The sequence below is a fragment of the Adiantum capillus-veneris genome, chromosome 8 (genome assembly GCF_014529385.1).
Source record: "Adiantum capillus-veneris isolate H3 chromosome 8, ASM1452938v2, whole genome shotgun sequence".
NCBI classification, from domain to species: domain Eukaryota; kingdom Viridiplantae; phylum Streptophyta; class Polypodiopsida; order Polypodiales; family Pteridaceae; genus Adiantum; species Adiantum capillus-veneris.
In genome coordinates this window covers 166770544-166914722 of record NC_140938.1, presented here as the reverse complement: position 1 = coordinate 166914722, position 144179 = coordinate 166770544, and the positions used below count along the sequence as shown (strand labels likewise).

Genomic DNA, 144179 nt, shown 5'->3' with positions numbered 1-144179 from the left:
ATCCAAGCTTAGTCCAAATCCACCCTCCTTGATTCAGCGAATGTTGGGCTTACACTAGTAGGAGAAATGATAGATTTCCTACTCTCAATTGAATGATCACTCTCTCTCTCTTGCAATGGCATAGAGTTCCCTTGCTAATCCCCTATTACAACACATGCACATGCATAAGACAATGAGCTTCCACTCAAGAGCTCCTTCTAGAGAGGTTGAGCTTGGCTTCTCAAGCTATAGCATAGTGCTCTTGCTTATGGCTCCCCCTTTTGTGCTAGCTACACCCTCCTTGTATAGCAATTTTAAAGGCTAGGGTTACTCCTCTAACCATGGTTGGGTTAGATTTTCAGCAATTTATCTAATTTCTTTTGCTTGGAATTATCAAGAAGTTGGTGGGGAAAGAGAGAGGAGAGAAATGGAGGTGATAGGACTTTTCATAGTGGGTTAGTGTTAGTAGAGTTAGTATTAATTTACAAATGGAATTGGATATTTACAATGGGAGTATCCATGTAGGATACAAATAAGGAAGAAAAACTCTTAAGAGGTAAGAAAAGGTGGATTTCTTACAAGGTTGATGCTCCAAGTGTCTTGAGTAGGGCCGATTTTGACGCTTGTTGACGGTCCACTAGCTTTGACGGTACATTTTTTATCCACTCTTGACCTTCCTTGAGAGACAAGGTAATTGAAGCTGAGTAATCAACCACCATGATGCTGTCTTTTAAGAGAAGAGGCTGAATTTTGTGGTTTTTTTGATAGATATGGGTAATTTGGAGGAGGAAAAATGAGACTAGGTGGTCAATTTTGGAATGGAATTGTGTGTGGGAGGTATGAGTTCACCATGGTTTCTCTTATTCTTCAAGATTGAGGAGAAGGTGAGTAGGGTGCAGAGAGGAGTGGTGAGAGAGGTGGGGATGATGAGTGGAGAAGTGTGTGTGAAAGAGGAAAATGATAAAGTGGAAGAGAGAGTGTGGCTGCATAGCATGGGAAAATTGGGGTCCACTAATAAAATCATAGCTCACAGCTCGTAGCTCAAAAAAATATGAAAAAATTTGAGGCAAAAGTTCAGCCCACGAGCTACAACTTTTGTTTGTATCACCTTTTCAAATTCGGAGAGCAAGTGAACTTTAAAAATTCAGCAAAACCGACCGTTTTTTTCCACTGCACAAGGTCCTTGTGGGGCCCTTCTTTGGATGATTCTTTTGAATACCTCCAAGAGTGAGCCCTCCATAGTGCATGTATGCATGCCACCTACCCTTGACCTTATTTGGTAGGTCTATAATTGAAGATATTGTTGAGATCATGATATAAGTGAATAGTATAACTAAGAAAATCAAATATTGAAGGGTCTAAAAAATATGTACATGTCAAATATAAATAATATAAGTGGAAAAAATATAAAGGGGTCAAAAGAAATCTCTCTCATTATGAGGCTACCATAAAAAGATAAATATTTTTGGTGTTCTAATTTTTTAGAAAAAAAACAAAATAGATGTAGGAAGGAAAAAATCACAATAGTGAAAAAATATACACATAAATAAAACTAGTTTTTTCGGATTTTTGTTGGGGTGGAGTTACACCAAATATAAGAGAAGCTTACATGAAAATATTTCTATATGGAATAAAGAGTATGAAAAATGGTAAGAAAAATTGTGGTAATGTTGAGACAATGTACAGAGCATAAATAACACACACCTAGGTAAAAATATTTAAATAAATACCAAAATAATTATGAAAAAATATTTTATTTAAGCCCTATATACAAAGAAATATTTACATGCACATGGGCCATAATATACTTATATTTTTTATTTTTTTTTATTTTTTTTTTTGGCTCAACTAGCCCAATGACTAGCTAATTGAGGGTTTTTATTTCAGTAAGGAGATATGGAAAAAGTCCCCTAACTCACACGCACCTATATACAGTGAAAGGGTGAGGGTAACCAAAGTGTTTGAGTTATTTGATAGGGGGGGATGACTCACTATGGCAATCACAGAGAGTCGAAAAATGGCTATCATTAGCCCTCCCCCAGGATGATGGTATATTCATGTACCATCATAAAGAATCTTTTCCAAAGAGAGTGCTTCAGAGTCCTTGACAAGATCTTCATTGTTTGGCCCCTTGGAATTTTGGTTTGTGTTACACTCATGCTTCATGGAACAATACTTACATGGGATAGTTGCCTTTTGCTCTGGTAGATCCTTTGGTAGAAGGCGACTCAAGTAAGGCTTCAAGCGATAGCCGTTTACCTTCCTGGAGTGCTCTTTCCCATTCAAGTCCATAAGTTGATAGTAACTTGAATTGAAAACCTTCTTGACTATGTATGGCCCTTGCCATCTTGTTTCAAATTTGGCATCAAAACGATTATCGAGTCGATTGTCATACCTTAGCACAAGATCTCCTTCATTGATGCCTTTGTCCTTCAGTTTCTTGTCAAGCTTCTTCTTTGTCTGTGTGGCTTTCCTCTTATAGCATTCGTATGCTGCTTCTCTTTTCCACTCAAGCTCAGCTAAGGTAAGAAGTCTATCCATCCATGCTTCTTGATCATCTTGTGCTGATTTGCCATGAAGTCGCATTGTTGGAATATTTAGTTCAATTGGTTGTAAAGCCTCTTGACCATAGACCAAGTGAAATGGTGTGAACTCCGTGGCTTCCCTATATGTGGTTCGATACGCCCACAAGGCACCATCCAAGAAGTCATCCCACAACTTTGTCTTGTTTTTCACCATCTTTCTAATGATGCCCGCAATGACACCATTAGCTTTTTCTACCAAACCATTTGATTGGGGATAGTAGGGTGTACTGTGACGATGTAGAATGTGAAGTTCTTCACAGACTTCTGTGAGCAATCCCTTTCTAAACCCTGGACCATTATCAGAAACAATCTCCAAAGGTGTGCCAAATCTACAACAAATGTGAGTGTAGACGAATTTGCTCACTGTCCTCTCATTTACCTTTGCCACACTTTGTGCTTCCACCCACCTAGTCATATAGTCTACAGCCACTAGAATGTAGAGTTTACCATTTTTTGTCCTAGGCAGAGGACCCATATCATCAATGCCCCACTTTTCAAAGGGTCCATGTGCAAGCACAATTTGCCTTGGACCATAAATCAATCTTCTATTCCCATTTACCTGACAATTGTGACAACTTTTACACCAATGTTGGATATCCACATGTAGACTTGGCCAAACATACCCCGCAAGCAAAATCTTCTTCACAGTTAATTCTTGGGCAAAATGACCACCACATGCCTCTTCATGCAAACCTTTTAGAATGGCTGGAATTTCCTCGATAGTTGGTACTCATCTGCACACTTGATCCTTCCCTCTTTGATAGAGGGAGCCTTCTAGGAAGAGATATGCGCTTGCCTTCTTCATGAGTCTCCTCTTCTGAGCCTTCGTGAAGTCTTGTGGAAACTCGCCCTCCAAAATGTAGCTAATAATGGGAGTCAATGACTCCAATCCCTGGTATCTCGGTTGCTTGACAGCTGCTGCCACCATGATGACCTGCACTTCTCTCTCAACACATGTAACTGCTTGTTGTGCAAGTAAATCGGCATCTTCATTTTGTTTCCTAGGAATATGATATAGTTGCACTTCTTCAAATTGATCAAACAATCTACGAATGGCATGAACTTTTGTCCGTAAGCTTTCATTCTTGCATGCCCAAACGCCTAAAATATGTTTAACAATGAGAAGTGCATCTCCCTTTACCATGAGGCGTTGTATCCCTTGGCCAATGCACATCTTCAATCCATGAATTAGTGTGTCGTATTCTGCTTCATTGTTGCTAGCTGAACTTGGTAGATTGAACTTCTCTTTCATGACCACCTCTCCACTTGGGTTGAGCAACACTAGCCCTCTCCCTGCTTTTCCTGTGGCTCGTCGAAAAGCTCCATCAAAGAACGAGGTAAAATCATTGGGAATACTTTTTGGTGGTGGCAATGGTAGGGTCTTTACTTCAGGCACCTTAATCTCCTTTTCATGCACCCTATAAGTGAGAATCCCTGCCAATTGTGCACGCACACTATCTTCTACCTTGAAAGAGTATTGAAACTCTTGCAACTCCATAATCCACTTTGAGATCCTAGTACTAAGATTCATTTGAGATGACACCCAAGGGAACAAATTCTCTGCAGTGAGAATTACAAAAGGTTTTGGTGGCAGGTAGGATCTAAACTTTCTCACCGCAAACATGAGAGAAAGCATCATGAGTTCTGCTTCTGTGTAGTCTCTCTCCAAAGCATTCATGACCCTACTAGCAAAGTAGATGGGTCGCATCCTTGTACTGTGGGGATCTTGTTGTAGCAACACAGCACCAATTGTTTCCCTTCCAACACTAGAGCTAACAAAGAATGTGTACTCCCAACAAGGAGGCATGAGTGTTGGTAGCTCTGACAAAATGACTTTAATGTTACAAAAATACTCTTCAAGCTCATCAGACCATGCAAATTCTACTTGTTGTGTCAACTTTTGCAAAGGATGAAGCAACTCCGAGGCTAAGTGAATGAAGCGTGACATATACTTCACCTTCTGAATGAAAGAGATGACCACCTTAAGACTCTTCGGTGATGGGAGCTCAATAAGAGCCTTTGCCTTTGAAGGATCCACCTCAATGCCTTTATAGGAAACCTTGTGACCGAGCAAGATAACTTCATCCTCACCTATGTGGCACTTGTTGGGGTTGAGTTGACCTTCCATGTCGTAGAGCTTCTTTAAACCTTCTTCTACCCTTTGTAGATGCAATGATTTTGAGCTATAAATACAGAAATCATCAATGAACACCCTAATTGACTTTCCAAAGAATGCTTGAAACACCATGTTCATGAAACGTTGGAATGTTGCAGGAGCATTTGTCAGACCAAATGGCATGACTCTAAAAGCATAACAACCCCAAGGAGTGATAAAGGTTGTTTTCAATTGATCCTCCAATGCAATCCCTAGTTGAAAGTAACCTGAGTAACCATCACACACAGTGTACTTCTCATGACCAGCTACCTCATTTAGTATCTCATCCTGAAATGGGAGGGGAAAGTGATCTCTTTTTGTTGCCTCATTGAGTGGACGGTAATCCACACACACCCTCCACTTTCCGTTTTTCTTAGGAGTTACAACAATGGGAGAGACCCACTCTGAATTCTCCACTGGATAAATGAAACCTGCTGCTAGAAGCTTTCTTACTTCCTTGAGTAAAGCCTGCTCCTTGATGACTCCTAGCCTTCGTAGCTTTTGAGTATTAGGTGTGGCCTCTGGCTTCAACTCAATCTTGTGTTGAACAACATCTACTCCACGCACGTCGGTGTAGTCTTTGGCAAAAAGCCTAGGAAACTTCCTTAGCACACATTTGAACTCCTCTCTTTCATCCTTTGTAAGTGTTGTTGATAGCATACCTTCCAGCATCCCTTCATTTTGAACACCTTCGTTCTCTTGAGGACCTACCTCCTCCAAGCCTTGACAAGAGGTCTCTTGGTTGCTTGGCTTAAACCTTACCCCCATGACTTCGATGGAAGACTCCTCTTCAGTAATGCTGCCGCTACTTTCTTCTTCTGAAGTGCTATCGGTCCAACCTTCTTCCGTCTCACTTTGAGATGATTCTTCATGGAGCTCCTCTTGGCGTTGCTCCTTCATGTCAAAGACAACCTTCTTATGATTGTCATTCCTGCAAATTAATTTCCCACTCTCCCAATCCTGCAAAGCTCGCATTTTCATTAGCCATGGTCTTCCTAGGATAAATGGATAACCACTTCCCTTGGTCGACATAACATAAAAATCCACCGCTTTCTTAATGCCAAAGGCCTCTACAAAGACATTTTTACAAATGCCTACACACCTAGCCTTGCTATTGTTTGCCATCTTGACTTTGATTTCAGGTGTCTCATGGATGTGCATGCCTAGTCTTTGCATGAGTCCCTCTGTCATGATGCAAATTTGTGCACCCCCATCCACTAGACCTTTCCTAACCAATCTTCCTTTGATGTAACAGTCTAGCACCGGTGTAATGTCCTCATTCATTTCAGCTTGTGCAATTTTTACAACAGGCACACTCTCTTTTACCTTTCTCCTAGTGCTAACTGCCCTTGTTAAATCCCTCCTTACTTGTGGACATAATGCAAGAAATTGAGGCCATGAAATATCAGGACCCTTACCTCTCATGTCTTCCAACAAGTTGTACGGAGCCATACCATGTCCAAGAGGGAAGTCTTGGAGGTTGATACGACGTCGAGTCCTCTTAGCTTCCTTGGTCTCCTTTGCCTTCTTGCCTTGTCCATGGTCACTCTGAGATGGGACACCCTCTTTCTCTTTACCTTTCCCTCGGCCACGCTTAATGCCATTGGCTTCCATGTCAACCTCATTTGAATTTGTCACCTCTACCACATGCACATTTGGATCTGGCAAAGGTGGAACTCCTTCTACCCCTTGTGGAGGTGGTCTTGGTCCATTTGGCCTTTGTAGAAGCCTTGGTTGTTGACCAGCTCCTTCTCCTGCATTCATCACTGGGTAATTCATGTTACGTCTCCCTGGCTCTCCACGGGGCCAAGGACAATTATACATCCCATGTCCAGACTCTCCGCAATTCCAACATTGCAAGACTCTCCTAGGTCGTGGATCTCGCTCTTCAGACTTCTTTGCTTGTCCCTTTGGACCTACAGCTTGTGCAAGGTGAATTGACAGGCTGCTTAAAGATTCGTTTAACTTCTCAATTACTTCCGCCGCTACCTCAGGAAGATCTATCGATGTTGATGCTTGTGACTTACCTCAGGAAGATCTATCGATGTTGATGCTTGTGACTTACCTTTGGGTCTAAGACCTTCTATTGGAACCTCTCCCCTTAAGCACTTGAGTTTCCTATATTTCTCAACAGCCCTAGTTTCAGCTGCATCAAAGGTAGCAGGTGCACCCGCCTCAACTTTTACCTTAAGGTTAGGAAAGAGTCCGGCTATGAACCTCTCCTTCTTTAGAAATTCTGCACCATCACCAGGGTTAGCAACATTTCGTATCCATAGAGCCCAAAGACGTAGAAACTCTTGCTTGTACAAGTAGTAGTCATCTAAGTCTTTTTGCTTATGAGAAACAATGTCTTGCCATAATTTTTGAGTGTTTTGGGGATCAAAGAAGTATTTCTTGAAACGATTCAAAACTTCTGTGTAATTCCCCTTAACTTCCTCAGGCAAAGAGTCAAACCAAGTGCTAGCATCTTTCCTAAGGACCACCTCAAACATTTCTACACGTTCTTGATCAGTTATTATCCTCTTGATACGGCAAGACATCTTGAAATTCGCTAAAAATAATTCTGCATCCTCTCCAGGCTCTCCAAAGAAAAGAGGATACCCAGACATTTGGCGTTGGCTTTCCATTGAATTGATTTCAAAGTGACACCCGTTTTTGTTTTTCTTTCTTAAAAAGATTTACACAATAATGTTTTCTAGCTTGCAATCTATTCTACAACAAAATAAAGATATTCACATCAAACGACCTATGATAATCAATAAGAGGTAGGATGACAGGGTTTGGTGATGCGAGAATTTCTCCTACTCTTTGGGCACCAAACATGAACACCATACGTTGTTGAAAATGGATTTTCCTACTAATTGCAATGTTTATTCTAATGTGTGGAGTGAAATGGAAGGGGAAAACCTCTATTCCTGGGCCATTATCCATGGTCTATGCATGACCTAATGCTTAAAACAAAACAAAAATATAGACGTCCAAACTAAGGTCGTACCTAATGAGAGGCAAAATAAAAGGATTTACTGAAGCGTTTATCTCGGCCAACCTAAGAGGACCTAAAATTCTACAAATGACACGTTGAAATTGCAACTTAGTACTAACAATTATGTGTACCTTTTGCCTTGCAATGGGAATGAAGGGATCATACAAATTTTCGTGATTCATGCAAACTACTTGACTATACTAAAGGTTGATTCTACACAAAAATACACAAGCCGTCCTCCGTGGGGGCACCAATTTGAAGCGGTCCGGGGCGAGCAACAAGAAGAGCAACCTCTAGACACCCTTCAAGGCTCCCGTGCTGCTCAATTGGGTTGGGGTTGGAAAAAACAACAAACACACACACAAACCCGCAACCTAACCCTACACAAATTTGGGGCACCACCTAGTTTTGGATGCGAACTAGGACGCATAGAGAGAGAGAGAGAGAGAGAGAGAGAGAGAGATAGTGCTCGGGCTGCTTTGAAACGTATCGGCAATGATCAAGCAAACACAACTATATATTTAAGAAAGAGAGAGAAAGGGGAAGGGGGTGCTTGTTGCATTAATACCTTCTTACAAATCTGTCATGACAAATCAAAGTGAGATTAGTATTTGTTCAACATAGCTTGCGTAAATTTCACCACACCACATCACAAGAAAAGCCACCCCAATCACTGTCTTAAAGCCAGGGGAGTCCTCTCCACCCTGTCGCCCTCTTACAGTATGTGGGATTTATGGCTAGATTGATGACAACACCAGAGACAAGCTATCAAGAACTTAACAAAAAACACCAAGACACTTACGCATCATTGTTGTCCATTACTTCACGTTGGAAGGGAGACAAAGATCCAAGCTTAGTCCAAATCCACCCTCCTTGATTCAGCGAATGTTGGGCTTACACTAGTAGGAGAAATGATAGATTTCCTACTCTCAATTGAATGATCACTCTCTCTCTCTCTTGCAATGGCATAGAGTTCCCTTGCTAATCCCCTATTACAACACATGCACATGCATAAGACAATGAGCTTCCACTCAAGAGCTCCTTCTAGAGAGGTTGAGCTTGGCTTCTCAAGCTATAGCATAGTGCTCTTGCTTATGGCTCCCCCTTTTGTGCTAGCTACACCCTCCTTGTATAGCAATTTTAAAGGCTAGGGTTACTCCTCTAACCATGGTTGGGTTAGATTTTCAGCAATTTATCTAATTTCTTTTGCTTGGAATTATCAAGAAGTTGGTGGGGAAAGAGAGAGGAGAGAAATGGAGGTGATAGGACTTTTCATAGTGGGTTAGTGTTAGTAGAGTTAGTATTAATTTACAAATGGAATTGGATATTTACAATGGGAGTATCCATGTAGGATACAAATAAGGAAGAAAAACTCTTAAGAGGTAAGAAAAGGTGGATTTCTTACAAGGTTGATGCTCCAAGTGTCTTGAGTAGGGCCGATTTTGACGCTTGTTGACGGTCCACTAGCTTTGACGGTACATTTTTTATCCACTCTTGACCTTCCTTGAGAGACAAGGTAATTGAAGCTGAGTAATCAACCACCATGATGCTGTCTTTTAAGAGAAGAGGCTGAATTTTGTGGTTTTTTTTATAGATATGGGTAATTTGGAGGAGGAAAAATGAGACTAGGTGGTCAATTTTGGAATGGAATTGTGTGTGGGAGGTATGAGTTCACCATGGTTTCTCTTATTCTTCAAGGTTGAGGAGAAGGTGAGTAGGGTGCAGAGAGGAGTGGTGAGAGAGGTGGGGATGATGAGTGGAGAAGTGTGTGTGAAAGAGGAAAATGATAAAGTGGAAGAGAGAGTGTGGCTGCATAGCATGGGAAAATTGGGGTCCACTAATAAAATCATAGCTCACAGCTCGTAGCTCAAAAAAATATGAAAAAATTTGAGGCAAAAGTTCAGCCCACGAGCTACAACTTTTGTTTGTATCACCTTTTCAAATTCGGAGAGCAAGTGAACTTTAAAAATTCAGCAAAACTGACCGTTTTTTCTCACTGCACAAGGTCCTTGTGGGGCCCTTCTTTGGATGATTCTTTTGAATACCTCCAAGAGTGAGCCCTCCATAGTGCATGTATGCATGCCACCTACCCTTGACCTTATTTGGTAGGGCTATAATTGAAGATATTGTTGAGATCATGATATAAGTGAATAGTATAACTAAGAAAATCAAATATTGAAGGGTCTAAAAAATATGTACATGTCAAATATAAATAATATAAGTGGAAAAAATATAAAGGGGTCAAAAGAAATCTCTCTCATTATGAGGCTACCATAAAAAGATAAATATTTTTGGTGTTCTAATTTTTTAGAAAAAAAACAAAATAGATGTAGGAAGGGAAAAATCACAATAGTGAAAAAATATACACATAAATAAAACTAGTTTTTTCGGATTTTTGTTGGGGTGGAGTTACACCAAATATAAGAGAAGCTTACATGAAAATATTTCTATATGGAATAAAGAGTATGAAAAATGGTAAGAAAAATTGTGGTAATGGTGAGACAATGTACAGAGCATAAATAACACACACCTAGGTAAAAATATTTAAATAAATACCAAAATAATTATGAAAAAATATTTTATTTAGGCCCTATATACAAAGAAATATTTACATACACATGGGCCATAATATACTTATATTTTTTATATTTTATATTTTTGTTTTTGGCTCAACTAGCCCAATGACTATCTAATTGAGGGTTTTTATTTCAGTAAGGAGATATGGGAAAAGTCCCCTAACTCACACGCACCTATATACAGTGAAAGGGTGAGGTTAACCACAGTGTTTGAGTGATTTGATAGGGGGGGATGACTCACTATGGCAATCATAGAGAGCCGAAAAACGGCTATCACCAGCTCTCAAACCTTATCTTTAAATTTGGAAATTACAACTTCTTCAAAAGTCAAAATCATCCGATCTTTTGGAATTCCTCGGCTCTTCATCTCCGCTTTATAGCATGCAAGGAGACAATCTGGATTGTGCCCTTGAAAAACACCATATTGTTCATATACGGCATCAAGTGCCATCTCCATTGCATCATCGATTTTCTTTTTTTCATCTTCATGGCTTTCACTTCGAGCAAAGATCCCTGAACCAACTGGAGCATTTTTGAAAAATATGCAACTGTTAAGTTCCCATTAAATCTTTTAGAATTGAACTCTTCAATAACCTTCATCAATTGCTATGGCTTTTCCATCTTCACCTTTCACCCCGATCAGTTTCGTGTTGGGTTCACAAAAAATATCGAGGGATATGTGTTCGCAAGGTGAGACGGGAAGGCGCGGGGTCTCTGACTATGAGAGTTGTAGAGAAAAAAGAGCAGAAGCAGAGAGATGAAAAGCAATTATATAGACCCGATGAACACTATATCATCAAAAACTAAAATAAATCGTACATGATTTGGTTGACTCGACCACTTATAATCACCTAAATGATAAACAACAATGGGTCAGGTCGTTAGCTCTAGCAGAGATATCAACTTAGAACCATAGTTTCCCTTCCAATCATATCATAATCTTGGAGTCTTCTCGGTGCAAGTCTAGACCCTTATAGCCGTATGTGTTGGAGCTCATCAATGAACGGAGATTGGTTTTTTAGTGTCAAACAATGACAACTATTCCTCTGATGCATCTGCTTGTCCCCAAAGTCCTTAAATATCAGAGGTGATCATTCTGCACATTTACCTTATAGTTTTATTCTATCTACTTCAGGTTTCTTATCACCATCAAGTGATCAAAGAGTTTGAAGTCTTTCAGATTATTTATATACATGTCTCAAGATTATTAGACAGATTAGGATATGGCAATGATAGCAAGATCCCTTGAGTGTTAATTATAGTCAAGAGCTAATTCCACAATGAGAGAGGTAAGCAAGATATTACCTTTAATGAATTTGGACAAGATAGCTCAAGGATAATAAAGAGAATTGGCAACTAGGGTAAAACCCCCAACTTAAGGCCACCTAAGAGAGGATGTGTCGTTCACACACGATGTTGCATCGTTTTCGCCTTGGAGAGGCGCGTTTGAAAGTGGAGCAGAAACCCTATACCTAGAAAAAATTTGAATCGCGACACAGAAACACAGATGCAGAATGGTGGCGAAATGCAAACTGTGTATAAAAAAGTGGAGCATAATGTGAACCACTCATGGGCATGAAAGCAGCCGTTGCGCCATGGGGGTTTGAACTCTTCATCGAACGGCCAAGATGCATAGAGTGTTGCTTTAAACCACCCACCTGCTGGCACTTGCTTGTTTCATCTCTGGTGCGAGATTATACTAATGCAGAGGATACCCGCGTCCTCCTTTTCGGGGGTGGTTTTCTATTGGGGCCTTTACCCTAAGGGAGATTTACGGATAATAGGCTAAAATGAAAAGATTAGATACGACGAGGATGAGAGAGAAATAATGATGATTAGAGGTCTTGCCGAAAAAGCCAGGATTGTAACAAAATGGCTCCTAATCCTTGCACTGTCAATCGTGGAGAGCTAGGGTTATGGACTCTTAGCGATGGTGTAACTAGGGTTAACCACAGAGCCAGGGCATAACCTCCGGGGTTACGCTCCCCCTCATCATTATGCTTACTCCCCCTCCCTCGCGTCTTCATGAGCCTACGTCCCCTAACGCATGGCACCCGTCAAATTGTTTACCTCACCGCAGCCTCGTTGTTCCTAATGCCCCTCAGGAGGAGTCTTTGCTCCCCAAGACCACGCTCTTCCAAGAGGTGATACCCACCCTCCCCCATGGTCTCGTGTAGAAGCTCAAGGCAAGCTACCGCAAAGTGATGGCGGAGCAGCAACACCACCCCATCCCCAGAATGATGCAGAAAAGCATCAAGGTGCTAATAAACCAAGCTCCAACCAGCAGCAGAGTTCGCTGCCCGAAAACCTTTTCTGGGGAGAAAGCTATCATCCTGCTGTTGCAGGAGGCGCACCAGAAGGCGAAGAAAGTAAGCCCCGGGTTACCCTCCCTGCTTCTCAAATAAGGAAAAAACAGAAAGATTTAGAAGAGAGAGCTTTGATAGGATTGTTAGCTGCTCCTCGCCCTCCAGTGGAAATACTTAGAAACTGGATTCGCACACAGTGGGGGACATTAGTAGCAGAGGTGGAGACCATTCAGGCTCTACCCAAAGGTCACTACCTGTTCGTTTTCAAATAGCCTGAAATGGCTTTCTCTATTTTAAGTCATGGGGAGTGGATTCGTTCATCCCCTCTCATTCTGTTTAGGTGGAATAAAGACTTCAATCCTGAGCGGTCGGCTCTGGTTAACTACCCGGTATGGGTGGAGTGCCCCAACCTTCCTATGCACTATCATTCACACCTAGCTGAGATAGGAGCCCCCTTGGGTGAGGTTCTAGGAGGTAGGCAAAAAACCAATTACATTCCTTCCTGGCACCCTCAGGTTCTTATTGAGATGGATATTTCCAGAGCCCTGCTAGAAGCCATAGACATTTTCGCTGATGATGGAGAACTCTTTGTCCAAGAGATCATGTACAAATATCTTTCGAGTACCTGCTTCCACTGTGGGGACAAAAACCACTTTGTTAAGGACTGCCCTATTAAATTTCCCCCTCCCCCCCAACCTGCTCCTTCAGTCAACCAGGGTAAGACTAACGAAGGAGACCAGTCTAAGTTCACGACAGTAACTCACAATCAAGGTAGGGGACCCTCTCCTAACCAGGATAAAGGCAAAGAAAAATTTAGAGAAAAACCCAAACACTAGCAGACCAATAGGTTCTCGATACTGGCTCCTCTTACTGGATTTGACGACAGTGACTTCCTTGATTCTGAAATCTCAGAGTCAGAAGCTGAAGAATCATCACCTACTGAATTAGAAAATCAGGTGAATAGGATGGACGAGGATACTTTAAACGACCTAAACCTAGCCGCTCCCCAAACAGACGCAGCTAACAAAGAGAATATCCCACCGACATCCTCCTCTACTCCCATGGAAATCCAAAAGGACAATAAAAGAGGTCACGAGAAATCGTCTCAAAAGCCTTCTAAGTCCTCGGCAGAAAAGAGAAAAGACAAACGCGTTCATAAATGAAAGTCCTATCTTGGAATATTAAAGGGTTGACAGACCCCTCTAAGTTTAGGAAAATAAAAAATTGGAATATGGATAACCCTGTTGATGTAGTCTCTCTCCAGGAGGTGAAAGTCAATGGAGATGATCTTACTAGGCGGTTGAGGGAAATTTCCCCCTCACTTAGATGGTTTTCTTCCTCCCACTGTAGGGGGTCAGGCGGCTCGGTCCTGGGTATCGCTAGAAAATGGGTGGATGTAGCTAAAGTAGTGCAATCAGGGGATCATTGGGTTGAGGTCCCTTTGTCTAACATCCCTAACTGTACCATAGTGTAAGTTTATGCTGCGGGGTCTACTGCTCAAAGGAGGCAATTATGGGAAGACCTTGACCATAAGACCTTGACCATATTCAAGGTGAGGTCCCTCTTATAGGTGACTTCAACCTGGTGGAATCCTCTCATGATGACACGTTCTTGGGGAAAGGCATAGTGATCCATGGGGCGAAAAAATCAGCATGGGAACTTCTCAAGGATAATCATGATCTTTGGGGCTGCGGGGAGGTAGATGTGTTTTCCTTGCAAAATTACTCGAGAGGTGAACTGGTAACGAAAGCTAGGCTGGATAGAACCTATGTGTCTCTCTCCCTCGCTAACTCGTTTAGTAGGGTCAAAACCAAAGTCAACTTCAACTCTTGTATCTTCGACCATGACCCCATCCATTAGGAAAAATTTGAACTCGTTTTTGGGCCTTTTAAGAGTGCCACATCATCAAAGTTGTACAAAAGAAAGCAACCCGGTAGACCCCTCTAAATATTGCTTAGAACCCCATGAAATGACCTATCATTGGAAAGTTATTGAAAAATGGATTCTAAAGATCCAAGGTCCGAAAAGTTTGGATGACTTCTATGAAAGTTATGCCATTTTTTTCAATCAGCCAGGTTTTGTTACCGTTACGGTAATCTAAAATCACCTTTTTCTAGATCTACATGAAGGCAATGTCCGATACATGCATGCCATATATCCATAGATAGCATTTGAAGAGTAGATTCTAAACATCCAACCTTCGACAAGTTTGGATCTTATTTGCAAAAAATTTACCGATCCCCACTTTTTGAAAGCTATGCCACATCAACAATTCTTACAAGGCCCATTTTTGAGTCCAAACTTTTCCTAATGATTACCACTATCGACCAAAAAGCCAACAAAATAAGAAACCAGTGGTTTCACACTGATCCCTCCCTATTCAAGCTTCCGATGGTTCAAGAAGTGGTCCTATCTATCTGGGCCGAACATTTTTCTAGATCTTCTAGACCAGCTGCTACCTGGTCCTTGGCAGTAAAGGAAACACAAAAGATTCTCTTGAAGTTCAGAAAAGAAGTCTCTTTAATTAGAAGAAAGAGACGTGATCAGATCTACAGTGCTCTTGTTGAGCTTGAGGCGGGCATACAGGATGAATCATCCCAAAACACCATCCTAGAGCTAAGGGCCAGAATCAAACAGGAGGAGGACGTCGCTTGCAAACACACTTCTCTTTTCTTTAGAGAATGGTGAGCCAAGAAGATAGATCGTCCTAATAAACTGATGTTTAAAATGCTCCAGAAAAAGCAAGTCAGAGAAATTGTCCCCCTCTTCGTGGTCTCAGACAATGCTATTCAGACTGAGAATGAAAACCTTGATTATACCCGTAATTACTTCGGTAAACTCTTTGCCCCAAAAGAAGAGGTAACTGATCAGGTAGCAATAGCCAGAGAAGTGATATGGAAGTACAGACTCCCGGTGATTGGTGAAGGAGCAAGATTGTCCTCTAACCTCCCCTTCTCGCTCTTCGAAATCAGAACAACTATAGAATCTCTAACCCCCCACAAGTCCCCGGGAATTGATGGTCTTCCTTTGAAATTTTTTCAGGTCTTCAAGGAAGTGTTAGCCCCTTTCCTCTTGCAAGTATGGAAGGAATCAATCCGACATAAAGCTTTACCTTACTCTATCAACAGGATTATCAAGCTGCTACACAAGAAAGGTGCCAGGGAAGACCTTGCCAATTGGCGGCCTCTCACCATGCTTACTACCTATTACAAAATATTTTCCAAGGTGGTTGCTCTTCGGATCACTCCTCTCCTCATGAAGTGGATAAGTGCGGAACAAAAAGGATTCATCAAGGGTAGAAGAATTATTGAGGCGGTCATAGCCTTATGGGAAGGCATTGAATATGCTGAAGACTCTGGCATTGATTTTGTATTTGTTAAAATAGACTTCGATAAGGCCTATGACCACCTTGAATGGTCCTTCATCCTTCAAAGTTTGGAAAAAATAGGGTTTGGTCCGGGTCTGATCCGATCTGTAACCACCTTATTTGGGCATGCCAGAGCGAGGGTCTCTCTCAATGGCTCTCTCTCTGAATTCTTTGAACTCAATAGATCAATTAGGCAAGGCTGCCCCCTGGCCCCTCTTCTGTTTGCTATAAGTGCTGATGGATTAAATTGTCTCGTCAAAGGTAGGATGTCTGAAGGGTGTATTAGAGGGATCCCCCTCCCCAATAGCCACAAGCAGCAATGCCTCTCACGGTTTGCTGATGACACTAACTCTCTTCTCAACAATGATAACACTACTTTAATGAATTTCTGGCTTGCAATGGATATTTTTGGCCTAGCCTCTGGGTCTAAGGTCAATCATAGTAAAACAAGCATCAAAGCCTCCATCAATCCTCTTCCGGACTCGATCACTCAACAAGGCTCCAAAGTCATTAAAGAAGGTGAAATTTTCAGGCTCTTAGGCATACCGTTTGGATTCAATGTGTCACTCAAAGCTAGGTGGGAATGGGTCTTGTAGAAATTTATTACCAAGATAGAGAGGTGGAAAGGGTTCCAATCCTCTCCGGCAGGTCGAGTTCTAGTCATCAATCACTTCTTGGCAGCATACGTGCTGTTTTTTCTCAGTTGTTGGTGACCTCCAGAAGTTCATCTCGAGCCTATCAAGAAGTATTGCCGTAACTTCCTGTGGATAGGTGACCCTTTCAAGAGAGCAGTAGCCAAGGTCAAATGGGAAATCTGCTGCTTACCTATTAACAAAGGCGGTGTAGGAGTTAGAAACATATCTAGTTGGGCGGACAAATTAGCGGTCAAATTAATCATCAGGGCTCTATTAGATACTAGTCAAGAATGGGCTTTACTTCTCTTCAGGAACCTCAACAAATTCTCAGGTGATCTTCCCCGAACTGGGCTGGTCTAACTTTGGGTTACTGTTTTCTTTGGTCCCTACCCCATCAAAGCGAAAGGGTCAGACTTGTTGAAATCTCTATGGGGAGCTTGGAATAGATCAAGGCCGAATCTTGTTGTCCATTGGTTATCCAACAACTCCATCTCGGTTAGGCAATTCGACTCAATCTGGTGGCCTCTTGCCCCCATTCCCCAAATAGCTCAGAGATAGCAGAGAACTGCCCTTAGATGCCACAGGAAAAGTTTCTCTACATGGGCAGATTTGTGGTCTAAACAACATCACAGATGGTTGATAGCAGAGGAGCTCCTTTTGTTCTCTCCTCTCCAGCCTTGGGAAATCACCCTCCTAATCTCCCAGACAATCCTCTTTCCTCCTGAGGAAAGCTAGAAACTCTCTTATCATGACTCGATTCCAGTCTGTGCCTTTGGTTGGAAAAGGGGTTACAAACTCATCCACCCCCAAATCTATTATAATGACATCTCTCCCCCTCTCCATATCACCCTTAACCGGAGATGGTCAGTAAACCTCGACAGGAGACAATGGATGTTCAAGTTCAAAAAGATTTGGGATAAAGTGATATACCCAAAGAAATCAGTTCTTCTTTGGCTATGTCTCCACAAAGCCATTTGGACGGGAGAAAGAAGTCTTAAGGCAGGGATTTCTGCAGGTATTTGTTGTAGGTGTAAGAATGATGTAGAGACTATTTGTCACCTATTCATGACTTGCCCACAGTCGGCCAAGTTACTCTCTCCTCTTAGAGTTGTTCTCAATAAGTCTGTGTCATGGAAACAGTTATTACTTGGGGACTCTATTGGTATTCTTTCTGCCTTCTAGAACAGAGCGAGAGCAAAATTTCTGTGGGTTATTTGGAAGCAGAGAAATAACTATTATTTTGATGGGACTTACCAGGCACCTAGCCTGAGAACACTTTTTGCTGAAATTAATTTACAGGTCTTCAAGCTGAGGGTCAAGGACATCAATATCTACCTCCTGCGTAACCGAATTTGCAAAGATGCTGCAGATTTTCTGATTGGTATGTCTGATGAAGAGCTATCGCAGATGAGGAACCAAGGCAACATGCAGGAGATTACAAGGATGAGAGTTGAACACAATGAAGAAATCCAAAAAGCATATGAAGCAGTGAATAAGGCTTCTGAGTTTATAGATAAGCTCTAGAAAATGATCACTGATCTGCATGGGTTTGGCATTTCCTAGGAGTTTGATGGATGGGATATCTGTTTGTATGATTAAGTCAGGGCTCGAACCTCAGTCACACTTCAGTTTTTGTTTGATAGTACTCAGATGTGTTGGACTATTTGTATATTTGCCTTTCCTCTCATGGTAATATAATTTTCTATGCTTTGTTGGGAAAAAAAAAATGATGAATGGCACTCCAATAGTGAGAATAGGATGATGATGTCGATCGTCTTTGATTCAAATGCATACAATAGGTGATGAAACAACCAGATGAGAACTCCTTACTTCATATGATGGCGTGTGTAGCCAGCAAGCTCCTTCGTATGTCTAGTGCCGTGTGTGCTCCTTATTTCCCTACTTGCAACTCTCCTAGATGTAGCCTCCCCAGGTCATGGCTCTACTTTGCTGTACGCCTCTCTTATATATGGCGTCCCTCAGCATGTCCGAGATGATATTTTGCAAGCTCTAAATTTGCCTTGGGAAGCTTGCCATCGAGTGTGTGTTGCTTCTTTTCTACCGCCAGTCCCAGGTCGGCGGCCCTGCTTGTTGCTTGCGGCCTTCAGCTCCTCCTCCTCTCTAGTGCTTGGCTCCTACCCCTTTCTCCTCTCTCAGGATGCACCTCAGCTCCCATGCAATTCACTTCCTTTTGCTTGCTCTCTTGCACTTGGAACCTCTCCACCCTCCAACTTGCAACGCTCTTTCAACTCAACCCCTTGAACTTGTAGCCCACTCTTGTTAGCTGCACAGGTGATGGATTCAGAGTGAGCCTCTTGATTGACTCCTCCGTAGCGATGTAGCCCCCTTCTTTTGAGATCCTCCCCTCCGTAAGCAGCTCCCTCCTTTCCAGCTCTCTTCCTCCTGCTCTTGGAGACCCATTCTTTGAACTGCATGCAGCCCTTTGTGGCCCTCCCTGCTGCTCTCCCAGTTGCACTCCTCTGCATGGTGTTTAACACCGCCGGTAGCTCTTCTGTTAGCTGGTAGCACCACCCTTTTATCTCCCTCCATGATGTTTATTCATGTTTTAAAAAAGAATTCTTTAGCACCCCTTCATATGCCCCAATCATCGATATGGTCTATTGTCACCTCTCTTGCATCTAGTGAGTGGTCGATCACTTTTGGTGAGCGGAAAAGCCTCCCCACCTTGGCAAGAATATCATGTGATTCCTTAAGAGCACCGGATTATTAAGAATACATATTGACCAAATCTTGTCTAATTCAACATGTTCCTTTTAACGCCCTCCTCAAGCTAGCAATAACCTTGCTTGTCTGCCACCGGCTTTGTAAAGCCACTTGCCTTCAAGGTGCAAACATAGATGATACCTTTTGGTGAAATCTCTTCCCTTCAAATTCGGCATATACATTGTTGACCACAACATTTCCGACCAAAGAATTGCTAAGCATAATCTGTTAGCATATCTTGTTGTTGATTGCTAAGCGTATCCTCCAAATAGATCTGATTTGCATCTTGTTGTCGTGTTTTCCTTAGTGGAAGTGGAGCTACACAACAACGTGTAGTCGCGAACCACAGTAAAACTGACAATGTTTTACACTTGAATGAAAGAGAAAAGAGAGAGAGGAACACAATGCAAGTTTTGAAATTGAAAATGGATTATTCAATCATTATAAAATTTGATTACAAGTTGGAGCAGCTTAGTGGCTTGAGCATATGTTTTGCAGAGCTCTTTTTTCTCTAAAGATGAGTTTTTTTTCACATTAAAGTTATTGACCTGTATACCTACAGCTTTCTAAGTGGCCAATGGCCGGTTCACATGGACCTTTACAAATATCATGACATCATTACAACTCAAGAAATCAAATGTTACTCTGGAATCAAGATTTACATAGAGTATCACTAAACTACCTCGAAAAAATAATAGAGTACAAATGTGGTGTCCGGCTAGGTAGACACCCGTTTGGTCAATTCGCTAACATTCCTCCCTTCCTAGCTCCTGTCGTCCCTTGACACGACCATGTGCAGTCTTGTCTAGGGTTGTCTTCAGCTTTATCTTCAAGGTTAGTCTTTTGTTAAGAAGTGATTTGTCGTTGATGACGTTCATATGTACCATGTTGTTGATATGCAATTTGTGCTTTGGTTTTTGAGAAAATTTTTGTTCTTGTTTTGCATTCTCCTCTTTGTTGCCAGTCTTGACTGCCATGAAGATGGATTTTGATGTGGAATTTGTAGAATTGGTCTTCTTTGTGGTGTGGACTTTATGATGGGTTTCCTTTCAAGGTCCTCTACAATTTGAGATTTTTGCAAAAGGTAGACAATGTTGAAGCACTATGCGAGCTACATATAGTTGTTGTGGATAGCTTGCTTGCTGAAGTTGTCATTGCTTGTCGTTTGGCTTTGTATACCAGTCTTCATCTTGTCCTTATTTGATGAAACTTTTTTTGTTGCCCTTGAATGTAAGATATGCTCTTGATAAGTACAATAGGATCTACAACTCTTGCTCCAAGTTGTTGTCGATTGATATGGTTAGTTATTTCTTATTGTTGATGTAGAAGAATATATACAAGAGGATGATGTGTTTCTACATTAGGGTCTAAAACCTGGAAATCAAAGGGAGAAAAACCCGGTGGGAAAAAAGTGCCTTTGGTATACGCCCTTATTGGAGTTGAGCATTTGGACTTGAAGTACCTCTCATGCAAGGTGAGTGCTTGGGTGAAACAAAGGAAAAGTGTCTAATGCAAGTGCCAATTATGGAACACTCTATATGCATATGAAAATTTTATCAAACAAAAACATGCAGTGTAAAAGATGGAGTAGATGGGTGCTTCAAGGAACAAATCTAACACATAGCTTCTATGTTTTCAATAAGGGTATTGCTTCTCCAGTCATAACTCACTGTGCTTAATGCATGAGTGTCTTTTGGACTTCCTCCTTCACCTCACCGCACATAATTTACATAGACTTTGACTCTTATGCTCACCTATACCAGCATGAGCGACACAAAGTAATTATGCTCAACTCTTCCAGCTCGAGCAATTCCTTGAATATTTAAGACGCTTAGACCACACAAAATATAACATGAAGGTATGGGACTAATGCCTCGCTCATTTAGTGGCTTAGCTTCTGGACTCTGACTTTTATACCTTATATTTTTAATGGAGACTTGGACTTACCTCTTCAAGGCCAAAAACCCAATTCTAGAAATTTAGGCCTCTTCCATTGTGTTAATCTTTTGATGTCACCATTTTGTCGAGTAGGTTGGCATATTTTGGCTCCTCTTGACTTTCTAGTCGTATGTTGACACTGTTTTGTGAAACAAGTCCTTTAGCTCTTGTAGGGGATGATGTAGCCTTTGTGTTATTTCCCATGAGAAGCAATTAAGTGTGGGTTTTTTGTGACTGAGTTTCCACTAGAATACGTTGGAACCCACCTTGTTGTTGGTTGTTGTACAATAGTCTTTGGCATTTTCTCTTCTACTTTGGCTTGATGGAGACTAGACTTAGATATCCATATTTGATTGTTTCTGTTGTAGAAGATTTTCTTTTGTAGTTGGAAACAAGGTATCCATCTAGAGGTTTTATGACCCTCACTTGTGGTTGACTTTTGTTGGATTTTGGTTGTCCTTGCTTGCCTTTGGGTGGAGACCTCTGTTCCTTGACTGGTCTTCGTTGTTCCAGGTTGAGTATCAACTTTGGGTAACCATATTTGAGTGTTACCTTTGTAACATCCTTGTGCTTCGAGTAGCTTCACTGGAATCATCCGTTGCTGCACTTGTTTGTGTAAGGTAGCTTGGTTGAAGTATGACTTCGGGAATCGATACCTATACTCATCACATTTCTTGCTGCTTTGAAAGTCTCTTTTGATGCTTTTTGTGGTTGTTGGTCCTCCTGATCGAGCTTTTTGTCCTCCATTGATAGCTCGGTTTACTCCTTGTAGGACTTCTTTCTTGAGGAGAGTAGATCCAGTCTGTTACTTTAGGCTTTTTGGCTCAAACATTGGTGTCTCCTTGGAAATAGACCTTAGCAATGATTGAATCATTTAATGCGACCCACCCTATCACTTTTTATTGTTGAAGTTGAACTTGTGCTTCCTGTATCCAGACTGGGTCGTTCACTTTGACATGGTCTTTGGACACGAACACTTGGTTGATTCCCTTTGGCTTCTTCTGGAGGTTCTTTTGTGATGGAAACTTTGGTCGACAAACTTTTTACTTTGGTTATTATTGAACTGTCAATGGTTTGGCTCTTGATGTAGAGGCTTCACAAGAAGTTTGATGGGGGCTCATTGAAGGTAAAGTCGTCTTGCAAGGTTGATCTTCTTTAGTGTTTGCTTTAGATTTACCTTTCTCCTCCATGGTCGGTTGCTCCTTTTTTGCATGGACTGTAGGTGCTTCTGGGAATCGTACTGCTGTCATTGTTGAGGCTTTTCATCGTTGTTGAAAGAAGATGTTCCTCCAACTTTTTGTCAAGCTAGATCCTCCTTTATATGCTGAGAGTCGATTATGTGGAAAGTATCCTTGTTCTCCCCAGTATCCAGCTTGAGTACAGTTTCTACCACGCCAAATCTAGGAATCAGAATTTTTAAACTATTTCTTCTAGCTCTTTGATTGGCGGCTTTCCCATAATGATCCACGTTCCTTAAGACATTAGATTCTTTGTTGAGTATGTCAATGATGACATATTCTTGTGGTTGCTTTGCTTCCTGAATTTTCACTTTGGCATCATGTTCCAAGACGTATCCATCTGTCTGCTTTCACACTCACAAATTTCATTAGCTTCCTTCAACACCTTTATTGTAAATAAGGGAGTTATTTCATAGTCACTTGAAAGTTTGTCTTCAGCATCGTTCCCTAAATTGTCGCTCCTTGAATCATGGTATTCATTAGCTTCAGAGAGGTTTTCAGTTTCTTGGACTGCCAAAACCATTAGAAAGGGTCTTATATCATAGCCATCTTTGTCACAAAATTTGGTAATGGTTACCTCGTTTATGCAAACATCAAGAGTCGCAAGTATTTGATCCCATCCAAAGGGTTTAAACAAATCCTCTGGGAATGGTTCCTTTATGTAATATTCATCCTCTAGTAAACGCTCTAGGATGCAATCTTCCTTTCTAAGGCTCCTGTATTCTAATGCCCCGCACATCCAAATATGCGCTTTTCTTTGCAACAAAGCAGATACCTCGTTTTCCTGTTTAGCTGTGGAGTGTAATTCTTCCCCCGGGGTTTGCTCCCCATCTCTATAACTACGATTTTGGCACTAATTCTTATAGTGACCTCTTTGTGTGTCTCAGGTAGATATAGTCATAGCCCAAGTCTTGTACCATAGCTGACACATGAATGGTCTACCCAATATGATATCAAAGATGCTTCTCTTGTCAAAATTCACTATGGCAAAGATGTGCTCATACTCAATGCCACACGAGGATACAATGATTTGTTCTAACATTCCTATTGGTCTCTCCATGTATCCATCTGTTAATTGAAGTTTCATTCAAGTTTTACTGAGAGCAGGTTTTTCCAAATTTTTTTCACATCCCCTTGGTTGCAATGGCAGTTCCTACCCCACTATCTGATATCGCAACCGTCTTTACTCCTTTATCCTCAATAGGTAAGGTCATGTTTCCTTCCTCGCCTTTGCAATAATCACCCATCTTATTTATTGGTACTAGCTTTGCTTGTGGTTTCTCAGGCAAAGATTCATCCATGTTTTCATCTGCAAGTTGTTTATGTGAAGGGATTTTTAACCCCATTTTTTCCAGGTGTTTGCCCATTCGGCCCCGTAGATGCGGTCTAATTTTTAGCAATTCTGGGAGAGAAAGTGTGTATTGTATAGGAGAAGACATCAATTCCTGCAAGATCTTGGTATCCATCATTTTTGGTGTGGTTTTCATCTAAGAAGGTACCATTCTCGGGGGATGCACTATATAACCATGTTAATGTATAACGTGAGTTGAAAGGAGGGATTTTAAAATACAAATCATTTATACAATTTAACAAAGATACATTAAAATAAGGGGTTTTTATATTCACTTTTGAAAAAAAATCCTAAAATAAGGGGTCATTTTATTTATTTAGACATATTAAAAGAGGGGTTTTTTAACACTCCGCAAAATGCACGTTATATAGGAGGGTACTGAATGGTGAACCCCCTGAGGTACCATTCTAACCTCAGATTTTGTTTGAGTTCTTCAATGAAAGATGGAAAAGTCTTTAGAGAGCGTGGTTTACTCTCTTCAGATGCGACAGACCCGATATCATATATCTCCTGGGGGAAAATTATGATCCCTGTTTGTCTCAGGGATAGGTGCTGACTGTAAAGTAGCACTACCATCTTTTTGGTTTCTAAACAATTCCCATAAATATTGTGGCCATGATTCTTCTACTTCCGGAATGGGCATCACTGCTCGTGAGCCCACCCCTTCTATGGTATTGGCTACTTCCTTTATATCTAAAGGTGCCTCAAGTTTTGGCTCTTTCTGATCTCTGTTTACAACACCTTGGTTATCCATTTCCTAGATTCTTTTTTGGATTAGCACCTCCATTTGGAGCATCTAGAACATGTGGTTCCATCAGAGCTTGGTCCGCCTAGATGAGCTCCTTGCACATTTACAACCTCTCTTTTTCATACCTTGGATGAGGATACGTTAGCCATCTATGCTCTTGGGTTTGATTGGGTTTTAGCCTAGCTTCATAGGCCTTCAAAATTGCATCTAAAGGCTCAAAGACTTTGTCCACCAAGACCCAACCTTCTAAGTCAACCTTTGACTCTTCTACTCCCTTTGCGTCTTTCTTGCTTTCTTGCTCATGGTTAAGCTGTCCTTTTGTTTGATGCAATTCTATCTCTAAAGTTTTTTTCTCCTTCAGCCTCTTTGCCTTCATTTTTTCTCGTTTGGCTTTCCATGATTTTCTTCTAGTTCTCACCCGGTAAGTGTTTGATTTCTATTTGAGACAATGTGGCTTCCTTGATTGGTTTGTTTTTGGCAGCTTCTTGAGCTTGAGCTTGAGTCATTACCTTCAAAGGAATTGTGGGTTCTACCTTGGATCTACTTGAAGAAGGCATCACACCTACAACGTTAATTTTTGCTTTCCCCTTGTAGTCTGGATTCTTAGCATAGTGTTTGAGTAGATGGTCTCTCCCACAATTGTCACTTAATACAAATATCTCTATTTGTAGACCCTAGTTTGGCCAACCTTGTGCCCAATGGTCACCTCCACATTCATAGCATGGACCTTCTTGTTTCATAGCTTGTGATCTAGACATTGGTTTTTCTTGCATGGTAGGAATGTTCTACGAACCCTACTCTTGATTGGCTATGAACATGAGCGTATTCGCATCCATGGAGTACTGGTTTTTCACGGTTTGTGGCACATGCGTTGGATGAGTGTAGTTGACTACTACTCTACCATCATTTAGAAGAGGTGGTTGTTGCCCTAGCACACAATGTGGATTTAGCTGAGTGTTACATCGTGGAGTGGGATGATCTCCTCCATAAGTATTACATCTCCTCAATTGAGGCTATCGTATATTTAGGTTCTGTTTGTAGCCTTGGTTTATTCTTCTACTCACCTCCTTAACCACTTGATCAATGCGGCTTGGTTCCGTAGGAATTTGAACATCTTGCTCTATTGCATATTTTCTCTTTAGAGAAGAGACACCACTAATCATACTTTCTATGTCGTCCATCACCTCTCTATAGGCCTTACAATTGTCAACTAGATGTAAAGCTTCTCTAGTGACTTGCTCAAATGTCGTGCATCCTTTCAAATGTAGGTTCTTTTTTAAAGTTTCATTCCTCAAGCCCCCTATGAAGAAAATTGATAATCTCTCATCTTGCGGTAGCTCTCTCACACGACATCTATCTATGTACTGTTTGAAGCGAAGCAAAGCTTCCTTCACTTTTTTGTCCTTTTTTTTTGAAAGCGTAGATCTGTGACACCGTGTTGTGCTTGATTCCCCTTTTTGAGAACTCTTCTGCAAATTCTTCCAACGGCTCTGCTATGTTGAGAAAATTATCTTTGTTCAACGGTTGGAACCAAGTCAAGGTTGTTCCTTTCGATGTCAACCCAAATCCCTCATACTAAGTATGGAAATTTGCAAATTTTTTTAGCTCTCAAAACTTTTTTGAAGAGTGAGACATGAGCATATGGATCCCTTCACCCATTATATTTTGTTTTGACACATTGAGCCACTTGATATGGTCTTAATCATTGTGGTTCAGTCACCAATCTAACTAGTTCATGGTCTCTGGCAAAGACATCTCTCACTCTTTCCTCTTATCTTGGAGAAAATTTCAATGGAATCCTCTTTGAATTGTGCTCTAACATTGTTTTCAGCTAAAAGTAAGTAGAGATTGGAGTACCCTTGTATGTGTATTGCTCTAAGTCAATTGGATCGACAAGTTTGCACTCTATTCCATACTTATCTACCATCAAAACTTGCACTCCGTGGGCATCTATATACGTTAATGCATAGAGGTTCTTATGGGTGGTCAACTCCCAAGCATTGGGTTCCACAACACTTGTAGAATATATATGGATCCCCATTTGTGAACCTATACATGAGCATAATTTGTTAGAATTCTCATGGCTTTGTTGGTTTTGATGTATCTCACATTCGGTTTGTTGATCATAGGATGCCTCTCCTCTAGGTATTCTTCCAATTGTGTTGTTGAAGGCATTGCATTGTTTCTTGCATTTTTCATGTCTGAGTGGAGTAGAAAACCCTGGTGGTGGATGATTTAAAAGGCTCACATAAAACTTTCAAGGTAGTCCTTGACAAGACCTCCTTAGCTTAGTGCAACTTATACCTTTTTTCCCCTCATCAAGTCTCTCAAAAGTCATGAACTTGTGTTTCTTTTGGTCTCTAGTTGTTCCCCCTCCGTTTCTCCGATTTTCGGGGAGTTTTCACATCAGGTGCAGCATTTACCATGGCTGACAACAACACAGATCTGTTCAAGATGTTTGCTGCTGAGGACAGGTTGGATGGGGACAACTACCCTATGTGGGCTTATATGATGCAACATGTGCTTGTGTCAAAGGGCGTCTGGAATATTGTGCAGGACATTGATGTACGTCCTAGTACTGAGGATGTAGGCGATGTCCAGGATTGCTGCTATTAGAGTTGTTTTGCCTACCGCAGAACAATCTCGTTGGGATGTAAAGGATGGGCAGGCTCATGCATTAATTGCGTTTTTTGTGAAGCGCGCCATTGTTCCTCACATCCATTCAGCAAAATCCGCAAAACAGGCTTGGGATATTTTGGCTGGTCTTTATGCAAGTCGCAATGAGGCTAAATTTTCTTTGTTGCGTAAAGAACTGGAGTCGAAGATTATGCATGAGGAAGATGATATGGACACTTTCCTTGCTAGTGTCAAGGATATCAATGAGCAACTTATTCCTGCAGGTGAAGTCATTTCAGATAGTTCCCTTGTGCGGACTATTCTTGATGCCTTACCAGATTCTTACCAGAATTTTGCTAGTACTTGGAGACTTATGACCCAAGGAAATTCAGAAGTTGTCAAGTTGGATGCATTATGCACATTGCTGTTGCAAGAGTCACTTTCCAAAAAAAACAGGACTAGACAGCGTGCAGTTGAACAGGCTTTTATTGCTTCTCAAAGAAAGGGTGGTAACAGCAATGCAACCACTTCTTATGGTTCTGCTACGAGTGGCAAAACTTATGTTCCTAATGCTTCTGCTGGCAACACTTCGTCTGGAAATTCTGGTGATAAGGGAAAAAAGAAGATGCATTGCCATTGTTGTAAAGCTAATGATCACTTGATCAAGCAGTGTCCTAAGTTGAAGGCCAAAGAGGCTAAGAAGAAAGAGGGTGGTTCCACTGCAAATGCTAGTTCCACTACAAATGCAGCCATTGTTGAGTCTTCTATCAAAGGAGATTGTAATGTTGATGTTGATGTAGAATGGTCTTTTAGCGCAGAGTGCACTTACAATTCTGTTGTCCATGATGCATGCTTGTCAGTTGCTGCAGATTCATATGTGTGGTATTTCGATAGTGGTGCTACAAAGCACATTACCTCACATCGTGAATTTTTCACCTCTCTCGAGTCTGTCCCTCATGGGAATTAAGTCACTTGTGCCAACAATGCCTCTTATTCAGTTGAGGGAGTTGGACAGATTGTGCTTACTGTTGCTAATGGCAGTTCCTTCACACTTGTTGATGCACTTTATGTACCTGGGATCAAGAAGAATCTCTTGTTTGTATCCGCACTTGCTAGACTTGGACTTGTAGTCAAATTTGTGGATGACAGATGTACAGTTCATGATCTCAGTTTTGCTGATGAAATTGTTGCATCTGGCCTTTTGTGCCGTGGGTTGTATAAGCTCACTTTGTATGACAAGTGTGGACAAAATTTTGCAAATGCTGTTGCAGATTCAAGGGCTATTTCAGATACAAATCTTTGGCATGCACGTTTTGGTCATCTAAATTTTGCCAGTTTGCTGCGTTTGCAGAAATCTGATATGGTTGCTTCTTTGCAGCCTCTTGAAGCACCTGTCAAACATGTTTGTGAAGGCTGTATTTTGGGTAAGATGCAGCATTCTAAGTTTCCAAAGGATGTTTGAGTTCTGGCCACATGCAGGTTGCAGCTTGTGCATAGTGATGTTTGTGCGCCCATGCAAACTCCGTCCTTGGGCAATTACCTGTACTTCGTGACTTTCATTGATGATTACTCCAGGAATGCATGGGTATTTCCACTTAAAGCGAAGTCCGAAGTTTTTATGTGCTTCAAACAATTTCTTGCTATGGCTGAAAATGTCTTGAGATGTACTATGGGCACTGTCCAGGAGTATATGTCTCATGAATTTAATGCATTTCTGGCTAGTCATGGGATAAAACACCAATGTACAGTTCCTTATACACCTCAGCAAAATGGTGTTGCTGAGAAGGAAAACAGGTCACTAACGGAAATGGCATGATGTATGGTCAAAAGTCAAGCTTTGCCGCATTCTTTTTGGCTTGAGGCCATCATGTGTGCCACTTATGTACTTAACAGGTGTCCTACAAAAGCTTTGCAGTCTATTACTCCATATGAAGCATGGCATGATAGAAAGCCTTCTATTGAGCACATGCGTGTTTTTGGCTGTTTGGCATACGCTTTGGTGCCACAAACACAGCGCAGAAAATTGGACACAATAAGGCTATCAAATGTATTTTTGTTGGTTATAGTGCTGAAAGCAAAGGTTACAGGTTATATCATCCGCAAACAAAGCGTATTCTGGTTTCACGGGATGTAGTGTTTGTGGAAGATTCTGTTCAGCCCTTGTTGTCATGTACTAGAGACAGTAATGTAAGCTCACATGACATTTATGACACTTTGCTGCCTCTTTTCAATGGTGGAAATACGAATGTAATTTCCAATGAGGCAAATGTACAGCCTATGGGGGTTTCTAAAAATGTTACAGATCAGCCTATTACTGATGCAGTTGTACATGATGTACTTAATAAGGAAAGGGCTGAAAATGAGCAGGCTAGAGGTATGCCAAAATGGCTGGTGCACACTTTGCGTGACAATAAATTGGATGCACCTTTGTCTAATCGTGCTCGTTCAGGCTCTTGCCATGCATCTTATGCATCAGATTGTTATGCTTTGGTTGTGTCTAGCTTACATGATGCTGAGGAGCCTCTGTCTTTTGATGAAGCACAGAATTCCGAAAATTGGATGGCTGCCATGCGATCAGAATATGATGCACTTATAGAAAATGACACATGGACTTTACGTGATTTGCCTTCTGGCAAAAATGCCATTGGTACAAAGTGGGTTTACAAGTTGAAACGCAAGCCGAATGGTGAGATCGATCGCCATAAGGCTCAACTTGTTGCAAAGGGTTATGCACAGCAAAAAGACATAGATTATGAAGAGACTTTTGCTCCCACTTGTCGTATGACTACTGTGTGTTTTCTATGTGCATTGGGATGTACATCAATCAGACATTGTTACTGCTTTCTTGAATGGTGACATATTTGAGGAAGTTTATGTAACGCAGCCTCGCGGTTTTGTCATAAAAGGACAAGAGGATAAAGTGTGCAGATGTAAGAAGGCTTTGTATGGGTTGAAGCAATCTCCTCGTGCTTGTATGAGAAAGGTGACACTCATTTGGTTAGGCTTTTGTAACACTCCAACAGAAAGCACATTGTATGTAAAGCATGAGGGTGATGTATTTCTCATTGTGGTTCTTTATGTCGATGATTTGCTGATCACTGGACCAAATGAGAGACATATTGCTGAATTTAAGGCTTATTTGAATGCTACTTTCAAGATGAAAGATTTGGGGCTGTTGCATCATTACTTGGGTATACAGTTTAAGCAGTGTGATGGTGGTATTGCCTTGTGTCAAAGAAGTTACATAGAGACATTGCTATGTAAGTTTGGACTTGAGGATTGCAAACCTATTTCCACTCCCATGGAAACAGGTTTGAAGTTGAGTCTACATGATGCTAGCGATCCTGCTGATGTCACTCTTTACCAAACTGTTGTTGCCTGCCTCATTTATGTATGCAACACGAGGCTAGATATTCTGTTTGCAGTCTCACAGGTCATCAGATTTATGCATAGCCCAGGGTCTAAGCATTGGCAGGCTGTCAAGAGTATTTTCTGCTACCTTAGTGGCACTTTACATCTTGGCTTGTTTTAACCCAAGGGGGGATCATTGCCGCCAGACTTACATGCTTTTTCGGACTCGGATTGGGCTGGTTGTTTTGGCACGCGAGTGTCCACAAGTGGTTTTTGTTTCATGCTTGGCAGTTCATGTATATCATGGTTGAGCAAGAAGCAACCTATTGTGGCCACTTCGAGTTGTGAGGCTGAGTACAGGGCAGTCTTCACAGCTACGGTTGAGTGTGTATGGCTCAGACGCCTTATGGCTGATTTGGGTGTTCGACAGGACACTGTCAACACTATCTACACTGACAGTCAGAGCGCATTGGCAGTTGCAAGGAATCCAGGTTTTCATGCTCGCACAAAGCACATTGAGGTGCATTACCACTATGTTAGGGAGAGGATCTCAACAGGAGAGATCAACTTGGCTTATGTGCCAACACAGGACAACCTTGCAGATCTTTTCACAAAGGCATTGTCTTGTGAGAAGCTTGAAGCTTTTCGCAAAGCTTTGGGCTTACTCCCCTTTGTGGACTGATCATGTCCTTAGGGCATGGCACTTCCCTTTACTCATGTGCCAGCTCTCGTTCACCGCATCACTCCAGGGGGGATTTGTTACCATATACATGTGGTAGTGATGTGTGTGAACACACTAGGACTGCCGGGGCATTTTTTCCCTCTTTAGGAGGTTTTTTCCCCTAAGCATTGTATATACGCCCATCATTCTAGGGCTATCTATCTTTCCATTGCATATTAAGCAACACACTCTCTACTGTGTGCTCTAGTTTTTAATATCCAAATTGAGTTTTGAAAAGACCACTAGACTCCTTGTGATGCCCTCTAGCTATGGTGCAAGTTTTGTATCAGTATGTGACGTAGTAACATGGATCGCGATCCATGTACCTATGTGTTTGGTGGAAACATCAAACTGACACGTAAAAGGTGAATGTACACCAAACCTTGTTGTACTCGCTCATTTTTTCAAAAGAAGCGACGTAATTTTGCTAATGAGGATTCTCAATTGTAATATATTTTGTCATGCCCTCTTAGCCTCTCTAAGTGTACACACCTTGTAAATGGCCGTGAGATCGGACATAGATTGATTTTCTGACTAGAAAGTGGTTGGTTTTCTTTTGTCGTAGTATGGATATTGAAGGAGTACGAGCGGAAGTGCGACGCGAGAGAGAGAGCGAGAAGAAGAGCACGATGATATGGTGAACTCGCTCTACTGTAATGTGTAGAGCATAGTGAGTTCTTATTAGGTTTTTACAAAAGAATATGTGTACATACCTGGCGGCCCGCCCACTTACCTGGGCGACCACATTGGGCTTTATACCCCAAAAACCTCCCACTTAAAGTCCAATGTGGTACTTAAAGTGTGAGAGAAGCTACTATACAAGCTAATATACAAGAGATGTAGAGAAGTGATGTACTACCCTACACCTAACTGCTTGCGAAAATGCGCAAAGCTCTCTGAGGGAAGTCCTTTTGTAAGTAGATCAGCTGGATTTTCTGTGGTGTGAACTTTGACAAGCTGAAGTTGCTTATCCTCGAGCATTTCCCTGATGAAATGATACTTCACATCCACATGCTTTGTCTTTGAGTGACAAATTGGATTGCGAGCCAATTGTATAGCACTTTGACTATCACAATATAACACAGGCATCTCTTCTTTGATTCCCAAATCTGTTACTAGACGATTAAGCCAAATTGATTCTTTGCATGCCTCTGATGCTGCAACATATTCAGCCTCTGTAGTAGACTGAGTAACACAATCTTGTAATCTAGAACGCCATGATACTGCTCCACCAGCCAATGTAAAGACATACCTTGACGTAGACCTTCGGTTGTCTAAGTCACCTGCATAATCTGAGTCTGTAAAACCCTTTACACTTAGCTCCTGACTCCCATAGCATATACGCATACTCTTTGTAGCTTTCAGGTATCTCAATATTCCTTTCACTGCCTCCCAATGTTTCTTGCCTGGGTTTGACATGTATCGACTTACCACTCCCACTGCAAATGCAATGTCTGGGCGAGTAGCAATCATTGCATACATCAAACTACCCACTGCAGACGCATATGGAATCTTATCCATTTCAGCATGTTCTTCCTTACACACAGGACAATCTTGTTTGCTAAGTTTCACATATGGTGGCAATGGAACACTCAATGCCTTTCCCTTCTCCATATTGAAACGTTGCAAAACCTTGTCAATATACTCTGTTTGAGATAACCAAATCAACTTCTTTGATATGTCTCTCTCAATGCGCATACCAAGTATATGACTTGCCTCACCCATGTCTTTCATGTCAAACGATTTTGCCATCTTTGACTTCAAAGCTGAAATTTCTTCCAAGTGCTTGCCAGCAATCAACATGTCATCCACATACGAAATAAGGATCAGCCAACTACCATCCTTAGCCTTCTTTGTATATAGACAGTGATCGAACTCACTACGTTTGTAGCCTTGAGAAAGCATAAACTTGTGGAATTTATGGTACCATGCCCTCGGTGATTGTTTTAAGCCATAAAGACTCTTTAACAACTGGCATACCCAATCTTCCTTGCCTTTCTCAACAAACCCTTCTGGCTGCTTCATGTAAATTTCCACATCTAAATCACCATGCAAGAACGTTGTCTTGACATCCATTTGGTGCAACACCAAATCTAATATGGCAACCAATGCAAGAAAGCATCTCAATGTAGTCATCTTGACCACCGAAGAGAAGACTTCATCAAAGTCAATGCCTTGTTCTTGCTTAAAGCCCTTGGCAACAAGCCTTGCTTTGTACTTTGGCTGACTATCATGAGCGGTGATCTTATACCTGTAAACCCATTTACAGGGTAGAGCCTTTTTGCCCCGTGGTAATTTAACTAGCTTCCATGTCTGGTTTTTATGCAGCGCTGTCATCTCTGATTGCATGGCCAATTGCCAATTCCCGGAGTCCTTCATTTGCACTGCTTCCTTGTAACATGAAGGCTCATTGCAATCAGTCAACATGACATAGTTCATAGATGGAACAAACCTATCAGGAGGTCGCGTGACACATCCAGATCTACGCACAATAGGTGGCTCAGGCTCAGCCACAACCTGTGGTTCCACTCTATCCTGTCCTTGCTCCTCTTGAGCCCTGACATTTTGTCTTGCACGTGCAGGTCCATCTTCTTGGAAGACTGTTGGGTTAAAGGCCCGTGTGCCCGGCTGCCCGTTGTTCAGCCGCCCATGTACAGCCATTCATTTACTCATTCATAATAACTATACTCATAACTACACATTGTAGTGTGAGTACCGCCCCGCCACACACTGTGTCTATCTCCTTCTTCGTGCTAGCTCTCTCTCCGATCCCAACAAGTGGTATCAGAGCTTGGTAGTGAGAGCATTGAGAGCTTCATCATCATTGTTGAGTGTGTTGAAACTTGCTGCTGTTTTATTGCCGTTTTTTGGTTTCGCGCACGCGCGCATTTCTAAAGAGCAGAAGGTTTTTCTGAGCTTGGCATTGGAAGGTTCAGCTCTCCGCGAGTATTTTCACTAGGCGTTCTGGGGTTTAACCCCCCTTTCGGAGCCATTCGTGCCATCAGAAATCCCATCCGAGCTACAGACTAGGAGCTGCGTTTTTCAGCTCTCTTTGGTAGTTTTCTGCTGCCAGAGCTTCCATAGCCATTACAGGTGCCATTGTTGTGATATCTTCCACTTACGTGAGCCCACAGCTCATTTGAGAGTGTGTAGCCTCTTCTTGGAGTGGCCTCGTACACACAGATAGAGTGGGAGTTTGGCGACATTGTCTTCTTCGACTACAGGTACAGGTACAGGTGCAGGTACGGGTACAGGTTACAGGGAGCTTTGGATACAGGTTTCTTCTGTGGTTACAAAACATGTATTTTGACTGCGGGACAGCCATGTATATGGTTGTGGTTTGAGTGGGAGCTTCTACTCTTCTGGGCAGTCTGTTTATGCGTGTTCTTGAGCTACAGGTTTACATCATCTATGTATGTTGATGGATGTGGATATGGCAGTTTGACAGACACTCTTTATGCATGATATTGTGGAGATTTGGTTCACTTATACATAGAGCGGGTTTGCTCTTGCTTGCAGTGTTGCGGTTTGAGTACGGACAGGTACTTGGTTGACAGTAGAGATTGGACTTCGTTGAGCTTGTGCATTGGTTATATGCTCACTTGGATCCATTTATGCTCACGGATTTGTGTAAGCTTGGTCAGCTTATGTCTCTATTGTGGTTATTCAGACATGGAGTATGTTTATGCCTCTATGACAGCTCATTGTTGATGCATTTTGTGGCACGGTTTGCCTAGGCCGGTTGAGTTACAGGTGTCACAGGTTTATGCATTTGTTTGTGGATTTCTACGTACGTTTTTTGACCATATTATGGGCTGATTTATACTCTATGCGTTTGCTCTTTGATTGAGCAGCAGGTGTTGTCAGATTTGCAACACTACTTTGTTGTGGCAGTTTGTTGGTTGGTTACAGGTTTCTCATTGTTGCATTCTTATTGTAATGGGCACTAAAGAGGACACAGTTTTCAATATTGAGAAATTGGATGGTGCTAATTTCTCATATTGGAAAGATCAGATTTGGGATGTCTTGGTGCAGAAGAAACAGATTCGACCTCTAAAGTTGCAGGGAGTTAAGCCAGAGAACATGGAGAGGGATGATTGGGAGGAGTTGGATGAGATGTGCAGGTCTACCATTAGGCTTTCCCTTTCAAAGTCTGTTTATTACAATGTGAAAGATGCACAGGGTGGAGCTTATGAGCTATGGCAGCGGATTTGCGATATGTATGATAAGCATTCGGCTGCTTCTATGGTGTATTGGATTAAAAAGCTTATTGATTTGCGAATGGAGGAAGGTGCTTCCATGAATGCGCATTTGAATGAGTTCAATACAATTTTCAGCCAACTTGCTACGCAGGAAATTACGTTTGAGGAAAATGTAAAAGCTATGTTTTTACTTGTCACGTTGCCTGAGTCATGGGACACATTTAGGACAGCCATAAGTAACTCGGTTCCTGCGAATGAGTTGACAAGTACTAATGTGGAGTCTAGTCTTCTCACGGAAGAGATTAATCGAAAGAATAATGCAGGTAGTAAGTCTTCTAGTGCAATGGTTGTCAGAGGCAGGACTATGGACAAGTATAAGTCCAACAGGGGTAAATCTAGAAGCAAGTCCCGTGCAGGCACAAGTAAAAAGGATGTGGAATGTTTTCATTGTGGTAGAAAAGGCCATTTCAAAAAGGATTGCTACAAGTGGAAAAGGGAAAATGGAGATGGTAAGAAGAAAGACCATGATGCTAAGGACAAGCCTAAATCCAATGTCAAGATTGAGGAGTTAAATGCAACACAGGGAGAGTGTAGCTCTCAAGATGACCATGTATGTGCTCCGACTAGTGCTACTAGTGAAGAGCTTGGTGATGTGTTGCTTGCATCCTATTTTGATGACGCTTTTCTTCTCACTCATGAGCGTAGTATGCCTATGGATTGGGTCATTGACAGTGGTGCTTCTTTTCACGTTACGCCTCATAGGTCGTGGTTTCATGACTATGATGCTTCGAGCACAGGTACTGTCAGGATTGCCGATGGGCGTTCTATGCAGATTCATGGCATTGGGGATATTCATTTGGCTATTCCAAACTCTACTACGTTTGTCTTGCAGCGTGTGCGTCATGTGCCGGCTCTTGCAAAAAGCTTGATTAGTGTGGGTCAGTTGGATTCACTTGGTTTCAATGTATCTTTTGGTGATGGAGGTTGGAAGATCACTAAGGGCAGCCTTGTTTTGGTTAAAGGTGCTAAGAGGAATACGTTGTATTCCCTTTGTGTAGCTAGTGTGGCTGATCACATTGTGGGGATCACTGAGCAACCTCCTGCTTCTTTATGGCATCAGCGTTTGGGGCATATGTCACTAAAAGGTTTGAAGTTGTTGGCACGTGCGGATTACATTCCCGTTTCAGATTTTGGTGGTTTTGAGTTTTGTGAGCATTGCCTTTATGGTCGACATGCTCGGTCTTCTCATAAGAAAAGTGTTCCACACAGATCTTTGGAAAAGCTAGCTTTGGTGCATAGTGATGTATGTGGGCCGATGCCCAATGCTTCTCTTGGAGGTGCTATGTACTTTGTTACGTTCATTGATGATGCTAGCAGGAAGGTATGGGCATACCCCATTCGTAAGAAGGATATGGTGTTTGATATATTTAAGCAATGGTTGGCTCTTGTTGAGAACCAATCATGTTGTAAGTTGAAGTGCTTACGTACGGACAATGGGGGTGAATTTATGTCTCATGCTTTCACAACATTATGTGTTGAGAAGGGTATACGACGCGAGCTTAGTGCTCCCTATACACCTCCTCAAAATGGTGTGGCAGAGCGCATGAACAGGACTATACAGGAAAAAGTCCGTAGTATGCTTTCTATGGCTGGTTTGTCAAATGGATTTTGGGCTGAAGCTGTTGCCACTTCTGTGCATTTGATAAATCGTTCACCTAGTGTTCCTTTGGGCTTCAAAGTGCCTGAAGAGGTATGGACAGGTTTGCCACCTTCGTATGGTCACCTTCGCGTTTTTGGCTGTGAAGCTTATGTACATGTACCTAAGGCAAAACGCAGCAAATTGGATCCAAAGAGCAAGAGATGTATCTTCTTGGGTTATGGTAGCTCTGGTGAGATGGGTTATCGATTGTGGGATCCTATTGACAGGAAGATTGTGCGCAGCCATGATGTTGTTTTTCATGAGGACTCTATGTATAGAGCATCACCGCGAACGGTTGAGGTTCGGCGTGTGATATTTGAGGAGGATGGTCATCGGTATGATGGTCCCATGGCTGCTTGTGGGCAGCCCATTGACCCTCAAGTGGGAGATCAGCCCTTGTTGGGAGATCATGTAGATGTGGGACAGCCAGATCAGCCCTTGTTGGGAGATCATGTAGATGTGGGACAGCCAGATGCACCTCCTGCACAGTCTTTGAGGCGTTCAGAGCGGCGTGCAAGACAGCCTCAGCGTTTTGTGCCTTCTATGGATTATGTATTGTTGACTGATTGTGGGGAGCCATCATGTTATGATGAGGCCATGTCTAGTGTTGACAAGCTCAAGTGGGAGCAGGCTATGCAGTCAGAGATGGATTCGTTGATCCAAAATGAAACGTGGGAGCTTACTCCTTTGCCAAAGGGTAAGAAGGCAATACCATGCAAGTGGGTTTACAAGATAAAATTGTGTTCAATGGATGCAAAGCCTAGGTACAAAGCAAGGCTTGTGGCTAAAGGATTCAAGCAACAGAAGGGCATTGATTTTGACGAGATCTTCTCCCCAGTGGTGAAGATGTCTACTTTGCGTATGTTGTTTGCCTTGGTAGCTACAGAAGACATGGAGTTGAAGCAAATGGATGTAAAGACAGCTTTCTTACATCCGGACTTACACGAGGATTTGTACATGGAGCAACCAAGTGGGTTTGTTATTCATGGTTCAAAGAAGATGGTATGCCGGCTTCTTAAGACCTTGTATGGGCTGAAGCAATCATCTCGTGAATGGTATCGTAAGTTTGATGCATTCATGAGTTCATTGGGCTATGTACGCAGTTATGAGGACCCATGCCTCTATACTTGCAAGGCTGCAGATGGTAGTCTTATTGTTTTGGTTTTGTATGTGGATGACATGCTGATCGCAGGGAAGTGTATTTCTGATGTGGATGCCTTGAAACATAGGCTACATGAGACCTTTTCCATGAAGGATCTTGGGGATGCCATTCATATTTTGGGTATGCGGATCACTCGTGATCGTTCTCGCAAGATGCTCTTTCTTAGTCAGAAAGAGTACATTGACAGGGTGCTTGAGCATTTTCATATGGAAGGGGGGAAGGCCATTAGTACCCCGTTACCTCCATATGTAAAACTCAGCCATGATGACTGCCCTCAGACAGATTTGGAGACTACAGAGATGTCTCATATTCCCTATGCGTCAGCTATTGGTTCCTTGATGTATGCCATGGTGGCTACGCGTCCAGATCTTGCTCATGCAGTTGGTGTGGTTAGCAGGTACATGTCTAACCCGGGCAAGCGTCATTGGGATGCAGTGAGAGGTATTCTCAGATACTTGAGAGGGACTTCAGAGTTGTCCCTATGTTATGGTGAGAAGGATATGTCTGTTTGCGGATATACAGATTCAGACTATGCAGGGTTAGTGGACTCGAGGAAGTCTACTAGTGGCTATGTGTTCACAGTTGCAGGTGGACCGGTTTCGTGGGCATCACGTTTACAGCCATGCGTTGCTTTGAGCACTACAGAGGCTGAATATATGGCTGCCATTGAGGCTGCCAAGGAGGCCGTATGGCTCTCACGACTAGTGGGAGATCTTGGTATGGCTTGTGATGCTCCGATTCTACATTGTGATAGCCAGAGTGCCATAGCGTTGGCACGGAATCCTGTCTTCCATGCGAAGACAAAGCACATTGAGGTGAGGTATCACTTCATACGAGAGGTGCTAGAGGACAAGCGCATAGAGCTTGTCAAGGTACACACTGACGATAACCCTGCTGATCTACTCACGAAGTCATTAGCCTCACAGCGGTTTGCACACTGTAGATCGCTGATGGGTATGGCTTGACTTCTTTTGCTGTACTTTGGCCACTTTAAAGGCACACTGCCTTTAAGTGGGAGATTGTTGGGTTAAAGGCCCGTGTGCCCGGCTGCCCGTTGTTCAGCCGCCCATGTACAGCCATTCATTTACTCATTCATAATAACTATACTCATAACTACACATTGTAGTGTGAGTACCGCCCCGCCACACACTGTGTCTATCTCCTCCTTCGTGCTGGCTCTCTGTGTATGTGCTCTGCGATCCCAACAAGAAGCTAACTGTGGAGCTGGAACATATCAGAAAAACCTTGCTTGAAGTGGAAAACTTCATCAGACAGCGCAGGAAAGCTAAAGCGGAGACTAGAACAGTGGACCTGACAGCCGTCCGAGATGATGAAGTCCCGCTCATCCAGGTGGACTACAAGGTTCAAAAGCAATGGGAACCTCTTTCAAGTGTTATTTTGGATGGAGGAGCATGAGTCAATATAATGGGAGTCCATCTCCAGCAGAGAATGGGAATCACGAATCTGAAGCCAGCACCGTTTAAAGTACGAATGGAAGATCACAGAGTAGTACAAGCTACGGATATGATTGAAAATATGTAGATAAGAGTAGGCAAGGAAAAATTTAAAGCCAGCTTCTTAGTTCTAGATGTGCAAGGGGCATATGGGATACTGCTAGGGCGCCCATGGTTGAGAACAGCACATGCTGTTCATGACTATGCAAATCAAACCTTAACCATAGAGGGGGCCAACGACAGAATTCAGATCCAGACGAACAATACTAGGAGCTGGAGAAAAGAGCTGAGGCCGAAGGAATTATGTAAGAAGTACAAGGCAAAGAATATCGAATGAATGTTGGCAGCTCTGAACATATGTTGTTTAGCAGAGATTGACTTGAATGCAGTTTTACTGAATAAAGAGCAGGCCGACAAGCAGAAAAATAAATTCCCAGATCAGTTTATTGAAATAAACACAGGGGAAAGATCAAGTTCAGTTAACTGGGAGGCTGGAGGAATCAGCTGACACTGGTATGATAGAGGAGCTAGTACATTCTGAAGAACACACAGTGGATCAGAATGCTGATTCAGAACTGAATGGGCCATCATGGGATTATGCTGAGGAATCGACCAAGCGAAAAGGAGGCGGGCCTAATTGGTTACTTCCAGACGACCAAGAAGTGGAAGAGTGGAACTTAGGCTCGGAGGATAGTCCTAGGATGATCAAGGTCAATAAGAATCTCAATCCTATAATGAAGGAAAAGGCACGCAGGATGTTCTAGAACTATAAAGAAGTATTTGCTTGGGAACACACAGACCTGAAAGGGGTGGATCCTAAAGTATGTCAGCACAGGATACCGTTGAAGCCAAATGCTCGGCCAGTACGAATGCAAAGATGCCGAATGAACCCCAACTATGCTAAGAAGGTCAAAGAGGAGATTGACAATCTTCTCAAGGCTGAGTTCATCACAGAGGTGGCCGGTAGCGATTGGCTGTTTCCCATAGTCATAGTTTCCAAGAAAAATGGGAAATTGAGAGTTTGTGTTGACTATAGGAAACTCAACGCCCAAACTATCAAAGATCCATTTCCATTGCCTTTTACTGACATGTTGCTTGATGAGATCGTAGGATACAAAATGTATAGCTTTATGGATGGTTATAGTGGCTATAACCAATTACATATAGCTCCTGAAGATAGAGCGAAGACCACTTTCATCACTGAGTGGGGAGCTTTTATGTATTTGGTAATGCCATTTGGCCTATGCAATGCACCAACTACTTTTCAGCGGTGTCTGATGGAGATATTCAATGAATTTCTTCATCGGTTCCTCGCCATCTTCATGGATGATTTCACTGTTTATTCTAATGAGGAGCAACATTTACTATTCCTAGAAATGGTTTTTAAGCGCTGTCAGGAGAAGCGGATTTGTTTGAATCCATTTAAATCCGTTTTCCTAGTTTGGAAGGGGCAGCTGCTGCTGGGACATGTGGTATCCCGAAATGGAATAGAGATGGCCAATGACAAAATTCAGTGTGTTCAGCAAGCTAAAGCACCCAAGACTGCATCGGAGTTAAGCTCTTTCTTGGGTTATATCAACTTCTACAGGAGATTTGTGCATAAGTTTGCTTCCCAAGCAGTACCATTATATGAGCTCACAAAGAAGACCAGTAAGTTTAATTGGACTGTGGAGTGTGAGGAGAGTTTTTAGAATCTAAAAAGGGCCATTATCAGTAAACCGGTCCTTAGGCAACCAAACTGGGATGTTATTTTCCATGTACATGTGGACGCTTTAGGACTGACAATGGGGCAATATTGGCTCAGCCTGATGGAAGAACTAATTACCCTATTTATTTTGCTAGTCGTAGATTCAGTCAGGCTGGACAAGGCTATACAACCACTGAAAGAGAAGCCTTAGGAATGGTTTTCAGTGCCACAAAGTTCAGGCATTACTTGTTAGGCAAGTTGTTTCATTTCTATGTGGATCATCAAGCCCTTTTGTTCCTGATTAATAAAGTCATTATTCAAGGAAGGCTAATAAGGTGGATGATGTTCCTCATGGAGTTTGAATTTCGAATTTTTCACAAGCCTGGCAAGAATCATTGTGGTGCTGATTTCCTTTCTAGGAGTACTGAAGGTTATTCAGAAGCATCCTTGAGGGATGAACCAGTGGATGCTGAACTATTTCGGCTGAAAGCAGGAGAATCAGTTGACCCTAAATGGTATGATGTTTATCAGTTTCTTTCCAGGGGTGCTTTTCTAGATGACTGGAAACAGGATCAGAAGAAGGCCTTAGTCATCAAGAGTTTGAAGTTTACAATCATCAGAGGTTCACTCTATCAATTGGGTGTTGATGGTATTCTTCAATGCTGTGTGCCTACGGAAGGAAGGATGCAAGTCATATCAGAGGCACATAACGGTGAGTCTGGTGGACATTTTTCCAATGAGGTTACCTACAAGAAAATTCTGCAGGCTGGGTTATGGTGGAAAACACTGATAGCTGATGTTAGAGGTTTTTGCAAAACCTGTGACATTTGCCAAAGAATGGGTCGACCTACAGCTGCAGATATGACTCCTTTAACTCCAATGCAGCCATGTGTTTATGAAGTGGGGCCTAGATTTTATGGGACCTTTTAAAAAGGTTACACCCAGGAAGAACAAGTATACAGTGATGGCTACTTGTTATGTCACGAAGTGGGTGGAAGCTAAGGCTCTCCCTGACAACACAGCCAAGTCTACTGCCAGATTTTTATTTGAGAATATTGTCTGTCGTTATGGATGTCCAGTGGATTGTGTCGGACCAGGGGACACATTTCATCAATGACACCATGGAGATTCTACTGGACATGCTCTTAGTCAAGCATCGGAAATCTACTTCTTATTATCCCAGATGCAATGGACAGGTTGAAAGTAGTAACAAGACAATAAAGACTATTCTCACTAAAGAGGTGCAGAAGAAGCCAGACCAGTGGGACTCGAAACTCCAGACTGCTTTATGGGCATATAGGACAGCTTACAAGGTCACTACAGGACTGACACCATTCAGAATGGTATATGGCACTGAAGCTATAGTTCCTATGGAGTTTGTTACCCCTAGTCTCAGAATGGCTGTGGAATATGGGTTAGGCTTCAACCATAATCTGAGAAAGCGCTTGGATGAGCTGACACAACTGGATGAACTCAGGTAAAGGGCTATTCTGGAACAAGAAATTGTTCAGCAACGAAGGAAGCACTGGCATGATCGCCAAATTAAGGTTCGAGAATTTCAGAAAGGAGATTTGGTGCTTCTATATAAGTCTAGATTGGACCCGAAGAAGCCAAACCTGAAGATTGCTTGGGTAGGACCATTTGAGGTAGACTGGGTCTTCTCCAATGGTACAGTAAGATTGAAAGATCTATCTGGATTAATTTTGCCGGGAGTATATAATGGTGCGAAGATTAAGCTCTACTATTCAGAAGCTAGAGCGTTTGGCCCGGAACAAGGAACTAGGGAAATAGAAGCTGCAGATCAAGAGATACCAGAATCAGATATTTTTGGACTTTTCCACGTGCAACCAGTCCCAGTTTCAGAACCAGTGCCAGTAGAATCAAACCAGACTGATCTCAGAATTAGTACCAGTATAATCAAGACAGACTGGGAACCAATCCAGTATCAGTGGGAACACACTTTTCAATTCTTAAGCGCCCAATGATCAGATGGCACGCCAGTCGTACTCATTTTAAGGATGGGTAGAAGTCTTGTCCAATGCATGTCTGCCACCACAGCAACAACGCACACAAGTCTAGGAGCGGTGAGTGGTGGAGCTTTTATAGCGCGAACGCGTATAACAATCAGGAGAGTCGGTATTTTTCCTCACAAATCTCCTGCACGACGATTTCCTCCTGTTGTTCATTCGCCATCACCAAGCTCTGAGGTGTCTTCACTACAACCGCAGACTTCATCCTCTGAGGAGATAGTCGACTGTCGACTAGCTTTGCCAGCAACACCAGGGTACAATTTTGAAGTATCAAGTAAGTCTTCCTCTTCCTCACCTGTTTCGTCGTCTTCACAATATGGGCAGAAGGAAACACTCAGAAAAGATGCAGGACTCTCTTAATGAAACCCAAGCCCTTGTCACTGCTGCCAAGGCAAGTCTTCCCCTCATACCTCACAGTAAAATCCAGCGTTATGTGTCACTGATCAAGCCATGGCCTTGTTGCAACTGTGGGATTTGAAAATCGTTTTGCAAGCCATAAGAGTTGACTTCGACACAGCCATCATCAAGCAGGTCTTAGATTCTTTCAATGCTGAAAATGTCAGTGCAATGATATATGGCAGGAAGATAACAGTCACACTAGAGAACATTGCGTATGCGTTCAAAATGCCAAATGAGCCTAAGCCATATGTGGCATCATCAGAGCAGATTAGTGCGGTCTTGAAAGAAGATGATGCTGCTAAGAAGAAAAGAAAGGCTGGTGGTCAAGGGATTCCAGTAGCAGGACTGGAAGCTCCTGCAGCTTATAGGTTCGTAGCTGAAGCTATCAATTTAAAGAACAATCTGACATATGTGTCAGAGAAGCTTTTTGCTATGCTGTTAGCCAAAACATTGGATGCTATGGTTCTTATTAATCTCTATCAAATATTATCACATAATGTGCTTCAACAAACAGCCAAGCTGAAATCACAGAGTGTGTTTAAAGCTTGGTATGTTTGGCAATTCTTGTACTGGGCGGCTACTCTAGATTCTCAGGACCAAGTGCGAATGGCTTGGAGTCTGAAGCCATATCCAGTGTCAAAGAATGTTAATTTGTCTTCAAATGACGAAGCCATGGACAATCAGACTACTCCAACTTGTCTGAAAAGGAAGGCCACCCAAGATCAGGTGGGTAGTTCGAAGAAAACGAAGACGACACTGACGAAGAGCAGTGCTTTTCTAAAGCAGATAGAGAGTCGGGTAAAAACTGTGACTCTTGAAAAGGCTACAGTCAGCTAAGTTGACAAACAACCTACTCAGAATACTGAGGTCAACCAGTCAGTAGGACAGATTACAGTCACTACTGGGACGGGCAAAGATTAGGCCAAAGCAGCAACTTCTAAGAAGGCAGTAGAACATTCGATCGTGGACAAACAACAACTGGAAAGGGATAAAGGTCAACTGGACAAAGGCAAAGGTCGAGCATCTCCAACTTTACTGGGTGGTGTCTCTATTCCGAATAATGAAGAAGCTTTGCACCTAGTAAAGAAGGACAGGTTGCAGCAGATGCAGATCCATCCACTGAAAGGGTGTTTGTTTTTACAAAAAGCTGATTATGCAGCCTTACCCTATATAGCTCCAGTTACAGTGTATGAGCCCACTGATAACCCAGCTATAGTTAAGGATGGATGTTCAGTCCTCATCCAGTCTTCATGGAACACTATTTTCCACTGTATGGGACAAATGTTGGATGCTGCATGGTCAGAAGATGAATTGAATAAGGTTAAAGATGACTTGAAGGAAGCTGAAGATTAGATTCAGAAGCTGAAAACAGCAAGGGATAAGCAGAGTTTGTGCCATAAGTTACTTGAAGCTCATTCAAACCGGTCAATGGAGCTATTGAAAAGCAAGTTAGCTAAGGTGGAATATGATATGAAGATTGTGAAGGAAGAAAGGGATGAAGCGCAGAGAGCTGCAGACCGAGCTCAAACGATGCTGAGAATGAAGAGAGTTGACTTCAACTCCTTGCTACTTCGCCATACAGCTCTGAAGGCTTCTCTCACTGACAGATATATTTATACTAGCCTGGCTGAAATTTTAAATCCCGCAGCAGGCAACGCTATTTTCGATCTGGAAAACTTGAGGTGTCTTATGGAGACTATGCAGAGTGACTTGCAGGACAAAGTGATTGAATATAATAGTGCTTTGACGAATCAAGCAATCCTGGATTATATTGAGCAACAAAATTCCCTGGATGAAGCAGAGGAAGATAAGGAAGAAGAAGAGGATAAGGAAGGAGCTGATAAGGAGGAGGATGACCAAGAAGAAGGGCATACTAATGATGATGATGATGATGCCTCACCTCCATCTTCACCAGGACCTGGTACTGGTGGTATAGGGCCAACTAAAGGAGGTCAGTCTCAGCTAGACCAGTCAGGCCAGAATGAAGGGCAGAAGTCAGGCAATCAGCAAATCAGAAGAACAACAACCCAGCCACACTGGGAACCAGCCAGCAAATCAGTCCCACCTGAGTAGGGAGGCTAAAGGGAAAAGCAAAGTTGAGGATGAGGGACCAGCAAGGTGATCAACAGTATTCCTTACAGCTTATCACCCTTAACATGCAATTGAGACATCAGTAGGTCCCCATAAATAGACAATATTTGGAGGATGATGATCTCTTATCGGATCTGGAACGTTTTCAGAGACTGTATGTAGGGGCCAGGCAAATGGCGGAGCACTGGAAATCAGTGGCTTTTCATGATCAAGAAACTTGCCAATTACTTGCGCATCCCAGCACAGTCCAGCTCTGCCGGAAAGGGTCCCTGAATGGATAATCACTGTTGAAGAGAGAGTGGCCAACCCATATTTGCAAAGACAGTCTACTGCAGATTGTCGCTCTCTTGCTCTGGTATTAGAACTTCTGCTGGGAAAAAAACCAACATATAAATGTATGAGGGATGTGAGAAGTCAGTGTTAAGTATGGAGCCTGATTTACCCTTGTAATTTTCTGTGGTAAAAGCGCACATTTGTAAGGCCCCCATTTTGAGGAGAAGCCATCGTGTGTGAAGGAAAATCACTCACTGGAAACCAAAATTTTCATAGACAAGAATCAAGGGAAACTTTAAAGGCCTCGGGGGCGGAGGCCCCCGAGACTTTTTTTCCGCCGGAATATTCTTTTTCGCCGGAATATTATGGCCGGACGGCGGCCGGAAAGTGGTCGGAAAACAACCGGTCGGTTGGCCGGTGGCCGGTAGTCAATGGCCAATGGCCGGTGGTCATAAGTCAATGGCCGGTGGCCGAATTCAAAAGCGGACTTGTCTTCTCAAGGGCGGCCACACATGGGCGGATTGGAGGGTCCGATTTGGACTTATTCGCACAAGGGCGGCTACACATGGTTGTCTCTCATAAGAGAGGGCAGCCCGTTTGGCCTATAAAAGGAGGCCATTTCTACACACATTTCATAGTGTGAAGTTGATGCAACAAGGTGAGTGTGAGGTGGTGAGAGTGAAGCAAGGCGGGAGCTCCATTAAGGGTAAAAGCGCACATTTGTAAGGCCCCCATTATGAGGAGAAGCCATCGTGTGTGAAGGAAAATCACTCACCGGAAACCAAAGTTTTCACGGACAAGAATCAAGGGCAACCTTAAAGGCCTCGGGGGCGGATGCCCCCTGAGACTTTTTTTTCCGCCGGAATATTCTTTTTCGCTGGAATATTATGGCCGGATGGCGGCCGGAAAGTGGTCGAAAAACAACCGGTCGGTTGGCCGATGGCCGGTGGTCGGAAGTCAATGGCCGGTGGCCGAATTCCGAATTCAATGGCCGGTGGCCGAATTCAAAAGCGGACTTGTCTTCTCAAGGGCGGCCACACATGGGCGGATTGGAGGGTCCGATTTGGACTTATTCGCACAAGGGCGGCTACACATGGTTGTCTCTCATAAGAGAGGGCAACCCGTTTGGCCTATAAAAGGAGGCCATTTCTACACACATTTCATAGTGTGAAGTTGATGCAACAAGGTGAGTGTGAGGTGGTGAGAGTGAAGCAAGGCGGGAGCTCCATTAAGGGTATAATCCCTTTGTAAACTACTTCTTGTTTTGAAGTACTAAAGCCATTGAGTGGCTGCTTTCCCGTGGACGTAGCCCACATTGGGTGAACCACATATATCGTGTGTACTCTCTCTCTCTCTACTCTATAATCTCGTGTATATAAATCTGTCTCTCTCCATTAAGTAATCTACTCAATTATCTATTTAGCTACGTCTTATTTCCTAACAACTGGTATCAGAGCAAGGTTTGCTCATAGCTAAATTATCTCAAGGAAAGGATTCCTTGAATTGAGTGGGAGTTATGGCGGAGGAAGGGAAGCTCAAGATTGAGAAGTTCAACGGCAAAAACTACCAACATTGGAAGATGCAGATTGAAGACTATCTCTACCAGAAGGACCTCTATTTGCCACTAGGCGGTCTTGCGAAGAAGCCCGCAACAATGGCAGATGAAGCATGGATTGTCCTTGATCGAAAGGCATTGGGAACAATCCGGTTAAGCTTGGCGTCAACGATGGCCTTCAATGTTTCGGAGATGAAGACCACGGAGGACTTGATGAAGTCACTTGACGACTTCTACGAGAAACCATCGGCATCCAATAAGGTATTTCTTATGAAGCGCTTGTTCAATCTAAAGATGGCAGAGAATGGTTCAGTTGCAGAACACCTAAATGAATTTAACACAAACATAAGTCAACTTCGATCAGTGAAAATCAATTTCGATGACGAAGTGCGAGCTCTCCTTATACTATTATCTCTACCGGATAGTTGGGACAGCCTTGTGATGGCTGTAAGTAATTCTATCTCTGGCACAAATACTCTTAAGTTTGATGATGTTGTGGGTGTTCTCCTAAGCGAGGAAATGCGAAGGAGAAGCACAGGAGAATCATCAAGTGCTGCACTATCAGTGGAAACAAGAGGAAGGCTTAAGGAGAGGTTCAAAAACCAAAAGGGTCGTGATCGCTCAAGGCGGAGCAAGTCACGCACAAAGTCAGTTCTTGAATGTTGGAACTGCGGCAAGAAGGGCCACGTCAAGAAGGATTGCTGGTCCAAGAAGAAGAAGGAGATAGAGTCTCAAGACAACAAGCCAACATCGGAGGCCAATGTGGCAGGTAAAGTAGAGCAAGATGCTCTAATTCTCTCATTAGACAATGTGTCTAATTCCTGGATAGTAGATTCTGGGGCTTCATTCCATGCGACACCACACAAGCAACATTTCTAAGACTACACCAAAGATAATTTTGGGTATGTATACTTGGGAGATGATGAAGCTTGTGAGATTGTCGGCAAAGGTACAGTTTCTGTCAAAACTGCTAACGGAAATGAATGGAAGCTTAAAGATGTTAGGCATGTTCCTTCTCTTCGCAAAAATTTGATCTCTACAGGACAATTGGACGATGAAGGTCACAACATTGCATTCGGAAACAAACGGTGGAAGATCTCAAAGGGATGTTTGGTGGTTGCCAAGGGTGAAAAAGTCGGTACACTTTACTTGTGTACTGTTAGCACGCAACCTTCAGCTTGTGCAGCAACTACAGAAGTTGACAGTGCGGTGTGGCACTACCGACTTGGGCATATGAGTGCCAAAGGAATGCAAATTCTTCAAACAAAGAAGCTTCTACCAGGTTTGAAAGAAGTGGACTTAGAGTTCTGTGAAGATTGTGTTTATGGTAAACAAAAGAGGGTAAAATTTCAAAAATCAGGAAATGAAAGAAAAAATAAAAAACTTGAGTTGGTTCATTCTGATGTTTGGGGTCCTGCAAGTACACCATCACTTGGTGGCTCATTGTACTATGTAACATTCATAGACGATGCGACTAGAAAAACATGGGTTTATGTCATGAAGAATAAATCCGATGTATTTTCCATATTTCAAAGGTGGAAAGCCTTTGTGGAGAATGAAACAGGTACCAAGGTTAAATGCCTCAGATCCGACAATAAAGGCGAATATTGCAGCCAAGCTTTTGAAAGCTTTTGTGCTAGCAATGGCATTCGGAGGCAAAGGACAACCCCAAGGACACCTCAACAAAATGGGATTTCGGAAAGGATGAACAGGACAATCATGGAACGAGCACGAAGCATGCGGCTACATGCAGGCCTACCGCTTGAGCTTTGGGCGGAAGCTGTAAGTACGTCTGTGTACTTAATCAATCGGTCACCCTCAACGGCATTGGATGGGGGAGTTCCAGAAGAGGCATGGACAGGTAAACCAGTGAATTATGCATTTCTCAAAGTGTTTGGGTGTGAGGCTTTCATGCACATAGATAGAAGCCTAAGATCAAAGTTAGATGCAAAGTCCAAAACGTGTTTCTTCATTAGCTATGGAGAAGGAGACTTTGGGTATTGCCTATGGAATCCTGAAGATGGTAAAATCTTAAGGAGTAGGGATGTAATTTTTAACGAACAAAATATGTACAAAGATTACTTGGAAAGAAAACAAACAAAAGAAACAGGTGATGAGTACATGGAGCTTGAGGACGGTGAAGACTCAAGGACTGCAAACGGTGACAATGTGCAACAACGTCAACCAAATGAGGAGCCTCAACCTATTCCGTGAAGATCTACAAGAGCAAGTAGACCTCTAGAAAGGTTTGTTCCTTCCTTCAACCATCTCTTGATCTCAGATTCTGGAGAGCCGGAATCATATGAAGAAGCTATGCAACATGAATCCAAAGAAGAATGGACGAAGAGCATGCAAGTGGAGATGGACTCACTACATCGCAACCAAACATGGGAGTTGGTTGAGTTGCCTAAAGGTAAGCGGGCACTTCAAAACAAATGGGTGTACAAGCTAAAGGAAGAAGAAGGTGGGAAGAAAAGGTACAAGTTTAGGCTTGTGGTAAAAGGTTTTTCTCAAAAGAAAGGTATTGACTTCAATGAAATATTTTCTCCTGTTGTAAAAATGAACTCAATTAGGCTTGTCTTAAGCCTTGTGGCTGCTCATGATCTAAATCTCGAGCAAATGGATGTAAATACGGCATTCCCTCACGGTGACTTAGAGGAGGAAATTTACATGCTTCAACCAAAGGGGTATGAAGTAAAAGGTAAGCAGAAAATGGTTTGCAGATTAAAGTAGAGCTTGTATGGTTTAAAGCAAGCATCAAGACAATGGTACTTGAAGTTTGATCGATGGATGTTGGATCATGGATTCACAAGATGCAACTCGGATCACTGCGTCTACATGGAGAATTTGGGAGATGGGAAATTCATCATCCTAATGTTGTATGTTGATGACATGTTGATTGCAAGTGCTAACATGCAGGACATCAAAGACCTAAAAGAGGAGCTGTCCAAATCTTTTTCAATGAAAGATTTAGGTGCTGCAAAGAGGATTCTTGGTATGAAAATATCAAGGGACAGGACGAAGAAGACAATAAAGCTATCTCAAGAAGATTACATCAAGAAGGTACTAGAAAGGTTTGCAATGCAAAATGCAAAACCAGTTTCTACACCTTTGGCTGGTCATTTTAAACTAACGAAGGATATGTGTCCAAAGACACAAGAGGAGATAGCCTATATGTCTAAAGTTCCATATACTGCAGCGGTAGGTTCTCTAATGTATGCTATGGTCTGGACAAGGCCAGACATTGCACATGCAGTGGGAGTTGTTGGTAGGTTCATGGACAACCCAGGTGAAGAGCATTGGCAAGCTGTGAAGTGGATACTTAGGTATCTAAAAGGGACAACAACAAATGCTTTGTATTTTGGAGGAACTGATATTTTTCTAGAAGGGTATGCTGATGCAGATATGGCAGGTGACAAAGATACTCGAAGGAGCACTACTGGCTATGTGTTCACGGTTGGAGGCACAGCAGTAAGCTGGGCTTCAAAGCTGCAGAAAGTGGTTTCACTTTCTACCACGGAAGCAGAGTATGTAGCAATGACGGAGGCAAGCAAAGAAATTCTGTGGCTTCACAAATTCTTAGAAGAGCTTGGATTCAAACAAGACAATTGTGTCTTGTACAGTAATAGCCAAAGCGCTATCCATCTTGCGAAGAACTCAGCCTTTCATTCAAGGACAAAGCACATTGAGGTGAGATATCACTTCATACGCACTCTTTTGGAAGAGGGACAACTAAAGCTAGGAAAGGTGCATCCAAGTGAAAATCCTGCAGACATGTTTACAAAGGTGGTCAACAAGGAGAAGTTGAGCTTTTTCTCATCTTCAATCGGCATTCAAGGATAAGAAACCAGAATGGAAAGCAGTCACAGGTTTGGTTTGGAGATCAGTCTCCAAGTGGGAGATTGTTAAGTATGGAGCTTGATTTACCCTTGTAATTTTCTGTGGTAAAAGCGCACATTTGTAAGGCCCCCATTATGAGGAGAAGCCATCGTGTGTGAAGGAAAATCACTCACCGGAAACCAAAATTTTCACGGACAAGAATCAGGGGCAACTTTAAAGGCCTCGGGGGTGGAGGCCCCCGAGACTTTTTTTTCCACCGGAATATTATGGCCGGACGGCGGCCGGAAAGTGGTCGGAAAACAACCGGTCAGTTGGCCGGTGGCTGGTAGTCAATGGCCGATGGCCGGAAGTCAATGGCCGGTGGCTGAATTCAAAAGCGGACTTGTCTTCTCAAGGGCGGCCACACATGGGCGGATTGGAGGGTCCGATTTGGACTTATTCGCACAAGGGCGGCTACACATGGCTGTCTCTCATAAGAGAGGGCAGCCCTTTTGGCCTATAAAAGGAGGCCATTTCTACACACATTTCATAGTGTGAAGTTGATGCAACAAGGTGAGTGTGAGGTGGTGAGAATGAAGCAAGGCGGGAGCTCCATTAAGGGTATAATCCCTTTGTAAACTACTTCTTGTTTTGAAGTACTAAATCCATTGAGTGGCTGCTTTCCCGTGGACGTAGCCCACATTGGGTGAACCACGTATATCGTGTGTACTCTCTCTCTCTCTCTACTCTATAATCTCGTGTATATAAATCTGTCTCTCTCCATTAAGTAATCTACTCAATTATCTATTTAGCTATGTCTTATTTCCTAACAGTCAATTGAAAGAGGTTTTGGCGCGGATGCAAAGTGCTAGAGGAGTTCTGGATCAGAGAGTGCGAGCCATTATTGAAGATCAGACGGCCACCAACAGAGGACCTCATACCATTATTGAAGATCAGACAACAACCAGCAGAGGACCTCATACCAAAAAGAGTGACCAAAAAAATGATGCAGGAAGAGAACCAAGCGGTCCTCAACTTCTTAGAATTCATGCCTAATTCTCCAGTTCTCTTGTATGCTTTACCAGCGAAAGAAATAGAGTTGCCAAGATTCTTTCCAGCACTTTACCCTCAACATCCAGAACCGGTTGATCTCCTTACATATTTTAGGATTATTGGTGAGCTTCAGGATTGGTATGAGCGATCAACTGTGGAATGGAAGACTTGGCAGACACTCTTTAATGACGCTCTTCAATTGACTGATCTTCAAGAGCTGAAACAGGAGGTGCAAAGGCTAAGACTGTGTATGGGCCAGTGGAAGATTCAGATCAGAGGTCTCACAAAGATCACCAATCAGTTGCTGCAACTTATTGTTGAGTCCTCTAAACTGCCTGAAAAGGACATTGCGGCTAAACCAGGCCTAGGGCCACAATACAGGGAGATGGCAAAGATTCTCTTTGAAGCTCGGATCAAAACCAATCAGCCTCTCCCAAAGGGATGGATCCACACCGCCTCGCATTGTCATAAACTGGAAAGAACCAGGATTACTAAAGGCAGACGCACGCTTTATGATCCTGACACCAAGACCTACCATTCTCTTACACCTTATGAAGTGGAGATGACCACAGAGAGGCGGGATCAGCTTGAGTAGGAGGCCATTTATAGACTCATTCAGAAGGACAATGCTGACACTGGGACTTCTCAGGAGCCATCCAGGCCAAGGGGAAAGAGGAAGCGGGTTCAGTGGAAGGACACTGGGTAGTTTCGTTTCAAACTTCAGTTGTGGGCTTTTCCTTCTCATCTGGAAGGTTGATATCAGTCTGAGTTCCATCTCAGAATTCAGTTGCGGGCTTCTCTTCATCAGATGGCAGGTTGATATCAATCTGTGTCGATGATGAGAGCTCGACCTTGGCCTTTTCAGCTGCCTCTCTATCATTGGTCAAGTCCGGTCTGCAACATCAGAATCAAACGATGGATTTTTCTTCCTCAAATCAGAATCAGACAGGGGAATTTTTCAGAAATTTTCGAATCCTGCCAAAATTCAAGAAAGGAGGGAAGGATGTAGACGGCTGAGACAGTTTCACTAAGTGGGAACGCTCTCTTATGAGACGGGCAATGGATCAGTCAGTAATTACTACGGTAATTACCATGGTAAATCCAAGGCATATAAATAGGGCCCATTACATTGTAATCAGGTTAGCATAATCGTGAGCATAGTCGGGTTAGCATTTTGATCAATCATTGGCAGTTGTTGTCGGCTGTACTTTGTCTTTCTATTGTAAGCCACATTGTACTCATTGCAATCTTCCATATGTAATTCCAATCATGGCAGTATGTTCCAGTTACACTTATTCTGTATATAGTACTCTGAATCTGAATCTGAATGTTATTCTCAGTACATAGTCTGGTTCTTATTTCAGTAGATATATTCATTTCAGTTTCTGTTCCTCTGTCCAGTCTAATGTCTGAACTAATACATTACCAATAAACTGAGATCTTCTAACACTGGAATTAGCTATCTAGAGAGATCAGCTCCAATTCCAGCTTGGACTACAGACTCTATGATATTGAAGAAGCTCTCACCATGTCGATGAGGTAGGCTTTTCTTCATGGCTCTTTGCTTTCATGTGAACATGTATAAGGTGCCAGTACAACAGCTAGCTGGGCGTTGCCACTTCCAACACCATAGATGGGTGTTGCCACTCCCAACACCATAGATCAGAGGATGAGTCGAAGGCAGTAGGGTCCGCGTTTGATGGTTCCATCAAAGCTCTGCGCGAATAAGTACTTCTAACTTTTGTCTCCATTGCTTTATCTTATATGACTTCATATGTGAGTAGAAGCTTCTAATTAACCTCCTAAGAAGTTGCTTAAGCGTAGGGTAAATGCGAGCTATTTTGGAGCACAGAAGAAAAGAATGGAAAGAGAAGGGTAATCTGTAGACCCACATCCAGCAATGCTTGCTACTTCCTGCAGTACTAGCTAGAAAGAAGTCGCAGCCTCCTGTAGCAATTACCCTTGTAAGTATGTGTGTGCGGAAATTATAACGTGCTGCGATGATGGCTTTGGTTGAAAGGAGGTGCGTCAAAAGATGGTACTAGCTTCATAGCCTTCTCTCTCTCTCTCTCTCTCTCTCTCTCTTTCTCTCTCTCTCTCTCTCTCTCTCTCTCTCTCTCTCAAACAGTGGCCAGAGACAAACCTATAGACAAAGCTCGGAGCTACTTCTGGCAACTTGCGAACTGCTTGTGGTTGCTTCTGGGAACCTGCAAACTGCTTGTGGAGAAGATCGAATTGCTGCTGAGAGCAACGCATAATGCTTTTTTTATTTTATTCACTTGGTAGCTTTTGACGGCGTAGTTGCTGAGAGCAACGCAAAATGCTTTTTTTAATTTTATTCACTTGGTAGCTTTTGACGACGTAGTTGCTGAGAGCAACGCAGAATGCTTTTTTTATTTTATTCACTTGGTAGCTTTTGACGGCGTAGTTTTTTTAAGAGCTTTTCATCGCTGGGGTTTTTTTTAAAAAGAGGAGCCACATGGGTTAACGAGAGGCCAGGGATTTGAAATTGCCTCCTACGCTAACGAAGTAAAAACAAGGTCGTCTAAAGTAGACGAGGGCACTGCCCATAGTGAGGGGAGAGAGAGAGAGAGAGAGAGAGAGAGAGAGAGAGAGAGAGAGCACACCCACGACAGTTGAGAACACCTTTTGCTCTGGGATGCTGAGCGAAAATGCAGAAACCACAACTCTCAGTCTTTGACGCCCACAAACCCCAACCGAAATAGCACTGAGCGAAAACAGTGCAGAAATCGCAACTCTCAGTCTTGACGCCCACAAGCCCCAACTGAAATAGCATGTCGTCCACCTTAAAAAAAAAACCTCCATGGCAAATCGTCATTGGCCAAAGCTCCTATGGCCATGGAGACAAATTTTCTCCCCTTAAAGACACTCCCTTAACGGCAGTGCCAATAACTCTTCTATCTTGGGATAGTTTCCTGCGACGTTAAAACTCTTTCTGCTTCTTGTTCTTCCTCTTCTCACAATTCTGACCAAGAGCTCTCTGATAAATGGCGAGGGACACAGTGCTCGGCAATATAAGGTCTTTCGTGGGCAACGCATTGGGTGGCGTGAGGGGACGGATCAACTTCGCCTCTTGGATCGTCGCCGGCACTGCTGCTTATTACCTTTGGATTAAGCCCGAGCGTGAGGCCCAGAAGGAACGGGAGGTTCTCTCTCTCTCTCTCTCTCTCTCTCTCTCTGTGTGTGTGTGTGTGTGTGTGTGTGTGTGTGTGTGTGTGCGCGCGTGTGTGTTTGTGTATGTAGGGCTCTGCCTTTTTCAGGAGAAATGATATGTGCTCCTCCTTTTTTCGTTAATGCAGGCCCAGGCTGTATTAAGAGCTGAAGCTGATAGGTATCGCTATGTGGAAAGGACGAAGCCCATACCTGATCCTCAGGCAAGGGAATATTTTGAGTAGAGTTTGTTTCAACCCATCTGCAACATGATCGTTAATCGTTTTGTACTTCGTTACAGATAACCGGTCTTATTAAAGGAGTCAAGAAGGAAAACAGTAATCAGTGATCCAATCATGTGGATCGTGTCGGAATTACTTGGAAAGCATATCGGAGTACAAGGAATATTTGCACCAAAACATAGAGTTCACGGGCCTCTTGTAATGTACCTCAATAGCACTTCGGAGTACAGGTGGTTAATACCTTGTTATATGCCTGTTACTTCTCTTCTTTCTAAGATTTGACACCTGTGGTCATTGCTGGTTGAAGCTACACAGAAGCTATTACAGAACTGGTATATAATTGTATAGAAATGTCACATTCACATGATGGGCCTAGTGTTTTCCTTCAGAAAATTTCGGGTTTTGGTATGATTTTCCCATGTTCAATAGCAGTTCATATGGTCATAGAGCTACCTTGAGTTATACTTGCTGAAGTCTTTATTTTGGATGAAGGAGAACTGGAAGGCATGCAATTAAACGCTCTATATACATTGAGTACAACGGAACTGTTTTCAGAAGGGCCTCAAAGCAACTTTGATCTTTCAAAGATTGATATAGAACTTGGCATTAAGTTTAAAACAGTTGTTGTCTCAAAGCTTAAACTTGGTGGGGTCAGACGTAAAGTTTTTTGGAGTGATACTGCTGAGTAATCAACACACATGATATTACTGATAGGTCTACTTATCAAGGAAAAGGAAGGGGAATTTGCTTTAATGATTCAGAGCGCAAATTTGTAGTCAGCACATGTCTATATACCTTTTCATAAAGAGGAGAAGGCACACATTATGACAGATAAATAAAGAATTATTTTATATTATGATCACAAAATAGAAAATAAATTGTCTAGTATATGCAAAGGTTTAAAGCCGGTTTCTAAGTGTGACGCTACTACATATAAGTTAGACGCTGAAGACAAGAATTGCATCGTGAACATCAAGGACCATCTTATCTACAGCAAATAACTGTGCACTAATCAGATTTTAAAGTATGAAGAGTGAAATAATTGGGTAGTAGAAGAAATACATGGCAAGAGTATGAAATACATGGTGCATCAGATTTAAAAGTATGAAGAATCAAACAATTGGGTGGTAGAAGAAATACATGGCAAGAATATGAAGAATGAGATAATTGTGGTGAAAGAAGTCATGGCAAGCAATTGTTGTTCTGTGTAAGGAGCCACTGCCTCCGGCTGGGCAATGCACTTCAAATCAACATGGATAACCCCTGGAACACTTGGTTGTGTTTCCTCTCTAGGGCAGTCTCCTTGCATCTTATCAGGAGAGTGGTGGTGGGGGTATCCCTGGCCAAAAGCCTCCTGTACTTGCAATTTTAGACCACAGACAGGAGCCTGATCTGCGGTAGTTACAGTGCTCGGTGGAGACTTGTCTAGCTCTGTTTTTCAACCTTAAGACACTCGTGCTTGCACTCATGTTTGCCACTCAAGAGGGGTTGATACCTTCCTGGACTCGTGGTGGTGTAGCCAGCTTGGGAAATGAGTTGTTGGAGGAGTGCTTGGTGTGTTCTTGGTCATACACCTATCTATGGGGCTAAGGTTTTGCAAAGATTGACTTGAAGAGTGGCTACAACCAGGTATGGATCACACAACAGATATCTATAAGACCGCTTTTAGGACTGAACGGGTCATTACGAGTTTCTTGTCATGCCTTAGGATTTTTTTGGCACACCGGGTATGTTCAATCAGATGTTGAGTATCTCTGTGGATTTGGCTGGAAAGTGTGTTTTCGTTTCCCGTGATGACATGATATTTGTTTATTTCTTGGTGTATGTCAAGCAAACAATTCTAATTTCAACATATTTGCACACATCAATGTACTCGAAGGTGCTATCTACAGAGAGTTAACGTGGCGGTAATCTCCCTTTGAGTCGAGTCAGTCCATGCATTGAGGCATATTGTCTATTTTGCATTTTGTTTGTGTGGCTTTGGGTGTGTTGATCAATTGGCACAAGAGGGTTGCTTTTTGGATTGGTCACCCAATGACACCCATCCCTAATTGGTCTCTTGGAGAGGGTTTTCCATGGATCCCTTTCAGAACGCTTGTGCGATACGTGGGGTTGTTAGGTAAGCCATGGCCAACCAGGTGCTCTTGGCAACGATTTGGTGCATTATATTTTGCTGGTTGTGTTAAGAGTTTGCTGCTTCTTTGGCTAGTCTTTACGGAGCTGCTAGTGCTGCAGTATCTCTGAGTGGCTGACCATAGCGAGTGACACTAGTGCCCAAGTATCTTCGAGGCGCTGGTCCTAGCGAGTGAGATGAGAGGTAGTGCGCCTGTTTTCGTTGTTTTCGGCATAGCCACAGGGAATGGTCATTTCTAGCATCCGTGTTTCCCATTCCGCGTTCCCTTTCCGAGTTCCACTCCCCATTCCAGGTGACAGATGTGAGTATGTTGTCATAAGGGAATGACAATTCTTGCCCGTTTTCTAGCATCCCCGTTTCCCATTCATTCCCAATCTGAGTTCCACTCCCCATTCCAGGTGACAGATGTGATAATGTTGTCATAAGGGAATGACAATTCTTGCATGTTCCCATTTCTGCTCCCCGTTCCTTGTTCCAATTTCGTGTTTCTTGTGATTAGCCATGCCCTTCCATTTTCTGCCACCACTTTTGACATGGTATTAGAGGTCCGGTGTTAGATTTGACCTTGCACTTTCCTTTAGAGGTGAATATGGGCTTATCTGGATCAATGTGACATAAGAACATGTTTCGCAGCTCTAAAACCCCGAAATGTTTCAAAGAAATGGTTGAAACGCGAAGTTTGTTTTAGGTCATGTGTTTTGCAGCTTTGTAACACTGAAACCCCTAAAACTCCGAATGTTTCGATGAAATAGCCAAAATGTGAAACTTGTTGAAACAACTGAAACTTTGAGGTTTTAACCTTTGTATCAAGAGCTTTGTACTCAACTAGTTTTGGGCAATATCTAGCGACATAATGTCATAGAAATATAGAGTTTTCGTAGACACATATGGAAGAAGATATTTGAGGTTTTTTTTCATGCAAGAAAATTAGTATTTGCTTTTTTTTTTTCCTTGAGCTTCTATGTAATGTGCAACGGAAGTGATTGATGGTGAATGCTTATAATGAGTGCTCAATGTGTACTCAAGGTTCCTTTTATTGCATGAGAGAGATGTGCAATAGACTAGACAGAGAGGAGAGATACTGTGAGTGAAGGTTCTATGAGTGAAAGAGAGAGAGAAAGGAAACTAATACCAGATGGGGTCCCGAACCCCCCTCCAAGGGCCCCCCTCTCTAGCGATAGAGAGGTATTTTCTTTAGATTGCTCAAATGCTGATAGATGCTGAGATGTTGATAGATGCTGAGATGTTGATAGATGCTGAGATGTTGATGGGATCTTGCTGTAAATGCTTGGATTTGCGAGGCTAAGGGTTGAAAATTGACACCGCTAGTGCTGATCTAGATTGGGGTTGTGATTTGACAATGAGGCTAGGGCTGAAGAGCTATTGCTTGTGATTCATGCGCTTTCAAGTTGGAAACACTACTTGTTGCTAGGTGCTGATTTTATTGTCCAAATAGATCATTAGACCTTGCGATACTTCTTGACACAGTCAAAGTTATCTAAAAAGCATATGCGATGGGCAAACATTTTGTCTATGTTCGACTTTCACTTTGTGCATGTGGAAGGCAAGAAGAATGTTGTGGTTGATGCATTGTCAAGAAAGCCACATGTCACGTGACACATCCAACCCTATGCGTCTGTGGACAAGCTACAACACGACAAGGGTTCAATCAGTCCAATCAGTCTAGATTTAGAAGTGTTCTGGCACTTTTGTGAGTCTGTTCGCAGACCGTGCATGCCCAGGCACTTAGTGTAGATGCATATCCTGTGGTTGCACACAGCATGATCAAGTGATTATTTTTAAGTGACTTTTGTTGGAAAGTAGGTAGGGAAAATTGAATAAGTTTGTATATAAACAAACGTAGGCTAGCACTAATTGGCAGAAGAGGCAGCATAAGCACTAGTGCTCAACAGACAACTTCTCAGCAAGAACCTTGGTGGCGTTGTCTCCTCCAAGCAAAGACCCCTAGCATTTTCATCATCAAGCACTAGCATCGTAAGAAGACATCAGCCTTGGCGTTTTCAGCAAGCAGCCGTCGCCATAGCCCCCTTGTTGCTAGCGTTTTTCATCAAGGCTCCATCGCAAGGACCCCTCAGCCCCTAGCGTTAGCAAAATCCCCAAATCGCCCTCCATTGGCATGGCGATTTTCAGCAGGTAAAGACCAACAATTTTCAGCCCTAAAGACCTGCAGTTATCAGCCCCAAGAACCCGCAGATTTTGCCATAAGGACCAACAAATTCAGTGTTTTTCCTAGCGTTTTCAGCAGTAGCAGAATTCAGCCAGCAGCGTTTTTGGACAGCAGATAAGGAGTAGCAGATTTCAGCCATAGTGTCGACCTCGCCATCCCCGTCGTCGTCGTTGATCTAACCTAGACTTGCATCAGTCATGCATTGAGTTTGTACTAGTTTGTGCAATCAATAGTAGACCACTCTCTCCGACGAGAGTGGGGCCTTCGGAGGAGGGTTTTACAACGTCTTGGTGTCGTATTTCTCTTCTCTCTCTCTCTCTCAGTCTCAGCACTTTCACGCACAGTGTCCATTCACTTCGTTTATGTCCATTGCACAATCTCATTAAGAACGGAAGGCTCTCCCTTCCATAAGAACAAAAGGAACCTTGAGCACAGTTCGGAGCACTTATCTTGAGCAAAGTTCAAACATTCATTCTGCTGCACATTACATTGGTATCAGAGCTTTGGCAGTGTTGTGTATCATTCAAGGAAAGAACCACAAGAACCACATAAATTTTTTTGCTTGTTGAGGTTGCACGAACCCAAGTTCGCTTGGGCGTGTCGATCCCTAATCGTGTTTTTGAAGAGTGACAGGAATTGTCACCAACGTGTGACTACTATCTATCCTTTTTGTTGATTTCTTTCTTATTATTTATTTATTTTCACTTTTTGGAAACACCCCTCGGGAAATCTAACTGCCCTGCATTGCATAGCTAGTGTGGAACTGTTCATAGCTAGTGTGGAACTGTTCAGAAGGAGTCCAGGCCTGAGGGCAAGAGAGCACTAAGGTTGGACAAGGACTACGGTTAGCCAAAGTGGGGTCATTGACTAGCCAAAGTGGAATTCTTTGCTATAGAGGCCACATTTCAGTTCTTGGTGTGGCTACAATGTACAAAGAGGGTCAGATGACCTAGAAAGATACAATGGTAGCATCTCCTAAAATTTAGGGAACTGCTATTTTGGGACCTGAAAATGTGTTCGCGTCATTACCTCTGGAATGACAAGGGGAACATTTTATTACTCTGCAGTGAAGTCAACTGGGCAACCGGTCGGGAGATTTTTAGGGGGCAACCCCGAAACGGGAAATAGCTTGTAAATGTGCCAAGTGGCACATTCCTGTGCACTTTCCTCATGCAAGAAGAAGTGGCGCTGAATTTATAGCTGGGAGGCTCATTTGCAAGTTTCCTGTCACAGGTTGAGAGCTATGGAGTGCGGTGCCAGGAGTGATGCCCTGCACACTACGCACTGCCCTCTCTCTCCCCTATGGCAGTATGTTATGCCCCTCTAGTGGGCTTTTCAATTGACCAATGTACAGTTGTGTGGGTTCATGCGCGATTGCCGAGGCAAGAGCCTCTTGCACAGGTATTGGATTAGCTAGCGGCTAATCCCCCGTAGGTACAAGTGATTCGGAGAGGTTTCACGTCCGAAATCTCGCCCGATTCAAAGGGCAAGTAGCCCTACAGGTGCGGGAGCTCGAGGACTTGCTATGGATGCGACCGGCACGCAAAACGGAGCTCGAAACAGTGAATTACAACCTGCTGTGTATTTTTGCAGGTTTAGGGTTTTGGCCCTAAACGGACCCTAATACCCCCAGGAGGTTTGGGGACGCGAGGGGACCGTTGTACAAGTGATTTGGCGCATTTCGGGGCAGAAAACAGAGAATTCAGCGTGCTGCAGATTCTCGCCAGGTTTTGTAAAGTGTCTGTATGCGTTGGGAAAGTCATCCAATGCGTGGGAATACTGACTGTGAAGGGTCCTAGTACAATTATGTTGCCGAAATCAGGCTAGAACAGTTGAAATTCAGCCAAGATTGTGTGGGGCAGCTTGTAGGGAACCACAACTTTTAGTCCCTCTGTTCAAGAACAAAGAAATACCGAAAGGGGCGCCTAAGTTAGGGGCCAGTCTGATGTCGGTCTTCTCATACAGGTGCAATCTAGCAGCCTGTATCCCTTTCCCCTTTTGTTGTGTCTTGAAAGTACAGGTAAAGTGGGCGACACATTAAATGGGTGAAAGCAAATAAAGTTTAAGTTTAAGGTCTACCGCCCTTTTTGGATTAACAGGCCGGTTTCAGGAATCCCAGGAAAGAAGGGCTTGTCCAGCCTCCCCTTGTGCCTCTTTTCACTCATTGAGAGCGGACCTTGCACTTAGCGGCCGGCCAATCGACGTGAGGTGGGAAAAAGCAACCTTGGTGTGAGCGCAAGGCTGCAAAGGGGTGTGCCCGTGGAAAAGAGCAGAACTCGGGTGAAGAGAAGATCCTTCTCAAACACAGATTGCAAGCGAAAGAAAACCTCAAGAATCTCAAGAACCCAAGAACCCAAGACTCTCAAGAACCCAAGTTCCTCGTGAACTTTAGAACCAAAGATCATAGTGTATGGTCATCACCCGAAGCGGAATGGATACTTCGCATACAGGTGATGAGCATGAGAGAGACGGCGAAGAATTTTTTCCACTAGGAGGTTTTTTCGACCCTCTCTCTTCTCCATCTACGCCACGAGTTGTACCAACTTTCATGGAGGCGATGGTCAAGTCGATGTTGGACATGATGGCCCAACAACAAGAAGCGAATCGCGAAGCGACTTGCGTTGCTCTGGCACAACAAGAAGCGAATTGCGCGCGAGAAGAACAAGACGAAAGAAATGCAATACAACAAGAAGCGACTCGCATTGCCTTGGAACACGAGCGCGAAGAACACAACGAAAGAAATGCCATACAACAAGAAGCGACTCGCATTGCCTTGGAACGCGAGTGCAATGAACGAAAAGAAAGAAAAGCACAAAGACAGGAGGAAGCTGAAGCAAGACGAGCGGCCTTGGAGGCCAATCGGGAGGCTTAAAGAGACCTCCGCACTCAAGAATTGGTTCGACAAGTTCTTGCCTCGAAATCTGAACCAGCCAAAGATGTTGGTAGTTCCTCAAGTGGCGCAAGCCGGGATACGGACTCCAACAACCCAGTCACAGAGAAGTTGACTTTCAATAAGTATGATTGTAAGATGGATGCTATGGTTATTCATTCTTGGTTTGTTACGTGACACATCCAACCCTATGTGTCCGTTTACAAGCTACAGCATGACCAGGGTTAAGTTCAGTCAAGTCAGTCTAGAATAGGAAGTGATATGGCACTTTTGTGAGTCTGTTAGCAGACCGTGCATGACCAGTCACTTCGTGTAGATGCATATCCTCTGGTTGCACACATCATGATCATAAGCATTCCCATCAGAATCCATCAGAATCCTTCACGGGAATTTTCCAGTGCATTTAGCCTATTTTACCTATTTTTGACATTTTTCACTTATTATTTTTAAGTGACTTTTGTTGGAAAGTAGGTAGGGCAAATTGAGTAAGTTTGTATATAAGCAAACCTAGACTAGCACTAAATGGCAGAAGAGGCAACAAGAGCCAAGCTCAGCAGGCAACTTCTCAACAAGACCCCTTGGTGGACTTCCCTCCAATCAAGACCCATCACTAGCGTTTTCTCCATCAAGCACCATCGCCTAGCCCTGCATCAGCCTGGCGTTTTTGCATCAAGATATCATCGCCACAGTACCTTCCCTAGTCTAGCGTTTGCATCAGCATCCATCGACAACAGAAGCTCAGCTAGCGTTTTTGGGAGGGCTTCAACCCTAGCGTTTTCTGAAGATCCCGGCGTTTGCAGATTGCAGCCTTTGCAGTCTTCAGCTTGGCGATTTTCAGCAGTAGTAAGACCAGCAGATTCAGCCCTTAAGAACATCAGTTTTCAACCCTAAACTTGCAGAATTTCAGCGACAAAGACCTTCAGAAACAGCCCCCAAAATCAGCGTTTTTGGATTAGCCGCAGATTTCAGCCCATAGCGTTTTTGGACAAGCAGTAGAAAGATTGCAGATCTCAGTCCTTAAGCCGGTTTCGTTGTCATCGCCGACATAGCCTAGACTTGCATCAGTCACATGCATTCCCATTGTACCAGTTTGTGCAAAGCATAAGTAGACCACTCTCGCCGACGAGAGTGGGGCCTTCGGAGGAGGGTTTTACGTCTTTGGTGTCGTATTCTCTTCTCTCTCTATCTCTTAGTCTCATCACTTGCACTCACAGTGTCCATTCACTTTGTTTGTGATCATAGCATTCTCTCATTAAGAACGGAAGGCTCTCCCTTCCAAAAGAACAAAAGAAACCTTGAGCACAGTTCGGAGCACTCATCTTGAACAAAGCGCAAACATTCATTCTGCTGCACCTTACATTGGTATCGGAGCTTTGGCAGTGTTCTTTATCACTCAAGGAAAGAACCACAAGAATTTTTTTGCTTCTTGTGGTCGCACGAACCCAAGTTCGCTTGGGTGTGTCGATTCCTAATCGTGTTTTTGAAGAGTGACAGGAATCCCAGGAAAGAAGGGCTTGTCCAGCCTCCCCTTGTGCCTCTTTTCACTCATTGAGAGCCGACCGTGCACTTAGCGGCCGGCCAATCGACGTGAGGTGGAAAAAAGCAACCTTGGTGTGAGCGCAAGGCCGCCAAGGGGTGCACCCGCGGAAAGGAATAGAACTCGGGTGAAGAGAAGATCCTTCTCAAACACAGTTTGCAAGCGAAAGAAAACCTCAAGAACCTCAAGAACTCAAGAACCCCAAGAACCTCAAGAACCTCAAGACCCAAGTTTCTCGTGAACTTAAGAACCCAAGACCACAAGAACCCAAAAGAACTCACGACTTTAGTTGATGGTCATCACTCCAAGCGGAATGGATACTTCGCTTAGAGGTGATGAGCATGAGAGAGGCGAAGAAGAATTTTCCCCACCAGGAGGTTTTTCCGACCCTCCCCCTTTCCCATCTACGCCAAGGATTGCACTAACTCGTATGAAGGAGTTGCCGCAGTTGTTTCTGGAAAGAAAGTTAGAACGCGAAGAAAGAGAAGCAGAAAGAAAGGCCTACGAAGAAGAAATGGCAGCCATAGATCGTGACTACGAAGAAGAAATGGGAGCCATAGAGCGTCAGTACGACTTGGAAGAAAAAGAAAGTTGAGCAAGATTTGATCGCGAGAACAAAGCAAGAATGCAAGAGATGTTGTGACTCTTTTCTCAAGTGCAGACACAGATGCAAGAGATACGGGAAAAGGAGACTCTCTCAGTCTCTTTTTCTTTAAAGCATGACACACAGGATTTGCATGATTGTGAGAAGCATGATGAATTGAATGATAATGATGAGCATGATGATTTGAATGATAATGATTTGCATGATCAAGATGTGATTTCTCACAAGCATGATGAGTTGCATGAAGAAGATGTGATTGTTCACAAGGATGAGGGTGTTAGTTGATGCTTTTTCTAGCAAAGCTAACCTCGTTGTAGATTCGATCAATCACGAAGAACCGATCTTGCGTTTCGAATCGAGGTCCAAAGAACCCCCACAAGACGATTCGGTCATTCAGGAAGAAGCGATCTTGGCTCTCGAGCCTAGGTCCAAAGAACCCTCACAGGAAGTATTATGTGTTCGCATGATTGATACGCACGCATTGTTCGAGTGTTTCATTCGTGATCGTTTCCTGTATTTTAGTCAGCGTCTTTATGTGATCTCTTTTCCTAGGCATGACATATTGTATGTTGAGCACGTTTCACTCATGAATGAGCACGAATGTATGCGGTTTGTTCGTGAAAAGCTGAAAAGTATGTATGTAAGGAAGTCACATTCCATGTCTCTTCCTTGGCACGACACAGTTGTAGAAAGAGCACATGAAAGTATGAGCACCAAGCATGGGCATTTCGGTTGTGAATTGCCACAGTTGATTGCTCTAGATCATAAGAGAAAGATTCGATCTCATTGTTTGCGTGTATGTGGTGAACAATTTGGTATTCCGTCTATTTGTTCATCTACATTGCATGCACAGTCTTTCAGGAAGACAAGATTTTTTCCACTCACTTTACATGGAATGGGCATGTTCATGTTTTTGTGTTGGAAGTGGTTTCAGACTCTCAACGAAGTTGAAGCATCAAAGGAAACTCAGAAGACTTTGTGTCGCTTTCGGCACGGCCCAAAGAAGCAAGCTTTGCAGACCTTTATGAAGTTCAAGCATCGTACGATCCACGCATCAGAGTGGGCTAGGGAAGAGTCCCTTCCAGGATTCCGGATGCTATTGGCGATCTCCCTTGACGCCATACAGTTCGGTACCGGTACCTCACTTTGAAAAGGAGGGGATGTCATGTGACACATCCAACCCTATGTGTCCGTGGACAAGCTACAACATGACCAGGTAGTTCAGTCAAGTTAGTCTAGAATAGGAAGTGATCTTGCACTTTTGTGAGTCTGTTCGCAGACCGTGCATGATCAGTCACTTAGTGTAGATGCATATCCTCTGGGTGCACACATCATAATCATAAGCATTCCCATTAGAATTCATCAGAATCCTTCACGGGAATTTTCCAGTGCATTTAGCCTATTTTACCTATTTTTGTCATTTTTCACTTATTATTTTTAAGTGACTTTTGGTGGAAAGTAGGTAGGGCAAATTGAGTAAGTTTGTATATAAGCAAAGCTAGACTAGCACTAAATGGCAGAAGAGGCAACAGGAGCCAAGCTCAGCAGGCAACTTCTCAACAAGACCTTGGTGGACTTCCCTCCAAGCAAGACCCATCACTAGCGTTTTCTCCATCAAGCACCATCGCCTAGCCCTGCATCAGCCTGGCGTTTTTGCATCAAGATATCATCGCTACAGTACCTTCCCTAGTCTAGCGTTTGCATCAGCATCCATTGACAGCAAAAGCTCAGCTAGCGTTTTTGGAAGGGCTTCAACCCTAGCGTTTTTGAAGATCCCAACGTTTGTAGATTGCAGCCTTTGCAGTCTTCAGCTTGGCGATTTTACAGCAGTAGTAAGACCATCAGATTCAGCCCAGAAAGACCATCAGATTCAGCCCTTAAGAACCTCAGTTTTCAGCCCTAAACTTGCGGAATTTCAGCGACAAAGACCTTCAGAAACAACCCCCAAAATCAGCGTTTTTGGATTAGCCGCAGACTTCAGCCCATAGCGTTTTTGGATTAGCCGCAGACTTCAGCCCATAGCGTTATTTGACAGCAATAGAAAGATTGCAGATTTCAGCCCTTAGGCCGGTTTCGTTGTCAACGTCGTCATTGCCGACATAGCCTAGACTTGCATCAGTCACATGCATTCCCATTGTACCAGTTTGTGCAATCATAAGTAGACCACTCTCGTCGGCGAGAGTGGGGCCTTCGGAGGAGGGTTTTACGTCTTTGTTGTCATATTCTCTTCTCTCTCTATCTCTTAGTCTCATTCACTTGCACGCACAGTGTCCATTCACTTTGTTTGTGATCATAGCATTTTCTCATTAAGAACAGAAGGCTCTCCCTTCCATAAGAACAAAAGGAACCTTGAGCACAGTTCGGAGCACTCATCTTGAGCAAAGCGCAAGCATTCATTCCGTTGCACCTAACATGGTTGCATCAATTTAATGCTTATTTTGCGACAACTAAGAAGACAGGAAATAGCAAAGTTTTGACGGTAGCTATGTACCTTGCCGATGATGCCATCAATTGGTAGCACGCATGGCAAGAGGCACAGTTAGCCGTGCACCTAGAGGAAGCCAACGAATTCACGCTCCTTTCCTTCAATTGGGCTGATTTCCAAGACAAGCTCAAGGCGCGGTTTATGCCACCTAAGTACCTCGCACGATTGAAGGACGATTGGCGCGCTCTCAAGCAAAATGGTATGACGGTTATGTCTTTCTCTAATCGTGTTTTATAGCTAGGTACCCAACTACGCAAGTCGGATGATGAGCGCAAAGAGGCATTCCTTTTTGGGTTAGACGACTATATCAAGTTTGATGTAGAAGTCTTCGATCAAATGGATCTCAACAAGACGGTAGCGATTGCTCTCGCACAGGAGATGAAGCACAACAAGGGAAAGCCTTAGGAGAACAAGACTTCCACAAGTACCTCCAACAGTCTCTCAGAAAAGAATTCTTCCAATGAACCTAAGGGTAAGGCTAACACAATTGCTAAACCTAAGCTCACTCTAGATGAAAAGGTAGCACAAGGAATTTTAGGAGGATACATCACGTTGGAAGAGCAAAGCACTTATTCTAAGGAAGGTCGTTGTTTTCATTGTCACATTAAGTGTCACATAAAAAGAACATGTCCTAAGCTTGAATCGAATGAATCTAAAGAATCCACAGAACCCACTTCCTCTGTTAATGTAATTAATGATAACAGGACTGTGCCCCAAGTTTCTTCCGACTCTCCCATTGATGATTCTTTCATTAAATGTTATGGTTATATGACGGGGCAATGTTTTGTCATATTGTTTGACCCAGGTAGTATGCATGATGTGATCAGTCCCTCTCTTGTTGAGAAAGCCCGCCTAGAGGTTAGTCAGAAATCTCCTCTCGAGGTCTCTGGTTTTGCTCCCGGTATGGACTCTCTCATCACGAAAGAGTGTCTTGGTGTGTTGTTTACAATTCAACAATCTGCTTTCCGAAGAAATTTTTTTCTCTCCTCTCTCAATATGTGATATGATTTTGGCATAAAATGGTTTCGTGAGCTTAACCCTCTCATTGATTGGGAGGCTAACACTTTCACTCTCAATGCCAAAAGTGACTCTCCCATTGTCATTCGTGGAGAGCAAGTTGTTGTTAGTTGATGCTTTTTCTAGCGAAGCTAACCTCGTTGCACATTTGATCAATCACGAAGGATCGATCTTGGCTCTTGGGCCTAGGTCCAAAGGACCCCCCCAAGAAGTATTATGTGTTTGCATGATCCATACGGACGCATTGTTCGAGTGTTTTATTCGTGATCGTTTCCTATCTTTTAGTCAACGTCTTTATGTGATCGCTTTTCCTAGGCATGATATATTGTATGTTGAGCACGTTTCACTCATGAATGAGCACGGATGTATGCGGATTGTTCATGAAAAGCTGAAAAGTATGTATGTAAGGAAGTCACATTCCATGTCTCTTCCTTGGCATGACACAGTTGTAGAAAGAGCACATGAAAGTATGAGCACCAAGCATGGTCATTTCCATTGTGTTTTGTTACAGTGGATTGATTTAGATCAGAAGAGAAAGATTCGATCTCATTGTTTCCGTGTGTGTGGTGAACGGTTTGGCACTCCGTCTCTTTGTTCATCTACATTGCATGCACAATCTATTAGGACGACATGATTTTTTCCACTCACTTTACATGGAATGGGTATGTTCATGGTTTTGTGTTGGAAATGGTTTCAGGAATTTTCAGCCATGGAGATTCTTGAAGAAGAAAGAAGCATGACTCTCGAAGAAGTTGAAGCATTGAAGGAGCCATAGAAGACTTTGTGTCGCTTTCGGCGCAGCCCAAAGAAGCAAGCGTTGCAGACCTTTATGAAGTTCAAGTATCGCACGACCCACACATCAGAATGGGCCGGCGAAGAGTCCCTTTCAGGATTCCGGATGCTATTGGCGATCTCCCTCGACGCCATACAGTTCGGTACCAGTATCTCACTTTGAAAAGGAGGGGATATCACGTGACACATCCAACCCTATGTGTCCGTGGACAAGCTAAAACACGACAAGGGTTCAGTCAGTCCAATGAGTCTAGATTTAGAAGTGTTTTGGCACTTTTGTGAGTCTGTTCGCAAACCGTGCATGCCGAGGCACTTAGTGTAGATGCATATCCTTTGGTTGCACACAACATGATCATAAGCATTCCCATCAGAATCCATCAGAATCCTTCTGGGGAATTTTCGAGCGCATTTAGCCTATTTTACCTATTTTTGACATTTTTCACTTATTATTTTTAAGTGACTTTTGTTGGAAAGTAGGTAGGGCAAATTGAGTAAGTCTGTATATAAGCAAACCTAGGGTAGCACTAATTGGTAGAAGAGGCAACAGGAGCACCAGTGCTCAACAGGCAACTTCTCAGTAAGAACCTTGGTGGCGTTGTCTCCTCCAAGCAAAGACCCCTAGCGTTTTTATCATCAAGCACTAGCATCGCAAGAAGACATCAGCCTTGGCGTTTTCAGCAAGCAGCCGTCCCCATAGCCCCCTTGTTGCTACCGTTTTTCATCAAGGCTCCACTGCAAGGACCCCTCAGCCCCTAGCGTTAGCAAAATCCCCAAATCGCCCTCCATTGGCATGGCGATTTTCAGCAGGTAAAGACCAACAGTTTTCAGCTCTAAAGACCTGCAGTTTTCAGCCCCAAGAACCTGCAGATTTTCAGTCATAAGGACCAGCAAATTCAGTGTTTTCAGCAGTAGCAGAATTCAGCCAGCAGCGTTTTTGGACAACAGATAAAGAGTAGCAGATTTCAGCCATAGCGTCGACCTCGCCATCCCCGTCGTCGTCATCGATCTAGCCTAGACTTGCATCAGTCACATGCATTCAGTTTGTACTAGTTTGTGCAATCAATAGTAGACCACTCTCGCCGACGAGAGTGGGGCCTTTGGAGGAGGGTTTTACAACGTCTTGGTGTCGTATTTCTCTTCTCTCTCTATCTCTCAGTCTCAGCACTTTCACGCATAGTGTCCATTCACTTCGTTTATGTCCATTGCACAATCTCATTAAGAACGGAAGGCTCTCCCTTCCATAAGAACAAAAGGAACCTTGAGCACAATTCGGAGCACTCATCTTGAGCAAAGTTCAAACATTCATTCCGCTGCACATTACACCACAAATTTCAGGTGGGTCAATTTCTTATCATCATGAGCTTGATGATATGAAGGAACAATTTTCTATTGATGAAGATTTTGCAAGGATCTTTGAACAATTGTTAGACAGATAACGCCATGAACAGTATCTCCTGAGCGATGGCTTTATGATGATGCATGGAAGACAATGTGTCACTAGGCCATTGCGACACAGGTTATGGTAGAAAGTCATGTTCCACCATATGCAGGGTATCGTCGTATAGATACGACAGTGAAAGCGGTTGAGACATTATTTTATTGGCCTACTTTGAGGAGAGATAAGGATGCCTTTGTGCGACGATGAGATACATATCACTCTCACGTTTTGACATACAAAGTGTTTTCAGTTGGACTGCTACTAAAGCCTTGTTTAACCAAACGAGTGTCAGCTTTCTCATACCAAGCACGAGGAGACTTCTTCAACCCATATAAAGTTTTCTTGCACTTCCATACTTTCTTTTCTTGTCCTCTATAAAGGTTTATGTAGAGTACGTTCAAAGCATGAATGACCTCTATATAAACCTGCACCTACTCTTGGGCACTGACGACGTGAGTAGGGATGTCATAGCTGTTGTCCAAGCTATGCATGATAAAGGTGATAATCTTATTCTTCCTGTTTGGACAAGCAGTGAAGTTGAGATCACATATTGTCAAGTTTGGTTCTTTGCTCTTCGTAGGTTTGTAGTAGTATTCATTTTTCGATTTCATATTTAGCTTACCTGAGGACTTAAGAATGTGTTCCGTTATAGGTTGTTGTGTGAAGTTTGATTTCGAGGATTAAGTTTTTAAGATGTCTTATCCTTTTTTTTTTTTTTTGCTTAAAGTTGAGTACTTGTTTTAAGCCAAGTAAGTTGTGTCAACTTATTTTACACGTACCTTTTTTTGAAAACATTTTTAAGTTAATAATGTTTTGTTTTATCTAGTTTTGTTTCGAAGCAATCAAAGTGATTTAGTTAGTTAGTTTGTTTGTTTTTGTTTTTCTTTTCTTTTCGTGTGTCCCTTGCTTTTATAGTTTTATGAGTGCTTTATTCCCTCTTATAATTCGTGAGTTCAGACTATTCTGAACTTATGAAGGTATATTTCTTTTCTTGTCCTTTCTTGACAAAACGGCAAGGTTGCGTTACATATACTTCCTCAAATATATCACCATTGAAGAAAGCAATAACAATGTCTGATCGATGTACATCCATCGAAAGTGAGCTTCCAATGCACATAGAAAACGAACAGTAGTCATACAACAAGTGGGAGCAAAAGTCTCTTGTCACGTGCACATGGCTCTGTTGACATGCTTATCGACTTCCAAAGCTACTTTTCCACCTATCCCTAGATAAGAGTGTTAAGGACGTTGACGCTTCGTCAAGTAGCACAAGTAGAGATGCAGAATCCAACAACCCAGTCACTAAGAAGTTGACGTTCAGTAAGTATGACGGTAAGATGGATGCTAATGTTATTCATTCTTGGTTGCATCAATCTAACACTTACTTTGCGACAACTAAGAAAACAGGAAATAGCAAAGTTTTGACAGCAGCCATGTATCTTGGCGGTGATGCTATTAATTGGTATCACGCATGGCAAGACACAGTTGGTCGCGCATCTAGAGGAAGACGAGGAAGGCATGCGCTTTTCTTTCAATTGGGCTGACTTCCAAGACCAGCTCAAGACGCAGTTCATGCCACCTTAGTGCCTAGCCCAGTTAAAAGAAGATTAGCGTAACCTTAAGCAAAATGGTACACCAGTTATGTCTTTTTCTAACCGTGTTTTGCTGCTCGGCACCCAATTACGCAAATCGAATGCGGAACGCAAAGAGGCCTTTCTTTTCGGGTTGGACGAGTATATCAAGTTCGATGTCAAAGTCCTTGACCCAATAGATCACAACAAGGCAGTAGCGATTGCTCTTGCACTGGAGATGAAGCACAACAAAGAAAAGTCTAAGGAGAACAAGTCTTCTCACAGTACCTCTGAGAATCCTCAGACCCCACAGTCTATAGAATGGTAAGAATGACAATTCTTCTAGCTCATCTTCCTCTAATCCTTCGGAAAAGAACTCTCAAAATGAATCTAAGGGTAAAGCAAAAACACCTGCTAAACCTAAGCTAACCCCAGATGAAAAAGCTGCACACGGAATTATATGAGGATACATAACTCCAGAAGAACAAATCATTTGTGCGAAGGAAGGTTGATGTTATCAGTGCCACGTAAAGGGTCATATAAAAAGGCATGTCCTAAGACATCACCACCTAGAGAACCCAAAGCACCAACAACCACCACAAGCACTTTAGTGAACCACACTGATTCTCCACATGTCTCTGACACACACATTGATGAGTCTCTCTTTAAATGTTATGGTCATGTGAAGGGTCAGCTTCGTCATATTGTTTGATTCTAGCAGTATGCATGATGTGATTAGTGACTCTCTTGTAGAAATAGCCCGCTTGGAGGTTAGCTTGGCCACTCCTCTCGAGGTGTCTGGCTTCGCTCCCGGTATGGACTCTCTCATTACACAAGAGTGCCTTGATGTGTTAGTCACTATTTAGCAAGCTTCCTTCCGTAGAAGTTTTATTGTGTCTTCTCCTTAGGGTGTGATGATTTTGGGCATTCGATCGTTTCGTGAATATAACCCTCTCATTAAATGCCAAAAGTGACTCTCGCATGATCATTCGTGGTTAGGAGAGTCTTCATTTTTTACCTCTCATTTCTCATGTGCAGGCGAAGCGTGAATTACGAAGAGGAGCACAAGCGGCATTCATTTATGCCTCTCCAGTCACTTAGAACCTCAAGGCTCTAGAATGGTATTCATGTTTGTTTACCAAGTATGAGCACCTCTTTTTGCAGGATGATCTTCCACTCCGTCTCCCTTCCGAGCGGTTGGAGGACCATCGCATAGAACTCATGGAGGGGGCACAGCCAATCAGTAAGGCTCCCTACCGTTTCGACAATACTCATGAAGAAGAGTTAGAGCGGCAACTCACGGAGTTGGTGGCCAGAGGATTCATACGCCCTAGTGTAAATCCTTTTGTTGCTCCTATTTTATTTGTCCGCAAGAAGAATGGTTCGTCTCGTTTGTGTGTTGATTACAGGGCTTTGAACAAGATGACCGTCAAGAACAAGTTTTCGATGCCTTGCATTGAGTATATTCTTGATAGGCTCAATGGGGCAAAAGTTTTCAGCAAAGTCGATCTCAAAAGTGGATACCATTAGTAAGGGTATTTAAAGACGATATCTACAAGACTGCCTTTCGCAAAGAGCGATGGGAGTATGTGGTTATGCCTTTGGGATTGAAGGTGTCGTGAATACATTCAACTGTCTCATGGTAGGTCGTTTTGGGGATATGATCGGCATGCGTGTGTGTTTATTTTTCTTGACGACATTCTCATATTCTTTGCATCGTGGGCGCAACATGAAAAGGATGTAGAAAAGGTTTTATCCCATTTGGATGAGTGTCAACTGTACATTGCAGCTAAGAAGTTTGAATTTCTCCTCACGGAAGTCACTTATCTGGGTTATATCATTTCTACAAAGGGTGTCAAGCTTGATCCCGCAAAGATAGAATAGGTTCGTAATTGGGATTTTCCCAAAACTGCATATGATGTGCGTTCTTTTCTTGGTTTATGTCAAGCATTGTCACGTGCACATCTAACCCTATGTGCATGTGGACAAGCTACTTCATGACAAGGGTTTAGTTAGCTTAGGAAGTGTTCTGCAACCTTTGTGAGTCTGTTCGCAAGCCGTGCATGTCCACGCACTTAGAGTAGTTGGCATTTCCTTTGGTTGCACACAACATGATCATCAGATTATAGTCAGTACCCATCAGGAGCATTTTACAGTGCATAGAACCCATTTTCCCTATTTTAGCCATTTTTCACTTATTATTAATAAGTGACTTTGTTGGGAAAGTGGGTAGGGTAATTCTGGTAAGTCAGTATATAAGAAAAGCTAGCGCTAGCACTTTCTGGTAGAAGAGCAAGAGACCCAGTGTCTGACAGTGCATCTTCTCAGTAAGACCCCGACTGGACAACCTAGCGTTTTTCAGCCAACCAGACCACCTAGCATTTTTGCAGCAGATGGCCCTAGCGTTTTCTGCAACAACTTAGCTAGCGTTTTTCATCAAGATTAGCCCCAGTGTTTTGCAATCTAGTGTTTTGCAGATTGCAGATCAGCCTGAGTTAGCAGTTTCCAGCAGATCAGCCTAGCGTTTTTTCAATTGCAGATTACCATCTAACGTTTTGCAGATTCCCGGCGACAAGTACATCATTTGCATCAGCGTTTTCAGTTTCCAGCAGTCAGACTCCGCACCGCAGCCCCCAAACCTTGCAGATCTCACCTTCCTGCAGCAGCAGATCCTCGCCGCACGGTCAGATCAGCCAGCGTTTGCAGATTCAGCCCGCTATTCTCAGATTTCAGCATCTGCGTTTTCAGCGCGTCGGCGTCGCATCGTCGTCATTGCCGTCGTCACCGACATAGAGTCAAAATTCAGCAGATACAAGATTTGCAGATTTCAGCCCCTAGCGTTTTCAGTTTTCAGCCTGTCTCGTCGTCATCATCATCGTCGTCGACATCGTCGGCAAGACCATTGCATTTAGACCATTGTAGAGATTTGTGCAATCAATAGCAAAGACTTCTCACGCCATCGAGAGAGGGGCCCTTGGAGGAGGGTTTGACAACATTCTGGTGTCGTATTCCTCTCTCTCTCTCTCTCTCTCTCTCTCTCTCTCTCTCAGTCTCAGCACCTTCATTCACAATGTCATTCACTTTGTTTGTGATCATTTGCACTCTCTCATTAAAGGAACCGAAGGTTCTCCCTTCCGTAAGGAAAAGGAACCCTTGAGCACAGTTGATGAGCGCGCGGCGGTGTGTGCAAGTGAAAGAGGATGCGAAGAAGTGCAGAGTGTGTGCAGAGAGAAGTGGCGAAAGCCAGCAGGAGAGGAAGCGCTAGCAGAACGAAGAGGGAGAGAGGGAGAGCTCACGTTTTTGGGGAAAACTCAATAAGTGAGTTTTGGGTTTTCCCACTTTTATTATAAGTGACCTTTAAAAAATGTGTCCAAGTTCAATATGAACCTAGACAAAGTATAAAAATGTACAAAAGGGGGTTATTTAGGCCTTTAACCCAACAACCTCCCACTTAAAGGCATAAATGGCGCCTTTAGTACGTGAGTCCCACCATCTCTATGCATAGATGATGTTGTGCTTTGGATAAGCACTTAGTGAGAGCATCAGTTGGATTTTGTGATGTATGGACCTTAACCAATGTAATAAGGCCATCCTCAAGCACTTCTCGTATGAAGTGATACCGCACATCAATATGCTTTGTGCGTGTGTGAAACATGGCATTCTTTGCCAGACATATGGCACTCTGGCTATCACAACCAAGCATAGGTGCCTTGGCAAGCAAACCAAACTCACTGCATAGGCGTGCTAACCAAATAGCTTTTTTGGAAGCCTCAGTGGTTGAAATATATTCAGCCTCTGTCGTAGACAATGCAACAATCTTTTGCAATCTAGAACACCATGAAACAACACCTCCCGCAAGAGTAAATACATAGCCACTTGTGGATTTCCGTGTATCCACATCACCAGCCATGTCAGAGTCACAAAATCCCTTCAACTCCATTGGTCCTTTACCATAGCAGAGGCATTTGTTTTTAGTCCCTTTCAAGTACCTCATAATGGACTTCACTGCATCCCAATGCAACCTGCCTGGATTAGCCATAAACCGGCTCACTACTCCCACTGCATGGGCTATGTCAGGCCTAGTAGCAACCATAGCATACATAAGTGAACCACAAGCTGAAGCGTAAGGCACACTTTGCATGTCATTGGCTTCTTCCTTTGACTTGGACAATCATCCTTGGAGATTTTGACATATGGCTGTAATGACCAAGAGGCTTTGCTTCAGCCATGTTAAATCTGTCCAGTACCTTTTCAATGTACTTTTCTTGCGACAAATACAATAGGTGCTTGTCTCTTTGCCGTGTAACACGCACTCCAAGTATATGTTCAGTTGCCCCAAGATCTTTCATTGAAAACGCAGATTTCAACTGCCCTTTAAGAGCATCAACAGTGCTTCTTTTCTTTGCAGCTATCAACATATCGTCTACATAGAGCACAAGAATGATAGGGCTACCATCCTCATCACATTTGGTATTCAAACAATGGTCTGCATGGCTTCTTTTGTAACCATGTTTAAGCATGAAGCGATCAAACTTCTTGTACCACTGTCTACATGATTGTTTCAGCCCATACAAACTTCTATTGAGTATACATACCAAATGTTCCTTGCCAGGGATGACAAAACCCTCGGGTTGCTTCGTGTAAAGCTCTTCTTCCACATCACCATGCAAGAAAGCGGTATGTACATCCATTTGGTCCATTTCCAAATCAAGAGCAGCCACAATGGCAAACAATACACGCAAAGTGGTCATCTTCACAACAAGAGAGAACACTTCCTGAAAGTCTATGCCCTTGGTTTGAACATATCCCTTTGCAACAAGCCTTGCCTTATACTTGGGTTTTGCATCAACAGTTTTGATTTTATACACCCATTTGTTAGGAATAGCCTTCCTTCCTTTGGCAATTCAACCAAATCCCAAGTATGATTAGCATGCAAAGCTTTAATCTCTTCTTGCATAGCAAGCTCCCACTTGTCGCTGTACTCACATGTCTTTGCCTCTTTATACGTAAGAGGCTCTCCCTCATCTGTCAACATAATGTAATGCAAAGAGGGGTCATATCGACTCACAGACAGTCTTTGACGAGTAGACCGCCTCACCCAATGATCCACATTATCCAGCAATGGGTTTACATCAGGTGGCACTACAAAATCATCAACAATGGGCTACTGTACATCATTTTCAGCATTGTTTCTTGGCTGCAAATGCCCTTCAGGAGCCTCAATTTGCTGTCCAATATCATCTGGCTCAAACACCACTGGATCATCTACATTTTCAGCCATTCGTGATGCATCCTGAGGGTCAAAAATAGGCCTAACAGGTGGCTGGTCATGCTGAAATTTCACCCTTTTATGGTCATGCTTTGAGGCACAATTGTTTTGAAGCAGCCTTGCCTCATTAAAAACAATATTCCGTCTGCGTACAACCCTTTTGAGCTGAGGTAACCAAATCCTGTAACCCATTTTGCCTTCTTCACCATATCCCATGAAGAGGCCTTTAATGGACTTCGCATCTAGTTTACTCCTCAACTCAGGTCTAACATGCACAAAAGCTTCGCAACCAAAAATGCGTAAGTGATCATATGAAGTAGGCTTGCCAAACCAAACCTCTTCAGGGATGTCACCTTTCAAAGACATGTGAGGGGATCGATTGCATATATGCACTGCAGTTTTCAAAGCTTCACCCCAAAATCCATGAGAGAGATTAGCTGTGGACAGCATGCATCTCACCCTCTCACAAAGTGTCCTATTGAATCTTTCAGCCACACCATTAGAAGAGGGACTGTATGGCACATTAAGCTCCCTCTTAATGCCCAAATTTTCACAAAACTTATTAAATTCAGCACTTGTGTACTCCCCCCCATTGTCTGTACGCAAGCATTTTAGCTTTCTACCTGTTTGGGTGGTCACAAATGCATGAAATCTTTTAAACGCAGCAAAGGCTTCATCCTTAGACTTCAGCAAATAAACCCAAATTTTCCTAGAATGATCATCAACAAAGGAGACAAAATAACATGCACCACCCATAAACTTAGTAGGCATGCTACATACATCAGAATGTACAAGATCAAGCACACAAGATTTACGATAGACACCAGAGTAATAAGAACGCTTTGCTTGCTTGCCATATTGACATTCATTACAAAAATCAAGCTTTGTGCCTTTAGCATCAAGCTTGTTCAAAGTACAAAGCTTAGAAAGGCCCTTTTGGCTCATATGGCCAAGCCTCTTGTGCCACAACTCCATGTGAGAGTTAATTTCAGCCACTGCAATAAACTTGCCCAACACAGCCTTTCCATGCATGCAGTAAAGTGTCCCTTTCTTTGTGCCCTTTACAATCAGCCTTGAGCCTTTGGTCATTTTCCATGATCCTCTCTCAAACAAGATGCTGTAACCATGCATATCCATCTGACCAACAGAAAGCAGACTCTTCTTGATTCCTGGCACATATCTAACATCATGCAAGACAAGCTCATTTGTGCCATCTATGGAGAGATGCACAGTGCCAATACCCTCAATGGAACATGCATGATTGTTAGGTGCAGCGGAATGAATGTTGTATTTTCTCAAGATTAGTGATCTTTACTGCTCAAGGTTCCTTTTAGTTCTTAGGGAAAGAGAGAGCTTTCCGTCTTTGGGAGAATGCTATGATCACGAACAAAGTTAGTGGATATTGTGCGTGCAAGTGAATGAGACTGAGAGAAGGAGAGAGAAGAGATATGACACCCGAGAGGTTGTAAAACCCTCCTCCGAAGGCCCCACTCTCGTCGGCGAGAGTGGTCTATTCTTTGATTGCACAAGGTGTACAATGCGTATGCAATGGACTATGCAACTTGGTCTATGTCGATGACTACGACGGTGACGACGACGACGACGATGGCTGAAATCTGAGATCTTCTAATCGCTGAATTTCGGGACTGTTTCGGTGGCTGAAAATGACTGTTTTGGCTGCGTTTTCTTGGCTGAAAAATGAGGTTTCTTAGGGCTGAAAATTGATGGTCTTTACGGGCTGAATCTGCTACACTTTAGGTGAATAATGCCGGTCTTAATTTGCTGCTGAAATCCAAAAACGCCAGGGGCTGAAATTGGTCCTTCTGTCGCCGGGGTTCTGCAAATGCAAAAACGCTAGGCTGATCTGCTGTGTCGTGATGATGCCGGGGCTGATCTGCTGTGCACAAATTGCCAAGGCTGATCCAATGCAAAAACGCTAGGTCTTCTGTGGAGAAAACGCCAGAGTAGTCGCGGGGGTTGGTCTTGCTGAGAAGTTGCCTGTTGAGCAAGGTACTCTTGCTGCCTCTTCTGCGAGAAAGTGCTAACTTGGGTTTTCTTATATATTAACTTAGCAAAATTGCCCTACCTACTTTTGTTGGAAAGTCACTTAAAAATAATAAGTGAAAATACCAATAAATAGGAAAATAGGCTAAATACACTGGAAAATTCCCCTAACTGATGCTAATGGATTCTGATGGGAATTCCGATGATCATACTGTGTGCAACCGGAGGATATGCATCTGCTAAGTGACTGGGCATGCACGGTCTACGAATAGACTCACAAAAGTGCCAGATCTTTGCTATTCTAAACTTGACTGAACTGACTGAACCCTGTTGTGGTGTAGCTTGTCCACGGACACATAGGGTTGGGATGTGTCACGTGACATCCCCTCCTTTTCAAAGTGAGGTACTGGTACCGAACTGTATGGCGTCGAGGGAGATCGTTAACAGCATCCGGAATCCTGGAAGGGACTCTTTGCCGGCCCACTCTGATGTGTGGGTCGTGCGGTACTTGAACTTCATAAAGGTCTGCAACGCTTGCTTCTTTGGGCCGCGCCGAAAGCGACACAAAGTCTTTTGAATCTCCTTTCTTGCTTCAACTTCGTCTAGAGTCCTGCTTCTTTCGTCTTCAAGAATCTCCATGGCTGAAAATTCCTGAAACCATCTCCAACACAAAACCATGAACATACCCATTCCACGTAAAGTGAATGAAAAAAATCTTGGCTTCTCTAAAGACTGTGTATGCAATGTAGATGAACATAGAGATGGAGTGACAACCCGTTCATCAAACACATGCAAACAATGAGGTCGAATCTTTTCTGTTTGATCGAAATCAATCAACTGTGGCAAATCATAATGGAAATGCCCATGCTTGTTGCTCATACAATCATGTGCTCTTTCGGAAACTATGTCATGCCAAGGAAGAGACATGGAATGTGACTTCCTGACATACAAACTTTTCAGCTTTTCATGAACAATCCGCATACATTCGTGCTCATCCATGAGAGAAACGTGCTCAACACACAATATGTCATGCCTAGAAAAAGGGATCACATAACGATGCTGACTAAAATACAGGAAACCTTCACGAATGAAACACTCGAACAATGCGTGCGTATCAATCATGCGAACACATAATACTTCCTGTGATGGTTCTTTGGACCAAGGCTCGAGAGCCAAGATCGGTTCGTCCTGAATGATCGAATCGTCCTGTGGGGGTTCTTTGGACCTCGACTCGAAAGCCAAGATCGCTTTTTCGTGATTGATCGAATCTATAACGAGGTTAGCTTCGCTAGAAAAAGCATCAACTAACACATCATCCTTGTGAACAATCACATCATCTTCATGCAACTGTTCATGCTTGTGAGAAATCACATCTTGATCATCATGCAAATCATCATGCTTGTCTTTATCATTCAAATCATCATGCTTATTATTGGCATCCAAATCATCATGCTTATCATTGGCATCCAATTCATCATGCAAATCATTGTGCTTATCATTGTCAATCAAAACATCATGCAAGTCATTGTCAATCAAATCATCATCATGCAAATCCTGCAAATCCTGTGTGTCATGCTTTGGAGAAGAAGAAATGGAGAGAGTCTCCTTTTCCCGAATTTCGTGCATCAGTGCCGGCATTTGAGAAAAGAGTTGCAACAAGGAGGCTTTCCTTTCTTTGTACTCATGCTTTATGGTTGCCATTCTTTCTTCGTGTTCACGCTCTCTTTCTGGTTTTCTTTCTGCATTTCTTGCTTCTCGTTCTAACTTTTGTTTCAGAAAAAATTGCTGCAAAGCCTCCATAGGAGTTAGTGCAATCTTTGTCGTAGATGGGAAAGGGGGAGGGTCGGTGTCACAAAACGGGAGCGTACATAGAAATAAAATACTTTGCAAATGTGAGAGAAGGGAGAAGATCGACAAAGTAGTGGGGACCAGAAGATGGGTTGGTCCCCCCCCGTCAAGAGTATTCTTTATTCAGGGAGAGTCGTATACAAGCACAAGAACCCGAGGAAACCCCTCCGTCTTGTAATCTTAGACCCGAAGGTCGTTCTTTCCCGTAAAGGACTTAGGCATGAGGCTGTACTTTCTCGTGAGGGACTTAGGCGCGAAGCCGTACTTCCCTTGAGGGACTTCCCGTAAGAGGGAGATTCCTGCAAAACAAGCCACACAAAGCAACAACTCGCAATGCGTATCGACAAATTATACCTGTCGCTCCTTGCTCGGAAAAGCGACCTCCGTACTCCGTCGTCACCCGAACACTCGCAGATTCCCGTAGCCACACTTTGCTCCAAAACTTCAGCACTTCCTGCTGCTCCTTGCGATCCTTCTAAACTGTAACACTTGCTGCCTTTTTATAGGCCCTTGCACCCGGCGGAAATAGGGCACAAAAGCAGAAGCTCTGGCGCTTCTAGAGAGAGGAGAGAGAGAGATCGCTGTTTTCAGCCCATCCGTAGAGCTTGCGTAGGTTTTTTTAACGTAAGAATTTGGGGCTGCTTTATTTTATTAATAAAAGGGACCGGTCACTTAAAAGTGGCCGGCCACTTTATAAAATAAAGTGTGAATTTGTTTAAACTTTAAAAACTCACTCCATTAGTGAAAACAATGCTACACGAACACATTCCAGGCGTCCCCGGGTGCAGAACACGGCACAGATGCAATGCAAAAAGAGACTCCTCGCGGGAAAGCATCTGCCCTCCCGCGAAAGTTCCTGCTTTTCGTAAAAAGCTTCTTTGAACCCATCTTTATTCTTGTGCTTGCGTTCTTACGCGTATTTTCTTACTCAGTTCGGATTTCCTCCTCAGCCTACGGAATGCCCCCTTTCTGATGCACCCGTCACCCATCATGTGACGCATCAGGGGCACTCGTAACCCGGCCCTTTCCACCGAACTTACGGAAACTCCTTCGTGATGCTTACCGTCACCCATCAAATGACACATCATAGTTGTCCGTTCTTGATGGCACTTCGTGTAGCTACAATCTTTTAACAGTTCTTAGTGTACACAATAAAATATCCTAGGAAAAGAAATTAATCATTAAAAATAAGAAAATAGTCCAATTAGCAACATCCCTTTGGCTTCTAAACAATTGACCTCAACTGTAGTGCTTGGACATATACCTCCAGTATCTCGGGATAAGCTGCTAATTCCTCCTGCGTCATCCATTGAGCATCTAGATTCGAATAGTTCTTAAACTTAACCAAATACTTCCGTATTATTTTTCCGGACTTAGGGGCCGCTCCTGATGACTTACTATCTGTTCCGGTTGGAGTATTTCTTCTGTTTCCTCAAACTCAGGAGGTTCCTCAGCACTAGGCTGACTCAGAGGCGGTCCCACATACGGCCGGAGTAAACTGACATGGAAAGCATTATGGATCCTCCAATTAGGCGGTAGCTCTAATCGGAAGGTGACATCATTCACTTGTTCAGTGATCTTAAACGTCCCATAATAACGGGTAGAAAGTTTTACCACCTTCCCCTTATGAGACGCTTGTTTCTTAAGTCTTGCCTTCTCAAACTTGAGTAAGACTAACTGTCCGACTGTTAAGTCTAGATTCCTCCTGTGCTTGTCTGCAACTTTCTTATGCTTTTCCTGAGAGCGTAGAATAGCTCTCCTAACTTGCCCGCAGGCTGTGTCCAAATCCCGGACAAATTCATCTGCTGCAAAGATCTTATCCTTAGTTAAAAGGATCGGTGGAAGCAAAGGCTTACCATAGAGAATCTCAAAAGGTGCTTTCCCCGTCGATGAGTGTATGGTATTGTTATACGCATACTTGACTAGAGGCAAATATTTCTCCCAGTCAGATTGCCGGTCTGACACATAAGCTTTGGAATTGGCTATCTCACTTTGCCTGTCTGTTGAGGATGGTAGGCAGATGAAAAATTCAACTTCGTACCAAGATTATCCATCAAGGCACGCCAAAAATTTCCTGTCATGCGAGGATCTCGATCACTCACAATAGACTTAGGCATTCCATGATGCTTAATGATCTGTGCCAGAAAAACCCTAGCCATATGATCTGCTTTGATCGTTTTCTTGACTGGTATAAAGTGTGCTTGCTTGCTAAACCTGTCCACAGTGGTCCAGATCGCGTCATTTCCAGTCTGAGTTCTAGGGAGGTCCATGATGAAGTCCATGGCAATACTTTCCCAAGGTTCATTAGGCACAGGCAATGGTTGTAGCAACCCAAGCGTCTTATGCCGATCATACTTCACTTTTTGGCAAACCAAGCATTCCCTGACATACTTATCAATGTCTGCTTTAAGGCTAGGCCAAAAGAAATATCTTTCCATTGCTAAGGTCGTAGGGAGAATACCCCGATGACCCGCATAAGGCGAAGCGTGTGCTTCATCCATGATCTTCTTTCTTAATGGTTCCGCCACACATATGGCCTGATGGTGGTAGAGATAACCGTCCCGAATGGAATAGGGAAACTCATTCTCTCCACGATGTAGCTTTCCCCAAACGGTGGAGAAGTCTGGATCATTCGAATACAAATCCGGTAGTGCTTCTAATTCTTGGTGATACACCGAAGTGATAGCGTTCACCCTTGGCCGCCTAGACAATGCGTCCGCGATAGCATTCTTACTCCCAGCCGTGTGAAGGATTTGGAAGTGAAACATAGACAAAAAGTTTGCCCATCTCATCTGCTTCTCAAATAGTTTCCTTTGCGTAAGAAAATACCGCAAACTCTGGTGATCAGTCTTGATCACAAAATCCGCTCCTAGAAGATAGTGCTTCCAGTTGGATAAGGCGTGAATCACAGCCGTGAGTTCCTTTTCGTAGATTGATGCATGCAACTCTGCATCCTTAAGCCGTCTGCTTTCGTAGGCCACTGCATGGCCTTCTTGGTTTAACACTGCTCCGATGCAATTGCCTGAAGCATCGCAGTGAACCTCAAATGGTTTCCTTAAGTCAAGCACTATCAAAATAGGTCCATGGCTTAGCAAGTACTTGAGTCGATCAAAAGCTCCTTGTTGTTTCGATCCCAATCTGAAAGGAATCTTCTTCTTTGTCAAATCATGAAGTGGTCCTGCTACATGGGCAAATCCTCGGACAAACCTTCGATAGTACGAACATAATCTCAGGAAGCTACGTACATCATGTACCGTGGTGGGAATAGGCCAATCTTCTACCACTCGGATCTTGGTAGGATCCATACTCACTTGATTGTGAGAGACTATATGGCCGAGATAGTGTATCTTTGAGAGAAAGAACTCTCTCTTCTTTGCATTCACATGCAACTCATGCTTTCGTAATTCTTGAAACACTAGGTCCAAGTGCTTCCGATCTTCCTCTTCTGACTTAGAGAAGATGAGTATGTCGTCAAAGAATACTATCGTAAATGCTCGATACGGGTTGAAAATGCGGTCCATCATGCGATTGAATGTCGCAGGAGCATTGGTCAAGCCGAAAGGCATTACCAAAAATTCATATAGTCCAAAGGTTGTGCGGAAAGCAGTCTTATGGACATTCTCATGGGCGATCCGTATCTGATGATACCCACTCTTTAAGTCTATGCGACTAAAGACACTTGCACCCTGCAACTTATCAAGTATATCATCAATCCGAGGGATCGGAAAGCGATTCTTGACCGTGATCTTGTTTAAAGACCTATAGTCTATGCACATTCGAAACGTGCCATCTTTCTTCTGCACTAGTAGAACTGGAGAGCAGTAGGGTGAAGCACTTGGCCGTACTAACCCTTTCTCTAGAAGCTCGTTGACTTGCTTCAAAATTTCCTCTTGCTGAGCAAGACTCACCCGATAAGGGGGTTGATTGGGAGGCGAGCTACCCGGTATGAGATCTATGCGGTGATCTTCCGGGTGTACCGGAGGTAGTTCATCAGGGAGTGTTTCTGTGAAACAATCTTTGTACTTTTCAATAAATTGAAAACGCTTAATTTCCAGACTAGAGAGTGAATCCCCACTAGTTTTATCCTTCTCACGTGCAAAAATCAAGTAAGCAGAAACACACTTCTTCATTTCTTTCTTAATGGAGATATGACTTACAATTGGGAACTGCCAATCTCCTACATCAGCATGAATCTTTATTTTCTTACCCCCATGATCAAAAGTGAGGGTCTTTTCCACATAATCGGGGACAGGTGTCATGTGGAAGTGCCATGGCATACCCAAGCTGATATCACATCCCTCGATGGGTGCCATCAGAAATGATTCGCGGTCCTTGTATTCGCCAATCCGAAGATTGAGCTGTCCTTGCACGGGAGTTGCATTGGTTGTCAACCCCTCGAATGCTGATCCGGATGTAACTGGTGTGCCAAGCTGAGCCGGTGTGAGGCACAAACGTTCTGCAGTATCCTGGGAGATGAAGTTATCTGTGGATCCTGGATCATAAAGAATCAATACTCGCTGGTTGTTCAAAGACCCCCAGCCCTTCAGAAGCTGACGCTTCCCTTTCTCCGTTTCTGTGTTTCCTTGAACATCTGGAATTGAGTTCGAGCTTGGTGGAGCGGGTTCCTTCCTTGCTTTATCTTGCCTCGTAGAGGCTTGTTCTTGCCGTTGCTGCTCTAGAGGGCAGTCCGGCTTCATATGTCCTTTCTCTCCACAGTAGAAGCATCTTCCTTCCTCTCTGAAGGTTTGGAGTTGAGTAGGAGAGAGATACTTAGTTCGCTTGCCATTGCCCTCTGGCTTCTTAGAATGATCATGGTCCCTAGATGAAGGACGTTTTCTTCCTTGGCCCCCTTGGTCATCGTAGACCCCTCTTTGTCTCGCACGGTAAGTGCTATGCTCCATTTTTTCTAGGCGTCCCAGTTGAGTGCAAATCCTTAGCAATGATTGCTGACTCAATCATCCTCTGAAGAGTGTCATGCGGATACACTTTCATACTCTTTCGAAGCTGCAGTTGGAGACCCGCTTCGAACTTTCGTTTCTTTTCCTCGTCGGCAATCTTCATGAAGGGAGTGACCTTCAGAAGAACCGACCAATACTTGTCCACATAGGTTGTGACTCTCTCATGTTCCTTCTGGGCGAGCCAGTCCCATTCCTTCCGTATGTCCTGCTCGAAGTCGGGTGGAAGAAACTGTTCATAAAATTCAGATTTGAATCTCTCCCAAGTTCTGGCCTGAGAACCTTCCAGAATCTTGGCTAACCACCAATTACTTGCTGTTTCCTTGAGGTGCATCCCCACATGGCGCAATTTGGATCTTTCTGTGAAGTGCCCATTGATAAAGGTGACTTCAAACTGTCTGATGAAGGACAGTGCTTTGGATATATCTCTCCTTCCGTTGTAGGTTTCGAACTTGATGTCCTTGTCACCCGATTTGAAGACTCTCATGTGATGTTGAGACTTGCGACCATGCTTCTTGAATGGAGGCTTATCTTTAGGTTGATGTAGGGTAGTAGTAGTAGCGGCTTCCTTCTTCTGGCGAGAAGATTGAGAAGTAGAAGTATAATCAGGAGAGTAAGATGGAGATGAGATAGAGATGTCCTTGCTCTCGTCTAGCAAAGAGAGCGCTTTTTCCTGGCCTTTCCTTGGAGTAGGCCGTTCATTCCGATCCGAAGATCCTTTGTGCACCTCGGCACATTCTTCTTCTCTTTCTTCCTGTGGTCTCACGTCAACAGTGTGGTCTGGATGCCCGGCTGCATCGGTTCCATTCGTTCTCTTCATTCCGCCCAAGAGCTTTTGGACATCTGGCAATAGTAAGATTTGTTGCAAATCTGCAAGTTGAGCTCGCACTTGTTGAAGCTCCTCTTCAACGCTCCTCCCTTGGTTCGACATGGTTCTTTCCGTTCTTCCCAGAATCGTCCTTCTTTGCAGAGAAAGAGAGGAGTCCGAGCTCTGATACCACTGTCACAAAACGGGAGCGTACACGAGCACTTAGAAATAAAATACTTTGCAAATGTGAGAGAAGGGAGAAGACCGACAAAGTAGTGGGGACCAGAAGATGGGCTGCCCCCCCCCCCCCCCCCCCCGTCAAGAGTATTCTTTATTCAGGGAGAGTCGTATACAAGCACAAGAACCCGAGGAAACCCCTCCGTTCTGTAATCTTAGACCCGAAGGTCGTTCGTTCCCGTAAAGGACTTAGGCACGAGGCCGTACTTTCCCCTAAGGGACTTAGGCGCGAAGCTGTACTTCCCGTGAGGGACTTCCCGTAAGAGGGAGATTCCTGCAAAACAAGCCACACAAAGCAACAACTCGCAATGCGTATCGAAAAATTATACCTGTCGCTCCTTGCTCGGAAAAGCGACCTTCGTACTCCGTCGTCACCCGAACACTCGCAGATTCCCCTAGCCACACTTTGCTCCAAAACTTAAGCGCTGGCACTTCCTGCTCCTCCTTGCGATCCTTCTAAACTGTAACACTTGCTGTCTTTTTATAGGTCCTTGCACCCGGCGGAAATAGGGCACAAAAGCAGAAGCTCTGGCGCTTCTAGAGAGAGGAGAGAGAGAGATCGCTGTTTTGAGCCCATCCGTACAGCTTGCATAGGTTTTTTTTACGTAAGAATTTGGGGCTTCTTTATTTTATTAATAAAAGGGACCGGTTACTTAAAAGTGGCCGGCCACTTTATAAAATAAAGTGTGAACTTGTTTAAACTTTTAAAACTCACTCCATTAGTGAAAACAATGCTACACGAACACATTCTAGGCGTCCTCGGGTGCAGAACACGGCACAGATGCAATGCAGACACAGACTCCTCGCGAGAAAGCATCTGCCCTCCCGCGAAAGTTCCTGCTTTTCGTAAAAAGCTTCTTTGAACCCATCTTTATTCTTGTGCTTGCGTTCTTACGCGTATTTTCTTACTCAGTTTCGATTTCCTCCTCAGCCTACGGAATGCCCCCTTTCTGATGCACCCGTCACCCATCATGTGACGCATCAGGGGCACTCGTAACCCGACCCTTTCCATCGAACTTACGGAAACTCCTTCGCGATGTTTACCGTCACCCATCAAATGACACATCAGAGTTGTCCGTTCTTGATGGCACTTCCTGTAGCTACAATCTTTTAACTGTTCTTAGTGTACACAATAAAATATCCTAGAAAAAGAAATTAATCATTAAAAATAAGAAAATAGTCCAATTAGCAACAGTCGGGAAAACCTCCTTGTGGGGAAAATTCTTCTTCGCCTCTCTCATGCTCATCACCTCCAAGCGAAGTATCCATTTTGCTTCGAGTGATGATCATCCTGCAATCGTGGGTTCTTAAGTTCACGAGGAACTTGGGTTCTTGCGGGTCTTGGGTTCTTAAGTTCACGAGGAACTTGGGTTCTTGAGGGTCTTGAGTCTTGAGGGTCTTGGGTTCTTGAGGTTCTTGAGGTTTTCTTTCGCTTGCAAATCGCGTTGGAGAAGGATCTTCTCTTCACTCGAGTTCTACCCTTTTCTACGGGCGCACCCCTTGGCGGCCTTGCGCTCACACCAAGGTTGCTTTTTCCCACCTCACGTCGATTGGCCGGCCGCTAAGTGCACGGTCCGCTCTCAATGAGTGAAAAGAGACACAAGGGGAGGGTGGACAAGCCCTTCTTTCTTGGGATTCCTGTCACTCTTCAACAAAACACGATTAGGAATCGCCACGCCCAAGTAAACTTGGGTTCGTGCGATCGCAACAAGCAAAAAAAAAAATCTTGTGGTTCTTGTGGTTCTTTCCTTGAGTAATGCAAAACACTTCCAAAGCTCTGATACCAATGTTAGGTGCAGCGGAATGAATGTTGTATTTTCTCAAGATTAGTGATCTTTACTGCTCAAGGTTCCTTTTAGTTCTTAGGGAAAGAGAGAGATTTCCGTCTTTAGGAGAATGCTATGATCACGAACAAAGTGAGTGGATATTGTGCGTGCAAGTGAATGAGACTGAGAGAAGGAGAGAGAAGAGATACGACACCCGAGAGGTTGTAAAACCCTCCTCCGAAGGCCCCACTCTCGTCGGCGAGAGTGGTCTATTCTTTGATTGCACAAGGTGTACAATGCGTATGCAATGGACTATGCAACTTGGTCTATGTCGATGACTGCGACGGTGACGACGACGACGACGATGGCTGAAATCTGAGATCTTCTAATCGCTGAATTTCGGGACTGTTTCGGTGGCTGAAAATGACTGTTTTGGCTGCGTTTTCTTGGCTGAAAAATGAGGTTTCTTAGGGCTGAAAACTGATGTTCTTTACGGGCTGAATCTGCTATACTTTAGGTGAATAATGCCGGTCTTAATTTGCTGCTGAAATCCAAAAACGCAAGGGGCTGAAATTGGTCCTTCTGTCGCTGGGGTTCTGCAAATGCAAAAACGCTAGGCTGATCTGCTGTGTCGTGATGATGCCGGGGCTGATCTGCTGTGCACAAATTGCCAAGGCTGATCTGATGCAAAAACGCTAGGTCTTCTGTGGAGAAAACGCCAGAGTAGTCGCGGGGGTTGGTCTTGCTGAGAAGTTGCCTGTTGAGCAAGGTACTCCTGCTGCCTCTTCTGCGAGAAAGTGCTAACTTGGGTTTTCTTATATATTAACTTAGCAAAATTGCCCTACCTACTTTTGTTGGAAAGTCACTTAAAAATAATAAGTGAAAATAGGCTAAATACATTGGAAAATTCTCTTAACTGATGCTAATGGATTCTGATGGGAATTCCGATGATCATGCTGTGTGCAACCGGAGGATATGCATCTATGCTAAGTGATTCGGCATGCACGGTCTACGAATAGACTCACAAAAGTGCCAGATCACTGCTATTCTAAACTTGACTGAACTGACTGAACCTTGCTGTGGTGTAGCTTGTCCACGGACACATAGGGTTGGGATGTGTCTTGTTACAATGATTGTTTCCAAGGTATATATGGCCACGCTTGGCTACATCAAAAGTAGAGAAACACTCCTTGATAGGAGTCACATGAAATGAAGCACCGGAATCAACAATCCAAGTCTGGGACAATTGATCATTGACAGTCAACAAAGCATCAATAAGATCACTCTTGGTGATCTGCATGTCATGTGAATGAACATTTAGAGAGGCATCAAAGTCATAAGCATCATCATCTGACAAAGTGGCACACAAGATATCCTCTACAACTGACAGCTCCTCAATCACGACACTAGAAGCCACATTGGCCTTCTCTTTGTCCTTTGAGCTATCCTATGCATCTGCCTTGACTTCCTTCTTCTCTTTCCGCCATTCTTTTTCCTTTCTAACTTAGCTTTTTTTTTTTTTTCCGAGAAAAAGATCCTTCTATCAGTTAATGAAAAGTGCCCATAGGGCTACATCCACCTCTGCAAGAGAGGGCTACAACAAACATGATGGGGAGACTCTCCCAATGAAAAAACAACATATATACAATGGGGCTAAATCAAGAGATGGGAGGAGGGAAGAGCCACACAGGTGGACAATAGTGCCATCTGAGCACCCCCTGGACCATGGTGTAGAAAGGCCCAGGGCGCCAGAGTCGAAGGAAAGCCTCGCGGTGCTCCCGCATGCGGTCGGAGCTGCCCTGTAGTCCCTCAAGCTGTCCTCTGAGAGTATGGATCAACTCTAGCCAAAAGTCACGAACAGTCTCTGCCGGTGGCACAGGGCGAGCCTCAAAGATGCGGAAACAACGGGCCCGCCAGATGAACCAGAGAGCTAGGCCGCTGATGAGCTCCCAACACTCCTCTCTCTCACTGCACCACCCCTGTGGAGTAAGGTCTGCAGCAGGCTGGAGTGTAGGTCGCCCTCCCTGTATCACTATCATCCTGCTGATGGAAGATAGCTCAAACTGAAGTGCCGGGCCTGTGAGGGTGGACCAAGCCGCTGCCCCCAAAGTGTACTGTCGAGCCGTGGAGAGGGCAGGCATCAGCCGAAGAACTTGTAGCCACACCTGCTGAGCCGAGGGGCAGTCCCAAAGACAGTGTCGCTGACTCTCCACCAACTGGTCACAGGCTGTACATGCGGCCGAGAGACCACTATGCACAAGCCAGCTCACTACTGCTGTGGCTCTGTGTGCAACCAACCACTGGAACAAAGTGACGCGCCTTGGCTGTCTGGAGTCCCATAGCCTCTGCCAAAAAGCTGCCAAGAACTCAACTGTGAGGCCCTCCTCCTGCCAATGACGTGCTGCAGCGGGGCGGGCCTCTCTCTGTGCTACAAGTATATGACGTCCAAGCCGAACAGTGTACTGAAGAAAGGGACTCCTGGGCGGTCTGCAGAAGAGAAGGGGTCCCTCCAAAGCCACTCACCAGGATCCCAACGTACTCGTGCCAGTGGACAACACTCCCAAGCCCATAGCCTCCAGTGTCCTGTCTCAAGAGCTGCTGGGTCAGGGTCTATGACGCAAGTCCTCCCACAGATGCCCACAACTCGAATCCTCTGGAAACAACACTCTGCTACCTGCGAGGCCTCTACTGCAACTCGCTGTAATCGTCCCCCACCCTGAAGCTCGAAGAACAGGGCTGGGACAGTCTTTGAGCAAGCCCTGACTGAAATGAGAACCTCCAGTCGTGTGAAGGCTCCCATCCACCGGGGTGCTACTGGCTCGAGAGGCGTGAGCCACTCAGCTGGAACTGACTCTGAGATGTCCTGACACATGCTCTGAACCCCTCTCATGCCCTGTAGTTGGACAGCCCGCACCTCCTCTGACAAACTTGTGAACTCTAGCCAGTCACCTAGAGAGCGCGCTGGACCTGCTACCATGGGACCCCAAGAAACATGAGGCCTACTCCCAACCAAGTGGCCTCTCTGAGTGCTAACCATGGGGTTCCATACGAGGGGCTGCCGTAGGCGCTCCTCTGTGCACGTCGGCTGTCTCTGCTCTAGGCCACGCCGTAATAGCTCCCAAGAACGTAGCAAAATCACAGCGAATCGGTCCTCCAGTCTCCTGCTCAAACCAACTCGGTGCGACTCTGTAAAGATCCATCTGGTCGAAGGTTGCCAAGGGACTCCTGACTGAGGCACCCTGGCACGAAGCCTCTGCAGCAAGAACTCCTTCCAGGGCTCCTCGCCTGGAAGTCCTCTGACGACGAACTTCCCAAGAAGGGCTCTGCTCTGCTGTGCTGGATCAATGATCCCAAGCCCTCCCTGCGAACAAGGAAGTGTGATGACCGACCAAGCCACCTTGGCTCGGGCAATCTGAGTGTCGCGACCTGACCAAAGGAAGTTCTTGATCAGCCTCTACCTGGCTGATGCAAGAACTCGAGAAGATCCAGCACGAAGTGATGTACCACATAGTCGCCAACAACACCTGGTTGGCAACTACTACTCTACCAACCAGCGAAAGTCGTGCTGAGCTCCAATGTAACAGCTTTCTCCTGATGGACAGGAGAAGAGGAGCAATCTGTTGCTCGGGGGACAAGTCCAAACCAACCTGACAACCCAAGTACCGAACTGCAGTCCCTGGAGGAATCCACCTGAAACCCTCTCTTGGCATCCAATTTGGCACAGGAGCACTACCAACCGAGAAAGCCATTGTCTTTCTCCAGTTGATCAGTGCGCCCGATGCACAACAGAAGGTCTCCAAAGCCTGCCCACATCTGTGTAAATTGGCCTCCTGGCTCTCTAAGTACAAGGCTGAGTCGACAGCAAACTCAGCGTCCAGAAGCTCATCTCCCCGTATAGGGAGTGCTAAGCCCCTCAAACCAACCTACTGTGACACCAAAAATCTGCTCATCACCTCCGCATAGAACAGAAAGAGAAAGGGGGCAAGAGGACAACCTTGTCTGACCGATCGTGTGAGCATGAAGCGCTCACCTCTACCTCTTGCCAAAAGCACCTGACTGTGAGCCTGTCTGTATAAAGCTGACACCCCTCTGATCCAAGCATCTGAGAAGCCCATCCTGCGAAGCGTGCCCTCTAGAAAGTCCCAATCAACTCTGTCGTATGCCTTCTCAAAATCGAGAAGAAGAATCACAAGGTCCTCCCCACGGAGACGTGCCAGGGCAGAAGCCTCCCAGAAAGTGAAGATGTTGTCAAGGATACTGCGTTCCTTGACAAAACCTGTTTGAGTCCCATGTATAAGGCTCTCCAAAAGTGGCTGAATCTTCAAACTCAGAGCCTTGGCAAGAATTTTGTAGGCTGAGTTGAGGATGGTGATGGGGCGCCACTGTCGAATCTCATCCAAGGAGCCACCCTCCTTCGGAATGAGGTAAATCAGGCCCTCACTCATGCTATCCGGCATCACTCCTGTGTGCAGAATGTACTGAAAGGCACTACAAAGATCTGGGCCAAGCAGGTCCCAGTACTCCAAGAAGAAGTTGGGAGTCAGCCCATCCTCACCTGGACAGCTACCACGAGGGAGGGCCCTAAGAGCCGTGTGCAGCTCCTCAAGTTGAAGAGGTATCTCTAGCCTCTGGCGCATCTCCTCAGTCACAAGACAAGGCATTTGCGCCCAAACCTGCTTCCTGCATGCATCCTGTCTCTCTGACTGGGGCTCAGCCGACAGTAGTTCACGGTAAAAGTCAGTAGCAACTGCACGCATATCCTCAGGCTCACAAACAACTGACCCATCGGGTCTCCTCAGCTGATTGACCTTGGCATGCGAGTGCCGAGGTCCCACTGTCTCAAAAAAAACACCTGTCACTCTGTCACCCACCTGAGTCCACTGAGATGCCTGTCGGTGAAAGGCAAACTCATGGCGCCTCTCCTCTGTGCAAGCAAGCTCCTGTCGAGCCTGTTGTAACTGCTCCTCCAACCATGGACTGTCTGGATGCTGCTCCTGCATCCTCTGTAGTGAAGCAATGCCTCGTCTGAGACGCTGCTCCTCCTCTCTCGCTGCAGCCCGTCGAGCCAAAGACTCCTGGAGAAAAAAGTGGCTAAGCTGAGCTAGGCCTAAGGCCACTTTGTCTGCAGGTAGAGCCTGGCTGTCCATGCCCTCTGTCCAGAGAGCCTCTACCCTCTCTCTGAGTGCTGAGTCCAACAAGACCCGCTCTGGGATGCGAAGCATTGTGCTCCCACTCCTCTGCGTGTCTGCCACTGTGAGGATCACTGGTGCATGGTCCGAGAAGGATGTCCCTGCCAGGATGCCCACTGATCCCCCCAAGTCACTGAAGTGGTCACTAGTGTAGAAGCGATCTATCCGCGATAGATTCACTCCTCCCACTCTGCGGTCCGATCTAGAGAAGGCAAGATTCTCTGGAGGCCTCACAAAGCGAGAATGCTGCCATGTATCCGAGACCCTCAAAGTCATACACAACCTCTCCCAAGCTGCTAACTCGACTCCATGTACAGTAGCATGGCTGCCTCCGATCCTGTCAGAGGGGTCCTCCAACATGTTGAAGTCCCCTCCTACACACCAATGGTCAACCTGTGGCAAAGACTCAACAATCTGTGACCAAAACTCTGCACGAGCACTTGCCACATTGGGCGCATAGATGTTCAGGAAGCCCACAAGGCCACCCTGAACCTGCAAAGTAATCCATTGAGCCCTGCCTGGCACAATAATCCCTCTGCCCACAATGGCCTGCTGCAATGAGTCCGCAATAGTCATGAGTCCGCAATAGTCATACATACCCCACCCTGGATGCCTCCAGGTCCAAAAGCAGCTGACCAAAAGGTATCATAACGTCCCCGCAAAATCTGACCACATCGCCGAATGCGGCTCTCAGACAAATGGTGCTCCTGAAGCATAGGGAGATCAATCTCTCCTCCCACAAGGCAACGCTGAAGCTCCTGACGCAATCGGCCCCGCTGTCGTTGAAACTGGGGCCCACCTAATCCCTGCACGTTCCACGAGACGATCCTCATGGGGAGCGAGAGAGAAGAGATGCTGCCGCAGCAGCAAGACGGGCTATCTTCGAGGCAGGCTTGGATGGGGAGTAATCCGCATCCGAGCGTCCTCTAGATAGGCGAGCCTGTAGTGAGTGCCTGGCCCAAGCCCAAGCAGAGCGAGCCGTGCGCAAAGCAACCTCCTCTGTCCAGGAGTCCTCATGAATGTATACATAGCAAGGCAAACATTGCGTATCAGCAAAAAAGTACACCACAATGTGCCTACATCCTGTTGAGTCTGGGGGTGTCACCGCAAACTTGGCCAGTGGCCACAAAGTCTGCAGCAAATCTGTAACTCCAAGTTCTCCCATGTGGTGAGAGAACTCGAGAACCTGTGTATGCAACCATCCCACCATTGAGTCTAGGGACCACTCTGTCTCGGTCCGACCACAGAGGGGAAAGGAGAAACCAACTGCCGAGTCCAAGGCCTCTGTCCCCCTAGCGGCGAGGAACAGAGCGTGGACCCTGAAGCAGGCTGCCTCGTGGTATGCTGCGGAATCGCCGAGAAAGCGAGTGAACCCGTAATCGAAGAAATCCCAGCGGCGTCGGAGGTCAATGCTCGTCAGACCACGAGGGATAGCTGCAAGGGAAGATGTCTGAATTTGCAGAGGGGGCCGCAAGAAGGGCTGACCCTCTCTCGCTAGGCGACTCGTGGCAAAGGCACTGCCAAGAGATCTCCTAGCCGCCGGCGAGGGACCAGTCTCCCGAGTCGACTATGGTACTAAAGGGGAAGGAGCTGGGGAAGGAGCTGGGGGGGGGGGCGGAGGAGAAGAGAAGCGGGGTGGGGCGACAAAGACAGGGGGGCGAGGTGGGGAGTGGGCGGGAGCAGAGGGCGGGGGAGGGGATGAGGAGGAAGAGGGGGAATCTGAAGGTGGGGTGGGTGGCGAGGGTGAAGCGGAAGTGGAGGCTGGCGTAGGGGGGTCCTGCTACTCAAGAGGACCAAAGCGGTTCCCCGTGGGAACCCACTGCTGCTGAGTAGGCACCTGAGGGCCACTCTGAGTGCCAGGTTGCCGCTGTGGCCCCTGGCGTCGACGGTCACGGGCCTGCTGCCATCCCTCCTCCGTTGGAGCCCCAGGCTTGGAGGGTGGCTCAGAATCTGTGCGCTGTGCCGCTGGCTGTGGCTGCGGCCTAGCCTTGGCAGGCTGGGGCTGAGGCTGAGGTGCAGGTCGTGGCCTCCTCCGTGGACAGGCCTTCGCTAAATGGCCCATCTGTCTGCAAATGAAGCACTGGTTCGGGAGACCCGAGTACTCCACACTCTGTCTAAACCAACCCCCACTCACCCGAGGCAGAAGGATGACCTTCGGAAGCGTGTGGGTATCTCTGACCAAAACTCGAACTGAAGGGATGCCAGCCGCCTTGGCAGCTACTGATGCTGCCGTACGAGGTGTCTCCAGGACAGTCCCGATGGCGGAGCCAATCCTGGAGAGAAGTGGAAGGTACTCCCTCCGTAAACCCGGAAAGCAGACTGAGATGGGGATGTCTGCCTCCTCTACTAGCACATCCGAAGTCGGGTCAAAACCATGTCGCCACTGTCGAAAGTGGGCTCGTGATGCTCGGATGGCCAGTGGACTCATAGCTATGACCTTGGAGGCCATCTCGGAAGTCTCGAACTCGATCTGGTAGTACCCTCGTCCGAGGATCTGGACATCCAAAATCTTGCCCACCTCTGCGAGAAGGCGGGCTTGGAGAAGGTCTCGCAGCTCTCCTCTGCTAGGACGGGTGCCGAAAACCTTGCAGATGACAGAAGTCGCCTGCAAGCGCTCTACCTCTGCGGCAAGGCTCGCTTGCTCTGTCGGCGAAAGAGCAAGTCGAATGGTGGGCTCAACGGGGTCGGGCGAGGGGGCTTCAGGCGAGTCCCTCTGTGGCGGAGCTGGAGCCTCCATCTGTGTCTACTGCTGAGTCGAAGAAGCGGATGGTGAAGAAGAACTGCAACCGAGTACGCCGAACACTAGTCCGAAGAAAAAGCGATGCAGAGCTAGGTGCAGAAAACCTTCGGGGGCAATGCGGACAGGGGGGGGGATGGAGGGAAGGATACAGTGGCGAGCGAAGGAACAAAGGCTGCGGGCGGGGGGGGGGGGGAGAAAACAGCCAGGGAATGGGGGGGCAGCAGGTGGGTTAAAGGGCAGCTAGGGGCAAGAGCGGCGGGCAGCGGTGACGGGCTGGGCTGGGCGAGGGAGATAGTGCGAGGGCGAGAGGGGGGGGCAGGGGAGGCAGCGCGAGGGCGAGGGGGGGGGGGGGGGGGGGGGGGGGGGGGGGCTGGAGGCAGCGCGAGGGCGAGAGAGAGAGGGGGGGTGAGGGGCAACGATGGCACAGGGGGGGGGGGGAGCGGCAGCAGCAACGAGTCTCTCTAACTTAGCTTTATAGTACTTGCAATCGGGTTTCTTGTGACCTTTCCTGCCACATTGATAGCAAGTCACATCACCCTTGCCTTTGCTTGCATTTCCCCTTTCTTTACTCTTACTCTTACTCCTTTGTGCATAAGCATTCTTCTTTTCTGTCCTGCCTCTAACCATGTTGGCAGAGCTGCCTCCCTCTCCACTTGCTTTCCTCCTGATTTCTTCATTCAAAATAGAACCCCTAACACCATCAAAGGTCAAATTGGGGTTATTGGACAACGAAACCACCAAAGTTTCCCATGACTCAGGTAAGGTTATAAGCAAGAAGACAGCTTTCGGCTTATCATCAAAAGGGGGCAAGCCAGAATCTTGTAAAACTGTGACAAAGTACCTGCGAACAATGACAAGTGCTCTGCCGCGCTCTTAGACTTATCTAGTTGCATGCCAACAAGTTTTCGCATCAAGTGCACCTGGTTGACAGGCGTTGTATTTTCATACATTCCCTTTAACTTCTCCCACACATCAAAAGCAGTCGTAAGACCTTTCACATCAATGACGGTCTCATCAGTCATGGCCATTTTAATGTATGTAATGGCCTTCCTGTTCATGCTAACCCATGCTTCATCTGTCATATTCTGTGGCTTTACCTGTTCAAGTGCCCCTTCGCAATCCTTAAGAAATAGGATTCCCTGAATTCTATGTTTCCAAAGATCAAAACCTGTTCCATCGAACCTCCTAATTTCGAAGAGGTTCTTCACATCCGAAGAAGATGAGGCCATAGTTGCACGAAATAAGAGGGATAATACGCTGAATTTTTGGGCCTGAGTTTTTGATCTAATTTCAGCCTGTTTTGGGTCAATTTGGGTTGCCGGGAGCTCTCTAGTGTTCGGGGACGAGTCCTTTGGCAACGAAATTGCAAAATCTCGCGTGAAAGTTGACCTTCTTGGCTGAAATTCAGCGTTTGCAGGTTTCGGGGCAAACCCTTATCGGGCTCTGATACCAATTGATGAGCGCGCGGCGGTGTGTGTAAGTGAAAGAGGATGCGAAGAAGTGCAGAGTGTGTGCAGAGAGAAGTGGCGAAAGCCGGCAGGAGAGGAAGCGCTAGCAGAACGAAGAGGGAGAGAGAGAGAGCTCACGTTTTTGGGAAAACTCAATAAGTGAGTTTTGGGTTTTCCCACTTTTATTATAAGTGACCTTTAAAAAATGTGATATTGAACCTGGACAAAGTATAAAAATATACAAAAGGGGGTTATTTTGGCCTTTAACCCAACAAGTTCGGAGCACTCATCTTGAGCAAAGTTCAACATTCACTTCCGTTGCACCTTACATTGGTATCAGAGCTTTGGCAATGTTCTGTATCACTCAAAGAGAGAACCACAAGAATTGATTTTTGCTTGTTGCGGTCGCACGTAACCCAAGTCCACTTGGACGTGTCGATTCCTAATCGTGTTTTGAAGAGTGACAGGAAATCCAAGGAATAAGGGCTTGTCCACCCTCCCCTTGTTCCTCTTTTTTCACTCATTGAGAGCATACCGTGTACTTAGCGGTCGGCCACTTAGCGGCCGGCCAATCGACGTGAGGTGGAAAAAAGCAACCTTGGGGTGAGCGCAAGGCCGCCAAGGGGTGGGCCCGCAGGGAAGAGTAGAGCTCGGGTAAGAGAAGATCCTTCTCTAACACAGATTGCAAGCTAAAGAAGAACCTCAAGAACTCAAGAACTCAAGGACTCAAGAACCAAGACCCACAAGAACCCAAGTTCCTCGTGAACTTAAGAACCCAAGATCTCAGTGTATGGTCATCACCCGAAGCGGAATGGATACTTTGCATGGAGGTGATGAGCATGGAAGTGATGAAGAAGAATTTTCCCCACCAGGAGGTTTTTCCGACCCTCCCCCTTCCCCATCTACGCCAAGGATTGCACCAAATCCTCTGGAGGCTTTGGTCAAGACGATGATGGACATGATGTTACAAGAAGAAGCGCAACGCGCCACCTTGGAGCGCGAGCGCGAAGAAAGAAAGGCAGAATTGGATCGCGAACTGCAAGGTGCAACGGAAGTGAATGTTGAACTTTGCTCAAGATGAGTGCTCCGAGCTATGCTCAAGGTTCCTTTTACTTATGGAAGGGAGAGCCTTCCGTCCTTTAATGAGAGAGTGCAAGTGATCACAAACAAAGTGGATAAACACTGTGAATGAAGGTGCTGAGACTGAGAGATAGAGAGAGAAGAATATGACACCATACAAGTTGTCAAACCCTCCTCCGAAGGCCCTTCTCTCGATGGCGAGAGAAGTCTATACTATTGATTGCACAAAATTGGTACAAGATGCTGATGCAAAGTGTGTCTAGGTTGGAGTCGAGAGCGACGACGATGCTAATGATTGCTGGCTGGAAAACGCTGATTTGATGGCTTCAAATGATGCTTTATGTGCTGATTTGAACTGCTGAAATCGCTGCTGCAAAAACGCCAACTCTGCTGGTACAAAACTCTATTGGTACAAAACGCTGATCTGCTGCTATAAAAAACGCTGGTTTCGTTGCTTAGAAAAACGCTGATTTTGCTGGCTTTATTTGTTGGTCTTGCTTGCTGAAAAACGCTGATTGTCCAGGCTGAAAATGCTGAGGTTTAGGGTAGGAAACGCAAGGGCTTCAAGGCTGAAAACGCTAGGGTTCTTTGGGGGTGGTTCTTGCTTGTGAGAGAGAGAGAGAGAGATGCCTGTTGCAAGCGACTTGCCTGTGCACTTCTTCCTTTTCTGCCAGATTGCACTAGCACTAGGTTTTCTTTTATATTAACTTGGCTCAATTACCCTACCCAGTTCCCAACAAAAGTCACTTAAAAATAATAAGTGAAAAATGGCTAAAATAGGGAAACTAGGTTCTGTGCTCTAGAAAATGCTCTTGATGGATTCTGATGGTAATGCTGATGATCATGCTGTGTGCGACCAGAGGATATGCATCTACTCTTAAGTGCTTGGGCATGCACGATCTACGAACAAACTCACAAAAGTGCCAGAATTGTAGGTGCAACGGAATGAATGTTTGAACTTTGCTCAAGATGAGTGCTCCGAATTGTGCTCAAGGGTTCCTTTTACTTACGGAAGGGAGAGCCTTTCGTTCCTTTAGTGAGAGAGTGTAATGGACACAAACAAAGTGAATGGACACAGTGAATGGAAGTGCAGAAGACTGAGAGATAGAGAAGAGAATACGACACTAGAGACGTAAAACCCTCCTCTGAAGGCCCCACTCTCGTCGGCGAGAGTGGTCTACTATTGATTGCACAAACTGGTACAAAGTGGATGCATGTGACCGATGCAAGTCTATGCTAGACCGATGTCAACGATGGGGATGACGAGACCGATCTAAGGGCTGAAAACTGACGTTGCTGTCCAAAAACGCTACTAGCTGAAATCTGAGGCTGATTTGCTACTGTCCTAAAAACGCTGATGGCTGAAATTGTCTCCCACCAAAAACGCTGATATAAGCTGGTCTTTGCGGCTGAAATCTGCTCGTCTTTAGGGGGGTCAAAGGGTGAAATCTGCTGGATCCTTATCTGCTGAAAACGCCATGCAAAGGGGCTGAGTATGCAGGTGTAAAAACGCTAGCATGCTGGATCTTATGGCGATGGTGTTCTTGCTGAAAAACGCCAGTTGCTGAAGGTCTATGGCGATGATGTCTTGCTGATGAAAACGTTAGGCTGGGGTTGTCTTGGCGAGGGGTGCTTGCTGGAAAACGCTAGGGCTAGGGGAGTCTTTGCTTGGAGGGAAAACACCACCAAGGGTTCTTGCTGAGAAGTTGCATGTTGAGCAATGATGCTCCTTCTGTCTCTTCTGCCAATTAGTGCTAGTTTAGGTTTGCTTATATACAAACTTACTCAATTTGCCCTACCTACTTTCCAACAAAAGTCACTTAAAAATAATAAGTGAAAAATGTCAAAAATAGGGAAAATAGGCTAAATGCAATGGGAATGCTTATGATCATGCTGTGTGCAACCAGAGGATATGCATCTACACTAAGTGTCTGGAAATGCACGGTCTGTGAACAGACTCACAAAAGTGCCAGAACACTTCTAATCTAGACTGACTGGACTGACTAATCCCTTGTCGTGCTGTAGCTTGTCCACGGACACATAGGGTTGGATGTGTCACGTGACATCCCCTCCTTTTCAAAGTGAGGTACAGGTACCGAACTGTATGGCGTCGAGGGAGATCGCCAATAGCATCCGGAATTGTAGAAGGGACTCTTCGACGGCCCACTCTGATGTGTGGGTCGTGCGGTACTTGAACTTCATAAAGGTCTGCAACGCTTTCTTCTTTGGGCCGTGCTGAAAGCGACACAAAGTCTCTTGTGGCTCCTTCGATGCTTCAACTTCGTTTAGAGTCATGCTTCTTTCTTCTTCAAGAATCTCCATGTTTGAAAATTCCTGAAACCACTTCCAACACAAAAACATGAACATACCTATTCCATGTAAAGTGACTGGAAAAAATCATGTCTTCCTCAAAGACTGTGCATGCAATGTAGATAAACAAATAGACGGAGTGCCAAACCGTTCACCACACACACGCAAACAATGAGATCGAATCTTTCTCTTATGATCTAGAGCAATCAACTGTGGCAATTCACAACGGAAATGCCCATGCTTGGTGCTCATACTTTCATGTGCTCTTTCTACAAATGTGTCATGCCAAGGGAGAGACATGGAGTGTGACGTCCTTGAATGCATACTTTTCAGCTTTTCATGAACAATCCGTATACATTCGTGCTCGTTCATGAGAGAAACGTGCTCAACGTACAATGTGTCATGCCTAGGAAAAGGGATCACAAAAAGACGCTGACTTAAATACAGGAAACGATCACGAATGAAACACTCGAACAATGCATGCGTACTAATCATGCGAACACATAATACTTCCTGTGAGGGTTATTTGGACCAAGGCTCGAGAGCCAAGATCGGTTCGTCGTGTCGTGTTTGATCGATTCTGCATGGGGGTTTGCTGTGGACCTCGACTCGAAAGCCAAGATCGATTCTTCGGGATCGATCGAATCTGCAACGAGGTTAGCTTCGCTAGAAAAAGCATCAACTAACTCATCATCCTTGTGCACAATCACGTCATCTTCCTGCAAATCATCATGTTTGTGAGAAATTACATCTTGATCATGCAAATCATCATGCTTGTGAGAAATCACATCTTGATTATGCAAATCATCATACTTGTCATTGTCATCAATCATCATGCAAATCATTGGCATTCAAATCATCATGCTCATCATTATCATTCAATTCATCATGCTTCTCATAATCATGCAAATCCTGTGTGGCATGCTTTGGAGAAGAAGAGACTGAGAGAGTCTCCTTTTCCCGAATCTCTTGCATCTGTGCCTGCACTCGAGAAAAGAGTCGCAAGAAGTCTTGCATGTGTCGCGCTTGCTCATGCTCATGCTCTATGGTTGCCTCTTTCTGCTTCTCTTTCTGCTTTTCTTTTTGCGTGTCTGCGATCCATTTCTAACTTCCTTTCCATAAACATCTGGTCCAAAGCCTCCATAGGAGTTAGTGCAATCCTTGACGTAGATTTGGAAGGGGGAGGGTCGGAAAAACCTCGTGGTGGGGAAAATTCTTCTTCGCCTCTCTCATGCTCATCACCTCTAAGTGTAAGGTGCAGCGGAATGAATGTTTGAACTTTGCTCAAGATGAGTGCTCCGAACTGTGCTCAAGGTTCCTTTTCTTCTTATGGAAGGTAGAGCCTTCCGTCCTTAATGAGAGAGTGCTATGATCACAAACAAAGTGAATGGACACAGTGAATGGAAGTGCATGAGACTGAGAGATAGAGAAGAGAATACGACACCAGAGACGTAAAACCCTCCTCCGAAGTCCCCACTCTCTATGGCGAGAGCGGTCTACTTATGATTGCACAAATCTCTACAATCCTTGGACTTGCCGACGATGTCGACGACGATGAGGATGACGACCTTACCGGCTGAAAACTAAAATCGCTAAGGGCTGAAATCTGCAAATCTTCTATCTGCTGAATTTTGACTCTATGTCGGTGACGATGTCGATGGCGACGATGCAACAACGACGCACTGAAAATGCAGATGCTGAAATCTGCGTTTTCCGGGCTGAAACTGTAAACCTTGCGGAAACTGACCGTGCGGCGAGGATCTGCTGTGGGAAGGTGAGATCTGTGAGGTTCGGGACTTGATCTGCTGTGTCTAACTGCTGAAAACTGAAAACGCTGATGTTCCTTGATGTTCCGTTGCGGTAAATCTGCAAAACGCTGGGGCTGATCTGCAAACCAAAAACGCTAGGGCTGAAAATTGATCTGCTATCGCCGGATGTCCTACAAATGCAAAACGCTAGGCTGATCTGTGGTTCTGTTGTCGTTGGGAATCTGTAAGTGCAAATCGCTGGCTAATCTGGTATTGAAAACGCTAGGCACTGGATCTGCTCCAAAAACGCTAGGTCTCTTGGGGGGTTTTGCTGAGAAGGTGCCTGTTGAGCGTGTGCTCCTGCTGCCTCTTCTTCCAATTAGTGCTAGTTTAGGTTTGCTTATATACAAACTTACTCAATTTGCCGTACCTACTTTCCAACACAAGTCACTTAAAAATAATAAGTGAAAAATGTCAAAAATAGGTAAAATAGGCTAAATGCACTGGAAAAGTCCCTTGAAGGATTCTCATGGGAATGCTTATGATCATGCTGTGTGCAACCAGAGGATATGCATCTAATCTAAGTGTCTGGACATGCACGGTCTGCGAACATACTCACAAAAATGCAAGATCACTTCCTATTCTAGACTGACTTGATTGAACTGAACCCTGACTATGCTGTAGCTTGTCCACGGACACATAGGGTTGGATGTGTCATGTGACATCCCCTCCTTTTCAAAGTGAGGTACGGGTACCGGACTGTATGGTGTCGAGGAAGATCGCCAATAGCATCCGGAATCTTGGAAGGAACTATTGGCTGGCCCACTCTGATGCGTGGGTCGTGCGGTACTTGAACTTCATAAAGATCTGCAACGCTTGCTTCCTTGAGGCTTGGGCCGCGCCGAAAGCGACACAAAGTCTTCTGTGGCTCCTTCAATGCTTCAACTTCGTTGAGAGTCATGCTTCTTTCTTCTTCAAGAATCTCCATGGCTGAAAATTCCTGAAACCATTTCCAACACAAAACCATGAACATACCTATTCCATGTAATGTGAGTGTAAAAGATCCTGTCGTCCTAATAGACTGTGCATGCAATGTAGATGAACAAAGAGACGGAGTGCCAAACCGTTCACCACATACACGCAAACAATGAGATCGAATCTTTCTCCTATGATCTAGAGCAATCAATTGTGGCAATTCACAATGGAAATGCCCATGCTTGGTACTCATACTTTCACGTGCTTTGTCTACAACTGCGTCATGTCAAGGAAGAGACATGAAATGTGACTTCCTTGAATGCCTACTTTTGAGCTTTTCATGAGAAATCCGCATACATTTGTGTTCATTCATGAGTGAAACGTGCTCAACGTACAATATGTCATGCCTAGGAAAAGGGATCACATAAAGACACTGACGAAAATATAAGAAATGATCACGAATGAAACACTCGGACAATGCGTGCGTACTAATCATGGGAACATATAATACTTCCTGTGAGGGTTCTCTGGACCAAGGCTCGAGAGCCAAGATCGGTTCTTCCTGAAGGGGTTCTTTGGACCTAGGCTCGTGAGCCAAGATCGATCCTTCGTGATTGATCGAATCTGAAACGAGGTTAGCTTCGCTAGAAAAGCATCAACTAACTCATCATCCTTATGAACTATCACATCATCTTCATGCAACTCATCATGCTTTTGAGAAATCACATCTTGATCATGCAAATCATTATGCGTGTCATTCTCATCCAAATCATCATGCAAATCATTGGCATTCAAATCATCATGCTCATCATTATCAATCAATTCATCATGCTTCTCATAATCATGCAAATCCTGTGAGTCATGCTTTGGAGAAGAAGAGACTGAGAGAGTCTCCTTTCCCCAAATCTCTTGCATCTGTGCCTGAACTTGAGAAAAGAGTCGCCAGAACTCTTTCCTGTGTCAGTCGCTCTGTTATTGTCTTGCTTTGGCTGCCTTTCTTTCTGCATCTCTTTCTGCTTTTCTTTCTGCATGTTTGTGTTCCATTTTTGCCATTCTTTCTGTATTTCTTGCTTCACGTTCTAACTTCCTTTCCATAAAAATATGCTCCAACTCCTCCATAGGAGTTAGTGCAATCCTTGACGTAGATGGGGAAGGGGGAGGGTCGGAAAAATCTCCTGGTGGGGAAATTTCTTCTTTGCCTCTCTCATGCTCATCACCTCTAAGCGAAGTATCCATTCCGCTTTGAGTGACGACCATTCTGAAGTCGTGGGTTCTTGTGGTCTTGGGTTCTTAAGTTCACAAGGAACTTGGGTTCTTGCGGGTCTTGGGTCTTGGGGTTCTTGAGTTCTTGAGGTTCTTGCGGGAGGAGGTTCTTAAGGTTCTTCTTTCGCTTGCAATCTGTGTTAGAGAAGGATCTTCTCTTCACCTGAGTTCCGCTCTTTTCCGCGGGCGCACCCCTTGGCGGCCTTGCGCTCACACCAAGGTTGCTTTTTCCCACCTCACGTCGATTGGCCGGCCACTAAGTGCACGGTCCGCTCTCAATGAGTGAAAAGAGGCACAAGGGAAGGCTGGACAAGCCCTTCTTTCCTGGGATTCCTGTCACTCTTCAAAAACACGATCAGGAATCGACATGCCCAAGCGAACTTGGGTTCGTGCGATAGCAACAAGCAAAAAAATTTATTGTGATTCTTGTGGTTCTTTCCTTGAGTGATACAGAACACTGTCAAAGCTCTGATACCGATGTAAGGTGCAGTGGAATGAATGTTTGAACTTTGCTAAAGATGAGTGCTCCGAACTGTGCTCAAGTTCTTATGGAAGGTAGAGCCTTCCGTTCTTAATGAGAGAGTGCTATGATCACAAACAAAGTGAATGGACACAGTGAATGGAAGTGCATGAGACTGAGAGATAGAGAAGAGAGTACAACACCAGAGATGTTGTAAAACCCTCCTCTGAAGGCCCCACTCTCTATGGCGAGAGCAGTCTACTTATGATTGCACAAATCTCTACAATGCTTGGACTTGTCGACGATGTCGACGACGATGAGGACGACGACGAGACGGGCTGAAAATTGAAATCGCTAAGGGCTGAAATCTGCAAATCTTCTATCTGTTGAATTCCGACTCTATGTCGGTGACGATGTCTATGGTGATGATGCGACGACGACGCGCTGAAAACACAGATGCCGAAATCTGCGTTTTTCGGGTTGAAACCGTAAACCTTGCGGAAACTGACCGTGTGGCGAGGATCTGCTGCGGGAACGTGAGATCTGCGAGGTTCGGGACTTGATCTGCGGTGTCTAACTGCTGAAAACTGAAATCGCTGATGTTCCTTGATGTTCTGTCGCGGTCAATCTGCAAAACGCGGGGGCTGATCTACAAACCAAAAACACTAGGGCTGTAAACTGATTTGCTGTCTCACCGGATGTCTTGCAAATGCAAAACGCTAGGCTGATCTGTGGTTCTGTTGTCGTTGAGAATTTGCAAGTGCAAATCTCTGGCTGATCTGGCGTTGAAAACGCTAGGCACTGGATCTGCTCCAAAAACGCTAGGTCTCTTGGGGGGTTTTGCTGAGAAGGTGCTTGTTGAGCGTGTGCTCCTGCTTCCTCTTCTGCCAATTAGTGCTAGTCTAGGTTTGCTTACATACAAACTTACTCAATTTGCCGTACCTACTTTCCAACAAAAGTCACTTAAAAATAATAAGTGAAAAATGTCAAAAATAGGTAAAATAGGCTAAATGCACTGGAAAATTCCCCTGAAGGATTCTGATGGGAATGCTTATGATCATGCTGTGTGCAACCAGAGGATATGCATCTAATCTAAGTGTCTGGACATGCACGGTCTGCGAACAGACTCACAAAAGTGCCAGATCACTTTCTATTCTAGATTGACTTGACTGAACTGAACCCTGATCATGTTGTAGCTTGTCCACGGACACATAGGGTTGGATGTGTCACGTGACACCAAGCGAAGTAGCCATTCCGCTTCGAGTGATGACTATCCACTGAAGTCGTGGGTTCTTGTGGGTTTTTGTGGTCTTGGGTTCTTAAGTTCACGAGGAACTTGGATTCTTGCGGGTCTTGGCTCTTGGGGTTCTTGAGGTTGTTCTTTCGCTTGCAATCTGTGTTAGAGAAGGATCTTCTCTTCACCCGAGTTCTGCTCTTTTCCGCGGGTGCACCTCGTGGCGGCCTTGCGCTCACACCAAGGTTGCTTTTTCCCACCTCACGTCGATTGGCCGGCCGCTAAGTGCATGGTCCGCTCTCAATGAGTGAAAAGAGGCACAAGAGGAGGCTGGACAAGCCCTTCTTTCTCGGGATTTCTTTCTTGGGATTCCTATCACTCTTCAAAAACACGATTTGGAATCGACACGCCCAAGCGAACTTAGGTCCGTGCGACCACAACAACCAAAAAAATTCTTGTGATTGTTGTGGTTCTTTCCTTGAGTGATACAGAACACTGCCAAAGCTCTAATACCAATGTATGGTGCAGCGGAATGAATGTTTGAACTTTGCTCAAGATGAGTGCTCCGAACTGTGCTCAAGGTTCCTTTTACTTATGGAAGGGAGAGCCTTCCGCTCCTTTAGTGAGCGAGTGCAATGGACACAAACAAAGTGAATGGACGCAGTGAATGGAAGTGCAGAAGACTGAGAGATACAGAAGAGAATACGACACCAGAGACGTAAAACCCTCCTCCGAAGGCCCCACTCTCGTCGGCAAGAGCGGTCTACTATTGATTGCACAAACTGGTACAAAGTGGATGCATGTGACTGATGCAAGTCTAGGCTAAACCGATGTCGACGACGGGGATGACGAGACCGATCTAAGGGCTGAAAATTGACGCTTTTGTACTTCTGTCCTAAAACGCTACTGGCTGAAATCTGAGGCTGATTTGCTGCTGCCCTAAAAACGCTGATGGCTGAAATTGTCTGGCACCAAAAACCGCTGATATGGGCTGGTCTTTGCGTGTTAGGTGCAGCGGAATGCAAGATGAGTGCTCCGAATTGTGCTCAAGGTTCCTTTTATTCTTATGGAAGGGAGAGCCTTCCGTTCTTAATGAGAGAGTGCAATGAACAAAAACAAAGTGAATGGACACTGCGTGAAAGTGTATGAGACTGAGAGATAGAGAGAGAAGAGAGATACGACACCAGAGACGTTGTAAAACCCTCCTCCGAAGGCCCCACTCTCGTCGGCGAGAGTGGTCTACTTATGATTGCACAAATTGGTACAAACTGAATGCATGTGACTGATGCAAGTCTAGGCTATGTCGACGATGACGACGGGGATGACGACACCGACCTAAGGGCTGAAATCTGCAATCTTTCTACTGCTGACCAAAAACGCTATGGGCTGAAATCTAGAGCAAGTCCAAAAACGCTGATTTTGGGGCTGTTTTTTGATGATCTTTGTCGCTGAAAATCTGCAGGTTTTAGGGCTGAAAACTGAGGTTTCTTAAGGCTGAAAACTGATGGTCTTTCTGAACTGAATCCGCTACTTTCTTAGGGCTGAACTTGCAGGTACTTCATGGCTGAAAAACGTTGCAGGCTGAGGTCATAAATGCTGCAAATCTGCAATCGTTGGGACATGCAAAAACGCTAGACTGATGTGTTTCCAAAAACGCTTGGTAAGTTTTCAAAAACGCTCGCTGATGGGGGTACTGTGGCTATGGTCTTCTTGCTAAAAACGCCAATGGCTTGGAGCGACGGCGAAGATGATCCACAACGCTAGGGATGCTTGTGGAAAGAAAATGTTAGGCTAGGGGGATGGTTCTTCTTTGCTTGGAGGGAATCCACCAAGTGGTCTTGTTGAGAAGTTGCCTGCTGAGCTTGGCTCCTGTTGCCTCTTCTGCCAAATAGTGCTAGCTCTAGTTTTCTTATATACAAACTTAGCAAAATTGCCCTACCTACTTTCCAACAAAAGTCACTTAAAAATAATAAGTGAAAAATGTCAAAAAATAGGTAAAATAGGCTAAATGCATTGGAAAATTTTCCTAATTGATTCTGATGGGAATGCTTATGATCATGTTGTGTGCAACGAGAGGATATGCATCTACACTAAGGGACTGGGCATGTACGGTCTACGAATAGATTCACAAAAGTACCAGATCACTTCTAAATCTAGACTGACTTGACTGATTGAACCCTGATCATGCTGTAGCTTGTCCACGGACACATAGGGTTGGATGTGTCGCGTGACATCTCCTCCTTTTCAAAGTGAGGTACTGGTACCGAACTGTATAGCGTTGAGGGAGATCGCTAACAATATCCGGAATCTTGGAAGGGACTCTTCGCCGGCCCACTCTGATGTGTGGGTCGTGCGATACTTGAACTTCATAAAGGTCTGCAACTCTTGCTTCTTTGGGCCGTGCCGAAAGCGACAAAGTCTTATGTGGCTCATTCGATGCTTCAAGTTCGTCTTTAGTCATGCTTCTTTCTTCTTCAAGAATCTCCGTGGCTGAAAATTCCTGAACCCATCTCCAACACAAAACCATGAACATATTCCATGTAAAGTGATTGGAAAAAATCCTGTCTTCCTAAAAGAGTGTGCATGCAATGTAGATGAACAAATAGACGAGTGCCAAACCGTTCACCACACACACGCAAACAATGAGATCTAATCTTTCTCTTATGATCTAAATCAAGCAACTGTGGCCAAACACCATGGAAATGCCTATGCTTGATGTTCATACTTTCATGTGCTCTTTCTATCACTGTGTCATGCCGAGGAAGAGACATGGAATGTGATGTCCTTGAATGCATACTTTTCAGCTTTTTATGAACAATCCGCATACATTCGTGCTCATTCATGAGTGAAACGTGCTCAATGTACAATATGTCATGCCTAGTAAAAGGGATCACATAAAGACGCTGACTAAAATACAGGAAACGATCACGAATGAAACACTCGAACAATGCGTGCGTATCAATCATGCGAACACATAATACTTTTTGTGAGGGTTCTTTGGACCTAGGCTCGAGAGCCAAGATCGGTTCTTCTTGAACGATCGAATCGTCCTGTGGGGGTTCTTTGGACCTCGACTTGAAAGCCAAGATCGGTTCTTCGTGATTGATCGAATCTACAACGAGGTTAGCTTCGCTAGAAAAAGCATCAACTAACACATCATCCTTGTGAACAATCACATCATCTTCATGCAACTCATCATGCTTGTGAGAAATCACATCTTGATCATGCAAATCATCATGCAACACACATAGACGTTGACGAAAATACAACAAACCATCACGAATGAGATAGTTGCTTGGTCCTTGGGAAGCAAGAGCCTACAACCATTGCTTACCAAACTCGGAATCCGCATATTGGTTCTTCATGTTGTCGCAAGACACCCCCTGTATAGAAACTGTGGATCTTGACTCAAGAGCCAAAATACGTCCTTCGCAACTCAACGCATCTGCAACAGGGTTAGCTTTTCCAAGCACATACTCAATCAAACCTCCAAATTGCTCAAAAAATTGTGACCACCTTGCTTGGCGGTCACTCCAATGTGCACTAGGCATAGACTGGAGCCACTTGAGGGCTTGGTGATCTGTGCGAACGGTGAACTCTCTACCATAAAGAAAATGCTTCTAATGCTTAAGAGAGTGAATGACAGACAAAAGTTCTTTATCATAAACTGAATAGTTCTGTTCTGCACTATTGAGCTTCCGGCTAAGGAAAGCTACTGGACGACCATGTTGCTGGAGCACAACGTCGATGGTGACATTGCTCGCATCCGTCCATACCTCAAAGGGGTGAGGCAAGGATAAGACACGGTGCTTCTGTCATCGCAACCTTGAGAGCTGCGAAAGCCTCAATGGTTGACTCGGACAAGCCCACGTGCTGACGGCGAGTCTTTACCCCTGCGAAAACATCAGTCATAGGTGCGATAATGCGTGCAAAATTCTCTATGTGTGAACTATATGATTGACATAAACGAAGGAAAGAAAGCACATCATATGTAGTTTTGGGCAAATCCCAATTATGTACATGTTCCACCTTCGCGGGGTCTAGCTTGACGCTGTGTACAGAAATGATATAACCCAGATAAGTAACTTAAGTGAGGAAAAACTCAGATTTCTTAGCGGCAATGTACAACTGACATTCATCCAAACGGGTTAGTATCCTTTCGACATCATTTTCATGTTGTTCCCACGATGCAGAAAAAATGAGAATATCATCAAGAAAGATGAACACACATACACCAACCATATCGCCGAAACGACTTACCATGAGACGATTAAATGTACCCATGGCACCTGTCAATCCAAAAGGCATAACCACATACTCCCATTGCCCTCGCTCTTCGAAAAGCGGTCTTGAAGATGTCGCCTTTGAATACCCGTACCGATGGTATCCACTCTTGAGATCGACCTTACTGAAAACCTTTGCCCCATTGAGCCTATCAAGGATATACTCAATACGAGGCATTGAAAACTTGTTCTTGACGGTCATCTTGTTCAATGCCCTGTAATCAACACACAAACGAGATGAACCATCTTTCTTGCGGACAAAAAAATAGGAGCAGCAAAAGGACTTACACTAGGATGTATGAATCCTAGAGCCACTAACTCAGTGAGTTGCCGCTCTAACTCTTCCTCCCGTGTCTTGTTCAAATGGTAGGGAGCCTTGCTGACAGGCTGTGCCCCCTCCATATGTTCGATGCGATGGTCCTTCGGCCGCTCAGGTGGGAGACGGGGTGGAAGATCATCCTGCAAAAAGAGATGCTTAAACTTGGTAAACAAATCTGAATACTTGTTTGGAGCCTGAATGCTCTGGGATACTGGAGTAGCATAGGTGAATGCCGCTTGTGCTCCTTGTCGTAATTCACGCTTTACCTGCACCATGAGAAATGAGAGGCAAAGAATGCAGACCCTCCTCAGCACGAATGATCATGGGAGAGTCAGTCTTGGCATTTAATGTGAGAGTGTTGGCCTCCCAATCAATGAGAGGGTTATGCTCACGAAACCATCTAATGCCCAGAAGCATATCACATCCTGAAAGAGGAGACACGAGAAATTTCCTACGGAAAGCAGCTGGTTGAACTGTAAACAACACATCAAGGCACTCTTTCGTTGTGAGAGAGTTCATACCGGGAGCGAAGCCAGAGACCTCGAGAGGAGATTTCTGACTAACCTCTAGGCGGGTGTTAGGTGCAACGGAATGAATGTTTGCGCTTTGCTCAAGATGAGTGCTCCATAATGTGCTCAAGGTTCCTTTTTGTTCTTATGGAAGGGAGAGCCTTCCGTTCTTAATGAGAGAGTGCTATGATCACAACAAAGTGAATGGACATTGTGCGTGCAAGTGAATGAGACTGAGAGATAGAGAGAGAAGAGAGATACGACACCAGAGATTGTTGTAAAACCCTCCTCCGAAGGCCCCACTCTCGTCGGCGAGAGTGGTCTACTTATGATTGCACAACTTGGTACAATGTTGATGCATGTGATTGATGCAAGTCTAGGCCATGTCGGCGATGACGACGGGGATGACGAGACCGACCTAAGGGCTGAAATCTGCAATCTTTTATCTGCTGTCCAAAAACGCTATGGGCTGAAATATGGCCTGCTTGAAAACGCTTGGGAAAACGCTGGTTCCTGCTGTCTTTAAGGCTGAAAAACTGTGTCTACTGTATGGCTGAAAACCTATGATCTTTGGGCTCAATCTGCTACTCTTTCAGGGCTGAATTTGCAGGTTTTCTTATGGCTGAAAATCGTTGCATGCTGAAAAACGCCAGCCAGAAAGGGAGGCGATCTGTGGTTGTGGAAAACGCTAGGGATGAGAATTCTGCTGGCGATGTTTTGCTGCTGCAAAACGCTAGGGCAAGGGTCTGATGGCGATGGCTAATGGCTGGAGAAAACGCCAATGGAGGAAGGTCCTTCTTGCTTGGAGGGGGAAAATTCACCAAGGTCTTGCTTGAGAAGTTGCCTGCTGAGCTTGGCTCCTGTTGCCTCTTCTGCCATTTAGTGCTAACTTGGGTTTTCTTTTATATTATATTACCCAATTTGCCCCACTCAATTCCCAACAAAAGTCACTTAAGTTAATAAGTGAAAAATGTCAAAAATAAGGAAAGTAGGCTAAAATCACTGGAAAATTCTCCTAACTGATTCTGATAGATTCTGATGGGAATGCTTATGATCATGCTGTGTGCAACCAGAGGATATGCATCTACACTAAGTGACTTGGTATGCACGGTCTACGAATAGACTCACAAAAGTGCCAGATCACTTCTAATCTAGACTGACGGAACCCTTGTTATGCTGTAGCTTGTCCACGGACACAGAGGGTTGGATGTGTCACGTGACATCCCCTCCTTTTCAAAGTGAGGTATTGGTACCGAACTGTATGGCGTTGAGGGAGATCGCCAATAGCATCTAGAATCCTGGAAGAAACTCTTCGCCGGCCCACTTTGATGTGTGGGTCGTGCGATACTTGAACTTCATAAATGTCTGCAACGCTTGCTTCTTTGGGCCGCGCCGAAAGCGACACAAAGTCTTATGTGGCTCCTTCGATGCTTCAACTTCGTCGAGAGTCCTGCTTCTTTCTTCTTCAAGAATCTCTATGGCTGAAATTTCCTGAAACCACTTCCAACACAAAACCATGAACATACCTATTCCATGTAAAGTGATGGGAAAAAATCGTGTCTTCTCTAAAGACTGTGCATGCAATGTAGATGAACAAAGAGACGGAGTGCCAAACCGTTCATCCAAGACATGCAAACAATGAGAGCGAATCTTTCTTTCCTGATCTAAATCAATCAAATGTGGCAAAACACAATGGAAATGCCTATGCTTGATGCTCATACTCTCATGTGCTCTTTCTATGAATGTGTCATGCCAAGGAAGAGACATGAAATATGACTTCCTTGAATGCATACTTTTCAGCTTTTCATGAAAAATCCGCATACATTCGTGCTCATTCATGAATGAAACGTGCCCAACGTACAATATGTCATGCCTAGGAAAAGGGATCACATAAAGACGCCGACAAAAATACAGGAAACGATCACGAATGAAACACTCGTACAATGCGTGCGTACTAATCATGCGAACACATAATACTTCCTGTAAGGGTTCTTTGGACCTAGGCTCGAGAGCCAAGATCGGTTCTTCGGAATCTATCGAATCTTCCTGTGGGGGTTCTGTGGACCTCGACTTGAAAGTCAAGATCGATTCTTTGTGATTGATCGAATCTGCAACGAGGTTAGCTTCGCTAGAAAAAGAATCAACTAACTCATCTTCCTTGTGAACAATCACGTCTTCTTTATGCAAATCATCATATTTGTGAGAAAACACATCTTGATCATCATGCTTGTCATAATCATGCAAATCCTGTGTGTCATGATTTGGAGAAGAAGAGACTGAGAGAGTCTTCTTCTCATGAATCCTTTCAATCTTGTCCAGCATATTAGCAATGAGAGAGGGAGAATGAACAATGTCCTCTCCACGAATGACAATGGGAATATCACTTTTGGCATAGAGAGTGAAAGTGTTAGCCTCCTAATCAATGAGAGGGTTCAGATCACGAAAACATCGAATGCCCAAAATCTTATCACATCCTGAGAGAGGAGAGACAAAAAATCTTCTAGTGAAGGCAGCTTGTTGTTGAATTGTAAACAACACACCAAGACTCTTCTGCGTGATGAGAGAGTCCATTCTGGGAACAAAGCCAGAGACCTTGAGAGTAGATTTCTAACTAACTTCTAGGCGGGCTCTCTCAACAAGAGAGGGACTGATCACATGATGCATACTACCTTGGTCAAACAATATGACAAAACGCTACCCCGACACCTGACCATAATATTTAATGAGAGAATCATCAATGGGAGGGTCAAGAGAAATTTGGGGCACACTCGTGTGATCATTAATTGCATTGACAGAGGAAGTGGTTCTGTGGATTCTTTAGATTCATTCGATTCAAGCTTAGGACATGTTCTTTTTATGTGACCCTTAATGTGATAATGAAAACAACAACCTTCCTTAGAATAAGTGCTTTGCTCTTCCGATGTGATGTATCCTCCTAAAATTCCTTGTGCTACCTTTTCATATGGAGTAAGCTTAGGTTTAGCAATTGTGTTAGCCTTTCCCTTAGGTTCATTGGCAGAATTCTTTTCTGAGAGACTGTTGGAAGATTGGTTAGAAGAGTTACCGTTCTTACCAGTCTTATCGTTCTTACCATTTTGAGGGTTGTGAGAAGTCTGGGAGGTACTTGTGGAAGTCTTGTTCTCCTTAGGCTTTCCCTTGTTGTGCTTCATCTCTTGTGCGAGAGCAATCGCTACCGCCTTGTTGAGATCGATTGGATCGAGCACCTCGACATCGTACTTGATATACTCGTCCAATCCATAAAGGAATGCTTCTTTGCGTTCATCATCCGACTTGCGTAATGGAGTTACTAGCTGCAAAACACGATTAGAAAAAGACATAACCGGCATACCATTTTGCTTGAGAGCGCGCCAATCGTCCTTCAATCGTGCGAGGTATTGAGGTGGCATAAACCGCGCCTTAAGCTTATCTTGGAAATCAGCCCAATTAAAAGAGAGGGGTGTGAATTTGTCGGCTTTCTCTAGATGCGCGGCTAACCTTGTCTCTTGCCATGCGTGGTACCAATTGATGGCATCACCGGCAAGGTACATAGCTGCCGTCAAAACCTTGCTATTTCCTGTCTTCTTAGTTGTCGCAAAATAAGCATTAAATTGATGCAACCAATAATGAATAACCGTAGCATCTATCTTACCATCGTACTTATTGAAAGTCAACTTCTCTATGACTGGATGGTTGGAATCCGCATCGTGGCTTACGCCACTTGAGGAACTTCCACGATCTTTGGCTAGTTCGGACTTCGAGGCAAGTACTTGTCGAACCAATTCTTGAGTGCGTAGTTCTCTTTGAGCCTCACGCTCGACCTCCAAGGCCACTCTTTGAGCTTCACGCTCGGCCTTTCTTTGTGCTTTTCTTTCGTTTCGTTCATCACGCTCGTGTTTCTAAAGCAAGGCGATTTGCTTCTTGTTGTGCGGCAATTCTTTCAGTTCTTTCTTCGCGCTCGCGGTCCTTGGCTTCCTGTTGTTCTGCTTTTCTTGCTAGTTGTGCCAACGCAACTCGATTCGTTTCTTGTTGTTGTGTCATCATCTCCAACATCGACTTGACCATCACCTCCATGGGAGTTGGTACAATTCGTGGCGTAGATGGCGAAGGGGGAGGGTCAGAAAAATCTCTTGGTGGGGAAAACTCTTCGTCGCCTCTCTCATGCTCACCACCTGTAGGTGAAGTATCCATTCCGCTTCGGTGATGACCATGCACTAGGGTCTTGGGTTCTTGGGTTCTTGAGGGTCTTGAAGTTCTTGAGGTTCTTGAGGGTCTTGAGGTTTTCTTTCGCTTGCAATCTGTGTTTGAGAAGGATCTTCTCTTCACCCGAGTTCTACTCCTTTCCACGGGCGCACCCCTTGGCAGCCTTGCGCTCACACCAAGGTTGTTTTTTCCCACCTCACTTCGATTGGCCGGCCGCTAAGTGCACGGTCCGCTCTCAATGAGTGAAAAGAGACACAAGGGGAGGTTGGACAAGCCCTTCTTTCCTGGGATTCCTGTCACTCTTCAAAAACATGATTAGCAATCGACACGCCCAAGCAAACTTGGGTTCGTGCGATCTCAAGAAGCAAAAAAAAATCTTGTGATTCTTGTGGTTCTTTCCTTGAGTGATACGGAACACTGCCAAAGCTCTGATACCAATGTTAGGTGCAACGGAATGAATGTTTGCGCTTTGCTCAAAATGAGTGCTCCATAATGTGCTCAAGGTTCCTTTTTGTTCTTATTCTTATGGAAGGGAGAGTCTTTTGCTCTTAATGAGAGATTGCTATGATCACAACAAAGTGAATGGACATTGTGCGTGCAAGTGAATGAGACTGAGAGATAGAGAGAGAAGAGAGATACGACACTAGATACTGTTGTAAAACCCTCCTCTGAAGGTCCCACTCTCGTCGGCGAGAGTGGTCTACTTATGATTGCAGAACTTGGTACAATGTGGATGCATGTGACTGATGCAAGTCTAGGCTATGTCGGCAATGACGACGGGGATGACGAGACCGACCTAAGGGCTGAAATCTGCAATCTTTTATCTACTGTCCAAAAACGCTATGGGCTGAAATATGGCCTGCTTGAAAACGCTTGGGAAAACGTTGGTTCCTACTGTCTTTAAGGCTGAAAAACTGTGTCTACTGTATGGCTGAAAACCTATGATCTTTGGGCTCAATCTGCTACTCTTTCAGGGCTGAATTTACAGGTTTTCTTATGGCTGAAAATCGTTGCATGCTGAAAAACGCCAGCCAGAAAGGGAGGCGATCTGTGGTTGTGGAAAACGCTAGGGATGAGAATTCTGCTGGCGATGTTTTGCTGCTGCAAAACGCTAGGGCAAGGGTCTGATGGCGATGGCTAATTGCTGGAGAAAACGCCAATGGGGGAAGGTCCTTCTTGCTTGGAGGGGGAAAATCCACCAAGGTCTTGCTTGAGAAGTTGCCTGCTGAGCTTGGCTCCTGTTGCCTCTTCTGCCATTTAGTGCTAACTTGGGTTTTCTTTTATATTATCTTACCCAATTTGCCCTACTCAGTTCCCAACAAAAGTCACTTAAATTAATAAGTGAAAAATGTCAAAAGTAGGGAAAGTAGGCTAAAATCATTGGAAAATTCCCCTAATTGATTCTGATGGATTCTGATGGGAATGCTTATGATCATGCTGTGTGCAACCAGAGGATATGCATCTACACTAAGTGATTGGGCATGCACGGTCTACGAATAGACTCAAAAGTGTCAGATCACTTCTAATCTAGACTGACGGAACCCTTGTTATGCTGTAGCTTGTCTACGGACACATAGGGTTTGATGTGTCACGTGACAGCGGGCTCTCTCAACAAGAGAGGCACTAATCACATCATGCATACTGCCTGGATCGAACAATATGATAAAACGCTGACCCTTTACATGACCATAACACTTCATGAGAGACTTATCAATGTGTGTGTCAGAGACATGAGAAGATTTAACTTGGCTCATTAAAGTGCTTGTGGTTGTTGTGGGTGTCTTAGGTTCTTTAGTTAGGGCTGTCTTAGGACAAGCCTTCTTAATGTGACCCTTGACGTGACATTGGTAACATCTACCTTCCTTAGTATAAATCACTTGTTCTTCAGCCGTTATGTATCCACCTATAATTCCTTATGCGGCTTTTTTATATGGGGTTAGCTTAGGTTTTGCAGGTGCTTTAGCTTTACCCTTAGATTCATTTTGAGAGTTCATTGCCGAAGGATTAGAGGAAGATGGGCTAGAAGAGTTACCATTCTTACCGTTCTTACCGTTCTGAGGGTTCGGAGAGGTACTTTGAGAAGTCTTGTTTTCCTTAGGTTTGCCCTTGTTGTGCTTCATCTCTTGGGAGAGAGCAATTGCTACCGCCTTGTTGAGATCTGCGGAGTCGAAGACTTCTACATCAAACTTGATGTATTCGTCCAACCCAAAAACGAAAGCCTCTTTGTGCTCATCATCCGATTTGCCTAATTGGGTGCCGAGCTGCAAAACACGGCTAGAAAAAGACATGACTGACATACCAATCTGCTTGAGATTGCACCAATTCTCTTTCAACCGCGCTAGGTACTGTGGTGGCATAAGCCGCGCCTTGAGTTGGTCTTGGAAGTCGGCCCAATTGAAGGAAAGGGGCGCGTCTTCGTTGGCTTCCTCTAGGTGCGCGGCCAACTGTACCTCTTGCCATGCGTGGTACCAATTAATGGCATCATCGGCAAGGTACATGGTTGCTGTCAAAACCTTGCTATTGCCTGTCTTCTTAGTTGTCGCAAAATAAGCATTAAATTGATGCAACCAAAAATGAATAATACTAGCATCCATCTTACCATCATACTTACTGAAAGTCGACTTCTCGGTGACTGGGTTATTGGAGTTCGAATCTTGGCTTGCGCTACTTGATGAACTACCAACATCTTTGGCCGGCTCAGACTTCGAGGTGAGAACTTGTCGGACCAACTCTTGCATGCGTAGTTCTCTCTGTGCCTCACGCTCAGCCTCCGAGGCCGCTCGTCTTTCTTCGGACACCTCCTTTCTTTGTGCCTTTCTTTCTTTTCGTTCCTCGACCGCCAAGCGCGCTTTGCGGTCCAAGGTTTCCTTTCTCGTTTGGTGTTTACGCTCCATGGCAACGCGATTCAATTCCTGTTGTCCCATCGCAACGCGATTCGCTTCTTGTTGTGCCATCGCAACGCGATTCGCTTCTTGTTGTTGTGCCATCATGTCCATCATCGACTTGATCAAAGCCTCCATAGGATTTGGTACAATCCGTGGCGTAGATGGGGAAGGAGGAGGGTCAGAAAAACCTCCTTGGTGGTGAGATTCTTCTTCGCTACTTTCATGCCTATCACCTCCATTTGAAGTATCCATTCCGCTTCGGGTGATGACTATACACTGAAGTCGTGGATTCTTAAGTTCACGAGGAACTTGGGTTCTTGTGGGTCTTGGTGTCTTGGGGTCTTGAGTTCTTGAGGTTCTTGAGGGTCTTCTTTAGCTTGCAATCTGTGTTAGAGAAGGAACTTCTCTTCACCCGAGCTTTTCTCTTTCGCGCAGGTGCACCCCTTGGCGGCCTTGCGCTCACACCAAGGTTGCTTTTTCCCACCTCACGTCGATTCGCAGGCCACGAAGTGCACGGTCCGCTCTCAATGAGTGAAAAGAGAAACAGTGGGAGGCTGGACAAGCTCTTCTTTCTTGGGTTTCCTGTCACTTGTCAAAAACACGATTAGGAATGGACACGCCCAAGAGGTCTTGGGTTACGTGCGACCGCAACAAGCAAAAAAAATTTCTTGTGGTTCTTTCCTTGAGTGATATAGAACACTGCCAAAGCTCTGATACCAATGTAAGGTGCAGCGGAAGTGAATGTTCAACTTTGCTCAAGATGAGTGCTCCGAACTGTGCTCAAGGTTCCTTTTACTTACGGAAGGGAGAGCCTTCCGTCCTTTAATGAGAGAGTGCAAGTGATCACAAACAATGTGGATAAACACTGTGAATGAAGGTGTTGAGACTGAGAGATAGAGAGAGAAGAATTCGACACCATACAAGTTGTCAAACCCTCCTCCGAAGGCCCTTCTCTCGATGGCGAGAGAAGTCTATGCTATTGATTGCACAAAATTGGTACAAGATGCTGATGCAAAGTGTGTCTTGGTTGGAGTCGAGAGCGACGACGATGCTAATGATTGCTGGCTGGAAAATGCTGATTTGATGGCTTCAAACGATGCTTTATTTGCCGATTTGAACTGCTATTGATTGCACAAAATTGGTACAAGATGCTGATGCAAAGTGTGTCGTTGGAGTCGAGAGCGACGACGATGCTAATGATTGCTGGCTGGAAAACGCTGATTTGATGGCTTCAAACGATGCTTTATTTGCCGATTTGAACTGCTGAAATCGCTGAAGTTTGCTGCTGCAAAAACGCCAACTCTGCTGGTACAAAACGCTGATCTGCTGCTATCAAAAACGCTGATTTTGTTGCTTAGAAAAACACTGATTTTGCTTGGCTCCGAAGGCGTAGTAGTAGCATGTGCACTTCGCACATAAGAGCCATGTATAGTGAGGTGATGTGACACAGCTTTTATTTAATCACAAAGTTGAGGTGGAGTCCTCCACTCATTGCTCGAGGTCGTGACAAGCTTAGGCAACGTATCTGTGCAGCGGGAAAGGAGTTTTCTGCCAAGGGGGTATCAAAATGAAGGATACGTGGAGGGTCACACGTCCAATAAGAGGGCATGCACACGAAGATGGATGGCCAACCCAAAACAAATGACCTGCACAAAGTCTCACATGCCTTTCAGAAGGAAATAATATCTACTAACGAACGCATTTCATCGGTAAAGAGTATGCTCTTGTTTGGGAAAACACCTTTGCTTGTACTGAATCACTCGTATACTGAAGATGCAAACGAACCAATGCTTGCCTGAATTCTGAGGTGTGTTCTAGCAGGAGAGGGGATACGTCCCTTGAAGAGATAACCTTTAACTGATATCAACAGGCCAAGACATGAAGTAGTCCCGAATCATTCTATTTGTCCTGCCTTGTTATTCTCAATTTGACAATCGTAGCCTGGCATTTAGCTTGACAACTCTGAATGTCTTTGTTGCATTGAGGATTTGCTGTATGGCACTCATATACAATAGCAAGAAGTTTGGCAACTCTTGTTGGGGAAGAACATTTCACTTAGCTCATTATTTTGGTCACTTTTCTTTGTGATGAAGTCAGGTTGGAGCTGAATGACTCGTATAGGGTGGCAGTGTTTGTGGAATTTGCTAGCTAGGGAGCCTTTTGCATATAATTAAAGTACTTTAATCTGAAATCTGATCAGGATCTCCTGCGAGTTTTTTTTGGGGATTAAAATAAGAACGTCTTACAAGTATTGTGTCTTCAAAGAAGCTTATACGGAGTAACGAGTCAGCAGCATTGTTGGATGTCTTACAAGTATTGTGTCTTCAAAGAAGCTTATACGGAGTAGTGAGTCAGTAGCATCATTGGACTCCTCCAACCTCCTCAAGGTCACTGTTTTTCAGTAAGTACTATGTATAAGGATTTTTCTTTCAAAGGATTACACCATCCTTGCAAAGACTGCAGAGCTCATTAGAACAATGTAGCATGTCTTTCTTTTCCTTCTCTTGTGTAGTTCGATGTTGTGGATCATGCAGAAGAGCTTCTGATATTTAGTTTTTTGAGGAGACAAAAGCCTGTCATGGTCTTCAATACATTTTTCTGCTAGATGGTGTGTAAACTACTGTAAAAGCAAGTTGCCAGAGGGAGTTTCCACATTGTAAGCTTGCATGCTTGATCAGTTGATGGTTTCCAGCTGTTGCAAGACAAACCCCCCCCCCCCCCCCCCCCCCCCCCCCCCCCCGCCCTTCCCGGCTAAAAAAAAAAAAAAACTCTCAGCGGTCTCTTTTTGGGTGTGTCTGTGTCGTGTGATAATAGTGGATTTACTCGCAAGGATACTCCCTTGAAATATGGTATTGCTAGGCAAAGGAATACACTTTTGTGCATTGATGGTTAGAGAGAATATCCCACAGAATAATTGGGATGAGAGTAAGTCTACAATTGTTTGTATTGTTATGATGCTCGTACATGCATGCTAATGTATCCCCTATGAAACTGATTGGAGGCTCTATGGCTTGCGCACATGAGCCTGATGATACACAACAAAGAAGTGCACTCCCTTGATCAAATGGAATTTGTAGTTAGCATAGATGTTTAGTTTGGAACTCTTTGCAAAGGCATCTGTGGGTAAACTTAAAGTTATTATTCTGAAAATGCTGGAGTTGTTAACCCTGAGCAGACTAACAAGCCTTACATCCTGATTTAGCCTCATTGTACATATGCTGTTTTTCCATTGGGAGAGCCTTCCCTTATGTTTGCTGTAGACCTCTCTAGTAGAGGTGGTTGTAGCCCTATGGGCAGTTTCATTAACTAATAGAAGGATCTTTTTCTTGGGGAAAAAAACAACCCTTACATCCACTTCACGGTCTTTGCCAAAAGAGTAGTCAGTTCAGGTCTTTCATTTTGCCTCATCCTCTTGCTGCTTTATTTTTATTTTGTCCCTTAATGGCATAGAGCTTGATGCTGGCTCCATTAAACACACCAGGAAGCATTAATCTAGACAAGTACTTTAGTCTTTCTATCCCATTTGAGGATACGTTGTCGGCATCATGATGTTCTGACCAAGCTATCCTTACACCGCAATATTCTAATGGAACTTCTTCAGTGCCATATACAAATTTGACAAGTATTTGGCTTGTTCTTACTTCGTAAACTGTTCTATAACTTGAAAGAGTTGTCTAGGGCTCTAATTCCTAACTATGAGGGTTCTTTTGCACGTTCATGGTCATGATTGTCTTCACAATCTGGCTTGTGGTCATTGCATGTAGGATAGTAAGCCATTCATATATTTTCGTTTGAGTAATTTCAAAGTCTTATTCGTGAAGTGACTCTTTTTGTAGTCTCATTTATGGAATTATTGTCTTGGCCTGAACCTATCTTTATAGGACAATCAAGCTGATATTATCTACTCATAGAAAGACCAAGCTGTTGGTCTTGGAGTGTTTGGGTCTAGTTTCTACATGTTAGCTAATAGAGCAGGCTGCTAGAATTTACGTATTCTTCCTTGTGTCAACTTCTTGGATGGCCCTGTGAAGTCCATGCCACATTTCATGCGTCATGAATTGTAGTTAGTTTGCTCACTTTCACACTTATTGAGAACCTGTTGAAGATTGCCCATGATCAGCTACCACCATAAACCAGCTAGCTTGCATATTCTCCCCAGCACCACCAATATGAGCTTCTCTGACACTGTTATTTTGGTGCTCCTTGGGACACCACCTAAGTATACCATCTATGCCCAATTTATAGAGCTGGCTTCTAGACTCTTTAGTATCAAACTAAGCTCTGTACATCTCATCAGAGTCTTCACCATTATAAAGAAACATATAGAAATCCAAGTACTTTGGATCTACTTCATTGGCTCCTCCTAGCTAGGAAAGCTCAACATCGAATGGCTTCCTCTCTCAATGCATGCTCTTCTAATTCTTGCAACTCTAGACATGAAATCACCAACATAGTGATTTGTAGGCTTAAGGAATATCTTGCTCAACTTTCAAATGTAACATCATCACATTGTTTAGTCTTCCTTGAATAACCACCTATGTATCAAAAGGGAGGAGTGCTTGATAATCTTCATGGAAATGAAACAACTTTCAATGTTGATTTTGGTTGAAATTGATGGCACCAAACACCTTCCTCAATTCCTCTCTACAGAAGAATAACCTTAACCTTGTTGAATGCGAAGTAGCCAACAAAGCTTTCATTCCTATGTTTGAAGCATCCATGAGAATATGAAATGTAACTTCCTAGTTCGGTCCCTTGAGCAATGGCTTGTTCATCGCCATAGACTTCAGTCGCTAAAAGGTTGCTTCTCATTTTGGAGTCTAGAAAAACTTATTATTGCCTTGTTGATCACTAGAGAGTTCAAGTGTTGAAGGTTCCTTTACATTTTGGGGTCCAAATTAAACTTAACACCTTTCTCTTGCATGGGCATAAACTTAGCAGGGACTAATGTATAGACCTCACATAGAAGATAATGTAGCCTAAGAAAGATTGAGCTTTGATATAGTGTTCATGAGAAGGACCAAGTACATTGAGAAGGTTATTACATGTGAGATTCACTACGTATATGTTTGCATGCAAGATTCGGTGGTTGATAAGTCTTATATCGCATAGAAGTTGCACAAGTTCAAGAGCACGTTGAGAGTACAAGAGCTCGAGTTGAGCTCAAAAAGGATTGCTAGAGTTTTAAGCTCAACATTTGACCTGTCAGCATGATTGGTCATCTTCACCAACCCACCTTATTGTGAGATTGAGTAGAGATGGTGGTGCAATGGTTTCGAGTAAACATTAACTATGGTCTCATATTGCTACTCTCTTGTACACCCATAAATAGAGATGTGATTAGGCAATGATGCCATAATGTGAGCATTAAATTAACCAAGCCCTCATGTTGTCACCCCTTCGCTCAAAATCTACAAGATCAAGTCGTTGTAGGCAGGGATGCAAGTTGGCAGTGATGCCATAGCGAGAGTGTCAAATAGCTAATGGCTTTCTCTTTATGATGGCAACTATCTGTCACTACTACACTAGCAATAGAATATGTAAGCTACACCCATATTTAACCAAAACAATATTTAATTGATATGAGAAAGTTGTGAGTTCTATTTATGCACCATATCATTGATTTTGAATATGTTCTATGCACATAAGCCAAATGAGTACTACATACTTGATGTTAATATGTTATCGATCATGAGAGAGTTGTCACCTTTACGTACTAGGTTGTTGAATTATGGAGATAACATGCAATTTTTGATGGTCGATTATGTGATGATTGTTGAGATTATGGTGTAGGGAATGGTCCTTGAGTAACTATTCCTTATAATACTGAGATCACATGGCGATCGATGGATTTTGGGAGCCATTGGGAAGAGTAGGGTTGTGGGGAATGCTCACTCAATCACCATTCCCAATCTTCACAATTGGGGGGAGGCCAACACAAGTCATTGAGGGAGGGTTTGCCGACGCTAAGCCGTTGCACATATATTATGCACGCTGAGTTGGCAACAATTCCTACTGCTAACTTGGTGCAAGTTGCTTGAGGTTTCAGAGTTTTCTTTCGATTGTAGGCATGGTTGATATTCATCAGTTGTAGCAAGGATTCTACGCAAGATGGACAACCCAAATGGCTTGCCTGCAACCTCCTTTTGGGAAGGCTTCTTCATTGAATCTTACTTCCTTATGCTAAGCTTTTAATTGAGATCACGGAACTTGGATAGTGTTTGAGCATAGATTTATGTATATGCTTACCGTTTGAGATTATGCAATGTGAGCAATTGACAAAGTCGACCTTGTGATAATAAGTGGAGTCAAACTTTGTACTTGATTTGTTGAGCTTGTCATTAATGGGCAATCATGTGAAGTTGGCTTTGTATTGAATGCAAAGATAAGCTTTACATTCATGTTTGTGTGTTTTTCAAGAAAATTCTTTAGTGAGGTCAATCATGCTGCACCTCTCATGGATCTTAATTAACAATGAACAAAAGACTTTAAAGGCTTTTATTTCTTTCAAGAGATAAAGGTATGACGGCAGCCAAGTGTCCAAAAAACAATAGATGTTCTTATTCCTATGCGTTACTCACGTTTTTAAATGGAATCATTGTTGGTGCCACATACTTCAAACTAAAATTTTCAAACTACGGTGCTTACCTATCAATCCCTACTAAGTGGCTTTGCCATTGAGATGTCTTCAAAGACATTGTACTTGATAAAATATCATAATCTTAATAGAGGCCTAAGAAAAAGATGTGTGATTCATAAATATGGATTGCGTTCCCTATTTTGCTTAAGACTCTTGCAATGGGGCATTAGTGTTTGGCTCAATTGAGCGCCTTCCTTGCTCACTTTTCTTATGAGATGTCTATGTGTTTGAGAGAGAGAGAGAGATAGATAGATAGATTTTATTATCGTCCTCGGAGGTCAAATATGACCTATGGGACCAAAGTTACATGTGATGTAGTATGTGTATGGCTGATGAGTGACTCTCGATGCTCCAAAATTGTAGTGATGAGAGTTGCAATGGAGAGCCCACACTTTGGCTGGGAGAGGAAAGTGTATAGGTCTGAGCTATGGCTGAAAATGTGAGAGAAGCAAGTTCGGATGTGATCAAAAGCTGAGCACTCTAGTAGTGTGTGGTACTCAGACTCTCGAACTTGCAGTGAGCATAATGTGCACAATCGACTTGACTCTTCTCCATTGCCCCAACGCCCTATCTCGCATCAAAGGAAATGGGAGCTAAGCCGAATTGCTGCGATAGTGCGTATCGCGGACAAGGGAATAGGCTCAAGCATGTAAGTGTGAGTACGGTTTCCTCTCTCAGCGAAGACATGGTTTTGTAGTTGGGGGCAATATAGGTGGTGTAATGTATGAAGCGTGACCCACCGGATTTCTCCCAAGCCCTAATACATTGGCGTTGTAGAAAAGCTTCATTCACTTGAGAGTCAATTGAAGCATCATGTAGCAAGTGTAATGCATCCCATCTCCCAAACCACTTCTTTATGTCTTGCATCCATCCCGTGCTCAAGATCTTGCTTTTATGCGTCTTTTGAACTTTTTTGCTTGCTTCCCATGCAATTGTAGGAAGTCGATGTGAGGGGTTTTGACGCATCTTTATCATGTACTCCACAACCCTTTCCATGCCCATAACCTCAATTGGAAGAGATCCTGACTCAAGAAGTAGGAGCATATATGGTGTTTGTGTCTTAACTTGGAGAAAGTTTGTAAGAAAACGCTTTTGGACATTCTCAAACTCTTTCCAAGTAGACTTTGAGATGCTCCCGCCCCACACTTCAACTCCATAAAGAAGAACCGGTGTCACTAATGCATCAAAAAGATACTTCTTGAGAACCCAACACTTGATGTTTCCCGCATTACACATGTTCTCAAATGCATAATATGCTCTCTTTCCCGCTTCCAAACGACGCATAGCACATTCATGCCACTTGTGATTGGATGGAACCTCAAGGCCAAGGTACTTAAAGCTCTCAACAACTTCAAGTGTCTCGTTGTTGTACACAATGCATGGCTTCTCCTTATGGTTGGTTTTCACAAGCATAACCTTTGTTTTGGATTCATTTACAATCAGCCCACTATGCAAGCAAAAGTTCTCAAGGACAACCATAAGCTTTTGTGCATCTTCTAAAGTGTGTGCTAGAAGCACTACATCATCCGCATACAACAAAAGCATGATTACCGCATTGCAAATAGTGACCACTTCAATGCCTTCTTCTTGCATAAAGTCAAGTACCATTTGTTCCAATTGATCGATGCATAGACCAAAGAGAGTTGGTGACAATGGACATCCTTGTTTAACCCCAATAGTGCTTACAAAAATTTCTGAAATTTCTCTTCCCATGCGCAATTGACAAATCACCTTCTCATAGATTCGAGAAACAGCAAGCATAAACTCACTTGGCACTTGGAGTTCTTCCATCCTTCTCTACAAATTGTTACGTGGAATCATATCAAAGGCTTTCTTAAAGTCCACAAAATAACAATACAATCGCTTGCGTTTCAACCGACTTTCCTCCATGAGAACACAAAGAGTGACAAGATGATCAATGGTGCTATGGCATCGACGAAAACCCGCTTGTCCCTTTGCACGCTTGTCATTCTCTTCAGCCCAATCACTCAATTTCATCTCCATTATGCACCCAAACAACTTTGCCATAAGAGACCCAATCATTATAGTCCGGTAGTTGCTTACATTCTTTACATCCCCTCCTTTATGCAAAGGCTTAACCCAATTAGTACTCCAATCATAAGGCATACCATGTTGAAGTGAAAGGTTGAACATATCACACATCCACTCATGGGTAAAATCTCCTGTCCATTTGATCATCTCCGGCTTGATACCTTGAAGATCTGCCGCTTTGCGAGTGGCCAACTTTTCAAGCCCACCGCATACATCCTCAATAGTAAAAAAAGACGGCATACATGGGAGTGAACCATAAAATGGCATTTTTTCAGTATTTGCTTGCTTATATAATTGCCTACAATGTGTGTACATATCCACTAGACTCAAGTTACCAAAATTCTCAACCCGCTTGACTCTCAAGTTTCTCCAAAATCTTCCACATGCATGTGCCTTTTCTTGGACTTGAAATTCTTGTTGCTTTACTTCACATCTTCTTCTCTTCTTTTGAATCAATGCCTTGTATGTATGCAAATGACTTTGATAGTTGTCTTTGTCCATAGTTGCATCAAGCTTTATCAAGGACTTTCGAGCATCTTGACATTCTTTATCAAACCACCTTTTGCGTGATCTATCTTTGTTGATACCATGGAGATGCTTTATGGCAAAGCATTCTTCCGCACAAGAACAAATAGCTTTCTTGAAAGCTTCCCATTTAGTTTCCAAACCATTTAGAGAGAGAGAGAGAGAGAGCTTTGGATATAGCATGCCAAACCATATAGTAACTTTAGCACCCAATGGAAACATCAGAGAGCATGTATGTGTTTGTGCGGCTATCCATGCATCTCTCCTTCTTTATCTCTCTCTGCCTACAAGTTGCCATCAACAACGCCAAATAAACAATTTGGTTGTCATGCCGTTTTGGATTGTACTGCTTTGCAAGAGCTTTCAATTTTCCAAATTTTTAGAGACCTACGAGTATCTAATGTAGTTTTACCTCTTTGAATGGTGGTACTTCAAAACAACGCATGTTTAACATTGCAGAAATGGCTTTGATCCATTAGTAGTCTTTCATTAAACTTGGATTCAAGCTTGCTGAAACATTTTGGTTCCGAACAAGTAATCATAAATTCTGAAGCAATTTTACCTTGTGGCTTGAGAAAACTTAAACCATAACGGAGCCAACAATCATAGTAAGTGAATCACTCAATTATCATCCTACAAAACAATGTAAAACATATTTTTGTAATTTTTGTCTTTAACAAGAGTATAGCACTGCCTTTTTGCATTTTTAACTGTGGGCCAGAAAGGTTAAGGCATACTTTTGCCACCATTGGCTTCTCTTTTCATAAAACTAGTAGGCGCATCACATGAGCCACAAACAAGTTAAATTGAATAGGCACTTCCAAGCAATCATGACAATGCAAGTCAACACTCGTATGTAGTTCCCTACACTGAATTATATTCTGCTTATTTGAATTTGAATTCTTGCTTATACATACGATTATGTATAGATACACTCGAGATTTCCTTCTTGAACATTTCAAAGTTTGTAGAGTTCCCAAACGCTGAGAAAATAACAAAAGAGCGAGCTTCTTCTATAGTGTTCCCAAGAAGTTACAATTCTACTCAGTAGGATTGTTATTGGAAAGAAAAGAATCCAAGGCAAAAATTCTTTCATTTCTGAGCAATATTTTCAGATACTCTTGATTTAATATTGGACAAAAACAAGACTATAGTCATGGAAGGTTAGAGTCAACGGCTTGCAGACGACTTTGACATTTGACAGAAGCAAGCAATGCCCCCACATATACATGACACCACATGCCATCAAGAACGACGATACAAGAGAACAATGTCAAATAAAGATAGCTCGTTGAGTTGATACAAGGCTTCTTTGCAAAGAGCTAAAGAATTACAAGTACACCAAAGACTTATCCATTTTCTTTTTTAACTCCATCTCAAACTTTTTGTGTTAAGACACGGGTCATAGATTTTTTTTTATTTCTTATTTTTTGTTTTGATTTTTTTCAAGCACCCACTGAAATCTTTGCTTGTGAGTCACGTCCACCCCCAAGGGGGCTCCCAGATGTCGGAATATATTCCCTTTTGTGACAATCTCCCCCGACCAGGCAGAAGGGTCAAATGAGTCATTTTCCCGATAGGAAGATCAGCCTTGACTTCTCTACATTACACTGGGACCCGAAAGCTACTGAGAAAATTTGTACAATCTCTAGAGCTTTTCTGATGACCTGTGGGCACGCCTTCAAGAAGAGGAGAGAATCGTCTGCAAAGAGTTTTGCTAGGAGTTGGCTATTTCCTGGCAAAGCAAGGCCTTGCAACTCCCCTCGTTTCACACTAGCTTCGAGCGTCGTGATTAAAGGATGTGATCCTATGGCGAAAAGTAGGGGGGCTAGAGGGCATCTCTGCTTAATAGACCTTTTGACCTCAAAAGAGCCCACAATTCTATCGTTGAACAGGAGCTCTGAATGGCTTCGAGCCCCCAGTACGCGTACCAACCGACATAGGCAAGGCCCAAAGCCCAAAGCTTCCATGACGGCTTCTATATATGTCCATGTTATTCTGTCATAAGCCTTGTCCAAGTCCAACTGCAGTAGAATGCACTCTTGCTTTGTGACAGTTGCGTATTCGATTCAGGAGAGGGGGATTGGATCGGATCGATGCTTGGGGTGCAGGATGGCTAGTGAAGATCTGGCCCACCTATTCATGGACTGCACAACTATCAAAGGCCTCGCAGGGAAAATATGCAAGTGGGTCGAAAGAACATGGAAAATTAGTTTCTTCAAGACTGACCTTTTCCTTGGAGGCAAGAATACAAAAAGTCCTGCCCTCCTCGTCAGCACTCACATCGTCAGATACTTCTTCTTACACAATGTATGGCAGACAACGAACCGCCGTGTGTTTGAAGGAGGTTTGGAGGTGGCAAGCTTCGCAGAAATTACTCAAGAAAGCAAAGTGCTAATTTGGACGCTCGGGCGCAAGAAACACAGGATTGGTCTAGGACTACTTGTGCCTTGCTGTGCAGATGGAATGCCTAGTAGGACGGGGGAAAATCTTGGCCATCGGTAAATAAAAGGTTTTTTTTGTTTTTTGTTTTGTTTGGACCTTGTGTATCGAGGAGGAGGCGTCGGGTTGTTGGGGGTGGTTGCCCTGATAGCCGATGTAATTATAGTCCATGGATGATGTCATGGCTCAACATGAGCATGACAAGACCTTATAATTTTTTGGGCTATTCAATATAATTCACTCACAATTGTGAGTTTTGCTTTAAAAAAAAAAAAAAAAAGAGACACGGGTCATAGGGTCATAGGTATCAGGGGCTAAGGTGGCCTATGGTTAGGGTAGGGCCCAATGGCAAAGTGCCACATGAATGGCATGCACAGGGGCTCCTACATATAGACACGATCTATGAAAGGTTGGTCGGATGGAGTGTATGAGCCATCACCCTAGAGTTATAGGGACCTTAGATCTTGACTTCTTAGTTGCCAATTGTGGACCTTCTAATTAGTATGGATTCCATATAGCTTTTTCTTCTAGATACCTCTGGGCTAGCATAATGATATCGTGTTTTGTTTTCATTGCTTTTTGGACTCCTTAGTTGCCGATTGTCTATTCACACCCCAAACTTCTCCAAATCACATTGGTAGTTGTTTGCATGTTTTTGGCATTGACAAGACAAAAGTGTTACGACTATCCAATAGACGATTGGCGTATGCATTTATCACACTGCTAGAAATAATATATCTTAAGAGTTAGCTTTTCCTTTAATTCCTATGTTGGAGGATTATTTCCCTTGTTAGACCTTTAACTCATCTCCCTCAACCCCTTTCAGTTGGCAAGCATTGTGCATCCTTACATTCCTCACATTGTTCCACTTGTTTTTTTCATTTTTCGAGAACAAGCTTTGCCCTTTAAAAGTTTCTGAGCCATTCTTTGGTGGAATTTAGAAGTTTCAAAGAGCAGCCAAGCTTTACAATGTATGAGGTGTTAGTGTTGAGTGGTGCGCTCCTAATGAACACTACTTTGCACAAGTAGATTAACTCCTGCCTTTTTCCTCGACACGATTGGCACCCAAAGAGACCGACCTTTTTCCATGGCATCTAATGCTACAGATATCAATGACTAAATCATAAAAGGCAAGTCCACATTTTTCTCCCCCATTCCAAAATACAGAGAACCAAAATCTTTGGTTTGAGTTGTGTAGTAAAACACATATCCTGGCCACCAAAGACTCCTTAATACCACACCTTCAAATGGAATGTGCTCGAAACTCCATGAACCTTCATTACACAAACAAAAAGCGATATTACCATAACATGTAAGATATTCAATGGTTATTAAGAGATTTTAAACAAACACATTGTATGATATAAATTGTAATACACTATATTTTTCCACACGAAACCCTACCTTATTTTATCATACGACAGTACGATGACAACCCTGGATGCATTGCATACGTGGCGCCTAACTCCATAAGGTGAAAAACACTATTTCCTCAGACCAATGTGTGTACGTGTATCCAAATGCATGCTTGTGTGGTTTGCATGCACTATTATTGGCTATGCAGCATATGAACACGAATATGCATTTGGCACTTCAAACAGTAACTTACCTCTGACATCGTCTGACAAAGGAGTATCCTCATACTTTTGAAACAAATGTACAAAAGAGTCGAGATTTTGCAAGAACTTAACACCTGTAACCAGTGTTGCTACGTTAGTATGGAGATGTGTGATTAATTAATAACTAAGTAATTAATTGGGAAATACATCTTCAACTATTTGTTATAGGATTGCCGCCCAATTAGTAATTTTATCAAGCTTCCATGGACATGAAGCAGCAAACCTGGAAAGTGAACATTCTTCACGAGCTCCTTCTTCGAATTATATATGTAAGCTCCTTTAGGAACAACACCACAGTCATAATCAACTTGCCGCATCAGGGCCGACACCCGGTCAAGCTGGTAAAAACCGCAGTAGCTTAACCTAAAATAATAAAGAGTGAAGAAGCCTCTAAATGAAGTCAATCTTAACAATGTACCTCTCCAATCTCGAGGGTCCTAAAGCCTGGCCCTAACTTAGAAGCACCCATCTCACTGTGATCATCATCTTTTGTTTCTTCAGCATCTTGCTCATCGTCTTGCCGTATTTCAACATCCTCTTGGCCTGCCTCTTCTTTCGTTGCGTCCATCTGCCTCTCTTGTTGACTCTTAGCTCCTGCCATTTCTTCTCCGACCGCGTTCACATCTTGCTCATCTTTTAAATGGAGAAATCACATCTTGTTATGATCCTGCAATGCATCTCGTTTTGTTTATTTTAGGTCCTTTTGATGCAGAAGAACATTTACTTTGGGATGGGGCAGCGAGTTTAACAGAATAAATATGGCTCGGCTCGCCCGTGAAACAGCCACGGATGGACTTGCATGCTTCATAGGTGTCATCTGTGAGTGCCTGTAAGTCCATCCACTTCACTCCATCCTGGCTGGAGATCAATGAGGGAACCCCAAGCTAAATCAAGAGAGCAATAGGCAAATTATGCGTGCGTGTTGTGCAATTTGAGAGAGAGAGAGAGAGAGAGAGAGAGAGAGAGAGAGCACTTGCCTGTAGTAGTAGTGGGTGTCAAAGTGGAGGGAGGAGGGGGAGATGGAGTTGCAGCCGCGGGCGAGCAGGTAGTCGTGGCCGGTGGAGGTGAGAATGCGACCCCAGAAGGCGAGCGCAGAGAGGCGGGCTTCCTGCTGCTTGACGAGCAGGGACCGCCCCAACGCCGCCCTCTGCTCGCTGGGCACCAGCACCCCCGACGCCGCCAGCGCCTCCATCGCCAGCGTCACGTTGCCCTCCATGCTCTCTCTCTCTCTCTCTCTCTCTCTCTCTCTCTCTAATCAGTTACATCCGACGACATACGGAAGTGGTGTTACATTTGGAAAGGGTGATGGGCAGGGGCAATGGGGGAGCTGGCGAGCATCGCTTTATCAACAAAATCCTAGGTCACACTAGGCTAATACGTACATGAGAACTTTACCATATTTTGGAGCAAATTGGTTGGCCTTGCCAAAGAAAATTGTTGATATGGTTTAGGTCCCTGTCACACTGGGCCTCCTGCCCATCTCGGATTTCCAGGGTGGGCACCTAGTTTGTGTCACAACAAGCCATGACGCAAAAGGTGGCCTTCAAAAGCAGCCAACCCCCTAGCCCAGATGGTGGTCTCCCCGCTTCTTGCGCTGACGGGCAGAGCTCAACTCCTACCTCTTGCACTCTCGCCATTGCTTTTTGGGAGTTGGCCGCCACTCTCGAAAGTTGGCCGAGCTTGTGAGGCCGGCCATCTGACAAAACGTTTCCCCCCAAGTTACCTTTTCGCAGACGAATGAGGCGAAGCCACATCAGCTTGGCCAAGCTTTGGGTGTCCCAGTGTGACATGGGCCTTAGTAGTGTGTTTTTGAGAATCGGAAAGAGTTTGTTTACGTACAGTAGATTGTACTGTAGAGAAATGTAAAAATCAACTTGGACTACTTACCTGGTCATTGAGTAAGCCTCTCGTTCAATGTGCAACGTAGATAACATTGTTTTGTCAAGCTACAAGAAAACCATATGAGTAGTTAACCCTTTTATCATGGAATGGGGAAATGACACAAACTACAGACCATAAACAATGTGCGCCATAGAAAAGTGCCATATAGTATGGTGGAGAGTCGGCATTGTGACTCCCCAAAAATTATAGGAAACGGAAGTCGTACCTTGTTACGTAGTCCAATCATGTAATCCAAGAAAATGCATAGTCATGGAGATCTAGATGTGGATGACGAACTTGAACTTGTGCGACTTGTTGACACAGAGTTTTGTCCATCGATTTGTAGACATTCCGTTTTTGAATTGTTCTCGTTCTCATGGATTGCTCTAACCAACTCATTTTTTATCTTTTAAATTGGAAGACTTTGTTTTGCTCTTGTATTGATAGCTTTGACCACTAGCTAAATGTGGTTGCCTTACCAAATGCATCCTACTTCCACTTCGGCATGCCATATGCAGAGAGTTGGACACCACAAAATTCCTGGGGAATATTTTTTGGCGAGCGCTTTTTTGGAATCCGGCAGACACATTTCAAAAATATTTTTTTCCTTTCCCCTCAACTATATTCTCTCTCTTGAGCCTCCGTTGGCCCCCCCCCCCCCCTTCCCCCCCCCTCTCTCTCTTTCATAGATTTTTTCCCTTGGCAAACACACCTCAATCAAACATCGTCGTCACCATCGCTTTTGCTCCTTTTTTCTCTCTCCTGATCCTCCGTCGGCCTCGGCCTCGGCCTCTCTCTCTCTCTCTGTGGTTTTTTTCCTTGGCCTCTGCCTCAGTCTCTCTCATCTCTCTCATAGATTTTTTCCAAGCAGACTTGATTTAATATTCATTACTTTCTTAATGATGTGACATCTCAATAGTCTCATACCCTATCACTCTCTCTCTCTCTCTCTCTCTCTCTCTCACACACACACACACACACACACACACACACACACACACACACACACACACACACACACACACACACACACACAAAGAGAAGTATATACATAAATCAATTTACATCAAGATTAATGCTAACAAAAAGAGACAAAATGATTTATAAACCAAGATAATCCAAAAAAATTTCCCCAAAGGTCAAATACCTACCCAACCCATATCAACTTCGCTAGCTTCAATACATGGCGGAAAATGTGTCACAAAATTGTACGATCATGGGGCATTACTCTAAGTTTGGATATGTGCATTCATAGCTAAGAGCATTGTAAACATCTACTTTGCTTAGCACGGGTTGATGTATGAACATGTTTTCATTTTGGCTCAATCCAAGCACTCCCAAATAAGTACAAGTGCTTGCAAGCCAAATAAGATTTGTTCTTGGCCTCTGTGTCGGTGAAATTAGGGCATGTGCAGTAGGGCTCATTCTTGATGTGCACCTCATACACTCCCACATGTCCGTCTACTGTGTGATTCTCAACCTTGAAGACTTCATGTGCTATGTCGACAATGCATTTCTCTTCTATGTTATGATCCACCACATAGCAATGAATAACATGTCTGTGACAGAACCAAAAAAACTGTCTGAGTAGCCCATTTGGAAGTTTTCTATGCCCCGCAAAGGATGGTGCACGAATTTCTTTACTACGTGCCACTATATTTTGTCCACATCTTTTTCCACCGCTGAGGGTGCCACTTTATATTACATGACTGCCGAGAGGGTTCTTCTGATTGCCCACATAGCTTCATTGACCCTTTTGTTCCAAATCACAAAACTTTGTCTTCCCTTTGGAATTATCACTCCCATCTCCTACTCTTGAATCTTCCATAAAAATGATCTTTCTTGGCCTTCCGTGTGATGTGCGGTCATGTTGGGGTTCATCAACACAATGATCTCTCTCAACAAACATACTCTCAAACAGAGAATCAAACTTCACTCCATAATCAGATTCAACAAACAACATAGTAAGACTACTTGAGGCAGAGCAAAGTCAGAGCCATGAGAAGAAGATCATACACAGCAAGAAACTCCATTGATCAAAGCTTGAATACGTCTCGACTGTTGTTTGTTACCCAGGACTTCTACTATAAAAAGAGAGTTACAACTGTCTAATTGAATGTTCTTGGCATATACATCCGACTCAACAAAGTCCGACCTAGGAATATTCCGACTGAAGCTAATTCCGACCAGCATGACATAATTTGACTGAGCACTATTCTGACAATTCTATTACCCTTTCAACACATGGCACGCCTCGGTGGCGGATTTCGTAGAAATCCGACACAGATTTATATATCCTTGATCCAAAACAAAGTATGACCAAAAACAGCTTAAAAAATTACATATGCTACTCAATCTGTAAATGCTAAAGCTTTATTCACTTCTTAGTAGCTTCAGAAACAACACCACCTGCAATTGTATCAAAAGAAACCTCCACCTGCTGAGAATTGCCATCAATTGGTATTGTAAAATCTGCTAACACAATGTGATGTAAGTCCATTTCAAGCTCAGCATTCACTTTCTGCTCTGAGTCTTGGTTCTTCATCTCCTGCAATGGTTTTTTTGAACATTCAGCTAACTCTGATTTCAGCTGCTCCTCTTCAACTACCACCTTCTCCTTCTGTTTTTCTTTAGGTTCCTGGAGCTACTTAATCCAATTATCTCTTTCCTTCTTGAGCTGTTCTACCTCCATCATTAAGTCAGCTTCATGTGTACTGACCAAACTAGTTCTAACCATTTCATATGGGTGCTTCAACACAGTGGTCAATCTCTCTTTCATTGTTTATTAAGCCTCTTGCATTGCACTCTTCAATTGTTGCCTAAGTACCTGCACATCCACTTCTGACATTAATACTCCATTAACATCCAATTCCTCTTGATTCAACACCTGCTTCTCTATATCCAACAAGGGTTTAAGCCTCTGATCAAGCATCATATTCTACACCTGTAAATCTGCATTTTTGTTGGGTAATTGCTCCAGCTCATGGTTCACTTTTCCTTCCAAAGTCATTGTCCATTCTCTGAACATCCCTAAAGACATTTTGACCTTTGCTAATTCACTCTTATGTTGCATCAAAAAATCCTGCATCTCATCCTTATGTTTTAACTTCAAATTCTCCATTTCCAAGTTCAAATTCTGCACAATATTAGCATGTTCTTGTAATAACACCTGTGCTTCCCTTGTTTTTGACATGGACTGGGCCTGATTATCTAACTGTATCTGGTGGCTGCTCAGAAACTTCAAAACCTTTGTTAACATGTGTATAGCCATCCCTACATCCTCAATGGAAACCTTTTGCTGCACCTTCTTGACGGTCCCTGGTTCAAAGTCCAGCTGTCTCACTGCTTTGAACACTTCAGAGTCTACCTTTCTCTTCTTTGACAATGTGAAGACCTTTCCCAATTTGGTTTTTGTTTGCACCTTCTCATGAGATGTAATGATTGGAGCATCCGACTTCTTTATGGATTCAATCATTTTTGTTTGCACAACCTTCAATGCTTTCTCCTCTGAATATCCTGCTTGTACCAAAAACCTAAAGGATGACATCTTTTCCTGATTTTCCTACACATGTGCTGGTAGCTCTACTTTTTGGCTTGAATTCTCATCCTCCTTCAACACCTCTTTCTGCCCAACAAACCTGGACTTGTTTGCTCATCTGCCACCCTTTATTCACTGAGGGATTTGTGTGGAGAACTGAACATAGCTGCTAAAAATGTAGATAACCTCCTGTAATTCCGAGCCTTCCTTTTATCTGACATGTAAACCTCAGCTACAATTTTGTCATACAACCAATTTTCCCAGTTTACTTTACCTCCCCGCTCTGCAAAACACAATGGTCTAGTTCTCCTTTGACACATAGTCAAACTTTATGAGAAAGCACAATCTCTCGAAATACCATTTGAGCTGCTCTCTCCTTACAAAATTTACATTCTTCAGCATGTAGTATTTCCTACCACCCTCTGTAGGCCCAAACTCTTTCTTCAACAAAGCTTCTGAACATTTAGGGATTGTGATGATACCTTTCAATGGTAAATGAAATACATGTGAAACCAATACAGGGGTAAAGGATAATGTGCTTGAAATCATACCCTTGGTTTTCCTGAGTATATCTAGATTTGATTTTGCATAGTAGTTATGTCTCCATTCATCCCATGGAAGAGTTGCAAATGCATGCAGCCCCACTCTTTGTAACCATACCACATTAGTCTCTAGTGTTAGGTCTAGGGACACCTTAAAATCCGTAAAAGGATCCATCACGGACTACTGCAGTTTTGCTGTGCTGAGAGGTGTCTCTGCAGCCACCTCTTCTTCCTCCTCACGGCTGCTGATGTCGACACTCAGCACTTGTCCCTTGTGACACAATCTTCTTCCTCTCTTGAAGCTTCTTCCTCCTCATGGCTGTTGATGTCGACACTCAGCACTTGTCCCTTGTGACACAATCTTCTTCCACCTCTCGAAGCTTCTTCCTCCTCACGGCTGCTGATGTCAGCACTCAGCACTTGTCCCTTGTGACACAATCTTCTCGGTGGTTCATCATGCTCCAACTCGGCTGCATGGCAGTGGTAGACTTCCCTCTCACCATGGCTGGAGGTATGTGTTAGGTGGGTGTGTACTTGAAGAAGTGGGGTGACAACATAAGGCAAGGTAGAGTTCGACAGAGGTGATGGCTCACACCTTTGAATGACGCACCTCGCTTTCCACTCAGCACTAATAGCACTCGTTGGGCTGTGATTTTACAGAATGGAGAATTGTCCCACTTTTCAATGTAAAATTTCAATTCTCCCTTAAAAATTCCGACCCAAAAATATCCGATTCAACAAAATTCCGATTTCAGGTAGTATTCCAAAAATTCGACTTGACCACTCTGAACTTTGGTCCCTTTGTCCTGCTTTTGGACTTATGTGCATTTTACAATTAGCTTCAACATCTTTGTTAATCATAACTCTCTGAAATTGATGAGCTCCAAACGTGCTTCCCTAATCACTTTCTGCAAACTCTTCTGGTTGAATCAATCCTGCTAAAGGTCATTTCAAATGGGGTGGTTTCCCTTGGAATTTCTTTAATCTGAAACCATTAACATGTTTCTCAACTCTAGAGCCAAAAACATCAGCAACTATGAATGTTCCCTCTCCCAAATCCTGGACAATCTTAAATGGACCAATATATCTCAAAGTTAATTGCCTGGATGTGACCCTAATCTGGAGTTGTACAACATTACCCAATCTCCAACCTAGAAAACTTTAAACTTAACATTCATACTCACCCAAGCTTTCCTCCTTCTTTGAATCACTTCAGATATATAGGAACTAATCAACCTGTCCTCTTCTAACTGCATCAAATATTTGCTTCTGTACTTGATAGACAATTTGGGACTCATTTTTTCTGCAGTTACTCTAAGACGGGCACAATTTTTGGGCGAGCAATTTCTGGCGAGCGCTTTTTAAGAATCGGGTGAGCGGATTCCCAAAAGAAGGGACAATCTACCCATCTCTCTCTCTCTCTCTCTCTCTCTCTCTCTCTCTCTCTCTCTCTCTCTCTCTCTCTCTCTCTCTCTCTCTTCAACTAAAATTTGGTTGTCGTTTCATGACCAACTTACATTCAAACAAAAAACACCATGGATTCATTCAATACACTATTAGTAAGAGAAACAGAAGTTCCTTACACAGAGTTATGGTCTATTTCATAACACAAACCCCAAATCTATGTGTTTCATTGCATCAAAAGTAAATACATATGGGGGGTGATACATCATGGGTGACGTGGATGAAAGAAGGGCGGTGGGGGGCCATATGCTCTAGGAGGAAACAAAGGTCGTGCCAACGCCAGCAGTGCACCAAATGGTTGGGGAACTCCTCCAAATGACAGAGGGTACGAACTATATGTGGGGGGGCCCGTAGGTAGTGAAAGAGGAAATGGATCAACTCCGAGCGGGGCCTCAGATGTGGAGGCAATGAATGCACTGGGAGACGGTCCAGTTGCACGCCATGGAAAAACTGGGGCCGTGAAAGTGGGATACGGTGCTGCTACTGCCCCACCCTGATTGTGCTGCTGAGTGGTGTTGGGAAAGGTGGGTCAAGCGGATGAAGCTGCTCGGACACCTACTTCGATTGCTCAATTACCTGAGCTCTGACACTCCTATGAAACAACAATGTCAAGCCTAAATCGGAAGGTAGGCGCTGAGCTAGCTCCAGACAAGCACTGAAAACTGCCCAATCCTTCTCACAACTGATGCAATGTCTACGTAGTAGTAAACATTGTGCTGCCAATGTCCCAACTCCTACAAAACAATCCAACACAGCATCTCCCATGTCTGTGAAGGTACCTAGTAGCCATCTACAAAAAAAAGTAACCTTTAGATTTATTATACCTATAATTTTATAGGAACAATCAAAAAAACTTCCAAAAAATTTCTACCACCTGGCAAACGTTGGACTCCTCTCAACACCTCTACGATAAGGCCGGCCCATACGATCAAGTGTCCACTATGTGGAATATGAACTTGGTAGCTTCTCCCACAACATGTCATCATCTGCAGAGAAGCCACGTACATTTGCTGCAATCTCTCCATCCGCTCGATCGTACCTCGGAAGCAGACACCCACTAGTTCTAGGGGGTGAAAAAATGACCAGCAACAAAGTACCAACCTACGAATGGAAGTAAAAAATTATTTTTTGACATGCAAACATCGAAGTTACTATTCATTATCAAAAAAAAAAAAACATACCCCCTCTAAATAGTCCTGAACAGTCGTACAACTAGACTCCAAAAGCTGTATGTGCAATATCCTCAACAACTGGAAACCAGCTCCCTCTGCCTTCGAAGTGACAATGGAAAGATGTTCTGCACGACATGTCGCCACAACCATGTCATCAACCAAAAGAAACTCGGATGCCAGAAGGAATGCAACATCCACAAGCTCACTATCCCATTGGTTCCATAAAGGAACCCCACCCGTGCTAGCTGCATATGGCCTAGTGTGTAAGGGAAAGGCCATGTACACCAAACGTACGCCACCCAATCTCAAGCTGGGGTTCATCTTCCTTGTTCTTGATAGAGAGCCCAAGAATCTACGTAGTGACTGCATAGAATTGCATGCAATCTTTGTTAGCACTAAAATTGAGCACATAACTATGATTGTAAATAAGCGTGGCTTACCTGTCATTGCACAACACATCTGGAATAGCTTTTGCCAACTCTTTGACACTAGCATGCACTGCAAGGTGGCGTGGCTCTACATGCATATCTGTATGTAGCAACATAAGATCAAATATATCTTTCAAGCAATGCTAAAGAGAACAACACAACATTAACCATTTTCATGTACCTGGATGGTTATCTCCCACAACTCTGGCCATGTTTGATAGGTCCTCTGCAGCCCTGCCATGTGATGGTGAACATGGAGAGGACTCCTGGATGCCCTCCACTGGTCTTGGAGTGAAGGATAGTGTCGGTACACTGCGGCTCATAGCACCAAGGCTATGAGCACTATCGCTGACTTCTACAGAATACTCCACAACCACATGCTTGCTCTCACTATCACCGGAAACCACAACCCTCTTCTTTCTCTTCCCACGTCGCTTGTCAGCTGGTTGTGCTTGCGAGTCTTTCTTTGAGGTCTGTTTCTTCTTGTCCGGTTTCTTTGATGTGTTTGGAGATAGAGCATCCTCTATCACAACCGCTTTCTTCCGTGACGCAGTATGATCCGCTATTAAATAAAAAAGAAGAGTTATTGAGTCCATGTTGTATTGCTTTATGCAAAGGTAAAAAATATATAGAATGATACCTATGTATAGCTCTTCCTCTGCGGGTGGGTACTCCTTGTCCGGGTAGTCCAACCACCAAGGACACTTGAGCCACGCTCCCTTTGGCCGCAAGTCGTCTATCCACTCGTCAGGATATAAGCCCGTCTCCTCTCTCTCCGACCTGCACCATGCATCACTAGGGTGCTCGGGAATGGGAAAGACAAGAGCATCTCTCCACCATCTACAAGACATACCACAATGTTTTCAGCCACCAAGAACAAGATTAGTGTGTCCTACTACATTCTTAATTTGTCAACAATTAAAGATGTCAAACATGTACAACAAGCATCGTGCCATACAAGCAAAATGGGGTTGCTCTTTGAGATCCTGTGTGGACTTGATCCGAGCACTCCACTTCTTGAAGGCCTTCTCAAAGTGCTTGCGTCTGTATGTCAGTAATGTGTGGGCAAGTGTGCAACCATGCCTACCTTCAGCCTTATCATGTTGGATAGCAACATCATGATTTTCGGCCTCCATTTTCTCGGCCATCCAAAGCACTCTCTTGCAGCAAATAATAAGTCACAAGTTACATTATCAACAAATTGCTAGCTGGTCCACATAATCACTAAATCTAACGTTTCCAATTGCCACCAATACACGTGATATTGAAGCCACAGGATCCAGGCCTTCTCTGTCAAACCGATGCCATTCTCCTTCAAGGATGCATCACCACCTTGGAGCAAATCAAGCAAGCTGCACTTCCTATCAAAGGAAAAGAGAGACTTATTTTTGATTGCTACATAATAAAGAGAGAAATATATCGAATGATTTAAATGACTTTTACTTACTCTGTCGGGCTAATGCGTGCACGCGCAACCTCTACCACTCTCGAGGGTGTCATTTTCGTGGTCTTCTTGCCCCAACCTGTAAATGATATACATTTGTGGAAAAAATCGCTGCCATTCTTTGGATTTGCAATGG

The 144179-nt window shown here is 44.0% G+C and overlaps 3 protein-coding genes across 6 annotated transcripts; 2 read left to right on the top strand and 1 right to left on the bottom strand.

Moving 5' to 3' along the window:
- Window positions 1-41828: 41828 nt before the first annotated feature.
- Window positions 41829-42407, top strand: LOC147453312 (uncharacterized). Its single transcript, XM_086519373.1, has one exon. It carries the CDS (start codon window positions 41829-41831, stop codon window positions 42405-42407), a length of 579 nt encoding a protein of 192 aa, XP_086375499.1.
- A 13222-nt stretch (window positions 42408-55629) lies between these two features.
- LOC147453311 (subtilisin-like protease) lies at window positions 55630-122989 on the top strand. Of its 4 annotated transcripts, none has more exons than XR_015188965.1 (4): window positions 55630-55864; window positions 56018-56092; window positions 56170-56340; window positions 122497-122989. XR_015188965.1 is itself a non-coding variant. In XM_086518722.1 (3 exons), exons 1-3 carry the CDS (start codon window positions 55706-55708, stop codon window positions 56215-56217), a joined length of 282 nt encoding a protein of 93 aa, XP_086374848.1. In that variant the 5' UTR covers window positions 55630-55705; the 3' UTR covers window positions 56218-56521. The 4 variants fall into 4 exon arrangements, 1 of the variants encoding a protein (XP_086374848.1); XR_015188966.1 differs by having other exon boundaries at window positions 122394-122989; XR_015188967.1 differs by having other exon boundaries at window positions 122390-122989.
- A 10028-nt stretch (window positions 122990-133017) lies between these two features.
- Window positions 133018-134879, bottom strand: LOC147453310 (uncharacterized). Its single transcript, XM_086519146.1, has 6 exons — window positions 134548-134879; window positions 134299-134428; window positions 133993-134207; window positions 133798-133912; window positions 133565-133648; window positions 133018-133229 (listed from the first exon to the last, which is right to left on the bottom strand). The coding sequence occupies exons 1-6, from the start codon at window positions 134788-134790 to the stop codon at window positions 133072-133074; spliced, it is 945 nt and encodes a 314-aa protein (XP_086375272.1). The 5' UTR covers window positions 134791-134879; the 3' UTR covers window positions 133018-133071.
- Between the last annotated feature and the right edge of the window lie 9300 nt (window positions 134880-144179).

Coding starts and splice junctions, on each gene's coding strand:
- LOC147453312 (XM_086519373.1), top strand. CDS start 41,829: ATGGAGTTTGAATTTCGAATTTTTCACAAGCCTGGCAAGAATCATTGT.
- LOC147453310 (XM_086519146.1), bottom strand. CDS start 134,790: ATGGAGGGCAACGTGACGCTGGCGATGGAGGCGCTGGCGGCGTCGGGG. Junction 134,208..134,298: donor ACTCGCTGCCCCATCCCAAA/GTAAATGTTCTT, acceptor TCCATTTAAAAG/ATGAGCAAGATGTGAACGCG. Junction 133,230..133,564: donor TTTGTCAGACGATGTCAGAG/GTAAGTTACTGT, acceptor TGTGTAATGAAG/GTTCATGGAGTTTCGAGCAC.
- LOC147453311 (XM_086518722.1), top strand. CDS start 55,706: ATGGCGAGGGACACAGTGCTCGGCAATATAAGGTCTTTCGTGGGCAAC. Junction 55,865..56,017: donor AGGCCCAGAAGGAACGGGAG/GTTCTCTCTCTC, acceptor TCGTTAATGCAG/GCCCAGGCTGTATTAAGAGC. Junction 56,093..56,169: donor AGCCCATACCTGATCCTCAG/GCAAGGGAATAT, acceptor ACTTCGTTACAG/ATAACCGGTCTTATTAAAGG.